The sequence below is a fragment of the Marmota flaviventris genome, chromosome 10 (assembly GCF_047511675.1).
Source record: "Marmota flaviventris isolate mMarFla1 chromosome 10, mMarFla1.hap1, whole genome shotgun sequence".
NCBI lineage: Eukaryota > Metazoa > Chordata > Mammalia > Rodentia > Sciuridae > Marmota > Marmota flaviventris.
In genome coordinates this window covers 84,341,077-84,485,255 of record NC_092507.1, presented here as the reverse complement: position 1 = coordinate 84,485,255, position 144,179 = coordinate 84,341,077, and the positions used below count along the sequence as shown (strand labels likewise).

The 144,179-nt window shown below is 36.2% G+C and overlaps 1 protein-coding gene across 1 annotated transcript; it reads right to left on the bottom strand.

Moving 5' to 3' along the window:
* Positions 1 to 39,071: 39,071 nt before the first annotated feature.
* Snx7 (sorting nexin 7) lies at positions 39,072 to 131,078 on the bottom strand. Its single transcript, XM_027935209.3, has 9 exons — positions 130,887 to 131,078; positions 110,034 to 110,216; positions 105,428 to 105,538; positions 104,932 to 105,096; positions 102,668 to 102,866; positions 99,507 to 99,706; positions 97,250 to 97,336; positions 56,023 to 56,175; positions 39,072 to 39,449 (listed from the first exon to the last, which is right to left on the bottom strand). Exons 1-9 carry the CDS (start codon positions 131,064 to 131,066, stop codon positions 39,372 to 39,374), a joined length of 1,356 nt encoding a protein of 451 aa, XP_027791010.3. The 5' UTR covers positions 131,067 to 131,078; the 3' UTR covers positions 39,072 to 39,371.
* Positions 131,079 to 144,179: the final 13,101 nt, after the last annotated feature.

Genomic DNA, 144,179 nt, shown 5'->3' with positions numbered 1-144,179 from the left:
ACATGCAAAAATAATGAATATCTCCAAAAGTGTATCTGCTATCTGTGTAAATATTTACTGATTGTCCTTCAGCTATATGACAAGCTCAGGTGAGAGCAAAAAGCTCTACAGGTTGAGCTGACTTAAATTCAGGAAGAGTTTCTTTCTCTATTAACTCAATTTGGGTTATAACAGCATACCCTGCTTGAAATTCTCCTGATGAGTTATGGGGCATAAGATCAATCACAAAAACTATTAATTCAGAATTATCCAATGCAGTATCCCAATAATCAATATGAAAGGTCACTAAATCTGATGTACAATCCTTGCATAATTGTGGTCTTCACTATCATCCAGGAAAAATAGTAAAGTAGCAGGGTTAAGTTGTATTTTAGATAAAGATTGGAAAAAAAACTAGAATTTCATGATATTATTTTACTTCTTGAAAGATGCTGAGTTTGGCTGGACTTTAACAGAATTTTCAAATGTGGAATTTGCAAGAAATTTTCCCTAACCCTAATTCAGATGAGATTTCTTAATCTGGCTGCTCCCACTACTGCCTTTAAACAGTTAGGATATAACTTTGTTAGTGAATCTAACTGCACACCTTAATATGCATTGGGCCTATGTTCTCCCTCGGGTTCTTGGATAAGAACTCCTAGTGCCTGATTTTTATACTTATACATAAATATAGTGAATAGTATAATTTGGAAGTCCTAGAACAAGAGACTTCATCCAGATAAAGGCTAAGACTGCCTCTCCAATGGAACCATCATTTGACCCAGCTATCCCTCTCCATGGTCTATACCAAAAGGACTTAAAAGCAGCATACTACAGGGACACAGTCACATCAATGTTTATAGCAGCACAATTTACAATAGCTAAACTGTGGAACCAACCTAGATGCCCTTCAGTAGATGAATGGATAAAAAATGTAGCATTTATACACAGTGGAATTTTACTCAGCAATAAAAGAGAATAAAATCATGGCATTTGCAGATAAATGAATGGAGCTGGAGAACATACTGCTAAGTGAAGTTAGCCAATTCCAAAAAACCAAATGCCGAATGTTTTCTCTGATATAAGGAGGCTGATTCATAGTGGGGTAGGGAGGGGGAGCATGGGAGGAATAGACAAACTCTAGATAGGGCAAAGGGGTGGGAGAGGAAGGGAGGGGGAATAGGATTAGAAATGGTGGTGGAATGTGATGGACAACATTATCCAAAGTACATATATGAAGACATGAATTGGTGTTAATATACTTTGTATACAACCAGAGATATGAAAAATGGTGCTCTATATGTGTAATATGAATTGTTTTTTAATTGATTTTTTAAATAAATGACAGCAGAATGCATTACAATTCTTATTACATGTATACAGCACAATTTTTTATATCTCTTTTTGTATATAAAATATGTTGACACCAATTCATGTCTTCATACATGTACTTTGGATAATGTTGTCTATCACATTCCACCATCCTTGCTAATCCCCTGTCCCTCCCTTTCCCTCCCACCCCTCTGCCCTATCTAGAATTCATCTATTCTTCCCATGTTCCCCCTCCCTACCCCACTGAGTCAGCCTCCTTATATCAGAGAAAACATTGGGCATTTGGTTTTGGGGGATTGGCTAACTTCACTTAGCAGTATCTTCTCCAATGCCATCCATTTACCTGCAAATGCCATGATTTTATTCTCTTTTATTGCTGAATAAAATTGAATTGTGTATATATGCCACATTTTTTTATCCATTCATCCACCGAAGGCCATCTAGGTTGGTTCCACAGTTTAATTATTGTGAATTATGCTGCCATAAACACTGATGTGGCTGTGTCCCTGAAGTATGCTATTTTTAAGTCTTTTGGGTATAGACCAAGAAGAGGGATAGCCAGGTCAAATGGTGGTTCCATTCCCAGATTTGCAAGGAATCCCCATACTACTTTCCATATTGCCTGCTGACAATATGATTCTATACCTAGAAGACCCAAAAAGCTCCACCAGAAAACTTCTAGAATTAGTAAATGAATTCAGCAGAGTAGCAAGATATAAAATCAATACCAATAAATCAAAGGCATTTCTGTATATCAATGACAAATCCTCTGAGAAGGAAATGAGGAAAACTATCCCATTTACAATAATCTCAAAAAAAAAAAAGATACCTGGGAATCAACAAAAGAAAATTACAGAACCTTAAAAAAAGAAATCAAAGAAGACCCTAGAAGATGGAAAGATCTACCTTGCTCTTGGATAGGCAGAACTAATATTATCAAAATGACCATACTACCAAAAGCACTATACAGATTTAATGCAATTCTGATCAAAATCCCAATGGCATTCCTCAGAAATTCCTCATGAAATTCATCTGTAATATGAATTGTAATGCATTCTGTATATATATATATATATATATATATATATATATATATATATATATATATATACACACACACACACACACAGAATATATACATATAGCCTTCCCAAGGAAAAGGCACTGGCACAGCATTCTTAATGAACTCACATGATGGTTGACCACAAGAAAGTCTCTCAACTGACAATTGCAGGCTGGGGAAGATTTCAAATAGCTTTTATTTTATTCTCTCAAATAAAAGAGAAATTCCTTCAATAGATCATGTCCTAAATGATCTCTTTCCTTAAAAACTAATGCTCTTCCATTGAAACCTTGTGACCTTACTGTGCAAGTTGGTATTAAGAGGCAAACATAAATTGAGCCAGTTTCAGAGCACTATTTAGTTGGGAGAGCATAGAACAGATCATCTACATGCTAAATACAGGTAGGATTCTTAGGGGACTACGGGGTTGCTACTTCTGAAGCAATACCCAGGAGATATTAATAAGGGTTTTCAGTAGATCCTTGCAACATTACTGTCCATGTGTACTGTTGATATTTCCAGGAAAGGCATACAAATACTGGTATCACTTCTCAAGTGGAATACTAAAAAAGGCTATTTTGAATCAGTGGGTGCATTGGACAATAAAGTATTTGGATTTAGAGCCATAGGAAACCTCATTATCACAATTTTATTGTTTATAGATCATTAATAAATAAAGGCAGTAGCCCTCATATTTTTGATTTCTTAACTGGTGATATTGAAGTGTTAACACAGTCTGGTGTATGGAATTGTCAGTCATTGTTTACGTAAGATTTCTATAACCAGCAGGGGTCCTTGAATTGCTTAAGATTTCAATGGATATTGGTAATTTAGGTAAAGATTTAGAAAGATCTTATTTGGAATTTTATGGGCTCCACAATTTTAGTTTTTTCTATGTCAGTAGAAGCAGCAGCCCACAAACATTAGGGTATATTGAAAAGATCAATGATATCACAGGTCTGAGCATTAACCATATCAATTTCTGCTTACAGGGAACACAACAGTTCTGGTCCAGGGGATTGAGAAAACTCTAAAGTCATTTCTTCCTCTGAAGACAACTTTATATGTCCCTTTAGTTTGAAAAATCTCATTCTAGCAGACTCATTGGTATAATATCACACTTTAAGAAGACATACTATTTTGAAAATGGCCCTGATGTAAACTGGACATGTTCAGATATGGGATTCAGAATTCCCACTACAGACATGATGTTTTACTCCAAGGAGTTTGCTGATTTATTAAAATGGGGTTTATGATAGATAGGGTGGCTATCGTATATCTACCAGGATAGTGCAGGATTCCCCACTTATCCTATCTTCTCTTGTCCCCATTTTATTCAAGGGTATTATGGGGAACATTTTACTGAAAACTCCCTCAAAGTCCCATCAATGGTAATTATATTCTTGTGGGCCCCCTCTAGTGAGAAAAGTCTAGGCCCAAAGAAAAACATTTATTTGCAGACAGTCATAAAAGCAGACAGTTTCTCCTCCAGTGTCTTAATTGTTTGCAACAAAAGCAGGCAACTGGAGGTATAGAATTTCTTCTCTCGTTCCTTTCATTTGTGGATTAAAATAAGGACAGGAAAGTTCTTTTGGTCTTCTGAGTCCCTGTGATTGTTGTAGTTAGAGAAACATAAGCATGTTAGCCTTTGGGGCGTCCCCTCCATCGCATTTTGGAGTCCTCTCAAGATACTCAGTGAAAGCCACCAATTCAACCATTTCTGTAATCTGCCATACCAGTTTATGTTTTTTAATTAGACTGGTAAGTTCAGGACAAAATCCATTTACAAATAAAGCAGTTAATGTCATTTCAGTCCCCACAGGAAATATCTCTTGATATATTTCAGGCCCCAAATGCTTCACAGTGTAAGTGAGTTCTGTAATCTGAAACTGGTTCATTCTTCTTCTGCCTGCAAGACTGAATAATAGACCTATCAATCTTCTGTGGAGAACCTTAGGGATTGAATTTAAAAGGCTTTCAGCAATTTTCCTATCTCCCCTCAGTCCCTCCCTTAAAGAAACTTTGGAAAATGTCTTTACTATCCTCCTTAGGTTCCTACCATTCTGCTTCTGCCACCCATTTTTAAGCTTCACTGAGTTCCAATATCATGGGCATCAATAGGTAGAGATCAGGGAAATCCAGATCCTATGAATATACTCAGTGAGATTTTGAGGATTTTTGTTTGGATTTGGAAATTCTTTTATGATGTCTCTAAGCTCTGTCTTAGACTAAGTAAAAATGGATATGGCAAACGAGGTTGGACGGTCACATCTTACTTTATGAAGCATTGAACTTCCTCTTTTTCATCATTGTCAAGTGAATATGCAATTGGACAAATGTTAGTGGACTTAGAGTATTTAGTTCAAGATGGATAGAGAGAGGAAACAGTTGGGGTTAGTTCAAAATACAGTGCTCTTTCATCATGCTCTTAGTTTGTTGCTTAAGCTTTGTTTTGGCTTTTAAAGAGATTATGTTTTGAGGTGCTGAAGATCAAACCCATGACCTGATGCAGTCTAAGAAAGCGCTATACCACTAAGCCACATCTCCAGCCCTAAGGTGACAATTTTTGATTCATTTCATCTTTTAGATACTTCCACATATATTTAAAAAACACATGCCACTGTTTTTGCAGGGGTTTTGATCCATGTATTTCTAATATGCCTCATAAATACGTAGTAATTTCCAAATTAAAACTTCTCCATTGTGGTCATTGGTTTTTCAGCTGTTTCTCATTGGGTTGACCCATTTTCCCAAAAATGTGCATGTTCTGAGCTCAAAATTTTGATGGCATTGACCCTAACTGGTGTCTCAGATGGAGTTCTAGACTCCTTGGATTGTGATAACTACTTTATCAAGAATTTAAAACAGTGAGATGTTGACCAAACTATGTTGTTATATATCCTTTGCAACTATAAATATGTGATAATGAATCCCACTATTATATGTAATTACAATGCACCAATAAAAAATATGGAAGAAAAAGAGATTTAAAAGGGGCCTGTCAATGTAGCTTAGTGGTTGAGTGTTTGCTCAGCCTGCCAGAGGCCCTGGGTTTGACTACCAGCACCACAAAACAAAAACAAAAACAATACAAAAAATACCTGAAAATCAAAAATATCTACCCAAGGTCCTTAACAGTATTCAATACAATGAATTGTCAAATTTAATTTGACTCTGAATCTAGTTCAGATTCTGTCTAATCCAATTAGATACCTAAAACTCTGAACTGACTCCAATTTAGTAAAGTATGAAAAAAAAAAGAAAATAAGGAAAATAATAGGTCTTTAAATAAACTCAGAGAGCTTAGAACACAAAGCAAGTGGAGCACAGACTCAAGGTACCTTGAGCCTAGTGATCCCAACTACTGTAAGGGATCACTAGGCTCAAGGTACCTTAGTAGATATCTTCATGATCACTTACTTGTCTTGGGGTTGCTGTAAATTCTCCTTCAGATCCTACTAACTACACTGATCATTGGTGATTGGCTGCCAGGATAAGGTGAAGGTTATTGTTGTTGGTAGACACCAAAAGCAAGTTAAATTTAACAATGTTTATCTGAGCAAGAAAAAATTCTAGAACTGGCTGGCATTCTGAACAAAACACTATTCCGAATGCACCCAAGAGCAATGTAATGAGCAGTATTTGTAACCAACAAACAAAATGAAAGGAAATGACATACAGAGATCATCTGATTTGTGCAATTCAGTGTTTACCTTACTGGGGCCAAATCTGGCAATATTCATCATGGGATTGGTAAAGGGTTTGTCGGCTATGATTGGCTGAAGCTCAGTTGCTTGGTTGCAATGTGCTTGCACATCAAGCTAGGGTGCAGTTCACTACATACAGAAGCTACATGGAATAAATGTGACTGCTCAAATATGGAGGCCAGTTTTAGGCAAAATTGATTTCATTTCAACATTAGGGATCATTTTGAGCAATGACCATAAAGACTACAACTCAAACAAAAATTCTGTATCCAGTAAGAACTTCTAGGTGATATACAAGGGACTTTAACCTATTATTTCTTTGTGACATTTTTATAACCATAGATAAATGAATCATCTTCCGGTGTAATAATGCTTAGCATTGTACTGAAAATTCACATAAACATAAACCATTTTATGTTACCTTTACAACAGTTCTATGAGAAAAGTAAAGATAAGAAAGCTGAAGCATCAGTATATCTCACATTTGGCTATTATGTGTTAGAGCTTTGAAGTCCATCTGTTGGCTTTGGACACACGGTGTTAAAAAAAATTCCAAGCTCATGTCAATTCCTAATAGGAAAGAGTACCACAATTGCTTGACAATGTTTGTGATGGCAAAAAGGAAAGGAAGTGGCCGCATGAGTGTCTTCTATTTTCTGACCTTTCCTAATCTAATTCACAGCTCCTTTTAAAAGACTAATGATCCCAGGGTGCAGTGGTGCATGCCTGGAATCCCAGAGGCTCAAGAAGCTGAAGCAGGAAAATCATGAGTTCAAAGCCAGCTTCAGCAAAAGCGAGGTACTAAGCAACTCAGTGAGACCCTGTCTCTAATAAAAATACAAAATTGGGCTAGGGATGTGGCTCAGTCATTGAGTGCACCTAAGTTCAATTCCTGGTGTCCCCATCCCCACACACACACAAAAAGACTAATGACATCAGTGACCTTGTAGCACTTTCATGCTACATTCTGAATACTGAGTCATTAAGCATTCTTACTTCTCTCCATCTAGATAAGCATTTACTCCTGTTCAGCAGTGTAAGTTCCAGAATTTCCCAATTGCATCATGCCCTTGTCTAAATAATCATACATTATTTCACTAGGTCCATAGGGGTACCCTAATTCTATGAGATTTTTTTAAAGTATATGATCCTTTAAGCATTTTTAAACCAACAGTGGAACAAAGAAGGCTCAGTGCAAATACTTTTTCTTTATTTATTGTTGATATCAATACATTATTACCAAAAATGTGTTTTAATTTGCCTCTGACAACTCTTCTGCTCCCTCTTTTATCTTTTTTTTTTTTTCAGAATTCTTACTTTTACAATTTTGGAAGATATTTTCAACAGCACATTGTTACTATAAAATAGTTTTAAATAAAATCTGGTTCTTTAGAAGAAAAATTTCTATATACTTTAAGAATAAAAAGTACTGATGCCATTTTTTATTTTTAGATATCTTATTTTCTTTTAAATATACTATGTGGACATTTTCTTTGTATATTGATAGTAAGGAAGTCAAATTGTCAACTTGGTTTCACCCGAATAAACCCCTAAAAATCAGAAAAGTGGACATTTCTACCCAATCCATATCAACACATGGTTATTATTTAGCATATGAACATATGGTACAAGTTAAACTGATGTAGATCACTCTTCAGAAACCATTAACCTAGAACCTGAAAGATGCCTACAGGCAAACACAAACAACATTTCTTTCCACCTCTTCTCTCTGCTATGGTTTGGGCGAATATTCTCCATAGATTCAGGCATTAAATTCTTGGTTCTCAGCTCATGGCCCTATTAGGAGGTAGTATAACATTTTATAGGTGGGGGCCAAGTGGGAAGTCTTAGGTCACAGGGACATGCCCTTGGAAAGGAATACACTAGTCTAATTTTTGTCACTGTGACAAAAATATCTGACAAGAACAATTTAGAAGGCTGGGGATGTTGCCCAGTAGTAGAGCACTTGCCTGGCATGTGTGATGCCCTGGGTTCAATCCGTAGCACTGGAAAGAAAGAAAGGAGGGAGGGAGGGAGGGAGGGAAGGAGAAGACTTAGGGGAGAAAAAGTTTATTTTGGACTCCCAGTTTCAGAGGTTCAGTCCATGGTGGGGGGACCCTGTTGCTCTGAGACTGAGATGAGGCAGAACATGGATGAAAGCTGCTCAGCTCATGGTAGTCAGAAAGCAGACAGACAGCAAGGCCTGAGGAACAAAATAGAAACCCCCAAGGCAGGCTCCCAGGAACCTACTTCCTCTATCTATGGCTCACCTACCTAGTTAAGCACATGGTTATTACATTCAAATTATTAACCCATTAAATATATGTTAATCCATTGATCAGGTTACAGCTTTCATAATCTAATCATTTCACTCTGAATGTTCCTGTATTAACACAGGGGCTTTTGAAGGACACTCATATTCAAACCATAACAGGGGATCTTGGGACTCCAGCTCCTTCTGTCTCTTTGCTTCCAAGCACCATAATGTGAACAGTTTCATATGCCAGGCCCCCGCAACTCCCCATCCCATGATGTGCTGCCTCACCACAGAACCTCTAAAACTTTAAGCCAAAATAAACCTTTCTTTTTCAAAAGTTGATTACCTCGGGTATTTTATCATACTGATGGAAAGTTAATATACTCCCAACATGATTGTCAATATTTTTAAAATACTATTTAAACCTTTCAAACTAAATTTAAACTATTCACCCTGAACTACTGTGGTCATTTCTCTCTCCTTTTAAGCCTCTGTAGAACTCAAGGTGTATATTTACATATCTATTTTTCTATTATACAGTATCTAGCACAGTAACTGCTCGGTATAACAATGAATACTTGAATTAGAAAGAGGAATTTTCAAGTTATAGATATGCTTAAGTACATTTCCTATTTGGAGAAACTTATCCAAGGTATTGCAATTATTTATGACTGAACTATTTAAAACCATGTAAATGTTTAACAACAGGAAACTAGTAAATATTTATGCTATGCCTAAAAACTTAAATTTATGATGGACATAAAAGACAATATTTAATAAAGAAAATTCTTTAACATCAAGTGAAAAAACAAGATACACAATTTAATATGATAATATTAAATCAAAATTCATAGAAAAATATAGGTAAATTATGTCAAGGGTTAGTTGTGTGAATGTTAGATTGATTTTGGCATTTTGAAATGTTTCTATAAGAAATGTTATTTGCTTTTTTTATGAGAAAACAATTATTTCCACAAAAGTTTTAAAACTTAAACTTAGAAATAATTTCTTCATTGGACAGCATGACTTAAATGACACCAGTACGGAAGTATGAGTTCCACAACGAAATGTTTATGTAGGAGTCATTAATAAAAGTGAGTTTTTCTTCCTTAAAAAGAGCTATATGAGCTGAGACTGAAAAGAGCCACAAATCTTGTTATTGGTAACACAGCAATCTCAACAGAAACACTGGATTAAAGAAGCTTTCCAAAATTACTAAAATATTTATGTACAGAGATGGTCTGTCATTTGTATCAGTGGATAAAATAATAGTAGAATTCAAAGAAAATACACATTTCTTAAAAATTTGCCACTGTGAAACTTCATAGTTCATCTCCAAGAGAGCATACTTTCCAAGTTAAGGTGTAAACAGAAATGGAGAGGGATACAAATTTCCATGCATTCCTAAGTGTATTTATTATCTAAAGTGACTTACTGATATAAAATAAACATACAATAAGCTACATATTTAAAATTACATATGTATATAGGTATGAAATCAATACTATAACCAAGGAAGTGAACATATTCATCACCCCCAGGCTTTTTGGTACCATTTTATAAATCCTCCTGCTTGCCTCTTGCAACTCCACCTACCTTTCTAACCACAAATTAGTTTATCACTATATATTTGACTAACCTGTCACTATGGATTGGTTTGCATTTTCTACAATTTTACTGCTCTCTATTTTTACTTGATTCATTGACCCAGTATAATTATTGGGAGATTAATACATGCTGTAAAATACATTGATAATATACTCACTTTAGTTGTCAAGCAATATTCCATTATAAATATATACAATAATTTGATTATTCATTCACCTGTTGATAGATATTTGGATTATTTAGAGATTTTAGCTACTAAAAAATAAAGCTTTTCATAATATTCTGTACAAATAATTGTAAAGACAGAGGCTTTCTTTTTTCTTGAGTATGATAATATAGTAGATGGCCTAAGAGTAGAAAAGATAGACTACATGGTAGGACTAACATTTTAAGACACTGTCAACCAAAGTGATTGTACTATTTGATATTCTCACTAGCCATATATGAGGGCTGTAGTTCTTCCACATTCTTGCTGGCACTTGCAATACACAATCTTTTACATTTTAACATTCAAATGGGTAGATGGTAATATCCTGTTGTGCTTTTAATTTGTATTTCTTTTTAAATTTGTTTGGCATATTTAAAGATTTATCTATCTATCTATCTATTTATGGTATTGGGGATCGAACCCAGGGCACATTACCACTGAGCTACATCCCCAGTTCATTTTGGTTTTTATTTTGAAATAAAGTCTTGCTAAGTTCCTGAGGCCTCAAATTTGCAATCTTTCTGCCTCAGCCTCCTAAATCCCTAGGATTATAGGCCTGTGCCACCACACCTGACTTAATTTGCATTTCTTAATGCCTGAATGAAGGTGCTTATTATTTCATTTGCTTATTTTCCACTGGAGTATTTTTGTGTGTAAATTGTCTATTTAAATCTTTTGCTCACTTTCAATGAACACATTATTTTCTTTTATTGAGTTGTGGGGAAGAGATGATAGATGAAGTTCTTCATAATATAAATGATTAATTTTTTTATCTTTATTAGGGATTTTAACAACAGGATTATGATGAACTATCATGTAGTTGTCTTCGTGTTTCTTGTGCTTGAGGTTCATTGAGCTTCTTGGATCTGTAGATTTGCAGTTTTTGTCAGATATGGAATTTTTTAAGCCTTTCTTTCATTATTTTTCCCTGTATCTATCCATCTGTTTTTGGCACTTAAGTTACAAGTATAATAGGCCACATGAAATTGTCCCTTATCTCAAATGCCCATTCATTTTTTTGTAAATCCTCCTTTATTTCTGTGTTTCGTCTAGATATCTTCTATTTCCATGTTCACATACTGACTGAACTTTACAGCTACGATGTGTATTCTTCATGAATCCCATCCACTGTATTGTTTACCTCACACATTTCAGTTTTTGCTTCTGAAATTGTCTTTTTTATATATTTCATGTCTAAACTGAATTTATGAACATATAGAATAGTGATATATCTACTTAAATCTTTTTTTTTTTTTTTGTACTGGGGACTGAACTCAGGGGCTCTTAACCACTAAGCCACATCCCAGCACATTTTGTTTTATTTAGAGACAGGGTCTTGCTAAGTTGCTCAGTGCCTAAGTTGCTAAGGCTGGCTTTGAACTCATAATCCTTCTGCCTCAGCCTCCTGAGCTGCTGAGATTACAGGCATGCACCATGATGACCAGCTATTTAAAGTTTTTATTTGCTAATTCTAACATCCCTGTCAGTTTTGACTTTCAATTGAGTCACATTTTTTTTCTAAAGTTTTGTCTGTTTGATAATTTTTTATTCTAAGTCTAGACATTCTGAACTTTATTTTGGTGCGAGGAGTTCTGAATATCTTTGGATTCTCATATATATTCTGGAGCTTTGTTCTTGGTATAGTAGTTCTGCCTTTCCCAAGAGGAATGTGCTCCAAGGGCTTCAGTGGATTCCTGGAACCATGTAGTTATAGACCCTGCAAATACAATGTTTTTTTTTTTCTGTAAATCCATAACTATGAAAAAGTTTAATGTATCAATTAAGCACAGTAACCAGTTAAGAACAATAATTAGTAATAAAATAGAACAATTATAATGATCTGATAAAAGTTTTGTGCAAGTCTCTTTCCTCCAAATAGCTTAGCATGCTCTACTTGCCCTTCCCCTTTTTGTGATAATGTGGAATGACACAGTGTCTATGGGAAGAGATAAACTGAGGCCAATGATGCAGGCATTGGGTTACAGGGTAGGCTACTACCTTAGTATCATAGGAACACAAGCAATGGGATTCTGTAGACAGTCAATCTGGTACCCATTCAGCTACTAAATGATTAAGGGGCAAGTGTATAAGTTGGACATTCCTAGTGGGACTGAGCAAGATGCTTCATGATATCATCACCCTGCTCAGTATGGCATACAATTTAACATTATGAGTTGTTTATTTCAGGAATTTTTCATTTAATATTTTAAAATCATGATTGACCATGGATAACAGAAACTAGAGAAATAAAGGCATAGATTAGGGTAGACTACTGTAGAGTATTCATTTACTTGGATCCTGTTTGATCTTACTTTCAAGATTTCTCAAGCAAGGCAGAAAAGATGATTCAAATTGATGATTTCCTACTGTTGATGAAGACATTCAGTGTGCTTTACCAGATATTCTATGAATTATGAGGCTTCCCAGTTTGGCTGGTGAGAAGATGTTTAGCCAAGAACCAGCACCTTTAATCTACTTAGGTAGTTATTTTCATCACCTTTTGTAGTTTTCCTATACACATACACCTAACAAAATTCTGTTAAAGACATGAGGGGCTTGTGGGGCAGATCTCTGGAGTTCCCTTTCTGGGTTCTTCTCCAGCACACTGTACTACAAACCCTCAGCTCTGTCACTCCAACTCAGAAAGTTGAGCAGGCTCTGCCTGGTTTCTGTGTCTACACGCTGTTGCCTGGAAAATCTCTCAAGGAAGTGAGATGGGCAAACCACAGGGCTCACATCACTTTTACCCAGGGACCATGGTCCTACATAGTAGGATGCCAGTATCTTGATAACTCTTATTTCATATACTTTGTCCATAGGGTTATTTTTCTGGTTGAGGTGTAATGCTGTTCCTTGTGACTTGTCTTGGTTGGGAGTGGATATTCCTAAATGTATTCATTTTCATTCTGATTGACACTGGAAAGCTTTAGGATTCTGAATGATGAATAAAATATTCCCACAGCAACTATTATGTCTATATAATCATGGAGACTCAAGTGTTCCTTTGTAAAAACACTTCATATAAAAACAAATCAAAACAACAACAGAAGACGGCATAAATCAGAATTGTTTTTGTTATTTTTCAGAGGGATTGGTCTTGAGTACATAGTCCTCACTTTATCTTTCTAAAAAGGTCTTTTTTTAAATTAACATTTTTAGACCATTCTTGAGTATCTGTCTTTGTTAAAGTGCCACATATGAGTTTTTATTTTCATTGCCTTCCTAAAGCTTTTCTTAATAAAGATAAATCCAGAAATTACTCATTTTATCTTTCTTTGTTCAAAATGCAAGGTCTTTCCATTTAAACTAATTTTAAAGGAATATGTAGATTAAAGCGCAATCAAATAATAGAAAAGTTTAATAAAGAAAACATAGTTTTTATATGGATAAAACACATACCAATTTATAGAACTTCAAATCAATCACCGAGACTATACCAGTAGGCAAAATTAAGCTATTTGGCCTGAATGGACTGATGATTTCAAACTCCCTGGAAATTCAATTAAATCAGTTGTATCATTATAAATTTCTAACCTTGCAGGTTACTGAATGGTTCCCTACATCAATATAAATGGTTGAGCTGGCTGTGTATGGAGCCATAATAAAAATCTGGCAATAGTAATGTCAAGTTGGATGTTATAAGCTCTGCAGAGCAGCGAGAAAACACTGGTGAATCTTTATTTTCCTGTAACATTTTTTATCAAAGTACTTTGAAATTATAGTGACAATAAAGCTTATTAGATTTAAGATATCTATATTGTTTGAGGAAAGATAGCTGCACTTGCAAATTGGTCAGATCATGTGTTCTATGCATAATGGTAAACAAGAAAGGAAATCACAACTAGACCTCAGAATTACCCCTTCTGCATTATAACTCAAACATTCATATTAGATAAATAAGAAACACACAAGAAACTAATCTAATAGTTATCCAGTGACCACTCTAATCTGAAATAGAAATATCAACTGGTATTCAATAAATAGATCAGTATATTCATGCCAGATTTACAAAGTATACATTGGCACTTGTTGTCTTTGATATATCAGTACACATTGCAGTACCAACATACCTGCTTAAATCTTAAAACAATGGAGGGTTTTGCCTAGAATATTATTCTGGGGTATCAAGAGACCTAGAAAAAGCTTAACTTAGAAGAACAGAACTATTTCCTCAAAGTCATGAGATTTAAAGAAACATCGAGAGTTGCACATTCATTATTTTAGTTTCTTTCCTAACTATTTTTGCAAAGAAAGAAACAATGCAGGGTGGACTGAACATTAGAAAGGAAATATCAGGGTATAAATAGCAGGACAACATATGGGTGAGTGCAAAATACAAATGCAATAGCTATACACCTATGTAAGTTTAGTTAGAAAATATGTTAACAGTCAGTTGCTATATTCCCTAATTTTGCAAATACTGTAGGAAGAGGGTCAGAATAAAACACAATCCAAGCTGGTCTGTTAGTAGTTCTGAGAGTCCTACCTGATAGTTCACCACATCTGTTGACACTGATAGTTCCTTCTCTCTGCAGCTCTCCAGGTTCAACAGTGGGAGACACCAGCTGTTACTGGCAGCAAGCCATGCCTCCTCCTGTCTCCACATAGAAGGGCTGAAACTCTTGCCCTTTTTCAAGGGACTTGCTGGGAATGTTCCACTGCTCCCCACTACTGTGGCTCGAATATTACAGGGAAATGCAAAATGACTTACACTTCTTATAAACAAACAAAATTTCCTTGCATACTTCAATCAGGGGAGGTAACTCAGGGTAGTGCTTAAGAACAAAGACTAAGGTATGATCACATTGGTTTTATGTGAAATCAGACAAACTATTTCACTTCTCCAGACCTTACTTTCCTTCTCTGAGAACATGTAACAATTGTGCCTATCTCATGGTACCCAGTGAGGACTAATCACAGGTAAGTGCTTGACAGTATCTGTAAAAAAAAAAATAGTAACCATTGTTACTATAAAATAAAATAGGATTACCTGTCCACTATGCTTCTTTTCCCAGAACTGCTGTTTGGTAGCCTGTTATTTTACTCTAAATTCTCAGTGGGGGAAATGATATTTTTATAACTTACAAATTTATTAAGGCAACGATGGAAGAATTGTCACACAGTGTGAAGTATGGTAAACATGTCATATTGCAATCAAGACTACATTGTTAGCAAGTTATGGGCTTCTTAAAGGATCGTGGATTTGAAAAATATAGTATCAGTGGAGCTTTAATGCCAGTGTGGTGACGATGACAATGGCCCATAACTATCTGAACCTGGGTGATACGGCTTCTCCCAAAAACTCAGGACAGCAGTTGAATGGGTGATAATAAAGTGATAAGAGAGAAAAGTTTTGAGAATCACTGGATCAATTCAATGTCTAATGTCTCTTTGCCACTGTACCTAGAGCCAGAGGCAATGTATGCTGGCATAGCATATAAATAAATTATTTCCTTATTTATTTTTAAAGATCTTTGGTGAATGGATTATTACATAGATGAATGAAGGTGAAGAAGATGGAAACAAATTTATTCTTCCCCGTAAGACTTGTTTGGACATGCTGCAAAATGCATGGCTCTCAGCCTTCAGAAAGAGTGCTCCCTGTGCAGTGTGCCTCTCTTTTACTGCTGTGCTACATGTGACACAAAATACAATTAGCCTTTCAGTTGGGCTTTGCATTTTTCTGATCTTCTAACAACTGGGTGTCAGATATCTCAATGTATAACCACCCACTCACAACAAGATTATACATTAGACTCTTTGTTATCTAGTTTTATGAAAGATTTCTGAATGCTAAAAGGAATAAATTAACTCTGCCAAATCTGTAAAAAAAAAAAAAAAGTTTCTGTCTCTCTGATTGTTAATATTGTCTTTATTATGCAATTGTCTCCACCAAGGACAAAACCATTTACATTATCCAAAAAGAAGAACACTCCAAGTTATATAACATACTTTTGATTCCTGGAGCTTTATAGTCACCTTTGCTCTAGATTTAATATAATCATGCCCAAAATCAAGCTATAAAATAACCCTTCCTGAATGTAGTGTATTTGCAAACCAGAACTGTAAAAGCAAATATAACCATTTTCTTTAAATTTTTCAGATTTTAATGATCTGACACCTAAGTTTTCCTCTAAGTACTATTTTAGTGCTCACATTCCTGTTCCCATGCTTCGTACAAGTGTGTTGGCTGGTGATGGCTTGTGAACAGATATGTCCCTCTTTCCACCATTAACTGCCATCGATGAGAATGTCTGGCACAGATACATACTCAAAAGACACTTGCCTATTATTGAATAAAATAGTACATAAATCAGAAACTGTGAAATGTGGAGACTAATGTATATCTTAAATAAAAATAATAGCCATGATTTTTGGAGTAGTCTCAACGTGACAGGCTGCTTCAATATATATCTTCCCAAAGTCAAAAATATGTGATAGCATGTTTTTATGATCACTTTGAGGATAAGAGACTTTCAAAGCATCTTTTAATTCTAAATCTCCAATTTAAAAATAATTCTGCTTAATATAATTTGTGTAGAAAAGCAGAGGCTGCATCAGATGATGTGTTACCTGCCACCAGTCTTAAGTCCCCAGCCTGCCCCCTGTGTGGTGCTGCATACAAATTGTCTTTCTCATTACTCTTGAAAATATCAATTGCAAGTTTGGGCTCAGAGCATTTGTGTTAATGATCAGTTCTTCTCCTGGGATGTTCCTTTCCCTGTACCTACAAGGTATTCTTCCTTACTCTATCAGATCTCTACTCATATACCCATCTTACCAACGAGATAGTTGTGTGTCAGACAGCTACCCCAAAGTCTTGGATGATGTTCATTCTTGCAAACATCTTTTCCTTGATGTCCTGTAACTTAACACTATGACAAAAAATAATAATATTTAAATACTATGATATTATATTTTAAATTATACTTATCAAATAATAATTCTCATTACTAAGTATAGCAGAACATTAATATTAAAATATTAACTTTTTTTACATTTACCGGAATGTAGTCACATTATTAAAATATATTGTAAAAACTAGAAGGGGACTGTTAGTCACTTAGTTTTTCTAGATATACATCACAATGAAAAGTATATTTGGGCTCTTCTTTTCTTTTCCTACATTCATACTTCTATTTTTTTCTTTTTGTCATACTGCACTTATTTGAACTTGCAATTCACTGTTAAAATGTAGGGTGTGTCTTTATTTTTTTAAAATTTAAATATTATGGTATTTTATTTGTTAATAAATAAATAAATAAATAAATAAACACTATGATATAAAACCAATTGTCTTATGATACATGATATGAAGTTTACAGGGAAGAAAAATATTATATATTATCATATTTATCATATATTATACAAAACTGATTATAGACATATGTGTGTGTGTGTGTGTGTGTGTATTCATACAAATCCACACAGACATATTAACAAAATAGTGAAGAAATACTCATGGCAATTTGTGAGCTGACCATGTGGTTGTAGTTAATATTTATTATTACCTCTTCTACCTATTCTGTGTTCCTTTTGCTTCAGGTAGCCTTTGCAGCTGGTTGTGGTCCTCTTGTTGGTAGGGTGGCCCAAACCTTCATTCCTGAAGTTTCTAGGCCATTAATGGTCCTTCTTGGATTAGTTGTAATTTTCCATTGCTCTTAATCACAGCAATGATAATAGTGAAAGGGAACTTCTAAATTCCAGACATTCCCTTCCTTATGTACCTATGGAGCAGCTGCCCCCTTTCCTCTTGGTAGTCAGGATCAATTGCACTGGTCAGCATAGTAGTACCCTTGGTTCCCTACTGATTTAGAGTCATGAGAAGCTGAAAGTGGATGGATATCAGTCTTAACATCTGGTTCAACGAAACCATTGTTATGTGTCCTCATGGAAGCATTTTCCTATCTGGAACTAAGACTTCTAGGCAGTGGAGAATAAGATCACAGGGACAGAAGTGAAAATTCTGCTGATTTCTCAATAGGAGTGCCATTCCCATTTCTATCGCTTGACTCCTGGGCCAATGAATCCTAGATATGAGAAACAGCACTTTGTACTGGACCCTAATTCAGAGAATATATAGTCTTCTGGAGAACCTTGACCTAGCCCTGCAAGGCACTGCCACTTAGATGGTGCTGTAGCTTGAGTCTTCCATTTCACTCTCTGTCAAACCAGTTGCTTGAGATTAGAAGAGAACAGGCAACCATGTGAGAATGCAGTGAAAGGTAGTTATCCTAGAGGCCATGCTGAGGGGCCTTGAATAATGCAAACCTGCTGACACCCAATCTTGGACTTCCAGCCCCCAGAATTGTCATCCATAGTAAACTAAGACATTATTTTTATAGAAAAGAAAAAATAATGACTCAAAAAACCCTACATGTCAGAGAAGTTCTGGACAAGTTCACACAGATAATATATGACTGACTTGAACCCAGGTGTTAACTCCAGAGTCCTCCATTCTGAACCATAACATAACACAGCACCTGGTTATCCTACCTGCATAACTAGATGCTAAGTATTTTTTCTAGTTTTTGATAAACAATCAATAACAAATTTATTGATCAATCTACTCAGAGATTGTTCAACAAATTAACATCTTAGAGGTACTAGGCCTTTGAGATAATTTTAGTTCTGTATTTAAAAAAGGAAGAATGATATGGAGCAATCATTTCTTAAATGACAAAAAAAAATGAGATCAACTTTGAGAAAATTTTTATGAGAAAATTCTGAGAACTTCCAGTTACATAGCAGCCCAAACTGTTCTGTGTGCTGAGGTTCACCTGCTGGTCACTAAAACAAAAAGCAAGCATAGAATCTGAAAGTGGTGCTAAACAAGTTCAGTACAGTGGGGTTCAGAGTTCTCACCTTAGGTCAGGGAAACTTCACACTTTGGTCCCTCTGAGAAAAGGATTCTATTCAGAAGATTCAACAAATGTATCCTTGGAAAATTCTTCAGTATAGGAATCACAGGGACTGCAATTTACTTGAAATGGACAGAGAGCAGCTAAATAAGAAGAAAAGCATCTTTATTCAGAATGTGAGATATAAAACACAATAAATATAGAATGGAAAGGAGGGAACATTTATATAAGAAAAAAATAAAAATAAATAATACTTTTCCTGAAGTATTACATATATATTATATTAATACTATAAATAAGGCTAAAGTTGTGGCTCACTGGTAAAGGGCTTTCCTGGCATATGTGAGGCCCTGGGTTCTATCCTCAGCACTGCACATAAATAAATAAATAAATAAATGATCCTTTCACAATTAAAAAATAAAAAAATACTAATATATATATATATATATATATATATATATATATATATATCTTTGAATATTTGAAGACTTTCAAACTTTTTATTGTTTCTCTCTCCTCATCTTATATATGAAGATCAAGGTGATAAGTCAAAACTGTTTTTAAAATTATAAAAATATTAACCACTTAAAAAAAAAACCCAAGCTTCATATTTACTGTCAAGCTCATTGTCCTTAACTTCTAAATATTTTGTTTTGCTTGGATGAGTATTTTTGCACTGAAATTGTGCTAAGGGTCAAGGGCCAAAGGTGCCCACGCATGGTGCCTCCTGTGTACACCAAAGAACTGTCATGCAAGCACTGTGGGTCAGTCACTTACTTGAGGTAACTAAAGATAGTGGCATTTGATGTGGGCACAATACCTGTGGTAGAGGCAGCAAGATGCCGTATGTTAGAAAAGAAGCTACCAAAATAATTCATTTAAAATCATGATGGCTAAGCATATAAGAGGGGAAAATAGCTATAATTCAGACTCTGTTTTAAATATCTGAGACCAGGACCCATTGCATAATTTGTGGAGCTCAGTACAAAATGAAAACATGAGGCCCTTTGTTGGAAAATAATTAGAATCTCCAAGATGGCAACAGTAGAGCATTAAACCAAGCACGTCCCCCATCCCCCCTTTTTTGTATTAGAAATTAAACCCAGGGACACTTACCCCTGAACCACATCCCCATCCCTTTTTATTTTTTTTTTTTTTTTTTGAGACAGGGTCCCACTAAGTTGCTTACAGCCTGGCTAATTTGCTGAGGCTAGCCTTGAACTTGCCATCCTCCTGCCTCAGCCTCCTGAGCTGAGTGCCACCACACTCAGCTACATTGGGCCCTTTTAGGAGTAGTGTCTTATATGACCACACAGTTTGCATGCTGGGAAGACTATCCAAAGACCCTAGCAAACAATTTCTTGAAAATTAAGGGACTCAGCTATAAGCTAAATTTATCTCCATGATTCCATAGAGAATTTTGAACTCTGAGTCATGACTTTAATACCTTATCTTTCTCTCAGATGAAAAAGATTATAATGTTCACTTGTTATAGCAGAATTTTATCATTTTTTTCCTCCTAAAGGTAAATGACTCACCAAAATATCTTCCAGTATTTATAACATCCTTGCCTTAGAGGAGAAAAATACTAACTTCCTAAATGAGATTCTTGACGATCTCGATCACATAGTTTCAAAGGAACATTTGACTAATAGAACCTGATAGAGAGAAAGGATCTGCAGAACACTTTTTGTGGAACGATAATAAAATGCAGCTATTACATATTTTCAGTCTTAAAGTTTAGAAGTGAATAATTTCAGTTCTTTGGTTGCATTTTCTATTATATCATTTTACAGCTCACCCAAGGATGCCAATTATGCCATCAAGCCATTTTGAGTTCTTTATGCTTTGGTGATATAATTAAACAACAACAACAAAATTCTCTCCAAAAAAGTATTGATTTTAGCACAATTCTCTCTTTCTTGACATGTCGGAATCTCAATTCCCTAAGGTGGAATGCATTGCAACAGGACAAAATGTACAAAAGCTATAGAGGCATGATGGCACACAGCTGTAACCCAGTGGCTCTAGAGGGTTAGGCAAGAGGATCTTAAGTTCAAGTACAGTCTTCAAGTACAGTGAGACCTTGTCTCAAAAAATAAAAAAGGGCTTGGGATGTATATCAGTGATAAAGCACCCCTGGGTTCAACCCCCAGTACCAGAAAGAGAAAACACAGGAAAAGAGGGGGGGAGGGAGAAACAGGAGAGAACACTAAAAGAAAGCATGAGTATAAGATAGAAAATAAAGGGGGAAGAGGAAGAGGAAGAAAGAAAGAAAATAATACTTACTGTGACGTTCCTCTAAGGAATATTCATATTTTATATTAAGAAACACACAGAAGCAACATTAAGTGACTGCAGTGACAATTTAAATGAAACAAAAAAAACTTTAAGCCCTTCAAAAGGAGTCCTTGGAAAAGCACAAAACCTGGGCTCTGGCAAAAGATGCCACACAAGGCTTAGTCCTTGGGTTTGGTGTCCACTGCAGCTGACTCACAGTGGTGAGAAGTGGAATTTTATGCCATCTATCACAGGTATAGATAGACTGCAGATATTGCTAGTTATCTAGCTCATACCTAGACTTCACTTTTCCTTAGTAAAAGAGATTTGATTTTATTTGTTGGAAGCTGTGTATACAAATATTTAATTCTCCAGTCTGCCTTGAAGATAAGTGTAGTATATGAACAGTCATTGAGTTGTGGTAAATTCTGGTAATTGAATTACAAACAAAACAATTTATTATGATTAGTTTCCTAATTGTCAAGCTCAGTAGGTCCACTTTTTATATGTTCTCTCTGAAGTAATTCATTTTACTTTATTTTCCATTTACCCTGAACTCTTTGTTTACAAGATGAAATTCTTATATTTTCCCCTTCAAACTTTCACCTCTCCTTCAAAATATTTCCTGTTGTTCATTTAGTGAAGATCTTATTGACCTCTAATCTGGGCTACAGCAATAAATTCTTAATTAATTTCCCAGACTCTGCTTCAAATGTAGCTTTTCAGTTTGTTCTACACTGAATATTTTCATATTTTCTCTAATAGCTTTGCACTAACACAGTTCGAGACTGTGAATATGAGGCTGAATATTAGAAAGTAATTATTATTCCAGTGATGGTATTATTCCCTAGATAATTTCAGTAAGCAAACTTCAGGAACAATGGGTCATGCTGCAATAAATAAACCTAGCTATTATATGCCACGGGAGGATGAGGGAAGAGTGCCTCTTCAAGTAGGAAAATGCATCAGAATTGGGTGACACTAGGTGAGCCTTAAAGGATGAGCAGGAGTTTAAAAGTCAGGAGGGAAGAACTCATCAATACAAGGCAAAACAAGCAAAATGACAGAAGAATGAAAATGTGCCAAGTGTCTGAAGAATGCCGCATTAAGTCCATGTGATTGGAATTTAGAGTGGACAAAGAGAGAAGCATATGTGACAGCCATCTTTGAACAAGCCTGGGAGTCAAGAGAAATATCTCCAAGAAGTACTCTGGTTTGGGTAGTCTTTTTGGTGATCAATTTCAAGATACTAAATTCCTAAATACATTCTTTTCTAAAAGGGAATATCTTTGCTTTCTAGGAGCCATGGCCTAATTTCCTTCTCACCTTCCTTTTCTTTCTTTGAAAAAAAGGTAGCTGGAATTCAGCTACAGCTAAAATTGCTTAGGGGTGCAAATGTACTAGCCACTAACTAAAAATACTATTGAAATGTTCTGCAAACACATCATGTGTGTATGTATGATTACAGTCTGCTGTATTCTTAATACTTAAAATTATTCAAAATAATTTTATTTAATTTTTATTGAATGATCTCATCTATCTCTGGATGATTACCAAAAAATGCATGGCTCTAATGACTGTGTGTCAGTAGAACAAAATAGACCTATTGCAAGAAATATTAAAGGTCTTTATTTTATCCCAATGACACACAGCACCTCTGTCTCCTATCTTCACACCTGTAAAGCCTAAAGCCTTCCCTAGCTCCTCTCCTCCTTATTACTCACAGATATCCTGATCTATTTGCCAACACATGCGCCCCTCTTCCCATCTATCACCTACCTCTCCACATAACTACGTATCTTAAAACTCAGGGATGAGACGATTCTTCCAAAAGCTCAGATTTCATGTTTATTTAAATTTAAAAATAATGTCTGATTTACAACAAGCTCTGGTCTTGCCAATTAGATTATATGGTAGACATTTTCTACCAATTGAATGAGCTGTCTCCTTCTATTTTTAAGAATAGGAAGGCTCTCTAAATACATTTTTCTCAAAACTCCAAAGTTTTGACCAAAATATATTTAAAATATGAAGATTAAAGTACTGTATCAGAACTTGTTGTAATGGCAAAATTCATTAAAATTAGCAATGCATACATGTTCCTACATCTTTCTAATATGTTAAGCTTCTATGTGAAAGAATAGAAAAATTGGTAATTGTGGTTGAAGTTTTGATGAAATCTACTCTCTGAACTTTCTGGAAACTGAGAAGAGAGGACAGACTGACATGCCCCAGGCAGCAGCTAGGCTGCAGCTTAGCTCCCTTTCAAAGAGGAAACACTAGTATGGCAACATGTAAATCAATGGATGTGTAACTGATATGATTCTGCAATCTGTATACGGGGTAAAAATGGGAGTTCATAACCCACTTGAATCAAAGTGTGAAATATGATATATCAAGAACTATGTAATGTTTTGAACAACCAACAATAAAAAATTTTTAAAAAAAGAGGAAACATGTGGTGTGAAGCATGGTCAGTGGGCACCTGCAGCTGCCTGCTGTGCAGACCCACCCATCACAATGTCCTTACAGATGTCATTTCCTCAGGCTGCTCAGAGCTGAGCTGGTGGAGCTACTAGACCTGGGCCATCTTTGCCCACCTGGGATTCTTATAACAGAAAATGCTTATCCTGGACTCCCTTCTGACCCAAGATCTTCTAAGAACTATGCTGTCTTCCACAGTCCTTCAAACCCAGTGTTGTCTCTTTGTGCCTCTCTCTCCTAGCTTCACACCTGTACTGCAGCCTGAAGCCTTCCCCAGATCCTCTCCTCTTTATTACTCACAGGAATCCTATACAAATCTTTGATGTTTCTAATTTTGTCTTGGAGTGTGCATCCTTATCTAAGACACTAATACTAGAGCATCAAATCCTTCTCTGATTTTGTGCTTTCAACAAAATTGAAAAATAACCTAATGAAATTTTCCAGTGCTAAATGATAAAAAAGATAATAAATCCAGGAGTGGACTAAATGGAATGCGTAATCTCATTCAGCTTGCTTGGGACTGGCTTAGAAGCTTGGGTCTGAGCCAACTGCTGTGTGACAAAGAATCACAAGAATTGGTTCAAGGTGTGGGTAGATTTTAATTTGGAGACAAGGCACACAAGGAGAATTTTGCTAGGTATTGTAGGAGACAGACCTACTCTTGAAGCATAGAAAATCATTGGAGGAGACAATTTTTTGCTTTCTCTGATAATGTGTATACAGATATGAAACCTAGAGCTACGAGCTTATTCCTTACAGTCAGGAAAGAAAGCAGAGAAAAGCAAGCCAAGAAGCAAAATGCTGGCAGCAGCCACTACAGAGAGACAGGAGGTAGAGCACCCAGATGAAGCTAATCTTGAAACCACCCTACCTGTGGACTTCCTGGTTAAATGAGGAGGAGGCATTTCCTCCATCTTTAAACCTTTCCAAATGCATCTCACTTTGACAGTGTTAGCTTCTCTTTCCTGTGCTAACATTGGAACCTGTCCAGCATCCAACTGGGACCAGTTCTCCCCCACAGGACTGGATCCTGCCCCCCATCTCTCAGCTGCTCTCCTGGAACAGGCATGCAGTTATTTCTCTGAGCTTCAGGCATTGCCTGTGCTTGGATCTTTCCTTTTGCCACTTTTTCTGTGGAAAGGGACCAGTTTGGATACAAGCATCAGCCTGAATCAAGGCCAACTTGATTGTTGGACTTTCTGTTTTTAAGTTCACTTCCCCAGCTTCATGCCGGTCTCTAGCCTCCACACCTCCCTATCAACCAATGCTTTTGATTCTCAGTGGATGGTGAAGATTTCAGACATTATGACTGAGGCAAATATTAAAATAATCAACTTTTAAACTTATTCTGCTAGTTAATTACAAATAAGTGCATGCAGATGAACACATTTGCATACATGTAATTGTACACATGTACATGGTATATGTACATAAATGCTAGCAATAGAGCTGAAGCAGGGGTCTCCTGGGCTCACAATCATGAGATGTTCTCAAATTTGAAACTTAAGGGCTAAGAAAGGTTCCAGGAGACGGGCCAGTGAGGTGATTGGAAGACTCCATTATTTTTAATTAATATGAAATTTAAATGTTTTAGTGACAGTAGGGCTGCACTAGTAGAAACCTTTATGACAGCTTAAGAGTTCTGCTAGCACTCATTCATTTTTCAGCCTTCTCCCTGCTCTTCTGCTGTTCCTAGCTTGCTTATTTCCTCCCAAGTTTCTGCCCTTCTCACTTATTATTAAGGAAGTAATAAAACCATAGTACTTGGGTCCTTTGTAAGTTTATACTATCCTCAGCTAAGTTCTGGTAATTTCACAACATTCATTTAAAAAAAAAATTCCGGTTAGTTTAAGCAACTCATCTTGGGGCCCGTCTCTCACCTTCACAATGCTCCAGACACTCTGGATTTCTTCTATTCCCTTCTACACATCAAACATTTTCTTACCTCAGGGCTTTTGAATATGCTGTTTTTCTCAGCCCTAATCTTTGCCCTTTTGCTTGTTTTGTTGGTTATTATTTTCCAGGTCTTCAGTAATCCTTCCCTGTCTACTCAATTTAAAAAGTTGCTCCAGCCTGGTGTGCTGGCACATTCCTGTAATCCCAGCAACTTGGGAGGCTGAAGCAGGAGAATGGCAAGTTTGAGGCCAGCCTCGGCAACTTAGTGAGACCCTAAGCAAATTATCAAGACCCTGTCTCAAAATAAAAAATAAAAAGTGATGGAGATATGGCTCAGTGGTAAAGCATCCCTGGGTTACATCCCCAGTACCAAAATCATCATCATCATCATCACCATCATAATACAGATGTCCATGTTATTCTCTCACTAATGATACTTCCTCTGGATTATGTTATGGCACTTGCCATACATTATTTGTAATTATGCACTGTTATGAACTATGTCACCTTTGAACATACGCATATTAAAGTCCTAACCCACGAAAGCTCAGGATGTGAACTTATTTCAATGTTAGCCATTTAGAGATAACCAAGTTAAAATGAGGTTATTAAGGTGGGCCTTAATACAATATGACTAGGATCCTTGTTAAAAAAGGAAATTAGACACAGAGACACCTGCAGAGGGAAGAAAATTTGAAGACACACAGGGAAAGAAGGCAAGGAACACCGAGGATTGTCAGCCAACAACAGAAGCTAGAAGAGGCAGGGAGAGGTTCTCTCCTAGAGCCACTGAGGCAGACACGGCCTTGCAGGCACTTTGATTTCATGCTTCTAGCCTCAAACTGTAAGGCAGTAGGTTTCTGTTGTTTTAAGCCACTCAAATTTTGGTCCTTTTAAAAGGCTAATAAATGAGATTTATTATTACTTATTGCATGTCTGTTTCCTCATTAGACTGTTGATTATATAAAGGTGGGGTACGTCTGTTTTATTTATCATTATTGTTTACAACAGCACAGATGATGCTTTCTGACACTTATTAGTAGTGGAATATCTGTAGAACTAATGAATTATTGAATGAGTGGGTGCATGGGTGATGATATTTTAATGTGAACTGCTTCAAGACATTTGGAATATTAGATTGTTCAAATAAATAATAATTTAATTTTAAAGTCAATAATAATATGATTTCGAGTAAGGAGAACATTTTTGATGCACATTTTTCAAATGCCTATTTAACTATCTTTGATTAGTTATTAAATCGAATGTTCTGGGATGATCCCCCTTAAAATGAGAAAGCATTGTTCTTCTGATCTCACCAAAAGAGTTCATTGTCATATTTTAGAATAAAAACCACAAACAATCTCTATGACTTACATTAAGAGAAACATAAACAGGAACTGTGGAAGTTCAAATTTTCTCTTTTGAACATATTTAATTATAGTCTTAAATAATTATACAAGCGAAAGTCAACAAACAGATAAGTAGCTGCCTTGTTTTAAAGGATCTTTTCATTCCTTAATAACCTTATGAGCATGGACATAAATGCATTTTCAAACCTGAGGGAATTTTGGTACCTGAAAAGAGGAGAGGGAAATAAGCAAGACTATGCATGCTTCCTGTTCCATGGATTTATAACTCACGTATCTCTAGAAATTATTATATACATTCATATACCACCATGCACACATTCTGCTATGCCATGTGAATAAATATGAGCTTCAATATGTGCTATATATCTATGCATCTCACAAACAAGTATCACATTCTCAATTTTGCCTCAGGATTCAACTCATGGAGGGATTGGAAGATTCAAGTATTTAGTAGGTAACAAAGGGAAGTTGGTGCAAATCTTAAAACATTTTTTTTCCTTAGTAAAGTAAGTAGTCAAAGTCAGCTGTGTGTAATTTATTCTTATACTTCCCAATAATGTAGATCTGGCAGAATAATTTCCCCTTTTCACAGATGGGGGAATTGGGGCCTAGAATAGTTAACTCAAGAGCTCAGAATTTAATTCTAATGCTAAAATGCCTGTTTTTTTTTTTTTTCTTTTTAACAGTATGTTCGGAATTTAATTCTAGCTCTATCAACTCTCCAAGTTTACCCAAGGCCATTATTAAACACACACGAACATTATTTCTACATTTATAGGCTGCATACCAGAATGGTTTACCAGAGAGACCACTTCCAGAAAGACTTTATCTCTCTCTGCATGTAGGCTACCCAAGGCCCAGGGTACTGTCACTCTGCACATGATTACAAATGGAAGGACTTGGAAAAATTTTTCTTGATCAGTTTATTACCAAAGAGTTTATCAGTAGTTAACAGTTGCGTGTTTCCTATTTTCCCACTCTGGAAGAATCCTATGCTACATGGTAGATCTTTTATGAGAACAATTAGATCCTCTTATGTTCCTGTATTTTTATGGGTAGCCTGTACTGTTAATATGTACAGACATTTTCACACATATTTTATGCAATAATCCTATTAATTAAGTACTATTAGTTGCCTTTTTTAAAATAGGACTGGTGAAAGAAAATTAAATGATTTTCCTAGAGTCACAGAACTAAAGTGAAAGAGCCAAAACACAAACCAAAATGTGACTCTACCACTCAAGTAAACAGGATTTTATCTCTGTCATGTACTACATTCTCATGGGGTCTACCATCTCAATAATGAATCACATTGCTAATTGACAAGTCAGCTTTGGAGTGGAAGCATCGGCATTCCCTGGAAGCTTTTTGGAAATGCAGAACCTCAGACCCTACCCAGACCTACTGAATCAGTCTGCGTGTTAGCAAGATGCTCATGTGATACAGGTGCATGCTGAAGACTCAGAAGCGGGGGTACAGGCAAGAGACTGTACTACTTGTTGGAAAGAGAGCTCCATTACCCTTGACCCATTATTTCCTAATTTGGTGAGCTTAGGCAAAATAACTTTTGTTAAGTTTTAGTTTCCTTAGAAATGACAGAGATAATTGTGCCTCTGTTTCTGTGTTGCTAGAAATTTGAAGTGAGAACATGCAAGAAAAAAACAACCAGCAGGAATGGCACATCAAAAGGACTCAATAATTGAGAAACATGATTGCAGAAATTAAGTGCTATCTAGAAATATTGTGAATTTATGTATCTGAGCAGCTTAGAATATCTGACAAGGACTAATCTCTCTTTTAAAAATAATCTTTTTTGGTGATAAGACTTAAACTACAAATCAAAATAATCCTTTTACCTATATTCTTTAGCCTCTTCTCACCCTTCATTCAGAGGTTAGAGGCACTGATAGCCTCATGAGGGAGACTGTACAGTAGGCAGGAAGACAAAGCCCTGAGTTTGACAAGCTAAAGCCCTCAGGGGCTTAATGCAGAAAAATAGACTTAGAGAAATAGAATCAGATTGATGAAGCAGAGTGGTGAAGAGTTCAGATTCTGAACTTTGGAATTTCACAACAAGTCTAGTTCCTAAAGAAATATGGGGAGACAAATTATGATGTATTGATTAGTGTTCTTTAGAGAAACAGAGGACTAGGGGAGAGAGAAAGGGGTTTATTGTGAGGAACAGGTTCATAGGATCATGGAGGCTGACACATCCCATGATCTGCAATCAGCAAATTCAAGACCTAGGAGAGCCAATGGGGTAGGTCCAGTCTAATGGCTAACAGGCTTGAGACCCAAGAACAGCTGATGACTTGAGTTCAAAATCAGGAAAGAAGACAAAGTCCCAGCTCAGAGGGAGACAAGAAGGCAGGATTTGCTCTTATCCTTTTGAATTTATTCAGCATTCAACTAACTAGATAAAACTCACTCAAATTAGGGAAGGCCAACTGTTTTACTCCGTGCATGAATTTAAATGTTAAATTCATCTCAAAACACCATTATGAAAACACACATAATATCTCACCAAACTTCTGGGCATCCTGTAGCCTAATCACATCTACCCATGAAATTAACCATCATAAATGGTTTTCTTTTTGTTTTGCCAGGTAAGAACATGGTAAGTATCATTATACCACAAAAGAAGCATATTAACTTTAAAATAGATTTAAAAACAACTTGAATTTGGCTATACGAAAACTATAGCACATTGTCCTTAACTATCTATTGTACTGTGGATAAAAGAAAACTCTGAGGATGAAACAAGTCAGAAAATTGTGGTTTGAAGATGACTGAAATAGATGTCAGAGAGCCTGCTATGAGAGCTATCTACTGAGAGGCCTCTGCTGCAAAGGAGGGAAGATGTGAGCCAGACCTGGCTTTGGGGTGATGTGAGAGAGTGTGTGAAAGCAATAATGAAACAGAAAGGGAAACCATGGTGAGCCCCTGTGCTCCTGTGAGCTTTTCTTATATGGTAAAGGTTGACTGAAATAAGATGAGGGTCTGGCTCTCAAACACCATGATCTAAGAATGTTCACACTAAGCATATCTGTGAGATGACAGAGCAGAGCTAATCTTTAAGAGCTTTAGCCTCAAGCGCCTGGTAAACAAGAATAACGTGGACAGAAAATTTGGAAGTTGTACCAGTGTGGCCCTTGAATTTATAGTTGTAAGAATTCTATGATGCCCCTTTTATTTTGAGAAGAGAAAGAATTGTTTAGTCCTATTTAAAAATAGAATAAAATAAAATAAAATGCTAAGTCCATTGCAAAATACCTGTACATAAGGAAATGAATAGATACAATGTTACTGCTTTAGCTGTGAGAGGTTTTTATACACTAATATTTGTGAAAATTTTGTCTGAGATATTATGAAAAATTAGCTGCTTATAAAACAACAATAATAATATAACTCTATCCCAGATTGCCAGAATTAAGAGGTGTGCTGCTAGAGGGAGTCAAAACCTAAGATGGTAGAGGAGTCCAGCAACGGACTGATTAATTACAAGATCAATTTCAGGTGCATAGTACTTAAATTGAAGACATTTAAATGCCATTTTCAGGAACTAACCTGGCTTAAGAGACCTAGAAAAGGAATGTCCACATAATAGATGAATTTCATTATTCTTAACTTTCAAATCTTCCTGCATTAGTGCAATGAACTTGATCTTTAGTAATATTTGGTGTGTCAGTCCCTCATTACTTCATTTATGATAAGATAATCTGTAGTTGAACATATTTGTAAAAGAAAGGGTCACTGCTGATAGGCAGAATCACAGCCTTTGGGAGAGGAGTCCCCTGTCTTTCTCCTTTGCTAGCAAAGCAATAAAATTTCTTTTCCCTTTCTCTCAAATATAAATAAATAAATAAAAGGATCACATCTTTGTTATTCAATGCATTCCACATATCAGAGTGTTTGGATGGAATCTCAATTCAGTATTTCAGCACAGGAATACATTTTATATATTGCACTACACATTCAATCAAACCTAAAGGTATTTTTAATACAGATGAGTGCACTAACAACTAATTTCACAGTCCTGTGATATTTCTTAGCCAACAAAATTATGATTGACTTTCTATGCAATTATATGTGCTGGACTAACTGATTATTTACACTTATAATCTCTAATACATGTTCTTTGAAGAGTTATTTTTACATTAGTCCTTGCTTATTGAAGAATTTTAGGCATAAGAATAGTATTAATTATATAAATGTATAGTGATAATAATACTCAATGGATAAAATGCATATTCATTTAAAGTTATAGTTGTGAACATGTAAGGTATTACTTTCTCTTGCCTGGGTAAAGCAGTCCTTTCTGTTTGAACAGTAATATCTAACAGGTGATCTGAATTAAGGCTGCCATCTTTCTTTGGCCATAACCTCCCTGCCTGCTATAATCTGGAAGAACTAACTGTAACTCTTATCCACAAAGATTGACTTGGGACAGAAATGAGGGGTAAGGATGAATGGGGGCTTGATTGTATATAAAGTCAGTTTTTCCTAGATTTTCAACTGAATTGAATCTGAAAGAGACAATTTCTTTCCCTTTCTGTAGCAAGGAAGGACTTAAAGCTGGCACTTGTGAGCCAGGAGCTACTAGTGCACATTAACCCAATATTTTTCATCCTTAGCAGTATTAACATTTCAGTTAGATAATTCTTTATTATCAGGGGCTGCCATGTGCATCATGGGACATTTAATAGCATCTCTGGCTTTGATCTACTAGATACCAATAGTACCCTACTTCTCCTAGTATGACAACCCAAGATACTTCTAGCCCCTGCTAAATATCCTTTGGGGATCAAAATGACACCAGTTGAATCACAGATCTAGCTTCATGGAAAGAAAGGAAGAGAAGGAATGGAGACAACCTATTCAAGAGAAATAGGAAACAGAGAGAAGGAGGACCAGCTGTGCCCAAATATTTCTGCTTCATTTTTGTTATATAAGCTGATCTACTGCCTTTTTTCTTATGTAATTTGATTTGTTCATTTATCAAGTGCAATAACCCCCCCAAAGTTAACCCACAAAGTTAACATGAAATCATTCTATCCAATCAATATCACAATGAGAATTTTGAAGCAAAATTCAAAAAAAGACAGATGGGGAAACTGGGCCTATGAGCAGTGGGGAAAAAAAGTTCGATCAATCGGGCTTGATCAAAGCATAGATCTGACTGTGAGTTTCGAAAAATTACAAAAGAACTATTTATAGCAGAACAGATGAAGGAATTAACAAAATTAATTATGAAATAGATGCTCAACAGCATAAGTTGAAACCCAGAGAGATATAAAATTATCCTGGAAGTAATCTTAGAATGAGGCATAGGAAGGAGGCAAAAAAAATTAAAAAATAAAAAAAGAGGCCCAGATTTTGTGTTTTTGTGTCTTCTTGAGAGCATACAAATATCAAGAAATGATATCCTGTTCAAAGTGTGTGTCTGTTTGTGTTTTTCTACTTTTTTTTTTTTTAATTTTTTATTGTTGGTTGTTCAAAACATTACAAATTTCTTGACATATCATATTCCACCCTTTGATTCAAGTGGGTTACTTCTTGAGAAATGGGGCAAATAATAACTTCTGCTGAATAGAGTGCCAGAAATTTTTTTTAAAAAGAGATGGGCTGGGGATGTGTCTCAAGCTGTAGCGTGCTCGCCTGGCATGCGTGTGGCCCGGGTTTGATCCTTAGCACCACATAACAGACAAAGATGTTGTGTCTGCCGAAAATTAAAAAATAAATATTAAAAAATTCTCTCTCTCTCTCTCTCTCTCTCTCTCTCTCTCTCTCCCTTAAAAAAAAAAAGAGAGAGAAAGAAAATTTTAAGTTTGAACAGGAACTTCGGCATCTGTGAACCAGTTGAGTTAAGTCAGATGCCCAGGCTAGGCCTGTAGCTCCATGGTTCACAGAAGGAATGCTCTCTGGTGAAGTCTTCCATGCAAGCACAATCTCACTTCCCAGAGACATAGAAAATGTTTCTTTCTCTCTTGGATTTCAAGTCAAACAACTAAGAAATTAATCATCAAAGCTCTGGTTTGAAAATCAGTTAAGGTAATAATGTTGTTATTTACCCTCCAGGTAACTGGAATTAAAGGAGGCAGTAGAATCCTTAGGAAGAACAGAAATGCGTGGCCCCAAACAGTTACACAAGTACTCATCTTTTCACAGCCAATAACTGTCAAAATGTACTAAGTAGTCTATCATGGTGTCCAAATATCAGCTACTGGAATGTCCCTTTTAACATCATTGAATTCGTCTTTTTTTTTTTTTTTTTTTTTTTGGTAAGGCTATACACTTGTAGAAAAAGTAACTGAACAGCAAGATGCTTGTGTTTGGGGAAGTATTTATTTACTCAAATGTTGAATGAAAAGTACATGTAAACATTAGGGTGGACTTTTAAGTAAAAGTCTTTTAAGTAAAAAGCTGTTTATGATGAGGTATTCAGTAACCACACTTACAGATTACTAACAACCACACACAATATACATCAGAACAAGTTCAGGAAAGCTATGCCAGGAATTCCATTAGTAAGTAGCAGGACAGAGAGACAAGACCTGTAGACATGGAACTCAGTGTGAAAACTCTTAAGACAATGTCTCTCAACAAACAAAGGCACACCACAGGTAAGGAATGAAACTGGCACCTTTCCTCATACCATATACAAAAGTTAACACAAAATGGACCAAACCTATAAATCTAAGAGTTAAAACTCAGGAGGAAACATAGGAGTATATCTGTGTAACTATAGGCTTGGCAATGGATTCTCAGACGTGACTCGAAAAGTAGAAGCAACAAAACAAAAAATAGTTACATTGGATTTCATCAAAATTAAAAGCTCCTTTAGATTAAAGGGTATAATCAAGAAAATGAAAAAAAAATCACACTCTGATAGGGATTTGAATCTAGAATATATAAAGAAGACTTACAACTCAACAGTAAAAGACAACCTAATTTTCAAAGTGGAAAAATATATGAATGGACATTTTTTCCAAAGAATATTTACATATGGCAAATAAACACATGAAAAATATATTATGAAAATGCAAATCAAAACAATAATGAGGTACCACTTCATACCATTAGGATGGCTACAGTCAAAAGAAATCAGATATTAACAAGTATCAGTGATGTTGTGAAGAAACTGAAATTCTCATACACTGCTGGGGGCATGGGGGATGTAAAACGGTGCAGCCAATTTGGAAAACAGTCTGGTAGCTTCTGAAATGGTTACATTTAGATATGACATGACCCAGAAATTTCACTTGCAGGTATAAGAAAATTCACACCCACAAAGTTAACATGAAATCACTCTATACAATCAATATAACAGAATCTAAGCCTTAAGAGTAAGTGGTTCTTTTCCACCACTCTGAACCACAAGCACCTACAACAACACCTTGCAAAGGGGAGACACTTAATAAATGAATAGGAGAATAATCCTGATAAACTCTGTCTACCTTAAAAAGTCAAGGCTAGATATGAGTTGTGAAGAGTATGTAAAATATGGCAAAAGAAATAGAATATATTTACAGGTAGGAATAAGACTGTATCAAGATTTCTAACTGAGACCTCAAATAATAATTGAAATTTACTTTTTGAAAACTAATCTTTTAAAAGAAGGAAGGAAAAAGAATACATCACTTGGAGAATGAACAATAGGTTACTGAATGATCAATGGGTTATAGAAGACATCAAGGAGGAAATTAAAAAATTCTTAGAGATTAATGAAAACACTGACACAACATATCGGAATCTATGGGACACATTGAAAGCAGTTCTAAGAGGAAAATTCATTGCTTGGAGTTCATTCCTTAAAAAAAGAAAAAACCAACAAATAAATGATCTCATACTTCATCTCAAAATCCTAGAAAAAGAAGAGCAAAACAACAGCAAAAGAAGTAGAAGGCAAGAAATAATTAAAATCAGAGCTGAAATTAATGAAATCGAAACAAAAGAAACAATTGAAAAAATTGACAAAACTAAAAGTTGGTTCTTTGAAAAAATAAACAAAATCGACAGACCCTTAGCCATGCTAGCGAAGAGAAGAAGAGAGAGAACTCAAATTACTAGCATACGGGATGAAAAAGGCAATATCACAACAGACACCTCAGATATTCAGAAGATAATCAAAAATTATTTTGAATCCTTATACTCCAATAAATTAGAAGATAGTGAAGGCATCGATAAATTTCTTAAGTCATATGATCTGCCCAGATTGAGTCAGGAGGATATAGACAACCTAAACAGACCAATATCAATTGAGGAAATAGAAGAAACCATCAAAAGACTACCAACTAAGAAAAGCCCAGGACCGGATGGGTATACAGCAGAGTTTTACAAAACCTTTAAAGAGGAACTAATACCAATACTTTTCAAGCTACTTCAGGAAATAGAAAAAGAGGGAGAACTTCCAAATTCATTCTACGAGGCCAACATCACCCTGATACCTAAACCAGACAAAGACACTTCAAAGAAAGAAAACTACAGACCAATATCTCTAATGAACCTAGATGCAAAAATCCTCAATTAAATTCTGGCGAATCGGATACAAAAACATATCAAAAAAATTGTGCACCATGATCAAGTAGGATTCATCCCTGGGATGCAAGGCTGGTCCAATATACGGAAATCAATAAATGTTATTCACCACATCAATAGACTTAAAAATAAGAACCATATGATCATCTCGATAGATGAGGAAAAAGCATTCGACAAAGTACAGCATCCCTTTATGTTCAAAACTCTAGAAAAACTAGGGATAACAGGAACATACCTCAATATTGTAAAAGCAATCTATGCTAAGCCTCAGGCTAGCATCATTCTGAATGGAGAAAAACTGAAGGCATTCCCTCTAAAATCTGGAACAAGACAGGGATGCCCTCTCTCACCACTTCTGTTCAACATAGTTCTCGAAACACTGGCCAGAGCAATTAGACAGACGAAAGAAATTAAAGGCATCAAAATAGGAAAAGAAGAACTTAAATTATCACTATTTGCAGATGACATGATTCTATACCTAGCAGACCCAAAAGGGTCTACAAAGAAACTATTAGAGCTAATAAATGAATTCAGCAAAGTGGCAGGATATAAAATCAACACGCATAAGTCAAAGGCATTCCTGTATATCAGCGACAAATCCTCTGAAATGGAAATGAGGACAACCACTGCATTCACAATATCTTCAAAAAAAATAAAATACTTGGGAATCAACCTAACAAAAGAGGTGAAAGACTTATACAATGAAAACTACAGAACCCTAAAGAGAGAAATAGAAGAAGATCTTAGAAGATGGAAAAATATACCCTGTTCATGGATAGGCAGAACTAACATCATCAAAATGGCGATATTACCAAAAGTTCTCTACAGGTTTAATGCAATGCCAATCAAAATCCCAACGGCATTTCTTGTAGAAATAGAGAAAGCAATCATGAAATTCATATGGAAAAATAAAAGACCCAGAATAGCAAAAACAATGCTAAGCAGGAAGTGTGAATCAGGCGGTATAGCGATACCAGACTTCAAACTATACTACAGAGCAATAGTAACAAAAACAGCATGGTACTGCTACCAAAACAGGCGGGTGGACCAATGGTACAGAATAGAGGACACAGAAACCAATCCACAAAACTACAACTACCTTATATTTGATAAAGGGGCTAAAAGCATGCAATGGAGGAAGGATATCATCTTCAACAAATGGTGCTGGGAAAACTGGAAATCCATATGCAACAAAATGAAACTGAATCCCTTTCTCTCGCCATGCACAAAAGTGAATTCAAAATGGATCAAGGAGCTTGATATCAAATCAGAGACACGCCGTCTGATAAAAGAAAAAGTTGGCTACGATCTACATACTGTGGGGTCGGGCTCCAAATTCCTCAATAGGACACCCATAGCACAAAAGTTAATAACTAGAATCAACAAATGGGACTTACTCAAACTAAAAAGTTTTTTTCTCAGCAAAAGAAACAATAAGAGAGGTAAATAGAGAGCCTACATCCTGGGAACAAATCTTTACTCCTCACACTTCAGATAGAGCCCTAATATCCAGAGTATACAAAGAACTCAAAAAATTAGACAATAAGAGAACAAACAACCCAATCAACAAATGGGCCAAGGACCTGAACAGACACTTCTCAGAGGAGGACATACAATCAATCAACAAGTACATGAAAAAATGCTCACCATCTCTAGCAGTCAGAGAAATGCAAATCAAAACCACCCTAAGATACCATCTCACTCCAGTTAGATTGGCAGCCATTATGAAGTCAAACAACAACAAGTGCTGGCGAGGATGTGGGGAAAAGGGTACACTTGTACACTGCTGGTGGGACTGCAAATTGGTGCAGCCAATTTGGAAAGCAGTATGGAGATTTCTTGGAAAGCTGGGAATGGAGCCACCATTTGACCCAGCTATTCCCCTTCTCGGTCTATTCCCTAAAGACCTAAAAAGAGCATGCTACAGGGACACTGCTACATCGATGTTCATAGCAGCACAATTCACAATAGCAAGACTGTGGAACCAACATAGATGCCCTTCAATAGATAAATGGATAAAAAAAATGTGGCATTTATACACAATGGAGTATTACTCTGCATTAAAAAATGACAAAATCATAGAATTTACAGGGAAATGGATGGCATTAGAGCAGATTATGCTAAGTGAAGCTAGCCAATCCCTAAAAAACAAATGCCAAATGTCTTCTTTGATATAAGGAGAGTAACTAAGAACAGAGTAGGGATGAAGAGCAGGAGAAGAAGATTAACATTTAACAGGGATGAGAGGTGGGAGGGAAAGGGAGAGAGAAGGGAAATTGCATGGTAATGGAAGGAGACCCTCAGGGTTATACAGTGGAGGAGGTAGAGAGAGAGGAGGGGAGGGGAGGGGAGAGGTGGGGAGGGGGGAGGGGGGAGGACGGGAAAGGCAGCGGAGCACAACAGACACTAGTATGGCAATTTGTAAATCAATGGATGTGTAACTGATGTGATTCTGCAATCTGGGTATGGGGTGAAGGTGGGAGTTCATAACCCACTTGAATCAAAGTGTGGAATATGATATGTCAAGAAATTTGTAATGTTTTGAGCAACCCACAATAAAAAATTTAAAAAAAAAAATGACAAAATCATAGAATTTACAGGGAAATGGATGGCATTAGAGCAGATTATGCTAAGTGAAGCTAGCCAATCCCTAAAAAACAAATGCCAAATGTCTTCTTTGATATAAGGAGAGTAACTAAGAACAGAGTAGGGTCGAAGAGCATGAGAAGAAGATTAACATTAAACAGGGATGAGAGGTGGGAGGGAAAGGGAGAGAGAAGGGAAAATGCATGGAAATGGAAGGAGACCCTCAGAGTTATACAAAAGTACATACAAGAGGAAGTGAGGGGAAAGGGAAAAATAATACAAGGGGGACAAATGAATGCCAGTAGAGGGGGCAGAGAGAGAAGAGGGGAGGGGAGGGGAGGGGGGATAGTAGAGGATAGGAAAGGCAGCAGAACACAACAGACAGTAGTATGGCAATATGTAAATCAATGGATGTGTAACTGATGTGATTCTGCAATCTGTATATGGGGTAAAATTGGGAGCTCATAACCCACTTGAATCAAAGTGTGAAATATGATATATCAAGAACTATGTAATGTTTTGAACAACCAACAATAAAAAATTAAAAAAAAAAAGACCACAAAAAAAAAAAAAGAAAACTAATCTTTTAAGTGTAGGAAAAAAACTGGTTAACTTGTAACAAATCAATTATTTTAAGAGCTATTATTAATTTTTCATGTTAAGTAATTTTTGATATTTACTTCAAATTCTTAATATAAAAGTAAATAGTATTTGAGAGAAAATTATAATTAAAATGAATGCACAGCATACCTGTTAACATAGCTGAATTCATATTAGAATATGTTTCAGAGTCTTGAACTATCCATTGAAAAAGAACACACCACAGCCATTCATTTCATATTAAACCTTTTATTAAAACTCAGTCTTTACAACATATTTAAAATGAAATATTCCACATCAAATATTTAAGAAAAAAATCTCTATATGCAATTATTGGCACATAAATTTAAGAACATAATTAAAATTAAGCTAAATCTATCTATGTAGATATACAGACGTATCTATATATCTATATAGATAGATTTCTCTATATATACATCCAAATTCATGTCAATGACCTGGAATACCTGAGTTTTCAAATCGGTTTTCCAGATAGTGTGAAACATTTTCATCCACTTTATACAGGGCACAGCCAATCCTTACAGAATAACTTTGGTTGATAGATGCTGTCTCCCAAACACCAAACAGAAGTTCTTATGGGATTAAAGTTTATCTTCAGAGTCTTCTTCCAAGTGGAGGTCAGTCTGTGATGTAATGAATGACTCCCACGTAGCAAGGCACTGAATAACGGAAACACAGATGAGGAGACCAACAGAAGTTCACTTTCAGAGTGCAAAGAATTCATAAACCCTGCCTCATCTGTCCCTACAGCAATCTTCTCTACTCCTCTCTCCCATCAGCCTACCAGAATCTACGTCATTTCCCACATATTTTCAATCTTAACCGGGATGCTATTGCTAAACCAGAGGAAAACATATTAGATTTAAAAGATAAGCATGGGTTACTTTGTTTAAATAATGCACTGCTACCCCATTGTCAAGAGAGAAAACAGAGCTCAAAGTTACAGATGAAAAGATGAACCCACTTGGAAGTGAGGAGGCATTAGGCAGGTGAACAGAACAGAAAGGATGCATGAATGCCCTGTGCAGGCAAATCCCACCACATCACGGAAGAACTTAGGAAAGCTGATTAATTATTATTATCATTTCTTTAACTCTAAATCAGGTTAAAAACAGTACTTACTGATAAGGCAATTGTGAAAACTAAATTATATAATCTGTGTAAATCTCTTTGCAGAATGCCTAGCACAAAGAGTTCAAAACATTAGCAAATATATTATAATATTCTTATTATAATATAAATTATATTATGATGATCTGCTGGGACTGGGTGGTAAGATTTGGTCATTAATATGCTTGGCTATCTTACTACTAAAATAATTAAACAAGAGTTATGCCTAATATACCAACAGAATGAATTCATATTAGAATATGAATTAAGCCAAAATAAGGCAGAAATTGGAAAATGGGAACAATGAACAGATGGGACCCCCAAAAAAAAGTGTGTGTGTGTGTGTGTGTGTGTAAATGCACACACATAACAGCAAGATAAAAGACTCAAACATAATCATATCAATAATCAATCAATTAAATCAACCAGATACCCAATAAAAGATACAGATGGTCTACTGAATGAAAAAATACCCACATTAATTTTGTTTAAATTGCTAACATTTTAAATAAAAGGACACAAATAGATTAAAATTAAAAGGATGAAAAATATATATCATGTAACACATGTCAAAAGAAAAGCTAGAATGGCTATATTAATGTCAGAAAAGTAGATTTTAGAGCAAAGATAATTATCAAAGGTAAAAATGATAATTTCACAATGATAAAGGGGCTAATTTATCTAGAGGACATAATTCAAATGTTTACACACAAAATGAGAAAGTTTGAAAATCTGTGAAACAAAATTGACAGAAATACAAGGAGAAAGGCAAATAATTATTATTGATTTTCATACCCATCTTATGTTTGATAGAATATGCTGAGGAAAAAAGCAATAAAATAGATTTGAATCACATTTTCAATCAAGTTGACTTAACTGGTATCAATAGAACAAAAACAGAACACACATTTTTCTTTAATGTACACATATAACATTTAGCAAGATAGTCCATATTCTGAATCATATTGGGAATCTCAATGAATTTTAAAAGATTCAAGCAGTATGAATTATGTTCTTTGAATATAATGGATTTAAATTAGAAATTGGTAATAACTATATGAAAAACACCAAATATTTAAAATCCAAGTGGGACAATTATAAATAATCCCCTGTGTCAACATATCAAAAATTGTAATAGTTCAAAAAGGTTGTACATATAGAAACAGCACTAGTCACCTACATTAGAAAAGAAGAAAGGTCTTAAACTAATGACTCTGATTTCTACTTTGAAAATGTAAAACACACACCAAAAAAAACCCAAATCAAAACAACAACAGAAAACCCCAGAAAAGATCAGTGGAAATCAATGAAGGATAAAAGAAAAATATTAGAGAAAAAAAAAAAGAAACTAAATATTGGATGTTTTGAGAAGATTAATATAATTGATAAATTTTTAGCCATACTGATCATAAAAATAGGTGGTATGAATTATCAATGGTGAGGAATGAAAGGCATAATGTCAGCTCAGATTCTACTGAGGGAAAAAAGGAAATATTGTGAAGAACTTCATGTCCACACTTTTGAAAACATAGATGAAATGGACCCATTGCTCAATAGATACAGACTACCATACTCATTCCATAAGATACAGATAGCCCACATGAATTTAGATTTGCAGTAAATATCTTTCCACAAAGACAACTTCAGGCTCAGAACTCTTCTTTGGTGAATTCTATAACTCCCTTAAGGAAGAAAGCATACTAATCCTACACAAACTCTTCCAGAAAACCAAAATATAGGAGAGCTTTTCAACTGGAACAAAACCAAAGCCATTACAAGAAAAGAAAATGAGCAACCAACTTTATTCATAATCATAGATGCAAAAAAATCTCAAGATTTTAGCAAATCAAATCCCTCAATCTGTCTAAAGAATTACACATCACAACCAAATGGGTGCTTTCCTCAAAATATAAGGTTGGACTAATCATCAACTACCAACCAATATAATTGACTATATTAAATTCGATATCATCTCAGCATAGACAGGAAAAACATTTCCAAATTCCAATATCTATTCCTGATTTTTTTAAAAGTTTCTCAACAAATTAGAAATAGAAATTCCATATGCTGAGGAAGAACATCTATAAAATTCCTACAGTTAATATTACGTGCAGACATGCAATAAATATTAACCGTTGTTAGTATTTTATTTATTTTCAATGCCAAGAAAAAAAAGAAATTAAAACCTCAGCTTTACAAATAAAAATCTCCTTTACCAAACTTCCAGTATAAAGTATGAAGTAAATGCAAAGATACCAAACTAACTTTTAAAAAATCTATCTAGGACTGGGGATGTGGCTCAAGTGGTAACACACTCGCCTGGCATGTGCGGGGCACTGGGTTCGATCCTCAGCACCACATAAAAATAAAATAAAGATGTTGTGTCCACCGAAAACTGAAAAAAAAATATTAAAAAAATTATCTCTCTCTCTCTAAACAAAAAATCTATCTAGAAGCTTACAAAACAAAGAAAACTATTAAATGGGTTGGGAGGGATGATAGACAGCAGAGTCATAATTCCCATCTGGGGAACCCCTTCACCTTCTTTCTGATGCAGCTTTCTGGTCTCTCTGCAAATGCACACATGATCTAGCAGCTAGTAACCCTGCAAGGCAGCCTAAAGCAATCACTGCTCAGAAGATCTCATATCTTTTTGATAACTGTCAAACATTTAAACAAACTTATAAATGTCCCTGAAGTAAAATTCAAAATAAATTCTGAGACCTCTGTTCTCTTTAGGATTCCTGTCAAATAAGCAATCCAAATTTCACCAAAGATGGCACTACTCATCAAGGGAACATACTTCCATCATCATCAGATTCTGGCTCAACTATGTTAACTTCATTAGCCATCCAACTCTACTAGTGTTGTGAATGAGCATTTTCATTTCTAAAGTAAGTACTGAAAAGGATAGTGATACCTCGTAAAAGAGACAAAGTTGGTACTGAACTATTATTCCCTTACCATATTCCATACTAGAGTTAGAAAGATTTATGTATTTTGAAATACTAAATGGATAAAACCACTAATATGTAATAACAACAGAAATAACATTACAACTACCTTATATTGATATGAATACTTGGTCAAGCATTATAACGGTTAATTTACATACTACTTTCTTAAATATGATAATAACTATTATGAATCTTATTTTACAGATAAGAAAGCCAAGGCTCAAATGGTTGAAGTAGTACAATTATGATGTTAAGTACAAATATATAGGATAGTCAATGTTTATTGTCACCAAATGGGAAGTAACCGATTGCCTGAATTATCACTGGGATACACTTACAAAGTCACTGGCAAGCAAGACAAGAACTCTCTCTCTTTTACATAGTGGAAAAAGAACAATTTTGGAAGAGGAGGTAAGAAAATGTTTGACTACAGAGGCAATAGGCTGATCAAATTTTAGGAAAGAGTATATACAAAGGTTGTGTATATTGATTCTCTATACATTTCTTAGAAATTATTTCTTTCTTGAAGACAACTACGTTAACACATAGCAGGTTATGTGGCAGGTGCTCAGTAAATGAAATCATATGACAACAGAGAAGGAATGTATTGAATGACTGATGCTTAAATGCTGGTCATCACAAAAACTGTATTCTACCTGAACACTAATGAACTGACATCCTGATTTCTATTGGTCTCTAAACTTATTAATGATAAGTTTTGCCAAACAAGCCTGATCTACACTCAGGATGCTGACCGAAGAAGATCTGGGCCTGCAAAATGAGGATCTGACCCTGAACTATGTCACTCCTGATGTTACTAGATCAAGATTTTGGAATCTTAGAAGATTTTTTACTAAATAAAAAATTGTATTTTTCAACTGCCCCTTCCAACCAATGTTCAATAATCAGCTGAGTTACCTGGTATCTTTCTTGCACATGTGTAAAGTTTATACACATCTTTTAGAAACAACAAACAGTGAATTCTAAACTCTCTTTATTCTGTCTTCTTATGCTCAGTTCAGTGAGTACCTATTACTGTGCTTGGCTTTGTGATCATTGAAGGATTTAAATAATCATTAAATCAACAACAACAAAAAATCTTGAAACTGAGTGTAAGACTAGCCTTCATTTCCAAGTTACAGTTTTTAAAGAGTTGTTTCTAATAATGTGGCTTTGCCTTTATTCCCATTTTAAAATCATTACAATCTATGAGGCTAGTTAACATCAGTCAAAATCAGAGTGACAAGTGAAAATATCCAGCATCGGTGCTAGCCTGACCTTTACTAGTTTACCAGTCAGCTCATTCTAGTTGAGATTCTCATATTGTTATAGGAAAAATCAACAAAAGGCGCTCCACTTTCATTTGAATAAAGCGTTCTCATTTTCCATTCATATTATTCCATTTGATGTAACAATGCTCTGATGAAATCAGGTCATCCCAATTTTAGTTAAGAAAACTCATTCTAGAGTACAGTATTATGCTCACCCCATACACTCCTACCCACCTTTCCCCATATGAAACCATGGGGAATGCTCCTCCTCAGTTCCAGGTAAAGATAGTGGCTAAATATGCCATGCATGCTGCTATCCAGGAAGACTAAAAACAAGTTTATTTCAAATGCCCCTTAAGTGAAAATCCAGTGCTTATTTTTCCCAGATGGCTCCAGTAGTCAAAGGTTAATGTTGAAACTTCTCTGGAAGGAGAGAATCCAAAGAGAACCAGCAGGCCAGAAGAGCTAGGGACACACATCCTTGGGAAGCAAAACCTTAAGCTCCTATACATGTTTAAAACCATCTCAAACACAAAGATGGAACACTTAGAAAATGAACCTTTAATTCCAAGACAAACTTAGTTTTGAAAACAAATCTCTTCATTTCAGCAGAGGTATTGATGACTTTTCACCATAAGAAGGGGTAAAAGTCTCTTCAGTTTTTATAAGCAGGTAGTGGTCCCACAAAATGATTGAGTTTTCTTAAGAATAAACAGTGACATTAACGTTGTTACTCTAGATACAATACAACTTCCCATGGGAGTGTCCACATATAAGAATTAATACTGATATTTTTTCAGGCTCATGGGGTATGAGGACGTTCTATCCCATAGTGTGACTGAAGGCAAATCTCTTTATATTTCTAGGCCTATTTGCCTACTCGCAGAAAAGGGGTTTAGACTATGTGTGTCCATTAAGTTTCTTCCCAGAACTAAACTTAAAAGTTTCCAGAGCTTACCTGTGGTCAACAGGAAGGCAACAAATGAGATCCCATACAATGTATTAATAGGCTTCTATAGGATTAGTGCTACGGTTTGGATCTGAAATGTCCCCAAAGGTTCATGCTCTGAAAGCATGGTCCTCAATCCAACTAGGTTCAGAGATAGGGCTTTTGGACAATGGTTAGACTCTAACCTCATCAGTGGACTGATCCCTTTGATAGATTATTCCATTGATAGCTGAATAAACTACTGGGACTGATATAGAGGAAGTAGGTCAGGAGAGGCATGCATTGGAGGGTTTATCTTCCCTGGTCCCTTCATTATTTCTCTGTGCCCTGTGTGCCATGAGCTGAGAAATCTTCTTTTGCCAGGCCCTTCCACCATGATATTCCTGCCTTTGAGCCAGCCAACCATAGTCCCTCTAAGTTAGGATTTTAATCACAGAAACAAAAAGCTGAATAACATACATAGTTTGACTCAGTATGGAATGTGGCAAGCATTAAGTTGTACCTCCCCTTTCTAACTATTTGTAAAATAATTATCATTATAAATAGTTTCTAAAGATAAGTATAATAAATATGATAAATATTCTCAATCACCATTATAGCTTTATTACTATACTAACCTACATTTACTGAATGCTTATTATGTACAAGATACTGAGTGAGAAATGCTTTTCATTCATTCATTTAGCAACTTTAAAACCTATTTTATATATTGGCAATTACAGGCTCACATAAAATTAGTGGCTTGAGATGTATGCTAGCTGAAACTCCTGGAAAGATATTAATAAACAAGAAAGTTTAAAAACAACTTACATTTGATGACTCACTGGGAATATTAAACTTTGCTTCTAAAACTTTTCTTTCATCTTCACATATCCCATTACACACACACACATATGTACAAGTATATTTTAATACCCAATAAATCTATGATGAGGTAGGTACTTCTAAGTTCACTTTATAGAAGAGGATACTGAGGATAACTAAAGAAGATGAAAGAGAATCACTGAAAGGTCACTGTGCTCAAAGTCACAAGTTATGCCCATCCAAAACCCATGCTCTTAGCCACCATAGGCAAATGCCACAGGTAAAGCTCACCTCTTCATGGAAATAGCTACTGGAAAACTTAGTTCCATCCAAATTATCACATAAGTCAAAATTAGTAAAGTATGACCTATGTACGACTTCATTAATAAAATAACTAGAAATTTGCCTAAAATAATAACAATGATACTTATCATTGTAAAATGATAAAAAGCCAAACCTTACTATATATTTCCATTAAAACCATTTTAAGTCAAAAGTTGCTGTGTTTCTATTTTTCTCCACTAATTTAGAGAGTACCATGATAATTGCATCATTCTCAACAAACTAACAATATGAAATATAATTCAGTGTCCCTAAGTATTTTAATGTTGATTTAAATGAACTTGGGAACAGACGATATCACCTACATTTAAGGGAACAGTGAAGTTCTAATTCATAATTATTTTTACAATAGGTCACTATCATTGCAAAGTTATTTAGTACAAATAAAAATTATAGATCATATAATAAGGGTAATAGATGTATAACATCTTAATAATACCTTTTATCACCTAAACCTAAGATGTGAAATACTAGTGAAAACTTTCAGGAGCCGCATATTTTGAAATTCTGAACTATAATAAGCCTGGAAAAAAAGCAAAGATGATTCTGATAGAGAAAAGAAATTTCTATTATTTGCAATAGCTCAAATTATCCACTGAATTTCATTTTTGGAAAAGCCTAAATTCAACTTCTAAGAATCATTTGCCAATTTATAATTTTAGAAGTATCTGTAACCTTAAAATCATAATTTGCATATTTTCCTAAAATTACTTTTACACATCTCTCAGGAATGTGAGTGATAAGTTTGCATTTGAAAACACTACAATAATACTCAAAATGACGGCAACAGAGATTGCAGAGGACTCATTAGCTACAAACGCCATCTTGTGGTCCATTTATTTATTATTCTGTAGTATTGCTCTGAAGATGTCTACCCTAATAGAAAGATCCCTAGATGTAATTTATTCCATTTCCTCTCATTTTTACACATGGGATACATTTGTGCTCCAAAAGATCTAAAATATGGAAAATTTTATAGGAGGGATTCATATAAAAGCCTAAATTTGAATTCATATCTTTTCAACTCATGCTTTCTATATATCCTAGCATCACTAATTTTGACTTAAAACAAGTCAGTTGCATGAAATTTGTCCTGTTAAATAATGAATACTTCAAGTATCGGGTGTACATGTTTTTATTTAACCATTCACTGAAATACAACAAACTGTAAGAGAGCACATTTATCTTTAGATTACTGGTAAATTTATCAAGGTACAACTCTGGTGTTGAAGCACATTATTTTAAAGCATTATGTGTTCTAATTTCAGTCTCCTAAAGATTTGTGAAGGGTGTGTATATGAATGGGGCAAGGTGAGGGATAAAGAAAAAAGTGTCAAAACCTTTGTCAGATTCAAATGGGCAGAGAAGACATGGTTAAGATATATGATTAGCTAGTGGCATCATGATACACAACTCCAGTATTTTTCACTAGTAAATTCACTCTCATTATCAAGGTGTTGTATCATGCATTGTATCATGAACATGTGTGTTAAACCATTTCTTTTTCTAATCCCCTTCCATTCAAATCTCTGATTAATTTAACTTCACAAAACATGCATTTAGTCCAAAGGATGGGTCACTGCTATGGTGTAAATGTGCATTTCACACCTAAGCTTAATTTCATTTGTGCAGATAACTGAGATATAATTATATTATAGAATACATGGGAGTGGTAAGAATATTTTAATAGAAGTTTTTAAGAAAGTAGAAACTTAACAAAACAAAAATCTTCCAGATTTATATGCAACATAATAAAAGAGTTCCACAGGTAGGTAGAGCTGCAGCTATGACTTTTGGATATCTAATTAAGAACAGAAATCATCATCTAATCTTAATTGCAGATGCCTTTGAGTTCAGATTATAATTCTTGCTTCTTCACTTATCCAAAATTCCTAGTAACAATCTGTCAAACTGAAAAGGCAGTTTTGTGTTCTCTGAGGTGGCTAGTCTCCAAAGATACCTCCTCCCCACCAACAGTCAGCCAGTAACAGATGACCGCAAGAGCCTATTATGAGCAGTCCAAAAAGGTTTAAAATAAAAAATCATCCATTGATGATTCTGGATACACGGTCAATGGTGAAGTCTCTCCTCAGTAAGAATATAAAGTTTCAAAGTTCTAAGGCCGTATGAGGCTATTTCATCTCTCATTCTGGTGGTCTGCTCATTTTTATCATAAACTTCTAGATTCTATTTGAAATAAGACTGGCTTGCTTGATAATAAAATGATGTCTATAATACAAGATGGTAAAAAGGAGGACAAGACGATTACGGTTGATTTCTTTAGAAGAAACACAAGGAGAAAGTGCCTAGCTATCAGTGGATTGCTATTTAATGGCATTAAGATGATGAAAAGTGGATATTTCCCTGTTGATGAAGGCAACAATACCTGAATGAAATGGGTGGTCCATAGAGAAATAGTGTGACACAGCCTGAATCTCCTAACGCAGGCATTCAGGCTTCTAGTAAGTGCCTCCAACGGAGAAGACTAACTAATATGAGTTCAAGGAGGTAACAGATTGGAAAACTTGTAAGCCTCTGAGCCTCTCAAGCAGGTATGTTTACTTTGCAGGAAACCTAACCCACACATGATTGGGCTCTGAGATTCCAGGATGTATAACGTAGTTGTCAAACGTTCTTCATATGGTACAAAGATACTGACTGTTCTTTTGTGAAGGAGTGTTTTTAGCATCATCAGGAAATTTCTGTTGCCGGGTCCACGGGTTTAAGTTAAGCTTTTGTAACTGTTAGGTAAAATAAAAAGCACCCTGATATGGATTGAAAAATCCATGTCCTAGATAATTCTGGACTATCCCAACTCTAGTTAACCTTGGTTGTATAAGGAAAGGGAGTTTAACGAAGGTATCCCTTTAAACAGATTTAACCTAAGAGAGCCAATATAAAAAAATAATGATTTAATACAGGCTATCTATTATGCCACTTTTCCAAAATATTAAAAGAAAACCTAGATACTACCTGTCATTCCTTTGGCTCAGAACTAAACAACTCTATCTGGATATAACCTTTGCCACTTCCATCCTCTCTCTCCAAGACAGGCTGCTCACAAAGAGTTGAGTATTATCAGGTGATTGTGTACAGCACGCATCACAAATTACAGAGGAAGTCAGCTACTCTGGAAACAGGTGTCATTGTTCCAGTATTCCCACCATTCTGCAGCCATATTTAGTATTAACTTAGGAGAGAAACTTGGCCTGCTACGTGGAGGCCTGTCAATCTTCCCTCCAGGAGTCAGTGTAGAATGAAGGGCTTCAACTGGGGCTCTGTAAGCACTGCTTTCCAGACAGTAAAGGAAGGATTATTATACCACCCATTGAAAAAATAAATAAACAATATACCCAGCCTTCTCTTTTTGTGGAAATGTATAGTTTTTGTTTTATCTCTTCAAACATACTAGGTTTTACTTACCTCTTTTTTGTGTGTTTGCTGAACCCTATCAATACATACTTGCATTCCTCTTTATGGAGAAAGAAGGAGTGGAATAGACATGAGGCAACTCCATTTGCTCAGTTTCCATAAGGGACTCGTTTTATTAATTTTGTTACAGTTATTATAGAAGTTTTTTGCTTCCAAAGGGTTACTCACAACCACTCTGATTTGACTCTGGTACTGTTGGGAAGTTTTCCACTATTTCCCTCCAAACCTCACTTCCTCCTGAACTGCCCTCCCTGACACTTCCTGTTCTTTTCCGTATTCATCTGAGACTGCACCCCCTCTTTCATCTTCACAGTCACAGTCCATGGTCCACGGGTGTAATCAGAGCTCATTCTTTATCTGCCTCACTCTTCACTTTTCAGAACTGCTCACTCCTCTTAAGTCATGTTCTCTTTCAAAGTCGATGACTTTGAAAGTATAACTAGCTTTTCTATAATTTTTAAAGCCACTTTACTAAATTCTAGGGAATATGACTGAGAATGGCCAAGGTTTCTTTCCATTGCTTTCCCTCTTAGATTTTGGAAAACAAAACAAAAGGGACTTTCTCCCTAGGTTAATGGCATGGCAAGGTAACAGTTCTACTTTGATAGTTAGAATTAACTAACAAATTAACTAGACTAGAGGCTGATCTGCTAATCACCCCTTTCAAAAAGTTAATTTTCTGATTTCCTACATCCAAAAGATTGACATTTCTGACAAAATCTAAATGCTACCCATCAGAATCTTCCTTAGGTAACAATTTTATAATTATTATTGATATAGATTAACCTCATATAATCAAAATGTTTCTTTTCTAGTAAATGTTCACAAAACCCCCAAAATGTTTAAAATATGTAGGATGACAATGAATTTAAAACAAACTACCTCTTCACTAGAATTTACTATTTTACCAAAATAATACAGAGTACATTTTGAAATAAATACAACTATACTTGAAGAAACTTTTGAATACTCAATGCCCATCCACTACTTAGTTGAAGGACTGCAATGAGATACACTTTTTAAAAATTTCTGTAATTTTAAATGACCCATCAATAACTGGACTTGGATTTTAGAGAAGTATTAGTCCATTTTTCTTCTAGAGAATATACTTCACTGTAATTGATTTTCTGCCTCCTAGATGTCCATGTAAATATTTTTGCCATCCACTAAGGACAAATCCATTATAATTCAAGCAAATAAATTCAAATATTCTTCCATTAAAAAAGTTAACACATTATAAATTGTATTATTTAAGTGAAAATATATATTATTCTTTCCTAATAAACTTTAACCTACTATAGGCAAGATAGAAGCTTCAATTTGGATACTCCATAGTGCTTTGATGATAATCAAATCTTAAATAAAGGATTTTGCATGAAGTAAATTACATTTTTAAATAAGACTGGTAGCATTTGAAATGTAATACCCATTGATGGAGTTATTTCTTGAAATTCTTGCCAAGCATGCCAAGCAAGTTTTTAAAAAGCTAATATTAATAGTTATATGTAATCTTTTTTTTTTGAGATGGGGGTCTTACTATGTTGCTCAGGCTGGTCTTGGACTTGTGGCTCAAATGATCCTCCTGCCTCAGCCTCCTGAGTATCTGGGACTACAGGCCCCGTCATCACACCTAGCTTACTAGTATTACTTACAACGTCTCACTATTTGTAATTACCTAAGCAAATGAAAATATAGTAATACAATGTATCATGTGAAGATTGTAACCATGTGAAAAAAGTATGCAAAAAGATTAGAAAACATGAAAGTCAAAATAATCTATTCACTTTAATCATCATGACAGAAAATTAATGTGTTTATATCAACATATAAACACATTTAGAAATGACCATGCAGAAAAGTTTAAATTAATATTTAATTTCAAATAGTAATTTTTGTAGTTATATTTAAATACCACTCTCCAAGAGATAGGCTTATAAGCATTTAGTATTTCTTCTATATTCATTAGTATACCTACTTAATTTTTGCTGTTGTTATTTGTTTTGGTGAGCATGTATGAATTTTATGACCAGAAAAATAGGCTATAAAACAAGGACTCCCACATATTTACTAATAATTTAAAATAAGCTATGTAAAGGACTAAGCTATTATCCTTCATTAAATTCACTTAGGTACAAACTGCTTGATTTGTCAAAAATTATCACTAAAATGTTTATATTACTTGAAACTTGGGCGAGATGGGGTGAGGCTGGGGCTTAGAAAGTTAAGTGAGATGCTGTGTGTGATACACAGGGCAGGGATAATCATACTAGCTACTTAGAAATGGTAAATTAGCAGACATGTGTTAAGAATCTGAGCCAGGTGTAGCAGCAGCCTCTTCTAAATTCCAACTATTCAAGAGGCTCAGGGAGGAGGAGTATAAGCTCAAGTCCAACTGTGGCAACTAAGCAAGACTGTGTCTCAAAAATAAAAAATAAAAACAGGCTGGGGAATACCTTAGTGGTAGAGCACCCTTGGGTTTAATTCCCAGCACTATTAAAACAACAACAAAAAAATCTTCCATGTGTTAAAGAAGTGCTGGATCATAGTTCCCTTTACCACAACTTTGAGCTACCTCTGTGAATTCCTTACTCTTTATTAATATCAAGCTGTCCTTGAAGCGTCAGAGATGAAGAAAACAAAAACATTAAGATAGTTGAGAAGCCTTAAACAAGAATGTAAAAGAGATCAGAGCTATTCGCTATCTCCTTAATAGCAAAGGTGATGCCACTGGATTGATAGATAGTTTCCTGTTTTTTTGGACCAATCTCGCTAAACCCAGCAGTAGTCTAGAGTAATTCCTAATCAGCTGCACTTTCTTGCTGAAATCCCAAATAACCATTCAACATCCATTTGTAAGAGGACACAGGATAGTTTAGAAAATTCCATGACATTAAAGTTGAGCTTTCATAAGAACACACTCTTCTAATTCATTTTATCTGCTAAGGATCACGTCCTCTGAAACCTTCTTCATTTTTAGCATAATCACACCTACAGCAACAACAAATTCTCTTTTGTACCCATGGGGGAACAATTAAAAATATCCTTGTACTTTATCCAATGTGTCTTATTGTTTCACTATTCCTTTCACATTAGCAGGAAATCATTTTCTTTGGCTATCTGGGTGCCGTTGTACAATCAAATGTCACACAATGTTCCAATCAATGATAGACCTCATAGAATCGTGGCTCCACAGAATTATAGTGTCTAGTGATATCACAGTCATCTAAGTTGGTGTAAGTACACTCTATGATGTTTGCATAGCTATGAAATTACCTAAGGACATATTTCTCAGAATGACTCCCTACTCCTAAATGCCCCATGGCCATACATTGAAATTACTCACCCTGTTGAATTGGATTTTGGGTTTCACTGTGTTGTTATTCTTGTTTTTCTACACTCTCAATAAATTCATTCTTAATTATTAGTCATATAGAATAGAATGAGAATAACACTTGACCTATTCAAAGTTTAGTCCAAGACACCACTTCTGTATTTGCAGTCAATTATCTACTAATAAATCCATATGTTTAAGTACAACATTTCAATATGACAATAATTGGAATCTCATATAGATCCTTGCCTCATAGTTGTAAATCTGATTTTCATTTTTCCCTTGATATAGAAATTTTAAGATGTAAACAAGCTGTGATCATTTTACTTCACACAAGTAAATCCCAAGGCAAATGCTTACGCCCCACTTATCTATCATACTAAAAGCAGACCCCTTTGGGGACTTACCTAAGTAAATATAGATGAAAAAGGAAGTACTTCCATTAGAATATGACTAAATTAAGCAAGGAATAGCATGATGTGAAACATTTCACTTCCCTGCATATCTGACACATTCTGAAGTTAATAGATAACAGCAGATTGTCACTGTTTAGGCCTCATATTCTTTCTGCTAATTAAGAATCATCGATTATTTAAGGACTCCAACTTCCCTTACTATGCATTAGTGGATGGATGTGCCAAACATGTTAAAATTTTTTCACTCATGAAAAAAAACCAACAATAAATAACTGAAGAAGTAGGGATCTTTTGAAGTTACACTAAATAAAATCAGTGATACCTCCAAATTTATATATCCAAGATGCTATGCAGTTGATAAATTTTTAGTTACATTCGGAAGTATAATTCACTTGGAGAAATGTTAAGAACTGTAAACTGCTATAAAGAATAAAATTTGCAACATGACACAGTGATGCTAAGTTAATTGTTTCTAAGAAAACAGTGTTTTATATAAACTGCATTTAATCTATGAGAATGACAAAATGCATACTTATATAAGAAGTATAGTCAAAACCCAAACATTTTAGTCAGAGTTTGATGAATCTGAACATTTAAAAAAAAAAAAAGGTCCAAATTTGAAAATTCTGGCAGACGTTATCATTTAAAGAAAAATACATTGTTTTTATATATCATGCAATTTTTCAACCTTAATATACTTATATTTTATAATAATAATCATGTATAATATATTGCATACTCTAATTTTGAAGACTTTTTAAAATAAATTATCTTGCTGATTGTCATTTAATTCGGAAATATAAGTATATGCAGGTTTTACCATAAAAGAGAGGTAGTTACTACTGAGGATTTAAACAGGTGATAACAAAACCCTATGTTGATAAAAAGGGAGATATTTTTAAATCACTCAAAAATCAGAGATTTATGGGAATTCCTTTAGATACTTAAATTTAATGCAGAATACAAAACTAAAAAAAGAGATTGAAAATTAACTTTCCAATTCTACCCATGAAAAAAAAATCCCTTGACACTGTTCACTAACATCTTGTGCACTACCATGAAACCCCAGGTCAGCTCACATCTCTGCCTGGGATGCTGCAGCAGCCTCCTTCAAACAGGCTCAGCACAGCCAGTGTTGCTCCACCCTGATTCACATACAACCAGAGTGATCCCTGGACAAGGCAAGTCCTGCCTCCTGGAAACTCTTTAATGGTTCCCATTTCCCTTAGAATGAATGACAAAAGACTAAAAATTCATGATGCCATCTTCAGCCTAATCTTTCAATTGAACACTACATTTCCTTCCTCCAGAAATAAGCCTCAGTTACATGAACGTAAGTCTCTCACACTTCTGTGCTTTGGTCTGTATTTCTTTTCCGCTCTGCAGTGCTCTTTCACACATCTCTCTGTCTTGCAACCTGTTACTCGTCATTTGGGTATCAGTTTAAACATTCTGCGAGGCAACTTCCTTATTCCTTTTACATTAGGTGAGATGCCTCTGCAATGACTTTCTACACTGAAATTTATACTACTGTAACATGATCTCTTTTTTTCATTAAGTCTTTCCATATTTGACTACAACTACATGAGAAACAATTGCAATTGTGTTTGCCTTGTATATTCCAGGTGCCCACCCAGGTGGGCAGGAGGGGATAGGAAGTACCCAGTTAACTCTTCTTGTTGATATGAAAATATCAGTTAATCTTTCAAAATGAACATTTCAATTTAAACTACCCTCTACTGACAATCATTCCAGACTAAAATATGATTTCCTTAATTTATCAATTTCATGTATTTATTAATTTACCAAGAAATAAGGTTAAAGACATATATTTAAAATAAGAATATTTAAAGATGAATGTTTAGAATATTCTGGATAGAGAAAAGCAACAATATTATAAAATTCATTTGAGAAAGACATTTGAGAAATAGTTATATAATGAAAATAATTGTTTGAAAATAAAAATGATAAGAATTTTAAAATGATGACTTAAGAATTTAAAAGAATTTAAATTGGTTCTTTCAACACAGGATAGTAGAGAGTAGAAGAGAATATAATGCTTTAAAAACAAAGTAGCATGGAAAAAAAAAAAAACAAAATAAAACAGTATGAAGTATCACCACCTAGGCTCTTTTCTGAACCCCCTCAACCCCTCAAAAACTGTTTCTTTTTCACTAATAGAATAGTACACTCCTTTGTGGTTGAGTTTTGAGCAGCTATCTAAGCTGGAGATAGCAGGGATATAGGGTTAAAGGTATAGGCCCTGAATCGATTTTCTGCTTATCCAACCTCTGTCCTTTTCCTTCTGCACTTTACAATACAGGAAAGAGAAAGAGAAAGGGAGCAGAATGAGACAGGTGAATCACCAGGAAGCATTACCAAATATTTTCAAAGATTTCAAATCCTTCCAATGTAAGAAACCAAGGGAAAAAATACACAAAACAAAATGGTAACTAACAACTCCACTGGAACTGAGTTGCCAAAGGAGTTTTTCAATGGGACAACCGGTTCTTAAAATTGATTCTTTCAACATAGGATAGTAGTGAGTGAAAGAGAATATAACGCTTTAAAAACAAAGCAGCATGGAAAAAAAAAAGCAGTATGAAGTAGCACCACTTACCTGTTCATAATAGTGGATATTCTCCTCAGCCATATCTGTAAATGCTGACTTGATATCATTTTGCATATTTAGTTTCCATCTTTCCCAATCTGCTTTCAGGGCATTATTAGCACATTCTACTTTATCTTCAAGTTTTCCAATCTCTTCTGTAAGCTGAAGTAAGCCACAAAGAGAGAGAAATTGATCTATGTAGTCTTGCTATGAGGTGAATTCATCGAATTTAAGTAGAACATGATATCAAAACAGCTTGAGAATAACATTTTAAAAAGCTACCAGTATTTATCACATGTACTAGTTAAAGTAAAAAGAACATTGAATTTGGTCAGGGCCATTGAACAGAGTTCTAAGGTCTGCCACCAAGTAGCACTTAACCTTGGTAAATCTTTCAACCCTGGGCTTCAGTTTCACTATTCACGAAAAGAAGGAAATTGAACAACAATTATCTCAAAATTCTTTTATACTAACACTCTCATTAGGGTGACAATAATTATTATTATTGTGACAATAATTATTTGTTAAAAGATGTAGTTTCATTCATTTATCTTCCCAGTCTTCAATTGCTTTTAAGAAAGCTCAATTAACTGACATGTTATAGCATTCACATAGATTATGTTGTCCAGTCTGAAGGCCCAGGGATTAACTTGAACAGTTTTACTCAGATAACTGGAAACAGAGACAGGTTTATATCTCAAGATGCTAGACCCCAAATCTAAGGTCCATTAGGAACGTTTAGGGTGGTATTACACCCCTCCCTATCTTACCCACCAAACTAAGCATGCAGTCCACTGACTTATTCTTTATATGTGGCAGACTAATATATTTTACACTTATATATTTTCTTCATATTGTTTATATATATGTGTGTGTGTGTGTGCGTGTGTGTGTATCGTGTGTGTGCGTGTGTGTGTATCGTGTGTGTGTGTGTGTGTGTGAATGTGACTGTGTATATATGTATAGCTTCCTGACTGAACCAAGCATTCATCTAGGACCTGGAAAATGGAAAATGTCTGAAGATAATAGACAAAAATTCCTGCTTTAGTAGAGCTTATACTTTGCTGGGGAGAGAGAATCTATAAGCAATATAAAATATTAACTATCAGCCAGTAATAAAAGCTAAAGAGATAAATGAAACAAAAAAAGTTGATAGAAAATGTTATAATGCTCAAACTTCAGATAAGGTGACCAAAGAAAACCAAAATAAGAAATCATCATTTGAATAAATTTCTAAGGAGACATGTGAGTGAACCATGGCATTCTAAATGGGAAAAAGATCCTGGCAGAGGAATCAAGAAGGCAGTTGACCTCAAGTGGAAGCATGACTGGCTCTTCTAGAACAAGGTGACCAGCACAGCTTCAGCACAGTTAGAAGGAACAGGGGAGACTCAAGATGGGTCAGACAGGTGGTGGGTGATTGGATCACAATGAGCCATGTAGTCTGTGGGACAGCTCTGGGTTTTACTGCATGAGATCCAAAGCCATGAAGATTTAAGAAGAAATGACTTCTTCCCTCCTAAGTTTTAAATGGGATATTATGCATCACCACCATTTCATAACTGTGTATATTTGTAATAGGTCCCTGAGTAAGAAGAATTTCTATTTCAAACATGTTACAATGTGAAAATATCTTAGAATCAATAAAATGTGTTGTTTCTGAGATATATATATAGTATGGGAAATCTATTTCAATGGTAACATTGAGTTTCATTGGGGGGGAGTATGTGTGTGTGTGAGAGAGTTTTAAATTTCTTGTTCTGTTGTTTTGGAGGGAGAACCATATCAATGAGGCCATTTAGTACTTCATGGGTATGTGTATTCTTTGGGGCAATGATTTTGCTAACTCTTAGAGAACCTGTCTAACGGGATATTAATTGAATAACTAATAATGACAGGCTGTAGGTGCTAAGGGATAAGCTAAAAGTAAAATTGTTAAAGGTCAAACTCATTTAACATCTATGTCCAATAGACAAAGCTTCAGGGCTGTTAGAAGCCTCACTTCTCTGAGTTGTTAGATGGGGTTTTATCATCCAAATATTAAGTAGTAACTCAATGTTTCTCCTCCTCCACCTAGGGTCAAAAAGCACACATAGCAGTTGTAACCACACTGTTATTCTCTAGTTAGGCTTTGTGGTCTAAAGTTGCAATCTATTGGAATGAGATTGCTGAAAGAGGTGGCCCCCCAGGAATTGGCTTTAGGAAACACAGCATCAGAATCATATATTTTCTCTTCCTCCCTTTCCTATTGAAGCTTATAATGGGGTTACTGTAATAACAGATTTATAGCAAAGGGTTTTCCCTTGTCAATCTGTAAATCCCCTTCATTGAAGACTCCAGGTCAGGTTGGTGAATGGTTTCTTCACTCCCTAGAGAAAAGGTTTTGTAAGACTCACTCTCACCTCCAGAGAGGACTGAGATGAAGAGGACTGGCTATGGGTTAGGTCAACATCAGCTTAAGTCCTGCTTCTTTCATAAGCTATGTGACATTGGATAAGACTCCCTGTCGAAGCAGTAGTTTATTCGTCTAGAAAATATAAAAATGATAATACTCGCTTCATAGGGATTTTTAAGAAAACTGCACAAAATGTAAAAAAAAAAAAAACACTGTTTCACATCCTGCCTGAAAATTTGCCTACTATATGCTCTCTATGCCCGTCACCATTATCGTCATCAGTATTAGCTGGCAAAACTGACACTGATCCTCTCTCTTTTGGTATTTTGGTCTCCGGCAACATGTCATTCTCCTGCCAGACCTGGGTCTAACTTGATTTCCATTGCTATTTCTTTCTTTATTATTTCAACTGGGAAGGGAGAAACAAGACAGGAATTTCCTCACACTGAATAATCTTCCATAATTTCAAATTGGAAAAACACTAATTGATAATGACCATGATCATGTTATTCAAAGAATGATCTGGACAACATCTTGCCTAACAATTTATAAATGCATAATATAATTAGATGTCTTTCTCTTCGATTTACTTCAATTTTAGCCATTTCTTTGATGCACGGATTATGTATTCTGACTCCACTACCTGTCCAGGTTCTGAAAGAGCACACCAAAAGTTAACCAAAGTGGGAGAATAAGATGTATTAAGATACCTTCCAGGACAAAGGAGCCCCTCTCTTGCTCCAGTGCCTCCTCCAACACCACAAAGCAGGGTTCAATAGTTCTAACCATGGGAAATCCAATTCATAGATTTTACTGAAAAATTGCATGGGGAAAGTTGGGATAAGGAGGATTTAAAGTTTGCATAATTCTTTTCACAGATGCTGGCAGCAATTGGGCCCTCTGTTGGAAAAACTGAAGAAGCAAGCAATGCTTTTTGCCCACAAAATGTCGCAATACCAGAATTAAGTAACAATAAAAGATTGTAAGATAATAAAAAAGGGTTTATGTTTAACAACAAGGCTAATGGGTAATTTCTAGCTACAGTCACTCAATTAAATGAAAGTCATTAATACTAAGAAATCAAACAAAACAATATCATTCTCCAATATTCCATATCAATAGAAGGGGAATAGAAGTAATAAGAATAATTTATTGCATTTCTGCCACGGGTCATTGTTTTAAGCTATATATTTATATTATTTCATCTAATTTGCATAAGCATGTTGTAAATTGGATATTATCATCTTCCTATTATAAGCCGGGAAACTGGGAGAAAGAACTAATGGAGATTACAGTTGTTTGTGGCATTTCAGCAATTCAAATCAAGGTCTGCCAAATATATGTTCCATCTATAACCATTGGATCGGACCAGGAACAGAGCTGGCTTGCCTGTGATTTTCAAGGTTGAACTAATTCAGCTCCTATCTCAATGAGTTTGTAATCTATTAAAATAAAGACATGCAAAAGTAAAGCAAAAACCAAAAGCTATAATAAAAAGTAAATATTCATGCAGGAAAAAATAAAGATACAGAATGGAAAATTAATTCTAAATTCTGATTATGGAATATTTTGACTGTTAATTCACATGGCAGTGACTGGGACAAAGAAATACCTAAGTACAAGGATGGTATGAACACAACCAGAGAGGTGATATGCTATAGTATGGGATAAAAGAGCAGAGAGAGCTTAGTTTAAAGTCTGGAGTGGGCAAGGAAAAACCTGAGAAATCCAAGTGGAAAGGTAGATTGAAGATTGACCACTAGAGGGTGGAAATGATATGGAGCATGAAATGGATTCTGCAGGAAATGTAAGCCACTGAGGGTTTTGACCAAGACAGAATCAGATAGATTCCTTAGACAGAGGTGTGTAGGGTGGTTAAAGGAGAGGGGAAGTGTGGAAGGAAGGAAACCTTTTAGATTAAATTGGCACCAAGAAGATAACCAGGAACACCAATCAGGATCTGATTTGTTCCCACTCACTCAACTCACCCTGCAGCATTTGCTCAGCATCCATCTAAGGGGCTCTGTTAAAAACTAAAATAGAGGGTGAAGAAATGGATTTTGCCCTTATGAACTCCTGCAGACATGGAGAAATATAAATGCAACAGGATAAAGAACATGCAAGGTATTTCATGCAAATCAAAGGACAGGTGTAAATGCACAGAGGCATGTTTACTTTTGAGTTTCCAAAGAGTTGCAGGTGGCTCATTAGGATTGGTAGTACTCAGAGAATGAAAAGGGGGAACAGTGAACGATGAAGACAGACAGGCAGGTGATTGTCAGGTCCTAGAGGAGTTTTTCCTGCAGTCATTTGGATTTAGAAGATGATAAATGGAGCCCTGAAGGAGTTTAAGAAAAGGGACTGGGGGCAGTAACAACAATCAGATTCCTGATACCAGATGAGATAAAATGCTGGGAGGCAGAATCAGGAGAGTCTGGTGCCTGGCTAGCTGTGGGTACCGGGAGAAAGGACTGTGTTGCTGATAAGGTGAACTGGAGAACAGGTGGGGTAGGAGTTGAAAGCCTGAAGACAACAGCAGTAAAACAAGCACTTCTTGTCCCAAATTGTCCTGTCTTGCCTGCTGAGACTCGGTGTTATACAAACATTAAAACCCATTCAGTTACATATGACATCAAACTTCAATTCTGGGATACCTGCAGGAGCCAGGGTCACATTTATACTTTGAAACTTCCAAAATGATTTTGCTATACTGATTTAGGTGCTTTGGACAAGTTGGAAGTGAGACAGATCTACCAATTGACATACCAATTACACCCAAGCAAAACTGAATATTTTTAATTACAAAGCAGAGCTATATGTCTAAGGAAGAGAAATAAAACTTTAAGGAAATCTCAGCACAGCTGATGTGCAAAGCTGAAGATCCTTTTTGGGAGGGACTTTTCCACATTATCAAGGTGCTATAGTTTGCATCTCAGATGTCCCCCAAAGGCCTATGTCAAAAGCTTGGTTTCTGGCCTGTTGCACTACTGGTATGTGGTGGAACCCTTAGAAGGTAGGGTCTAGTGGAAGGTGGTTATGTTGTTGGGGTGTGCTCTTGAAACAGATACTGGTGTCCCTGCTCCTCCTCTCTTTCATTTTGCTTCCTGGTTGCTACAAGGTAAACTGGCCCCTCCATCATGCCACAATGTACTATGCTGTTATAGGGCCAAAGCAACAGGGCAAAGTGACCATGGACTGAAACCTCTAAAACTGTGAGTCAAAATGTTTGATCCCCTCAGGTATTTGGTCATAGTGACAGAAAACTAATATGTAATGTTTTGAACTTGATACATTAGTGCATAAATTGCTTTGGAATTTTTTCCAGAATTAAGAATAAAACAAAACAAACAAACAAACAACAACTACAAAATGATTCTATAAAATTAATGATCCACTTCAGTAAAATACACACAGATACAAGCCTGGTCTATTTGTTACCTGTGACTTTTTTTAATTGAATCACTCATTTTGAAGTACTAAGTTTTGGGAGTTATGTGAAAACTATAAAATATTTTACAAGTTCTAAGTAATTTGAATGTCATTCACATTCAAATAGTAACTTTAAGTATGATGTACCTATAGTAGAATCAAGTCATAAAAAGAAATGTAAACAAATTCAAGAAAGTTGATATGTATCATGATTGGATTCTAAGAAATCTGATCTGAAATGTAACTGAAAATTTTTCTACTAAAAGCTCAAAGAAAAAAAGGCAGCTTAGAGAATTTAGAAGCAGCACCTGCTTATCAAGAAAACCAATTTAGGATTACTGTATCCTGAAAAGATAATAGACTTTATTTCCTTAGTTAGTGAATGTTTATTCCTGTCTACAGTGGGCAAGGCATATGGCAGACCAAAGACAGACAACCTAATAAACATATAGTTTCTTCATGCACTTGGGGCTAAATTAGTGTTGTTACAAAACAAAACAGGATTCTTAAACTTTGGAGTTCACCTTTATTCTAGAAAAAAAGGTGAGATTAAACTTTTATTGTTGTCGCTGTTTAAACTATTGTTCCTGAAAGAAGAACATGATCAAACTTTGGTAAGCTTGTAACATATGTCACTAAAAACCCCTACTATTGAATAAGAGAAAAACTAAGTGAGAACAAAATTTGTTGAAGCCCCCAAAAGTAAAAAGTCTTAGAGAAAGAAATTAAAGGAAATAATGAAGCAAACAAATGAAATAATAACAACAACAAAAACACCCCAAATAAATATACTATATTAAATTTTAAACGTAATATTAATATTTAGTTACTATATTTCATTATTTTCCATCCATGGAAAGTGCACTCCAAGAAGTGGGGTGTCAAACAGAAGAACAAAAGATCCACAAGCTTTGTTTTATATCCCATCAACTGGAGGTGTCCCAGGCCATCAGAAGGGGGTCCGGACCATTCCTGCTTGTCAGATTGGACTTGTTTTGTTTCTTTGATTCTGTTCAAGGAGAATCATCCTGTAACTAAAAAGCCCAAGAGCAGATGCACAGGTCCCATAAATACCAGATACAACTCGGAATCCTGGCCTTCATATTGTCAATGTCTGTAGGTCACATGGGGAAATTAATGTGGGTGAATCCAAGCAGATCATTCACTATTACTAGAAAATGAAAGCTACCTTCTGGTTGCATGGCCTTGTGGGAACATTTTCATCACTGTAAGCCATTGTGCTATTTTTAACCGTATTTAATTTTGAAGCACATATGGCTGCTAATAACACCATAGGTGCACACAATCTCTCAAGCCCATTCAGTCACACTGCAGTTTTCTTCCTTACAAACCCTCAACACTGGCTTGAGATGAAACCGATCCAAAACTCTGCAGGATTCTGATAATTTTCATAAATAGCTTATAGAAATTTTAATTTTCTGTTACTTTTATAACTTTAAATTTGCCAGAACATATTTTCACATAAATCCAACCATCAGAAATAGATCCCATATTAGAGAAGAGTTACATAAATATAAGCAAATGATTAATTTATTGGCTTTTTAACCAAATTAACTCAAATACGAAAAGTAAAAAAAATATTTTTCCCGGCAGAGTATATAAGAACAGTCTCTACCAATTTATAAAAAGGTTAAGGGGATAAAACACTTTAGAATCTTTTAAGAGAATTTTTTTCCTGACAAAATGTTATCTTTGAAATTATATCACAAACATCTATTTATTTATATTTAAAATTAAAGACGTGAATTGTATTATCACAAGATTAAGGTAGCAAATACAGTATAGAAAAAAGACTTTTAAAATTGTTTAAAACCACGTGCTCCAAAAATAAAAATCGCGGCTCTACCCTTGGCCAGGTGATGTAAGATCCCAGCAAGGATGGTGCAGACCAGGAATTCAGAAGGACTGAAAAGTTTTAGTGACTGTGAAGTTTGAAGACCTAAGATCCTTACTCAGCGCCCCAGCCTTTAAAATTGGAAAGGTTCCAGTGCCCTTGGACAAGGATGCAGCAATGCACCTAGTTAAACAAGTTGAGCTTATTACTCATCATGTTATGGGAGATTGTGCGGCATAGGAAATGAAAAATAATTATGATTCATCTAAGAAAATACATGCTGGAAGATGGCGGCGAGGGGAGTGCATTGCCCCCGTGTGCTGCTTCACTGTGTGGGAGTATGACAAGTCAGGACGGCTAAAGGATATCTTGTTAGGAATTTCCAGCAATAGTGGGGTGCTCCGGAACCTGGAGGAAGGATTTCCATCGCACGAGGATCGGCTACGGGGACTCAAACGCGAGAGGTTTGTCGCACGGAGGGTAACACTGCTTATTCAGCAAATCGCCCCGCGGCTAGAGTCTGCAGCGCGCGCTGGGAAACGAGGAGATAGCGACGCAGGGATACAGCGCTGCAGCTTCTGCCAGCCGTGCAAGCACCGTACTCAGGGCTGAATTCTGGGTTCGAGACGGGGGAAGGAAGCGGTCCATCTCGGTTCTCCACACCGGTCAGACCACAGAGGAGGCCAGCAGCCACCATGTTGGAAAGCTGACGTCACCATCCCTGTTTTCGACTGACCGCAGCTCATTCAGCCATAGAACAGGTAATTTCAGGCTGCAATTCGCCTGCGGCTTGCAGACAGATTGCTAGGGTTCAGTGCCTGGGTGCTTCTTAGAACCTGATCTTATCGGAGCGAACACCGAGCGCGGGGCGGCCGAGTTCCGGCTCCCGGAACCGACCCGGAACCACCCTGGCCCAGGGCTGCGGAGCCTGCGGAGGCTGCTTCTTGGACCCTGCTCCTATCAGAGCATACACCAAGCACTAAGCGGCCGAATTCCGGCTCCCGGAACTGAGCCCGCAGGGACTGCTTCTTGGAGCCTACACTTATAGGAGCTTACACCGAGCACGGAGCGGCCGAGTTCTGGCTCCCGGAACTTCCCTGGCCCAGGGCTAGGAGCCCGCGGAAACTGCTTCTCGGTCCGGGTCCTGCTGAGGGCCGGTCAGGACTCACCCGTTGCTTTGGTTGCCCGGCAAGGGGAACGAAATGCTGCCATTCGCATAGGATACCAACATGGCAGAGATCTGATGTCTGCAGAAAGCGGCGGAGGAGAGAACTTCATCAATACCAGCGGCGACATAAACAGTTGGTCTCCTGGTAGGGGGGGGGTGAGGCACAGACACCCGAGTCTCCTCAATTTGTCGTGGAGCCAGAGGGGAGGAGCTGGGCCGCCGCCAGCGCCCGGAGCAGGCCCAGCGGCTCGCCAGCGTGGTGACCGCGTGACCCCAATTGGAGAGGGGGCAGAGCGAAGCCGCCACCCGCACCGGCAAGGTGGGCAGACCCGCGACCCAGTGGTACATGGGCGTGGTAGGAGGGGCAGGGCAGAGCCGCCGTTCACGCTTGCAAGGTAAACAGACCTGTGACAGCCTGGCGGGTCAGGCCCAGTGGCCTGCCAGTGTGGTACACACTTCACCCCAACTGGAGTAGGGGCAGAGCAGATCCTTCTCCCACGCCCAGATCAGGCCCTGCTGGTGTGGTGGTCACGTGACCCCAATTGGAGTGGGGGCGGAGCGGAACCGCCACCCGTGCCCGCAGGGTGAGCAGACCTGTGACCAACCTGCAGATCAGGCCCAGGGGTCCGCAGGCATGGTAGGAGGGGCAGGGCAGATCCGCCGCCCGCGCCTCCAAGGTAGGCAGACCTGCAACAGACCGGCGGATCAGGCCCAGGAGCCTGCCGGCGTGGTACACACACCACCCTAATTGGAGTAGGGGCAGAGCAGAGTCGCCGCCCATGCCAGCAACAGGCCCAGCGTCCTGCAGGCGGGGTAGTCACGACACCCCAATTGGAGTAGGGGCAGAGCAGAGCCTCCACCCGTGCCCGAAAGGTGGGCAGATCTGCGACCGACCAGCGGGACAGGCCCAGTGGCCTGCCGGTACGACAGACACGTCACCCCATTTGGAGTAGGGGCAGAGTAGAGCCGCCGCCCGCGCCTGCAGGATAGGCAAACCTGCAACCGACCGGCGGATCAGGCCCGGTGGCCTGCCGGCGTGGTACACTCGTCACCCCAATTGGAGTAGGGGCAGAACAGAGCTGCCGCCAGCGCCCAGAACAGGCCCAGTGACCTGCCGGCGTGGTAGCCACAACACCCCAATTGGAATAAGGAGAGAGCAGAGCCGCCGCCCGCGCCTGCAGGAAAGATACGCAAGCAGTATGAAAAGACAAGGAAAGAAAGGACCACAAGCAATGCAGGTCAACGCAACTTTAGAAGAGGTAACAGCTGCAGCAGATGGAATGTCAGATAAAGAATTCAGGATATACATGCTTCAGATGATCTGGAGTATCAAGGAAGACATTAAACAGCAAAATCAGACAATGAAAGATCACTTCGACAATGAATTACGCAAACAAATCCAGGAAGCAAAGGATCAACTATACAGGGAGATAGAGGTTATAAAAAACAAACAGAAATCCTAGAAATGCAGGAAGCAATAAACCAACTTAAAAACTCAATGGAGAATACTACCAGCAGAGTAGAACACTTAGAAGATAGAACATCAGACAATGAAGACAAAGTATTTCAACTGGAAAAGAACATAGACAGCTCAGCAAGACTGTTAAGAAACCATGAGCAGAACATCCAAGAAATATGGGATAACATTAAGAGACCAAACTTAAGAGTCATTGGGATACAGGAAGGTACAGAGCTCCAAACCAAAGGAATGAGAAGTCTATTCAATGAAATAATATGAGAAAACTTCCCAGACTTGAAGAATGAGACAGAATCCCAAATCCTAGAAGCCTACAGGACGCCGAATGTGCAAAATCATAAGAGATCCACACCTAGACACATTATAATGAAGATGCCTAACATACAGAATAAGGAGAGAATTTTAAAAGCTACAAGAGAAAGGAAGCAGATTACATTTAGGGGTAAGCCAATCAGGATAACAGCTGATCTTTCAACACAGACTCTGAAAGCTAGAAGATCCTGGAATAACATATTTCAAACACTGAAAGAAAATGGGTTCCAACCAAGAATTGTGTATCCAGCGAAATTAAGCTTCAGGATGGAAGATGAAATTAAAACCTTCCACGATAAACAAAAATACAAATCGCTAAAAATGGTTTATAACAAATTTTGGAGACAAATGTTGTAAAATTGAATTACTTGTATACTCATAACTGAAGAAGAGATAAATCCAATGTAGACAGTGTGCATATATTTGATTTAACATTACACACTTGAAATAACTAGAATTTGCTTCATGGAGGTTAAAATGTCCTTAAAACAATTAAGTAAGTCTTCTGTTCTTAAAACTTTTAAATTTGACCTTTTTGCTGCCATTTCTAAGCAGTGTTTCCATTTAGAGGCAAGGAATTCCACATTTATCAATAAAAATAACACTTATTTTAATTCACTAAGCTATCTTTCAGGTGGACCTGGAGAGATTATTTGGATTTTCTAGCAGAATGTACAACTATTTTATAATTTAGAAGAGCTCTGGATTTAGCAAGGAAAGAGAGGGATGAGCTTTTGGAGGGACATGTCCAAAAAAAAAAATGAGGAAACATCTACCCAGTTAGATGAATGATATTGCCTTTGTTATCAAGAAAACAAACTGCCCTGATCAACTTTACATTCTTGCTTGAAGGCTTTTTGATCATCCTAATATCTTTGTTTTCTCTGTCTCTAACACCTCAAAGACAGCTTGATAGTAATAGTAATAAGGAGTAGGGAATTCATAAGAGATGTCTGGAGGTTATGGCGAAGGGTAGAGTTAGCTCAGGGAGCTATGATCCAGCACGTTTGTAGCACACAGAAGATTCTTAACATATGCCTGCTAAGTTACCGTTTCTGAGAAACTATTATGATCAGTCCTGCCCTGTGAGTCACATATGGTATCTCACTCAACTGTCTCTGTAACTCTTTCCCCTCAATCCAGCTGGCCCAACTTTCAGTAACACAAAAGTAAGATCTGGCATGAGATACAGGTCCCTCCCTGTAACTACACTTCCACTGTAGGCTAGTTCTCAACAATGTTTTTCTTCTTCCAAATTGTTTGGCAAGCTCAATCTCAGGATTATTTTCCATATGAAACTTTTAATTTTACTTATTCATGCTCTATCACAATCTATTCTCCAACCAAAATGTAGACTCCTATTACCTTCAATAAGAAAGAAAAAATATATTTCATGAAAAATATTAATTTGGTTAATTAATCTATTTTGAAGTGCCTATTGTGAGCCAGGCCTTGACCCAGGCATATGACTGAGGGCACAGGGATAAACAGAGAAGGGAAGATTCTTCCACTGGGAGCTTATAGGCTGGCAGGGTCTTAGGATCCACATTGCTTTGAGCGTTTTCCCTTATTTCACATGAGGATTAGAGTGGTTCCAGGTGGTTATGAGAGGATATTGTTAGGATATCAGAAATGTCCTGACAGAATCTGCCCTTTCATTCACTTATTCTGTTGTGGAACCCCTAAAGAGGACCTGCATAAGAAGGGAACAACAGTCACAGTGAACACAATATACCACCTTATTAAAAGCTCAGAAAGCTCCCTTAAAGCCCCAATATGCCTGAAGATGTTGGTAGCTTAGCTGGATAATACTGTAGGCCCAAAAATCTAAGTAAGGATATTCCATAAGTCCCTTCTACAAATCAGTTCCAGATATAAAGAACTGAATAGCCATTTCACCTTAATAAATCATTCCTCTCTAATCCAAGAAGCATTAATATCATGCAAATTACAAATGATAAAGCCCTCAGACAAAATATGCAAATGAACACTTTTCCTGATTCAGCAAGTTATTTTATATTTCTTAGTAACTAAAAATTCCTGCCTAGCAAAGTTGGAAAAATAGAAGCAAGGACCCTCCATACTTCCAAACATATCTGTCAGCCTTTAGCTTTTCTTGTTTACCACAGCTCAGTTTTTAGAAAACATATTAATTCATCCAACAACTATCTGTTGAATACTTACTATATGCCAAGTACCATGCTAGGCACAGTGCCCCTGTGTGAAGTGTTTTCTTTCCTTTCTCGTTCAATTTCTGAAATACTTCCTTCATAGAGACATATCTTTACTTAACATCAAAAAGTCCTCCCAATGCCGAGAGCTTCACAAATGAGACCAATATGGAAGGCTTCAACGTGTGTTTCTCAAATTGGGATTCCTATTCCCACATCAATACTCAGCGATGGCTCAGAGGATCAGCAAAGCCATAAATAAACATGGCATAATCTTGTCAATATTTTACAGAGAGAGAGAAAAATACTTTTAAATTAACATGTTCGAGAGTAGTCGTACTCACATAAAACTTTAAAAGATCTTAAAGATATTTTAAACTTGAATTACTGGGTCTAACATTTATCACGTGCATGTATTCCAACTTCCCCATACTCTAGAAAATAAACTCTTTCAGAAAAAAAGTTTGAACTACATACCACATTAAAATATGTATTAGGGCCAGGTGAGGTGGTACACACCTGTAATCCCAGCATCTTGGGAGACTAAGACAGGAGGATCCCAAGTTCAAAACCAGCCTCAGCAAAATCAAGGCGCTAAGCAACTCAGTGAGATCCTGTCTCCAAATAAAATACAAAATATGGCTGGGTACCCCAGCCCCTGAAAAAAAAAATGTGTTAGGAGTAAATTTGCCTGACTGCTAAACTACATATATAATAAATAATTAACATACTTTGGCATGATAAGTCTAGAGGCATCAACTGCCATGATTACTGTTATGGTTTAGGTATGAGTTGTCCTATGTGAGAAAATGCAACAAAGTTTAGAGGTGAAATGATTGGGTTATGGGAGCCTTAACCTAATCAGTACATTAATTCCCTGACAGGGTAGAAACTTTAGGCAAGTAGGACATGGCTAGAGGAGGTGGCTCCCTGGGACGTGCCTTCTGGGTATACATTTTGTCCTTGTTAGTCTCTGTCTCTCTCTCTCTCTCTCTCTCTCTCTCTCTCTTTCCTAGGGCCATGTTCCCAGATGCTTTCCTCCTCAACACTCTTCCACCATGATCTCCTGCCTCACCTTAAGCTATGAACTGAGACCTCTGAAATAGTGAGCCCCCAAATAAACTTTTCCTCCTCTTAAAATTGTTCTTGTCAGGTATTTTTGGTGACAGCAGCAAAAAAAAGTTGATTAAAATAAGTACCAATGGTTTTGTCAAGGTACCAAATATAAAAAGTATGGATACAGAAAGAAGTTTCTCTATAGTTTATTTCTCTAGGAACAGTTGCCAGGTGACAGAGGAAAATGTCCAATCAAATTTTTTTTTCAATCCCTGTGATCTGTCACTACTAAAAAGCAATCTAGGGGGAATTTAACCTATCACTCTTAGAATCACCTTTGCTGAATATTCAATCATCAATCCTGCATCCTTTATTCCTGATATTAAAATCTAGAACCAGTAGCAAATAAAAAAAACCTTTATCCTAACCTTAGGAGATCTTTATTCCCAAGTACATTTATAAGGGCTTATGGCAGCACAATTAATATTTAGGATTTCTCCAATGTTATTACTGATTCCCTAATGTGTAAACAGTTTGAGAGCTATTCCTAATGTAGAATCATGAGCTATCTCTTCATTAACAATAATGACAATCTCACACAAATTAATCTACAGTATAGATATTCATGAGACCAGAATAACCTTAATATAAATATTGGCATTTCTGGTACAAAAAAACAGTAATTAAAATCATTTATTCAAACATGTAAATTCAAAATTCCTAGGGAAAAAAAAGTGATCAAGCCAAATCCAGCAGTGACCAGTTTGGGTGTCACCCAGGCATCAAAGTATGGCTAAAATGGGAAATTCATTTAGGTTAAATCAGCACAATAAGAGAATAACATAGAGAAAATAAAAATTACCTGGGTAAGTGCCAAAAGGCACTCAATAAAATTAAACACCCACTTATGTAAATCAACCTCTAGTCAAGTAAGAGTGATAAGAAATACCCTACCTTGACTAAAATACTGTGTGTGTGTGCGCGCGCGCGCCTGTGTGTATGTGTGTGTGTATATATATACACACATACTAAAACACACATCATTACTAATGGAAAGAATATTGAAAGCATTTACTCTAGAATTAGGAGTAATAAAAGGATTTTCCATACTGGTAACATTGTCACCTCTTCTTTCACTAGCTTAACGACAAATGAAAAAAAAAATCACAAAGGTATAATTATTGAATAAATTAGACAAATTATTCATGTGCACTCACATTAGGATTGTCTACAGATAAAACCAGACTCTATAAACAAAGTATTAAAATTTAAAATAATTTAGATCCCAGACTTGATGGCACATCCTGTAATACTAGCTACTCAGAAGGCTGGGGCAGGAGGATCTCAAGTTCAAGGCAAACCTAGGTAATTTTCAAAATAAAGCAAAAAGGCTTGGAGATAAAGCTTGGTGGCAGAATTCTTGCCTAGCATGTATAAGGCCCTGAGTTCAATCCCCAGTACAAAAATGATAACAATAATTATCATGTATATAATTACATATAATGGTATATGTAATATATAATTATTATTATTATTTAGAAAGTTGCCAAATATAAGATAAATAAGAAAAAGTCAGTTACATTTCTATAATTTAACCAAAAAAAAGTTAGGCAATAAAATGTATTCACATATAAAATTTATAGTAAATACAAATCAAAAAGTAAGTTACTTAAAAATAAATAAAGCAAGATATAGAAGATCTTATAGGGAAAAAATTAAATCTTCACTGAGAGATATTAAAGGGCATTTAATGGGGAAATATTTAAGCAATTATTCTACTTTAAATCTATTTTACTTATTTTTTAAATTTTTTTTTGGATTGTAGATGGGCACAATACCTTTATTTTATTTTTATGTGGTGCTGAGGATCTAACCCAGTGCCTTCCACATGCGAGGGGAGAACTCTACCACTGAGCTACAACCCCAGCCCTTTAAATCAATTTTAAATTGAGACATTGCGGTATATATACACAATGGAGTTTCACTCAGCCATGAAGACAAATGAAATTATTGCATTTGCTGGTAAATGAATGAAAATAAAAAAACATCATGCTAAGAAAAATAAGCCACACTCAGAAAATCAAGGGTCAAATGTTTTTTTCTCATATATGGAAGCTACAGCAAAATAAAGAAAAAGAAAAGGGAGGATTTAAGATCATAAAGATATAGGGAATATCCATAGAGTAGAAGATCTACTCTCTGAAGGGAGAAAGGAGGGATGCGAAAGGGGAGTAATTGAGGAATAAATTGAAAAAAATCATTCTATGTGCATATATAAATATGCCACACAGAATTTCACCTGTATATATAAGTAGAAAGAATCAATCAAAAATTTAAAAAAAAATAGATGAATGTAAGAAAGACTAGTAGAGGAAGGAAAATGGGGGGGAAGGAGGAGAGAAGGGAAATATGAACTAAAATCGAATTCCAAGCATGTATGATTTTGTTGGGATGAACCCAAGTGCTATATAACAAGAATGCTCTGATTAAAAAATAAATCTTCTTGCTAGTTCTCTTTTGTTTGTTATTTATTTATTTTAGAGACACAGATATTTAATTAGGAAATCAGATATTGATTCATGGGAGAATGTAGTCTATCTGGAGAGAGAGATGTCGTTTGGAGTAAAGTAAGAAATACACACTCAAAGGAATACAGGTCATATGCAGAGGGACACACAGCAACATTTGTTATGGGTGTTCATATTTATAGAGGTACAGTAGTCAGGGGCAGGAGGAGAGGTGAAGCCAGGGCTGAGTAACAGTTTCATACAGTTTTTCCAGCACTTGAAGACTGCCTTCAAGTTACTTTTTGCAGGCAAGGGCATGCGTGAAGGGTGTGGGCCAAGGACTCTTTCTTTTATTCAGCTTAAATAAGAGTCCTCAGATAACCCTACCGAGAACAACATTTATCCTACAAAATGAGTTTTCCCTTTTTTGTTGGTTATATCCTATCTCAGTCCATTGTTTATTTCCTTAACATTCATTACAAATAGCAATTACTTTGTTTTATACTTTCCCGTTGGAAGGTAAGCTCTGCCATGAGGGACCACATGCCTATCTTTTCAACACTATCTCCAGTGTTTATGGGGATTTGATAAATACTTGTAGGCTGAACAAACAATATTAGGAAAATAAAATGTTACTGATGAATATAGACTTGTTCTACTAGTTTTTCAAGAATTATTTCTTTACATTTGTAAATACCACAAAACAATTTAACTGTGCAGATAGGTACCTACCCATAAAGGTATATACCAGCAAAATTTATGAGAAAAATAGTACAACTTGAGGATGATAGTTATTCTTACTTAAAATTATCATTATTGTTTTCCTTTTTTAATGGCTTCTCTATTATTTCCTTTTATGGAAAAAAACCCTTTAACCATTCAATCTATTTATTCAAATGCTAAAAATTTCTCTCCACAATCAGAAAAGCTAGGAAATTATCATTTTGAAAATAACATACCTAAATAAAAAGATTTAGATTGCCACTCCGTCAGAAGACAATAGAAAATTCAAAAATTCAATTTTAATCTGACAGCTACCTCTTCTTAACAAGCATTAATTAAATTGCAGGGGAGAGATAAGAGGGCTCTTAACAATAAAATTGTATTATTTTCTGATTCGTGTGAGAGGTAAGATGTGTCTGAGGAAATCAGATGCTTGATTATACAATGCTGTTCAGGCATACATGTGATTACTAAATAGTACCTTCTTTATATGCTTTATAATACACACTTTTCTCAAAAAGTGGAAACCTCTCTCCCTGAAACCCATTGCCAATTTTGTTATCCAAATGTAACTTGTTCAGTAAAACACAAAAGCAATTTCTAAAAATGACACATTGAGTCATAAAACACCCACAAATGTAGTTGACGCATCACCTTTCAAGCCAGCCCCTTCAACAGCATTAACATTTCACAAATGATAATTATGATTTCTTGTTATACTGAAGGCACAGAAAGCCAGTTATTTAAATGGTAGCATTCTAGGAAATGAAGAGCTCTCATGTGAATCTTCTGCACAAGTGAAGCACACTAAGTATACATTGGAATAAAGAGGATCCATTTCTTTCTGGGTGCTTCTAAGAGTCCCATTAGTTAAAAAAAAAAAAAAAAAAAAAAAAAAAAACTTTTGTAAAAAATGATGTGGCTCCTCAAAAATAAAACAATAAGAACCACAAAATTCAAGGTCTTTTACGCCTTTTGACATGATAATTTTCTGTATTTCTTTCTGAAGAACATACTTTAGTCATAAAAAAGTAATGTGCTATTTTAAGTTATAACCATATGTCATATTATCATTAGGTTTCCTGAGGTCATATATTATTCTGGAGCCAAAATCTAAAACTTATTTATTACCAAGGCCTTTAAGTCATACTTTTTGTTTTTTGTGGTTTTTTTTTTTTTTTTCAGTACTGAAAACTGAACCCAGAAGCACTTTACCACTCAGCTATATCCTCAATTATTCTTCTTGTTTAATTTTGAGACAGAGTCTTCCTAAGTTGCCCAGCCTGGCCTTGAACAAGCAAAAGTCTCCTGCTTAAGCCTACTTAGTAGCTGAAATTAAGGCTTGTGTCACCATACCTGGCTCAGGCCATACAATTTTATGTCATGAAATATGTTTATTTCACTCACTACTTAACCAAATAATATCTCACATATTAGTATATTTAATTTTCAATATACCCCTATAAGGTAAATATTATTTTCCCAGTTTTTTGACAATGCATATTGAGATTGAAGTGACTTATTTGGAAACTTCTGCCTACAGTCCAGGTTCTCTAATTTGTGATACAAACCCCAACCTACTACAAAACTCTCAAATAGAATAGAAGAACTTCAGGGTATGCCTAAGATAGCCAACAGTGCTGCCTAAAGAAAATTCCATTTATATTGAACTCTTATTCAGATATTTTAGTACCTACTTACATGCATAATTTGTAATACAGATAAAATACATGAATATACTAGTTTAAGTAAAATAAGTATTATAATAAGTATTTACTTATAACAATTATAATAATTTAATATGTATAATAATTTAGTAAGTAATATAAGTAAGTCATTTACAAAGAGAAAAATGTTTATATATTGGGAGATAGGCTTAAAAGTATTTAGGTGATACATATATGCTATAGTTTCGATAAGATTCCCCCAAAGGCCACTGTGTTAAAGGATGGTTCACAGCCCACAGCACTATCGGAAGGTGGTATTGGATGTCAGGCCTAGTGGGAGATACTACATCACTGGGACAGGCCCTAGAAGGGAATTGTGAACTGCTGCTCTTTCCTCTCTTTATTTGCTTCCAGTCACCATGAGGTGAGCGGCTTGCTCTGTCACATCCTTCTACCATAATGTAATGCCTTATGGCAGACCTCAAAGCAACTGGGCTAACCAACCATGGACTGAAACCTTCAAAACTGAGCCAAAATAATCCTTTCAGGTATTTCATCACAGTGACAATTAGCTGACACAATATGAAATCAAAAAAGTCTAGTGACTACCATGTTACCTTTGCAATAGTACATTATACTTTTAATCAGGTAAATCTTCCTGTTGTTTCTTTCATTTATTTTCTATTTGAATCCCTACCAGAGCTAAGACTTCCACAAGAAACAACCTCTCCTCTTTGGTTCAATCAACCAAACTACCATACAGCAAAAACAGCTCTTTCACTTGCAGCAGTACAGTTCTGGAAAGTTGACATCACAGGCATGCAATAGCACCTGTGCTCTAGTACATGAGTTTGTAGCTGTCCCTTTACCTAAGTTGCTTTTATTTTATTTATTGCTTTTATTCATTTTCATAGAAAATTTCTAATATTATTGAGTACTATTGCAATTACTTCATCCTGAAAAAAAACAATATTTTGGAAGAAATAAGCAAACTCAATAGTGTTTTCATATATATATATATATATATATATATATATATATATATATAATTCTACTGGTGGAATTAGATGTGATTTTTTTTATAAGAAACAAACAGTAATTATTTCTGAAAATTACTTTATAATCAAAGGTTTTATTAGCTTTATAAATATTTCAATGTTTACTTCTAAAAGCACTGTAAATAGACAAAGAAGAAGAGCAATGAGCAGGGGTAGACAAATCTTCCTGCCTGTATAAACATATTCTAAAACCTCAACAGTATGCTCCTGGAGCATTTCCCAACAGTCAGAAGAAGGAAACATATGGAAAGTCTTAAAATAGGTATGTATGAAAAAACAAAAGTCGTGTATATTTAAAAGGTAGCATCAAAAATCACTATGGAAAATGTCATTATTCAATGACTAGGTTTGGCAAACACCTTTAAATATATATTATAGTTAAATTGAAGCCTCATATTTATAGCTAGAATTAACTCCCAGTGACTCAAAGTTTCAAATATGAAAAAGGAAGCCCAAAAAGTTAATATAAGAAATCATGAAACAATTCTTCTCTCACGTGAAGCAGAAAGAAGACTTCTATCTACTTGCTAACTCGGTCTTAAAACAAAATCCTTAAGATGAATCTGACTTTATAAAATTTAGGAATCTGCATAGCAAAAATCAGTATAAAAAATTAAAATATGAGTGACAAAGAAAATCTAATTTCCCTAAGAAGAAGCCCTTGAAATCAAAGAAAGAGCAAGAATTAGTAGGATTTCATGACCAAAAAAACAATCACAAAATGAGAAATGCAAGTTTTACTTAGGCATAAAAAACAATGCTTATGCTACTCTTTATAAGGGACACACAAATGAAACCTACAATGGAATAACATTTTTCACTTTTTGGATGGTAACAAATCTACAGTTGGATAACACTGACAAGGGTGGGGGCTGAGGGTGCAGAAATAGGCAAGCACTAGAGAATGTAAATAGCTCTGCCTTTGGAGAACAATCTGGTAGTAACAACAGTTAATTATTTTAGCCCTTTCCATGTGCCAAGCACTATTCCAGGCACCTCATATGGGTTAACATTCAAGCTAGGTAATATTATTTCTATTTCACAAATAAAGAAATCCAGTAATTGAGAAGTTAGTTAACTTGCCCCAAGATCATACATCTAATAAAAGTGCTACTGCAATTAAATGTATCCTTTGACTCAAAAATTTCATTTCCAGGCATTTATTTTTTCAGACCTACTGGTACATGTTTGCATTTATAATTTATGTACAAGATTGGTTCTTTGCTGAAGCATTGTTTATAAAAGAAAAGATCAGAAATAACAAATATTTACTAGCAGGGGTCAGGATAAATAAATTCTAGAACATCCACATAATTAAATATCATGTAGACTATAAAAGGCCAATAAATAGGATGAACTCCAAGATATGTTATCATATTTAAAAAACCACATGCAAAAATTATTTTAGCATATTACCACATGCATAGGACAAAAGAATCAGAAAGTGCATTTATACTTGCTTTATATCTGCAAAGAAGCCTGGAAGGCTGACAGAAGTGACTAACAATGTGCTTGAGGCATGAGCAGAGCAGGCTATGGAGGTGGGAAGGAAATAACACCAGCTTAATTTTTTTTAAATTTAAGAATTCTCAACCATGTGACTATATTACCTATTCAAATAAATTGTTCTGCTTTTTTTTAAAGCCACAAATAATACCGATTAGTTATGTTAGCGAGCAAGAGAAAATATCTCATGGGACAAATGAAATGCTGAAGTTCCTAATATTGTGTAAATGAGTAGTGGTAGCTAGGGGTAAACCTCTAGGGACACATTATACCTGGATTCAAAAAAGGAGGTACAGAAACAAAGACTCTGAGTTCCTTTTTTCCTGACTGTTGAAATGCATATGTATAATTTCCTCTTCTAATATAAGAAAATGTTAGATGACCCCAAAGAAGTGTTGAGAATACACATGAATTGAAAAAGAATATATTTCTACACTAATATATTTAATGTATGTTAAATAGTGATGCATTCATATGCGTAATCTTAAATATGTATAAATAAGCTAATAAAAATACTACAACTAAAAATCGGAGGTTGGATAAAGCTTTCACCTTTTGACATAGAATCGTCTATGGAAAACGTATCAGGGAAGCCTTGTATTTATACTTTTATGTATGATAGGTGATTATCACACCTATCACCTTTCTTGTCATCTATATTATGCATATGCCCCTTTCATTCCCTCATTTACAAAATACTCATAATATGTACAAGATTTTTCTGTTGCAAGAATCTGCCACAGGTTTTTTTACTGTTGAAATTTTATTAAGTGCATCTCCTTGATGTCTCTTGTCTACTTGCTAACTAATTTTAGATTAAAAGCTTCTAGAACAGAATCTGGGTTAGTTTGTATATTTTGAAAATATCTCTTACCCTTTCCCCAGACACAGTTTATGAGAACCACTGATACATCAAGAGAAAAATACTGGGTCTCCTAAACTCATTTCCAACCCTCTTTTTGATTGAGATAAAGAAGGCGGGTCAATTTCATCTAATAAATATAGTCACCCTATCTTATCCAAGAGTCCTGTGTCTATGAGTTCAACCAATGAAGGACTGAAAATACTTAAGAAAAAAAATGGGATCCATATTAAATATGTACAGACATTTCTTTGCCACTACTTCCTAAGCAATATAGTATAACCACTATTCACATAACATTTACATTATATTAGAAATTTTAAGTATCTTAGAGATGATTTAAAATACATGGGAGGAGACTTTAGGTTATTAGAAAATGCTATGCTGTTTTATATAATGAACCTGAGCATCTGCAAATTTTGGTATCTGCAGGGTCCTTGAACCAATCCCCATGGACACTAAGGGCAATTATTAAAAATGCCATTGTGTTTTGAGAGAATATATGAGGTAACCAATAATGCTCTCCAACAAGAATGGCAAGCAGACTTTATCAAACATGCAAATGCTAATAAATCAGCATCAGTCACCTGAAGAATGTGGATAAATATTTTTGAGGATTTTTCTGGGCTGTTATAAAATGCCATGATGGATCAGTGGTTTCTGCTATGGGTAAAAGGGCAGCAGGCTATTCAAAGGAGTTGAGGTGGACTGTAATTTTCAAATACAGTTAACCGCACAATTTTTGGAGCCCTGCTTTAGTAATTCCTACAAGTGCAATGCTGAGCCAGTAACTATTTCTCTGTGCCTCAAGTATCACATTTATAAAATAAAAATAATAGTGCTTATACTCCATTATATTTTATAAGATGTAAATGACCCAATACATTTAGATTCAAATTTTTCTTGCCACATAATAATTATTTAGAAATGTTAGCTATTATTATTCGTTTTAGCATGATTTGTTGATCTATTTAGAATACAGCTCTTATGTTAATTTTTTGAGGGAGTACTTTGGACCAGTTTTGTCCTGAGTGCTACCCAATTCATAAACCTTTTCCTACTCAATTAAACTATTTAATTTAAAGTAATAATAATTCCTTGAAAGAAGAAAAACAGGATTTCCACTTTCTGAGGTCATTATAACTCTACATGTTCCAAAGTATTTTCAAGTTGTAATTTCCAATTGATTATGAATTCCAGGTTTTTCTCTTTTGGGGGATTGGAAGGACAAAAGAAGAAAGCATCAAATACTTAAAATTTTCTTTTTTGTTTTGATTTTAGTAGGAGGTAATTATCACTTGTCTTCAATTCTTCTGGTCCCTCTACTTCAAACCACCCATCAAAGGAAAAGAATGTATTTACAAGTGATCAGGGAAAAGAAGGTTAAGGTATAGTTCTAGGTTTGCTATTTAACTAGCTATATAACCAGGCAATGCACTTAATGTTTCTTCTGAAAATCTCTACTACCACCCACTAAGTTTGAGCCAGTATCACGTCCTTCCCATTGCATTGGTCTCTGAACTCAACTTTCTGTTTCTTGTGCAAGAAACTCACTGAGCATTTGAAAACAAGTATTCCTTTTCCCTTTCTGAACAACTTGGTCCGAACACAATTCAGGGGTGCAGAGCAAGGCTGGTGTCCATGCTAGTGAAGAAGGAAGACAAAGTTGTAATGGCCTAAAGCAGGAAGCAAAGCAATGACAAAGGAGGCAGTACCTACAGAAAGGGCCCCGGGAGGGAACAGGGAGCAACAGCTCAAGCCAGGTGAGGAGGGCACTTCATGGGGGAGGCAGCGACACCTTACTAGAGTAGTAAGGTGGAGGCTCTCAGTTCAGGGTGAAAAAGCCCAAGTAGAATGAAGAGTGTCTTTACTTAGGAAAGGAGACGACACAGGACACATTCTAGGGGAATGATGAGATAAGCAGATACATAAAGGAAAACGGAACCCTACTTCTCAATCAGGAAGGGAACTACAAACGGAAAAGAAATCTAGAGTGAATCCTAATAACTGGATTAAAACAGAAAGCGTTGGTGCAAACTCCCTTTTTAAAAATACACCCAGTCCCCTGTATCCATGGAGTTCTATGACCTTGAATTCAACCAAGCACAGATCAAAAATATTTGTAAAGGAAAATTGTATCTGTCATGAATATGTACAGACATTTTTATTGTCGTTGACATTTTTATTGTGATTATTCCTCAAACAATACAGTGTAACAACTAGTTACATATTATTTATATTGTATTAGGTATTATAAGTAATCTAGAGATGATTCTAATGATACAGGAGGATGTCTATAGCTTATATTAAAATATGATGCCATTTTATAGTAGGAACTTGAGCATTTGCAGATTTGGGTAACCAAGGAGGATCCTGGAACCAATGCCCTCAAGACACAAGGGATAAGTGTGCATAAACAGAAAAACAAACATAGATATAACAATAGGGAAACAATGACTACATGTACAGATATTTCTTGGCTCTGTGTACTCAGGTCTTGGATAGTGATATCTCAATAGCAATGAACACGTCTAATGCCAAGATATTATATTCTAAATGTAATGTTTTCACTGAAAGGAACCAAGGCTCATTAGAGAATGGTTGATCTCAAGGCTAATGCAAGTAAAATACGAGAGCCCACAATATTTAATCGCATCAGAAGCAAAGAAGCGTTCAAAATGCTGAAACATGTCAAAGGTCCTAGAAGCCAAAATAAAGATGGTCCCACCACGCACACTGGGGGGCAATTCATGTATGCAGATAATTAATGATAATAATGAACTAAACTCTATTTACTGAATGAAATAAGAAAAAACAAATATACACAAACACACAAATAAATTGGAAGCTTAAAAGTATATGGAATAGTTGCCTGGTCTCGAAGTTCCCCACAGAAACTTTGCTAACAACAAAAGAAAGGAATGATTTTATGACAGAGAAGTTTGGCAGACATCACCTTGATCAGTGATCAAAGAGCACCATCAAAGAGACACCATCATTCCTGGGGCAATTAAACACCATGGTCTATCTTAACAGGAATCAATGAAAAGATTCAAGCATTGCTTAACAGATACCCCAGTCAAAGATTGACAATTTAAATCTAATCACGAGGAAATATCAAACAAATTAAAACTGGTGGCACTGTATAAAATACTCCACCTCTGATCTTCAAAGTTGTAATGTTCATGAAAATCAAGGAAAGACAAAGGAACTGGTCTAGACTGAAGTGGACATCTAACTAAAAGCAGTCGAGAACATTATACAATCCTGGCAAAAGCTGATTGGAATCTGAGTATTAGATTTAGAAATAGATTGATGGTAACTTTCTCATGTTGATGACTGTATTATGGTTACAGAGAAGAATGTCCTTGTTCATGGAGAAACGCACACTATTCGGGAGTCACAAGCATAAGGTTTAAAACCATCCCCAGTGATTCAAGGAAAAAAAAAATCTTTGAGCTGTACTTGAAGTCTGTCACTTCAAGAAGAAATTTAAAAGCATATAACATCAAATCGTAACTTTCCCTATTTAAAACTGCTCAGGCACTTTCCACTGCAACCAGCACCAAACCAAAGACTTACATGTCCTTCCCCTGCTTAACCCCTCTGTCTATATTCTAGCCTCACAGGACATAACCAGGCTCCTGGAACAGGTGGTGCTCATTCTTGTTTCTCTCATGGATCCTTCATCTTTTCCAGAACTGCTCCAGAATCTGCATCAGCTGCCCCTTATGGTCACTGGCTCTCCTTTCAATGTCACCACCTACAGAGGCTTCTCTGATCACTTTAGCTAAAGTTCTCCTCCCCTCCTGGTACTCTCCATCACCTTATCCTGTCTTATCTTCTTTGTAGCACTAGTCACTATCTAAAATTATATTTGTTTAATATTTTTTTCTGCCCATTTTCAGTCTCTTCCCACTGGACTGTGAGCTCTGTAGTGACAGGGGTTTAATCAGTCATGCTCACTGTGACTTCCCTCCACCCAGTGCTTGGACATTAAAGGAACCAACAACTATTCATTGATTGACTTGCTAGACTTTAATTTCTCATCTATAAAAATAGGCCTAAGTTACTATCTACCTCATATTACTGGAGGGTAATAGGCAGATGATCAGCACACTCCTGGCAAGAGTTAAAGGATGTTAAATGTGGTCACAGAAGGAAAGCACTAGTTTGAGCCTAGAATTACTTTGAAAGTTGAATGGTAATATGATTGACGCATTTTCCTCCTACTAAATTGACTCCCCAATTGGCAAAGACTCAATAGAGAGAGACAGCTGAGACTTCAAGGCCGAGAAATCTACAATGAATCAAAATGTACTTAATGTAGTGATATTGCACTATGCTAGCAAAAAAACTAAATAAGACTACTGGTTCTATTTTTCACAGAATTACAATTTTTTTACAATTTTTCAATACTATTTAAACTGTTCATATTTTAAAATTATATTTTAGGTTGCCATTATGTATTGTCTAATATTTTACATTTTCATACATGAACATACTAAAATTATCAGTAACACAAGTTCTAGATTGAAAAACATCTTCGAAAAACTTTCTTCAAGCATTATTCCCACAAGTTCATGGACTAAGTATAACTAATGTCTGATTAAGGTCACAAGTTAAATAAAAGTGAATCAAAGGGCTAGGGATATGGCTCAAGTGGTAATGCGCTCGCCTGGCATGTGTGGGGTGCTGGGTTCGATCCTCAGCACCACATAAAAAATAAAATAAAGATGTTGTGTCCACCGAAAACTGAAAAATAAATATTAAAAAAATTCTCTCTCTCCCTCTCTTTTCTTTTAAAAAAAAAAAAAAGAAGAAAAGCGAATCAGAGCCCTCTCTTCAAGTTTCTCGCTTCCAATGTGTTCTTGCTCTAAACATAATCAAATATTTATTGAGTGCCCAGGCAGGGCCCAGTGTGAAAAAGATATGTAAGACACACCCTCAGGACACATTTCTTACTAACAAAATGTTTGAATTACAAAGAAATTGAATCTGTTTTGATTTCTACATAGGACAGCTGTTGAAACTATTATATTAATGGGGGGCAAACCCCACAAAGCAAACCATAAATCCAAAGGACACAAGAAGTAGCATTTCTTGAAATCCAGAGAAAGAATGATTGGAATTTTAAACTACTCCTTTTACTTATCTCTGTGTTTCTTGTTCTTTTACAGTGAAGACAATAAAGAAAAAATAATAATGTACCTAGGGAAAGACACAGAGCTTACAATCTTTCTTGGAATATTATCTACAACAATGTTACAATGCCTCTTTCCACATTCATTGCTCCTCTTCTCTCTTCTTCCATGCTTTCCAACCATAACACACAGGTTATATTCAAGACCGTAAGGTGATGTGGTCTTTTTCTTAATGCATACCTTAATCAGCAGAACCTTCTCTAAGCAGACTGCATGAGTTAAATTGTGAAAGGAGTACAATCACCCCCAAATATCTGCTCACTAGTTTTCTGGGTAACAGTTGCAGGAGCCATTCAGCCCCCGGGTCTATGTTCACAACAGACGAGTCGTGTTTGTGGATTCCAAAAGAAATAACCAAAATTTCATTTTATTTTTTGTCACAAATATGCATAAAAATGAGTTAGTCTTTTGAGATAATTTGGAATACTATTACCTCTAATTCTTACTTATTGTTTCTGACTTGTTCCATATTAGATTTAGGATGACTTCCAAAATTGTACTCTACTGGTTTAAAAACAATTAATAGAAAAGGACATGAGTACAAAGAGAAAATAGGGGTAGAGAAAGCCAGTGGTATGAAGACCACAAAGGATACAGCTGACAGGCAGATTTGAACCAGAATGGATATGAGGAGTGGCTACACAGTGGGATTGGATTGGGTGTCAAACCTAGATATGAACAAAGTGAGAACCCATCGCACTACTCAGGAAGAGAGGAACTCTCCCCCCACCCCCCTCGCCTGCCAGGTAGGGGAAGGGTGACCACCGACAGAAAAGGCCCAGTGGCCCAGGGCGGGACAGAGCTTCCAATCACTCCTGCAAGGTAGGCGGGCCTGCGACCCACTGGCAGAAGAGGAGCAGCCGCCTGCTGAGAGGCTGAGCCGCCCCCTCCCCCTGCGCCGGCATAGTAGAGGGACCTGGGACCAAACACAGAGCAGGCCCAGCGGCCTGCTGAGGGGCAGAGCCGCCCCCCACCCCCCTCGCCTGCCAGGTAGGGGAAGGGTGACCACCGACAGAAAAGGCCCAGTGGCCCGCGGCGGGACAGAGCTTCCAATCACTCCTGCAAGGTAGGCGGGCCTGCGACCCACCGGCAGAAGAGGAGCAGCGGCCTGCTGGGAGGCAGAGCCGCCCCCTCCCCCCCGCGCCTGCAAGGTAGTCGGAACTGAGACCAACATCAGAACAGGTCAGACCTGCAACCGAGAGACAGAACAGGCCCAGTGGCCTGAGGAAGGGTAGAGCCGCCCCCCCCCCCACACGCCTGCAAAGTAGGCGGACCTGCGACCCACTGGCAGTACAGCCCGAGAGGCCTGCAGAGGGGCAGTGCCGCTGCCTGCGCCTGCAAAGTAGGCAGAACTGCGACCACCGACAGAACAAGCCTAGCGGCCCGCAGAGGGACAGAGCCGCCGCCCGCGCCTGCAAGGACGGCGGACCTGCTACCGACTGGCAGAGCAGGCCCAGCGGCCTGCCGGCGTGGTAGGCACATTGCCCCAATTGGCGGAGGGGCAGAGCCGCCGCCCGTGCCTGCGAGGGAGACTTTGCAACTATACAAGACCAATATAAATATATAGGGGGAAAATTCAATAGCACAACAGTTTCACCAAGAAGAAAGGAACGCGAACAGTATGAAGAGACAAGGAAAGAAAGGACCACAAGCATTGCAGGTCAACTCAACTTTAGAAGAGGTAATAGCTGCAGCTGATGGAATGTCAGATAAAGAATTCAGGATATACATGCTTCAGATGATCTGGAGTCTCAAGGAAGACATCAGACAGCAAAATCAGACAATGAAAGATCACTTCAACAATGAATTACATAAACAAATCCAAGAAGCAAAAGATCAACTATACAGGGAAATAGAGGTTATAAAAAACAAACAAACAGAAATCCTAGAAATGCAGGAAGCAATAAGCCAACTTAAAAACTCAATTGAGAATACTACCAGCAGAGTAGAACACTTAGAAGACAGAACATCAGACAATGAAGATAAAGTATATCAACTTGAAAAGAACATAGACAGCTCAGCAAGACTGTTAAGAAACCATGAGCAGAACATCCAAGAAATATGGGATAACATCAAGAGACCAAATTTAAGAGTCATTGGGATACAGGAAGGAACAGAGTTTCAAACCAAAGGAATGAGCAATCTATTCAATGAAATAATTCGAGAAAACTTCCCAGATTTGAAGAATGAGACAGAACCCCAAATCCTAGAAGCCTACAGGACGCCGAATGTGCAAAATCATAAGAGACCCACACCTAGACACATTATAATGAAGATGCCCAACATACAGAACAAGGAGAGAATTTTAAAAGCTACAAGAGAAAGGAAGCAGATCACATTTAGGGGTAAGCCAATCAGGATAACAGCTGATCTTTCAACACAGACTCTGAAAGCTAGAAGATCCTGGAATAACATATTTCAAACACTGAAAGAAAATGGGTTCCAACCAAGAATTGTGTTTCCAGCAAAATTAAGCTTCAGGATGGAAGATGAAATTAAAACCTTCCACGATAAACAAAAGTTAAAAGAATTTGCAGCTAGAAAACCATCTCTTCAAAACATCCTTGGCAAAACATTACAGGAAGAGGAAATGGAAAATAACAATGAAAACCAACAGTGGGAGGTAGGACACTAAAGGGGGGAAAATAATCAAAGTGGAAAACAAACCATGTTTAGTAACATAAATAAACAAATATGGCTGGAAGAACAACCCATATCTCAATAATAACCCTGAATGTTAATGGCTTAAACTCACCAATTAAGAGACACAGGCTAGTAGAATGGATCACAAAACAAGACCCAACAATATGCTGCCTACAGGAGACGCATTTGATAGGAAAAGACATACATAGGCTGAAGGTGAAAGGTTGGGAAAAATCATATCACTCATATGGACTTCGGAAACAAGCAGGAGTATCCATACTCATATCAAATAAAATAGATTTTAAGCCAAAGTTAATCAAAAGGGATAAAGAGGGACACTACATACTGCTCAAGGGAACCATACACCAACAAGACATAACAATCATAAATATATATGCCCCAAACAATGGTGCAGCTATGTTCATCAAACAAACTCTTCTCAAGTTCAAGAGTCTAATAGACCACCATACAATAATCATGGGAGACTTCAACACACCTCTCTCACCACTGGACAGATCTTCCAAACAAAAGTTGAATAAGGAAACTATAGAACTCAATAACACAATTAATAACCTAGATTTAATTGACATATATAGAATATACCACCCAACATCAAACAGTTACACTTTTTTCTCAGCAGCACATGGATCCTTCTCAAAAATAGATCATATATTATGTCACAGGGAAACTCTTAGACAATACAAAGGAGTAGAGATAATACCATGCATCCTATCTGATCATAATGGAATGGAACTGAAAATCAACGATAAAAGAAGGAAGGAAAAAGAATATATCACTTGGAGAATGAACAATAGGTTACTGAATGATCAATGGGTTATAGAAGACATCAAGGAGGAAATTAAAAAATTCTTAGAGATTAATGAAAACACAGACACAACATATCGGAATCTATGGGACACATTGAAAGCAGTTCTAAGAGGAAAATTCATTGCTTGGAGTTCATTCCTTAAAAAAAGAAAAAACCAACAAATAAATGATCTCATACTTCATCTCAAAATCCTAGAAAAAGAAGAGCAAAACAACAGCAAAAGAAGTAGAAGGCAAGAAATAATTAAAATCAGAGCTGAAATCAATGAAATCGAAACAAAAGAAACAATTGAAAAAATTGACAAAACTAAAAGTTGGTTCTTTGAAAAAATAAACAAAATCGACAGACCCTTAGCCATGCTAGCGAAGAGAAGAAGAGAGAGAACTCAAATCACTAACATACGGGATGAAAGAGGCAATATCACAACAGACACTTCAGAAATACAGAAGATAATCAAAAATTATTTTGAATCCTTATACTCCAATAAATTAGAAGATAGTGAAGGCATAGATAAATTTCTTAAGTCATATGATCTGCCCAGATTGAGTCAGGAGGATATAGACAACCTAAACAGACCAATATCAATTGAGGAAATAGAAGAAACCATCAAAAGACTACCAACTAAGAAAAGCCCAGGACCGGATGGGTATACAGCAGAGTTTTACAAAACCTTTAAAGAGGAACTAATACCAATACTTTTCAAGCTACTTCGGGAAATAGAAAAAGAGGGAGAACTTCCAAATTCATTCTACGAGGCCAACATCACCCTGATACCTAAACCAGACAAAGACACTTCAAAGAAAGAAAACTACAGACCAATATCTCTAATGAACCTAGATGCAAAAATCCTCAATAAAATTCTGGCCACTCGGATACAAAGGCACATCAAAAAAATTGTGCACCATGATCAAGTAGGATTCATCCCTGGGATGCAAGGCTGGTTCAATATAAGGAAATCAATAAATGTTATTCACCACATCAATAGACTTAAAAATAAGAACCATATGATCATCTCGATAGATGCGGAAAAAGCATTCGACAAAGTACAGCATCCCTTTATGTTCAAAACTCTAGAAAAACTAGGGATAACAGGAACATACCTCAATATTGTAAAAGCAATCTATGCTAAGCCTCAGGCTAGCATCATTCTGAATGGAGAAAAATTGAAGGCATTCCCTCTAAAATCTGGAACAAGACAGGGATGCCCTCTCTCACCACTTCTGTTCAACATAGTTCTCGAAACACTGGCCAGAGCAATTAGACAGACGAAAGAAATTAAAGGCATCAAAATAGGAAAAGAAGAACTTAAATTATCACTATTTGCAGATGACATGATTCTATACCTAGCAGACCCAAAAGGGTCTACAAAGAAACTATTAGAGCTAATAAATGAATTCAGCAAAGTGGCAGGATATAAAATCAACACGCATAAATCAAAGGCATTCCTGTATATCAGCGACAAATCCTCTGAAATGGAAATGAGGACAACCACTCCATTCACAATATCTTCAAAAAAAATAAAATACTTGGGAATCAACCTAACAAAAGAGGTGAAAGACTTATACAATGAAAACTACAGAACCCTTAAGAGAGAAATAGAAGAAGATCTTAGAAGATGGAAAAATATACCCTGTTCATGGATAGGCAGAACTAACATCATCAAAATGGCGATATTACCAAAAGTTCTCTATAGGTTTAATGCAATGCCAATCAAAATCCCAACGGCATTTCTTGTAGAAATAGAGAAAGCAATCATGAAATTCATATGGAAAAATAAAAGACCCAGAATAGCAAAAACAATGCTAAGCAGGAAGTGTGAATCAGGCGGTATAGCGATACCAGACTTCAAACTATATTACAAAGCAATAGTAACAAAAACAGCATGGTACTGGTACCAAAACAGGCGGGTGGACCAATGGTACAGAATAGAGGACACAGAAACCAATCCACAAAACTACAACTATCTTATATTTGATAAAGGGTCTAAAAGCATGCAATGGAGGAAGGATAGCATCTTCAACAAATGGTGCTGGGAAAACTGGAAATCCATATGCAACAAAATGAAACTGAATCCCTTTCTCTCGCCATGCACAAAAGTTAATTCAAAATGGATCAAGGAGCTGGATATCAAATCAGAGACGCGCCGTCTGATAGAAGAGAAAGTTGGCTACGATCTACAGTCGGTGGGGTCGGGCTCCAAATTCCTCAATAGGACACCCATAGCACAAAAGTTAATAACTAGAATCAACAAATGGGACTTACTCAAACTAAAAAGTTTTTTCTCAGCAAAAGATACAATAAGAGAGGTAAATAGAGAGCCTACATCCTGGGAACAAATCTTTACTCCTCACACCTCAGATAGAGCCCTAATATCCAGAGTATACAAAGAGCTCAAAAAATTAGACAATAAGAGAACAAACAACCCAATCAACAAATGGGCCAAGGACCTGAACAGACACTTCTCAGAGGAGGACATACAGTCAATCAACAAGTACATGAAAAAATGCTCACCATCTCTAGCAGTCAGAGAAATGCAAATCAAAACCACCCTAAGATACCATCTCACTCCAGTTAGATTGGCAGCCATTATGAAGTCAAACAACAACAAGTGCTGGCGAGGATGTGGGGAAAAGGGTACACTTGTACATTGCTGGTGGGACTGCAAATTGGTGCAGCCAATTTGGAAAGCAGTATGGAGATTTCTTGGAAAGCTGGGAATGGAGCCACCATTTGACCCAGCTATTCCCCTTCTCGGTCTATTCCCTAAAGACCTAAAAAGAGCATGCTACAGGGACACTGCTACATCGATGTTCATAGCAGCACAATTCACAATAGCTAGACTGTGGAACCAACCTAGATGCCCTTCAATGGATGAATGGATAAAAAAAATGTGGCATTTATACACAATGGAGTATTACTCTGCATTAAAAAATGACAAAATCATAGAATTTACAGGGAAATGGATGGCATTAGAGCAGATTATGCTAAGTGAAGCTAGCCAATCCCTAAAAAACAAATGTCTAATGTCTTCTTTGATATAAGGAGAGTAGCTAAGAACAGAGTAGGGTCGAAGAGCATGAGAAGAAGATTAACATTAAACAGGGATGAGAGGTGGGAGGGAAAGGGAGAGAGAAGGGAAAATGCATGGAAATGGAAGGAGACCCTCAGAGGTATACAAAAGTACATACAAGAGGAAGTGAGGGGAAGGGGAAAAATAATACAAGGGGGACAAACGAATGTCAGTAAAGGGGGCAGAGAGAGAAGAGGGGAGGGGAGGGGAGGGGAGGGGAGGGGAGGGGAGGGGGGATAGTAGAGGATAGGAAAGACAGCAGAATACAACAGACACTAGTATGGCAATATGTAAATCAATGGATGTGTAACTGACGTGATTCTGCAATCTGTATATGGGGTAAAAATGGGAGCTCATAACCCACTTGAATCAAATTGTGAAATATGATATATCAAGAACTATGTAATGTTTTGAACAGCCAACAATAAAAAATTAAAAAAAAAAAAAAAAAAAAAAAAAAAGAGAGGAACTCTCTTGCTGGTGTTGAGACGTAAACAAGACCTTCCTCATGAGTCCTCATAATGGAAAAGTATGAAGCATTCAGTGCTGCTGATGCTTTTCATAAATGGATTTATGGTTCTCCTTAAAATGTCCTTCATTGTATATCAATGATACAATACCATGCATAATCCAGCTTAAATAATTTCACAGGAGCCCAAAATACAATGTTTTGATAGACTGTATAAATTCAGATACATTACAGATCTATTCAATGGCCTAGAGACAGGAGAGGAGTAAGCTGGGTGGACACCATTCAGCTCAAGGAAATTGCTCCCTCCCTTCTTTTCTCCTCCTCTCCCTTCTGCCCTCCTTTCCTTCTTTTCCTTCTTCACTCCCTCTCACCCTGTCTTGTTTTCCTTTTCCTAAAACAATATGAAGTTCTAAAACAGAAGACTTCAGCTACCACTTTCCAAATTTTGATCTGGAAGAAGAAAATGCATAACATAAACTCCAAAGAAAGTTCCTCTAAGATTGGTTAAAAATTACTTGTGACCTAACTCTGGTGAAACACACTGGGCTGAGAGTTTGAATATGCTGGTTTAACAACACTCTAGAAAGATATTACCCACCTCTTTTATAGCTGAGGAAACTAAAGTAGACTTTAACTTGCCCAAAACTACAAAGGTAGTATTGAACTTTCTGACTCATACTGCTATGGTTGAAGTCATGCAAAATCCTGTAATTGGAATTAAGACCTCACATTAAATACCTTTTTCGAGGACTGCTCTACTTGGAAATGCCCTAGCAGAAAAAAACAACAGACAAATAGAAAAATCCAAAATACTGAAATTCCAGCTAGAGATTCCTGGCTCAACAGATTCTTGCTTATTGGGTAGACAGGGGTTTTTCACTATTTTATCAAGCACTTATTAACTTTTTTAAAAATTAAATTTTTAAAAATTTATATGACTAGGAACACATGGATTATCCCCATCATACAAGTCCTGAAGGCCTGAATGACAGGCTACTGAGAGAAGGTACAGATGGGGGAAAATTCTAGCACTCCCTGGTACTTCCCCTGGGGAAATAAGGCTGCTAAATCTTCTGGATTACAGAATCACTCATCCACCCAGCCTACATTCCCATCCAGCTGTGTGCATGTGGATCCAACATGCTAGTACACTTTGGGGGCGGGGGGATTTGTTTTTTGTTTTGTTTTAAATTCAGAATCTATCATCCACTCCCATTCTTACTTTCTGAAGGTAAAGTTGTTTGTTTGTTTGTTTTTAGGTATCTGAAACTTGGGGTGTATTATAGCTAACCTCACTCAATTCTAATGGTCACATTACCACTCCAAGGACTGACTTGATCATGACTTTTCATAATCCTGACCCGAGACCTGAAAAAAAGTTTGCTGCCTGCTCCCTAGGTTAACCTGATGAAAGAAAATAGACAAGAAAAAAGCCTCCTCCCCTTCCAGAGGAAATGTCATATTCTTCACTGCCATGTGAGCATATGTATGTTTACATGTATACATGGCCATGTATGTGTGTGAGACACATACACATGCATATAGATAAAAAGAGAAGAAAACAGACCATATGAGAAAATGAGGCATATAGAAAAACATAACTTCATAAAAAGGTCAGGGAAGAGAACTGAGCCAGCAAATATCTAAGAGGAGATAACCTATACTTCCTACCATGGTAAAGCTTCCTATATCAATATTATCCTTTTTTAAACTTCCTAGACTTAGAAAGAAAGCAATCTTGTTCTGCACAGCATTTAGTATACTACCAAGATCATTTGAAAATTAATAACCACCATTTGTGGCTGAGAGTAAAACACTGATTCAAAAATAGCAAATCACACAGAGAGAGCAAGGACCAGCCTGAATAAATTTGGTATCTGCTTGCATCTACTGAATGTGGCTATATGCAAATCCACATTATAATGATCTTATGAAAATGCATTTTTTGCTCACATAAATATACTGCTAAACAGCTATGGAATTATATCTAGATCCAAATTTCAGAGTCTATGCACATATTGCTAAATGTCAGATGTATTCATATTCATTTATATTTGAATGCTGCTTTGAGTAGGAAATTATAAATCATCCATTCAAAAATAAAAATAAAAATAAAATGGATATGCAGCATTATTTAGCACCACAGATGAACCTTATTTATTTTACAGTTAAGTAGTGAAGTGAATAAGCATTTTCAAACAGAAGCTCTGACTGGAAACCTACAACCACACTGCAAAACCCACAAGTTCCTCCAAATATCTAAGTTTTCCTCATAATCTCAGTTGTTGTTATACCTTTATTGCAAGTGAGAAATTCTCTTATTTTCAATGAACAACATCTATGTCATTGACTATCTTTTTCTTTACTAGTTTATCATTACATAATACAACTCTTGAAATTTCTGGAAATATTTTATCTATATTCATACCAATTATTCTGCATTAAATTTTTTTTTTACAAATGCTTTATAAATAGATAAGTAAAATACTGAATTACCCTAATTAGATTTGTTTAATTCACCTTACTGGCCCAATTACTTGCCAGTAGTCACAGCTATATAAATTTCCTTTCCTTCTCATCAGCCTCTCCTCTGATTCTTCCATTACTCTGAGCTGCTTAATGGTGGAATATGCCTACAAGTCTGCAACTTCTTTCTTCTCTCTTTTCTCTTCCTTTACTGACCTCAACTAATCTCACAACTCTAAACACCATCCATTCCTAACAACATCCAAATGTACCTCTCTAGCTGGATCCTGCCCCCATCCCATGGGTTTTACATATAATCCCTACTTAAAGTCTCCATCTGGGTATCTGGTAGGCACATCAATTTTACACATCCAAATCTCCATGTTTATCACCATATAACAATATACTACAGATTTTAGTTAATTATTTATTCTGTTTGGTTTTTGTTCCATATCAAAAGGATCTACTTTCTTGAAAACTGTTACCCCAAGGCTAGAACGGTGATTCTTATGCTAAGCATTCAAAATATGTTCTAAAATTTTTGTTGAAAACTTCTACATTAAATGTCATATTATGATGACATGAAGTTGCACATCTCCAAATTTTTTCTTCCTTTCTTGTTCTATAGTTCAGTTTAGAGCAGCCACTATTTGCCACCTTCCTAACTAGAAATGTCAGTCACTAGTGCTGCCTCTCATTCTCTAAGAGACAGAAGTTGATATCTTCCACCTACTCCTCTCTCAAACTTCATCTCACATGTACCCTGTTCTCCATATACCAATCTTTTTGCCCCAATTTAACATGCTTTCTGAGCTTCTACTACTTTTAATAATATCCATTCTCCTAAAATATCTTCTCCCCTCTTCAATTAACAATTCTTAATCATCTTACAAGACTCATCTCAAATACCAGTTTTATATAGTCATCAAAATACAGCAGCTAACAACTACTGAGTGCTAATTATAATTCAAGCAATTTACTTGCATCCTATCACATAATCCTTAAAAAAGCTTATTAGGAAGGAACTGATAACTTGCCCAAATGGTACATGATAATAAAAAAGGCTAAAAGAAGTAAGGAAACTTTTCCTGGGTCACAGAGTTAATAAGTAGATAAGCCAGGATTTGATCCTAGGTCCATCTAAATCTAAAGCCTAAATAAAACTATAAACAGCTGAACTGACCTTCAAATAAGTATTTTAAATGTCTCGACTGAGTATAGGTCATTTGGAAATCATTAATTTTATGTTATGAGATAAGAACTATAAACCACAAACTCTTAAGAAGCAGATACTTCTAGCCAGGTAAAGAATCAAGAACTCATTACTGAACATCATTTTTTGTAAAAGAACACGTAACATCTGTGGTCAGATTTGTGTGATGAGTAAAAGTAACCATAATACCGTCATTGCTCATTTATGGAATATGCAGAGTTGCAGGCAAGAAAAAAGACCAGAGCCTTGTATTTGCATACCATGAAACCCACATAAAGGTCACCTGAAACATCCAACATAACCTCTGGAATGTTATGTCCCTACTATCATTCTACCCAATAATTATAGCCTTCCTAATCTTTGTCCCTCTGGGTAGAGCTTCATTTCACTTTTCCATTCGGACTTGCTTTACTGGCTTTGCACACAGCATCACACCCAAAGGTTACACTGATGGAGCTTCTGAAGGCAGCCCTGGCAGGTCTCCATAGAAATGGCCTCAGGGTTGTCTCCAAAGTGGCCCTGTCTGAGTTGCCATGGTAAACAACCAAGCAGATTGCTATATTCAGTTCTCTGCCAGGGTCGCCATGGTGACTGCAAAGGACTGCTCCTTAGAAGGACCTCACAAGGGCGGGTTTCCATGGTGACCCTATCCTGCATATTTCTAAGCAACTTCCCTTTGGTTGTTCTGCGACCATTCATGGCAGGTTCATTTTTAGATTAACTCTGGAAGGTTTCTCCCAAAGAAACCATCATATCACAGAGGGATTTGGAAGTGAGGAGGCTTGTAAACAAATTAACTATTTGAAAATGTAAATGGTGACATTCACAAATCATGAAATCAGTCTCTGTATGTTTTAGGAAGGATCTGTTTTGATGGGTAACAAAAAGTAATTGTAATGATTCTGTTAAATGTGTCTGCTTCAAATCCTTAATGAATTAAAAGTTATCTTGTAGAATATAAAGCAGAGAATCCAGTTTCAAACTTCCATTCTTACAAAATTTAGCAGCTACATATTGAACACCTCTACCTTAAATGTCATGTTATCATGACAATAGCTATTAAGATATTAAATACAGTGGACATAACAGGCACACACAAAGTAATACAGAATTATCAGTAGGCTATAATGAGATATCAAGGAAAATTTATAAGCAAAAAAAACTCTTTGCAAGTCAAATAAAAAAATATATGTATTTGTTTTGTTTTGTTTTAATTGAGTGGGGAAATCCTATATACATGTGGACCTAAGATATTTTTCCTGTGCTTTTCTTGTTGGAACAATCCAAATTAATTTTCCTTTCATTTAAAAACTATGAACACAAGCCATTTTGAATAGGTGATTGGTTTTTAAGTCATGTTATTATTCTTCTGAAATTTTACAATACTTTCTCTAGTATTTAGTTAGTAGGAAATTTTTATCTAAACACTGATTTCAAATTCTTTAAAATTTTTTAACAAAAACAAATCTGAAAGTTTAAAACATTCATTTTCCTTCTAGCTGATTAAATTTTAAAAAACCCCACCATATACTTCTATAAGTTTCCTCTTGGATGAAAAAAGTTAATCATTATTACGGTCCCTCTTTTCTCATCTTAAGGTAAAAATAAATGTTGATTTTTTTTTTCCTCAAGTACTACTTCCTCCAGTGGTCGGTTATCTGCTTCTCTCTGTCACAAATTCCTCTGCCTCACTCTTTGTCTATAGGTGCCCACCATTCCCCACTCAACATTCCACTCAGCAGAATAGAATCTCACTTTAGAAAACATAAGAAACAAGAGTATAATTCATAGTCATATTTTAGTGAAGTCTCAGTGCTTTGCACAAAGTTGGTTTTGCCGAAACATCTTACTTCAAGCCTTCGGTATGTTCTCCTGCACCACAGGAGTCACTGCAATTTTCATTTCTTCACTAAGGGCCTAGCAAGTGATCACTACACGTCAGGCAGTGATCTAGGAGCTGGGGACACTTCAATGAACAAATCAATGATTGCTCTGCTAAGGTGTTTAGATCAGAGAGAGAAAGAGACATGTAAAGAAAATCGATTAGGAAATCATATATTATAAAGTGATTAAAGTTACGGAGAAAATTAAGGCAGGAAGGATGAAAATCTCTGAGCAGGTCAGGGTGACAGAGGCTACAATAATACAGGTGAATGAAGGGGTGTAGGGTTTAAGGACTCCCCACTCACCTAATGTAAGCATACGTAATGCTAATCTAAATCCTTAAGAAAAATGTAAAAAGCATCCTTCAGAGAGCTAACAGAAGTTAAGTAGACTGACAGATAACTCTTGCACCTCTACACTTGCTATATAAGAAGCAGCAGGGTCTGAGGCAGCCAAGAGACACCAACACCTCCAGTCCTACACATATGTCTCAAGGGTGATGTGGAGTTTGGCAAATTTCTCCACTCCCCATGTCTCTTCCTCAACTTCAAATTGAAAATCAAATCCAATCTGATAGTGTTACTCTGAAAAATATGCACAAATAGTAAGACATAAACATTAAATGCTGTGGGTAAAACAAAGTTATGTTTGGAATTTGCTTTAAAATACTTCAGTAAAAAATAAATAAAATAAAATAAAAATGGGAAAAGAACATATGAAAAGTTGGGTAAAACACTGAGAATTAATGATGTCCTGTGATGGATATGAGAACTCATTATATTATTCAATCTCATTTTATATTTGAAAACCTCCATATCAAAGAATTTTGAGGAAGAGATTAAATTTGAAAAAAAAGCTTCCTTTGTAAAGATTTTTATAATAACTAGAAAAAAGTATATAGCAACATTAACTTGTTTTGAATAACAATCTTTATAAAACAAAAAGGGAAATGTGAATTTATTTACTGAATACCTCCTAACCTAGAATAAAGATGGGTACTTTTCACCCCTTCTTCTAACACATCATGTCCTTCTTAAAACATTAACTTCATACTTCCTTCAGAGTATGAGTCAAAATTAGTCAGAAAGGCAGAAAAGCATCCTTGTTAAGCTTGATGACTCACAGGTACTTACTGTATAACAAAGTTGGAAGAAATTTTAGTACATTTGTTGAATACTTAGAAACAATCATGTAATGAAGTTGTACATCACAAATAAAAATATAGACAATGAATTCCACATGAGTATATCAAGAAATTTAAAAACATACCAGATCAGTATCTCCCTTTTTATAGGTCAAAGCTTCAACTTTGGAATCGAGTTCTGCTTGTATTTGGTCTCTTCTCTTCATAACACCCTTCATATTGAAACATAAGGACACAAATAACTTGTACTTGGTTTTAATAATCTTTTATACAACAATAGTATACAATTCAGAATATAAGTAGCCCTTAGGAATTTATTCCCCATGCCAACATTCATTTGAGGATATAATACATTTAAAAATTGTTTTCTTTAATGTTTAAAGTCTCAACTACAAGCAAATATTTAAGAAAATTATTTTATTATAATTCCTTTATTAGTTTTCCCAATATACAATCTACAAATTTAAGTATGATATGTATATCTAACATTTGATGGAACACTCTTCAAAAAGAGCAAATATTAAAAAAAAAATCAGTGGATATACCAAGTATAGCTGGGAGTCACATGGACCATTCACCTGGAAATACTTAGAACCAATGGAAGCCTCTTATCTGACCCCAAAGGGGCAGTTAACAAGACAGAAAATCATAGTGGGAATCAGAAAACTGAAGGGTACATTCCTATCTTAAGCATTTCATTGTAGCTCAAAGTGTATAAATATTCACTCATTAATAAAACTTCTGATGAGAAATCATGGCCTCTATGTTGATAGGTCCATCTTGTCTTCTTGAATAAACACAACTCCATGTTTCAGTGTTTTTACTTAAGTGTTTAAGAGACCATTAATGTCAAGAAACTCTTTCCTTTCTGTAATCAAAATGACCTATACTGTAATTTAATTCCGTATATTTAAAGTCTGTTTCTATGCAGTACTGGGCTTCCTATATACAGATATGTTGTAAGAGGTTGCTTCACAAGACAACTAGTGAAAGTATTAATAACTTTAATCATTTTATCAAGGCATTACTATTCATTATGTAAGCTCAGAGTTAAGGAAACATTTCAACATAAAACAGAATCAGAAATGCAAAATAAAAGATACTGATTACATCATTGTTGTCTATAATATAATGCAATTAATTGAAGACCTATACAATAACTCTTTATAGTTACTATGATGATTTTCTACACCTTTAATAAAATAAGATTTCACTTGCATAATTCCCATCTTGACATAGTATAGGAGAGGAAGACTAATTAAGGAAAGTGACTACACAAATCAGTTCTCTCTTCAGAGCCACAAAAGGAATGATCAATAATGAAGTAAAAACAGATGTGGCCAAGAAAATTGACTCAGAGAAGCAGGAGACTCCTCAGTAGGGAAGCATCAGAGGCCTTTGGGAAGCCAGGTTTGTTTACAGGAAGAGCCCAGTAAAGTCAGGTAACAGCAGAAGCCTGGAATGCCTATGCAATAGCTAATAACTCTCTCAAAGGAAGCCTAAATATGATAACAGGGAAAAGCAATTTCATGCTGAAAGGCTAAAATACCTTCTCTGATCAAGACAGAGTCAAAGCTAAAAGTCCTAGCAAAGCTAAGAGTCCTAGCAATCAAAGGTATACAACACCAGAAACCAGACATGGTTCCAATAATAAATGGCAGAAGGGACCATATCTGAATATAAGAGGACTCCTTCCTCTACCAACACCCAAAAAGCCAGAGACCAGACAATGCCAGTTTGACTGCCAAGTACCTTAGGCACAGTATAATACTAGATGAAAAAACATAGCTTTGCACAGAACACTTAAATTCCAAATATCTAGTAAAATTAACTTGAATCAAGGAGGTAAAATGCAAAACTTAATAGGAATAAAATTTTTTACAAATAGTAGAAGAAAACCATTTTAACTTGAAGGATTTTTTTTTTAGAAGCAACCAGAGGCAGTAGAAAACATCAAGATCCTATTCACGTACTTTCTATATAATAGTGCTGAATAATGTTAAAATGAATGTACCCAGAAGTGGGTAACCAACTCTCATGAAAAGAAATCCCCAACACACTGAAAAATTTTTAAAGTAAAATTTTAAAGAGGTTAGGAAAAAAATCATTTTTCATAGTGAATTTTTCATAGTTGGGGATGTTTTGAATCTCATTAATCTTCTAAATGGCTGGTGTTGCTATTGAGTAGTCCTGTCTTCAAAAAGTTTTTCCATTTATCTATTCATGTTCACAGTGAACAGATACTTATTAGCAGAATCTACATGCAAAACATCCTGCCAGGTCAGGGAAAAAAAGTAGTGAAAAACAGAAACAGAAATTGCCATATACAGAGCTTAGAATCAGGTAAGGGACTGTGGTGAAACTATAATTAGGTGTTCTTACCATTAACATTTCACTATAAAGCACATATTCATGTACAACAGGAAGCAAGACCTCAGAAAGTCCAGACATGCGCTTTTCAGTGGCTTTGCAACATTTGTCAATGCAGCTGGCAACACCTCTCAAAGTATCAACCAGATCTTCTTCTGAAGCCGACCACAGAATATGAATTGGGCCATATTCTTTCATTTCATCAAAATAGTCTAAAAAATAACATAATTCTTGAATTTACATTTTCAAGGTCTCTATATCAGACATAGTGTGGAAGGACTTGATTTCCTTCATTGTTCACATGTTCTGACATATGACTATAAAAGGGATGTCATCTTTCACTCAATTGACCAGTATGCCCATGTTGGTTTCTGAAAGACTACTAAGTATAGTCAATATCAGCATCTTTTTTACCTTCAAAAGTGTCCTGCTTATAAAATAAATTATACGATCCTCATATATGCTTTTCATGAACTTCTGCCTACCACCCACCACATCTGAGTGCCTCATAAACAACAGGTTCTAAACAAAACTTGTCTTGAAGTTCTCTATATCAAATCATCTTACTTCTCATCATAATTCACTGAAATCTATTATATTGGTCAAAATTAAACTACTGGGACTTCAAAATTCTGTATAATCAAGTAAAATTAAGAAAGTTAAATTTTAAAATAATAGAAATTCTAGTTGCTACCTAATGAAAATGTAAGAATTAATGTCCTCTAAAAATTTTCCTGATCCTGCTCTCCTGAGTTTAGGGCTATCTTTTATGTTAATGATCACACTAAACTAGTACTTCTAGAAAATTTTCTGCATTTCTTTTCTCAATTTGTGTCTATGTCAATGTGTGTCATTAAATGGGTAAATATTTCTATATACAGAGCTTCCATAAAATTGCATAGCACTCAAATCACATCTATATGCAAACATTTAATGAGCTGCACTGTAATACGCTGTCAATACATCCATTTCCCAACTATAATATCAGCTCAAGGATACATAACATCTTAATTCCTCCTTTAATCTCCAGCACAGAGAAGCAATACAGCATAAGGTCAATATGATTCAGCTGAATAAAGAGGGAAAAACAAACATATCAAAAGAAAAAATTGAGTACAAAAAAAAAAAGCTCAAAGAGAAACCACGAGTTATGGTTACCAAATTCTTGATAATATCAGTGTGAATGAATCACCCTACAGATTAGATGCCCAAATCTACAAAAGAAAGTGTTTCATTATTGTGCATGGAACCTTTATGAGTAGGCTTCACATTCTAAAGACCCATAAACTCCTCAAGTTTGGGACTATAACGCTCCTGAAAATGCAAGTTCAGATTTATAAATCTATCAAAATCTAACTTTCTCTCTAAACATTTCAAAAGCACTGGAGTCCTATCAAAGATTTTAAAACTATTTCCTGGCACTAGCAAATACAAAATATATTGATATCCCATAAAGCTCTTAACTGTCAGTAAGTTTCCTTGAATTGCTATTCAACCTAACTGCATCCAGCATCTGGTTAACAAAATTGGAATCACAGAGCCTAGTTAAAAGAATTAGCTTTTTGAGATTTAAAAAATGGCAAATAGTAAAAACAAGAACAAACCAAGATGGATGAAAATAAATTATTAACATGCATTCAGTCACCACAACAATCTCTTCAAGTGTCAGTGCATCAAAAGAAGAAAACAAAGGGCAAAGTACATTTAGCTATATAAGAACTTTTTCTGTATTTCTTTTAACAGCCAATCAAATCATCTTCTCCCGCCAGTATTATGGATTTAAATCAGGGGTATTTTAACACTAAGTTACATCTATAGGCCCTTTTATTTTTTATTTTTTTTATTTTGAGACAGTCCTGCTAAGCTGCTGAGGCTGGCCTTGAACTTGCTATCCTCCTTTCTCAGTCTTTCAAGCTGCTGAGATTACAGGCTTACACCACTGTGCCTGGTTTCTCCAACCAATTTTGGATAAAGCAAATTTTCCCGCCACTATTCTAATCCTATACTCAGTTATTTATTTTCAAACACTGAGAAAATTTTAATTAACTGAGCATGCATTATGTGCTGGGTACTACCTAGACATTAGATACTAAAAAAAAAAAAAAAAAAAATTTTCCCTGCTTATCCTAATAGATATAAAAACTTAATGACAGACACAATTAATAAATAAGCCTTCAATATAAGGACTTTTGTTTATCTGTAAGCAGTTTGTCATCTCTAAAAATCAACTTATGTTAGGAAGTAAGTTTGCTGGGTTGGCAATTTATTTTTAATGTACATAAATTCAATTAGAAAAATTGAAAAAAATTCATTCTGGAATTACAGAAGATCATCATATAGTCAAGCCTAATTTATAAAATAAAAAAGTAGAAAATAGGAAAAGGAACAGTGATAGAAAAAAGGGGAAAAAAGACCTACTTTACATTTTATAACTCTTTAAAAAATACTTAGATAGGCCTAATATATAATGTTAATAACCATCACCAAAAAAGTAACTTAAGTGTGAACATACCTTATATACAGAGATATGAAAAATTGTGTTCTATATGTGTCATAAGAATTGTGATGCATTCCGCTGTCATGTATTTAAAAAATAAAAGCAATTAAAAATAAAAGTAACTAAAAAACATAAAGGGAACTAAAAACACATATTATCTGAAACATCACTTCTTTGATTTTAAGGTATGGTGCATGATGAATATTTGGTGCCAACTTCAGACAGCCACACCCAAAATCTTAAGCTTTTTTTTTTTTTTTAAGAGAGAGTGAGAGAGAGAAAGAATTTTAATATTTATTTTTTAGTTATCAGAGGATACAACATCTTTGTATGTGGTGCTGAGGATCGAACCCGGGCCGCACGCATGCCAGGCAAGCGCGCTACTGCTTGAGCCACATCCCAGCCCCGAAAATCTTAAGCTTAATGCTCATTTTACCACTATTATGTATAAGTGGGAATGGAATGGCCAGTGATTGACAAAGCAAATGGGGACTTGCCATGAGTATCTCCAAAATCATTTAGGAACTAGAATTTTCCCTACATTGCTGTGCATAAGCCACACTTTGAAGGTGACAACAATATCTAATCTAATAATATTGCCCTACGACATCAGCAAATGTGAAGATCCAAAAGAAAGTAAACAACTTTGAAATCACAATGCAGTGATTCTACATACCCCTTTCTTCCTTGTAAATCCTCTGAGATATTTTATCTATTAAATTAATTTTCTGGCTAAATATTTCAATAAAGTTATTCATTTCCATGAATTCCTCTGGGCGATTTTTAACTCCTCTCATGGAGGATGCGACAGCTCTGACTGTTTGGCCCATTCTGCTCAGCAATCCAGGCCCTTGCTTCTTATGAGAAGAAAGTTCCTAGAACAAAAAAATAAAATAAAATAAAAAGAAATATTTGTGGTGAAACAAGTAACAACATTCCAAGACTCAATAAAAAAGAAAACCCAATTAGCAGAATGAGATAAAGATGATAAAACTCTTTCTTACACATCTTTTTTTTTTTTAAAAAACGTTACTTTGAAGCAGATGAGTTTCATTATGGTACACTTTTTCCTCTAAGTCTTAGTCCCCTAGATAATAGATAATATTCCTTTTCTAAGAACTCATGTGAAACAGGTGTATAGTCTTTCTTCAAAGCATAAATCTTTAAAGGAACAAAATGTAACAGAAAACAGTGCTCAAGGAGATACCAGAGAAGAAAACAGGATGATATGATATGCTATTTGTGTTTTATAATACATACTTAATAGAAAAATGATTGAGAGAAGATTTCTCAGGACCTACATTACTCTCTGGAAAAAAAATTTAGAAAAATTGCTTAATTCTTTTGGTATAATAAGAGCTAACATTTATTGAGCTTAATATGTTCTAGGCACTATACTCATATTTGTATACACATACTCACAATACACCTACAAAGCAGTTTCTATTTTTGTCTTTTTACAGAAGATAACAGAAACATAGGAAGTGTCATTAAGTTACTCAACATTTCAGAGCAATGAAGTGGTACAGCAAGGATTGGAAGACTGGGGATTGGACCACAGAGGCATCACTGTTAAGCTGACCAACCTACTTTGCCTCTGTAAAGTCCCCAGAATAGTTTGTAAACAGATACTACCTAAAATAACTCTTCATCCAACTGAAATGGGTAAGTTGTGACACTACGTCCACTGGCTGGTTCTCTGTACAGAAAGATTTTCAATAAGATATGTAACCATCTATTTCAGAGTTAACCTAGCAGGGACAGCAACAAACTTGCAATACAGAAGAAATGCTATAAAGCAATTATAGTATACTTAAATGCATTCCTTCAGAAATATGGCATATTTGAAAAGAACAACAAAAAAGAGGACAAGGATTCTTATGATGGCTGTAGCATTTGTTGAAACACAGATTTCTAAAGATCAAATACATGAAGAGTAACACAGACGAAATAAATCCATAAATAATAATACTGACTACCTAATTCACACACTAAAACCTATGCATTATGTACCAAAATAATGAATAATATTATCCATCTTTCTCCAGGTTTTCTTAAAGTCTTACAGAAAACTACACATATAAATAAACTTGTTTGTTTTCAAGTCAGTATATTTTGTGTACAAATAATAATGGGAGTCATCATTGACCCGGTGATACATTCATCCAGAGGTGCTACAGCACCATTGGATACAGTAAGTCATTAGAGACAGCCCAAATTACAACTGGAAAACTGTTATTCCAACTGTTGCCTGTAGAGGATATTTCTAAGGACTTCCATAGCTTGCAGTCAGGCCACACATTTATTACACCTAAGTTGCAATGGGCTTCCAGAGAGCAGGACTGTCAAGATTGAGATGAACCACTTTTTAGTTTCTACCACTTTGGCAACCGAGAGACAGAAAACTAAACATTGATTAATAATTGTTTAATAATGACCCTTTTTCCTATTGTCCTATTATCTTTCTTGCTGAGAGCTTCATAGAAAATAAAAAGAAATAAAATATGTAGGATTTCTATATTAAAAATTAGGTTCCCCCCAAGTAGTATTTGAAATAAAAGAGAGTGTTTATCTATGAATTTAATAATAATTTTATCCTAACTTGAAAAGTCTTAACCCATTATTGCTCAAAATAGTGTCAAAAAATACATTCCTATATATTCAGTATTAACTATATGTACAATGAACACATTGACATTTGAAAATAAGGCCAACAACCAAATGAAATAACAGTGAGTTCATGTAAGGAAGATACAAGATCTCTGCAATGTTCACATGTAGATTAGACACAGAGTTACACTTCATTCAAGTATATCCCTCAAGTGATTTTAAGAAACTCCATCTCAATGCAAGGATACTAGTGCTGAATATATAAAGGTAAACAAGAGAAAGCATTCAAATACCAAATGCTTATATATGAGTAGAAATCAAAATTTTTACCCAAGCTTGTGCAGTGAGAAAAATCTTGAAGTCTTCATTAAATGTTAAAGTTGGATGATCAGCAATTCTATTCAAAAATTTATGCAATGCTTTCCTGCGGGTCTCAATGAAGTCATCGTTAAAGCGGTCCACCATTCCTTTCACTATGAACTTTTCTGGCAATGGCTAAGACCAAAAAAAGGAAAAGCAGAAACAAAAGCAATCTGAGAATTTGTGGCAAAGGTTTATAAGGAATTCTGTATATATATATTTTCTTTTTTGAAATATTAGTTCAATATCTGATTCTTATAAAAATAATTTTTTAAAAATTCCAATGCTAAAACCAAAACATGCAAAACAATAGTTTTTTTTAAATCTATACTCAGATTCAAAACTTTAGAAATAAATGTTTCTAAGATAAATAAATTGCAATGAATGTAAAGATCTGGTGTTAGGTTCTAAGCATTCTAAAAGACTCAAGAAAAAAATAGTAGCATGAAAAAACTTGCAAACTTACTGGAATAATCAGAGTGGGGTGTACTTCTTCAAGTTTTCCCTTCAACCAAAGGAAATCTTGATAACGTCTCCTAACTTCAAATTCACTGGAGTCAAATTCCCCACGAGACGTCTGAACAAAGTAGGAGAAAATAACAGCACATGCAAGAGAAGCCAGGAGACATTTGCCTAATGTGATTTCAGACATTCTGAAATAAATGGGTCTCTAAGAAAAATTAACAAATCCTAATTATTCAGTGTTTGTCAGCCTGTATTTTTTTTAAGTCATCTATTCATGTAGCAGATGAAATAAAGCAAACTTTCCGGTATTTCCAAAAAGAAAGCAAACATCATGCTTAAATTTAAAGTCCAAACTGAAAAATCTGTCTTACAACAACCATCTGCCTTCCACAAGATTTTAACTACTATTATCTTTGGCATGACTTTCTCGCTTAAGAAGAAAGTGTGTTGTGAATTTAGGTTTCAAATATATTTCTTTTTTCAAGATGATTATAATTCAGAATTTGAGGAAAGTCCTATTTTTGTAATTTGGAAAATAACCTGAATATAACTGAGAAAAATGTTTTCTTGGAATTTGTTCAAATGAATTGCTTTGCTAAAATTTGCTTTTAGTATATAAAAATTCTAACATTTTACAGAGTGATTTTTACCACTGTTTTAAGAAAATGTAATTAATGGGTATTTGCAATGAAAAGAAAATCTTTCTGTCATTTCTCAAGGAGTTTTATTTTGAATTACATGCCTGAACTCCTGAAAATTAAGCAAATACATTAAAAGATCTGTTCCCAGTAAACCAAAAATCTATGCCAACACATATGACAAGAGGAACATGAGTCCAGTTTTAACCTCACATCCAGTGCTTGAATTCCAGGCCAAAATAAAATCTGTGGCTTCCAAAGGCATACTCACCTTTCATAAGTAAACAGTCACTTTCACTGATACCTTATTTAACTAAATTTTACATGTTAAAAATTAAATGCAGTAATATTTATGTTGAAATTTTCTGGAGGAGTAAAGATGAAATAACATATTTCACATATATTACACTCTCACTAGAAATATTAGTCACCTACTCAGATGATGCAATTGTAGATATAGCAGTTTAATAAGATGCAATTTTAATTGTCATAAAATAAACCCTGTGAAAGTTATGCTTTCCCAAGATTATTCTTTTAAAATGAATGTTTAGAATATCATACACTATATCTTGGTAAAATACTCCCTTTTTTAAAAAGAGGGGGTAAATGAGATGCAGAAGTCTAAGAAATTAAATGTTCAGGAAACCCTAAAAAATCTTAACTATTTTGCAAAATGGTGGAAAATATAAAAATGGTAAAAATAGGAAAACTAAATCTAGTAGAAACACACTTTAACAGTGTATACATACTAGTTGGTATGTGTGCATACATATGCAAATACACATACATGCAAACATACATACATATGCACACAAACATAGTCCAGAGTCACTCATTAAGAAACACTTAATGAGAATGAGCACCTTTCTGTGCCAGGTGTATGCATACAGGTTCATTAAATTACCATAAATAACAATAAATGCACTCTAAAAATGGGCAGTCAAAATAAGATTCAGTTGTGGTTAAGAGTTTCCAACTCTTTACTCAACATAAAACAATTTGGTATAAATTCCAACAAGCAGAAGATGCAATAATCAAATTAAATAATTGGTTGATTCTGTCTTCATCACTTTGTCATTGACTTGAATTCTCTAACAAAATACAATAACAGAGGAAGAAAAGAGAGCAAGTATCAAGAAGAGTATGATTTTTCTTCCTAATTTAAGACGTAGTTCCACTCCAGAAGGGAACATGACAAGACAAACAGCTTATATGAATATTATTAAATTGGTACACACTGTTAAACTCTTAACTCATGGTTAATTTTTTATGAGTGACCCATTATTCCTGAGTGAAGTTTTAGCTCAAAAATATGAAATTTAGTACCAATATTCTCATGTAGCTGATACCCAAATTGCATCCATTCAACTAACACTGAGCTTTGGTCAAGTGTCAACAGTTATTCTAAGCTCTGAAAATTTAGAAAACTGTTTTTGAGATTAAATGATCCTAACAATCAATGCCACCCATCAATAACATAATTTAACCTCTCTGTATACTGTAGACTTTTCTGGGTTTGTCTTCATGATAAGGATGTGGGAGAAAATCAATTGTTGATTCTCTTAGTCCTTCCTTCTACAAGTTCTAAGGGAAAGCAATCTCTAGATTTTCTAAAAGAGAAAGTATTCCTTGAGAGCAGTCACCTCAAATATACTATATGAGAGAAGAAGAGGTAATTTCCCATAATAACTAATGCCAAGGATTAAACCTGGTGCTCATTATGAACAGTAAGTTCATAAGCATTCCTAAGCAGGAGATTATCAGTGCACATATGTGCATATGTACATGTGCATTTATCCTTTTTACCTTAGAGTCTATGAATGTAAGTACTTATAAAATTAAAACTTCCTCAGGGAAGCTATCTCTAATGCTTATTAGATGGGGGTACTCAATACACATATCTTGTATTTTTCCTTCATAACACAACTATAATTAAATAAGTATTTAATTATTTAATATCACACCCTTGCCCCCATCCATCTTCCTGATTGAAATATCCATGGAAGACAGAGGCTCTTTCTGCCAGGTCTCTCCTGATCATTGATGTAGTCTTTTTTTTAAGAACAATATTTATTTTTTAGTTGTAGGAAGATACAATATCTTTTTTATTTCATTTATTATGTGGTGCTGAGGATCAAACCCAGTGCCTCACACGTGCTAGGCAAGCACTCTACCACTGAGCCACAACTCCAGCCCCTGATGTAGTCTTAATATACAAACACAGTAACTTGGGACACAACTGGTTCTCAATAAACTTTATGGAATAAATTATTAAATAAAAAAATAAAGACAAGTAAAAAACAAAGAAGAGATTATTTGATAACATAACATATCCATTAGACATTTATAATTTGTATCTATAAAGTATGTTTTAGTGTATTATATTAAGATGTTGGTAAAAGTAACAGGAAATAAAGAAATTTAGTTTGTAATAGTTACAATGAAAAGTTGTCATATCCATATACAGATACACAAAAATGTATATTATGAAAGTAAACTGAGTTTAAATCCAGCTCAGCTAATTACTATGATGTATAATCTTTGGCAAATTACTGAGTTTTGGTGCCCTTATGAATGAAATGAAGGTAAATCATAATATCTAAGACCTAGAACTCTTACAAATTTAAATAAGTTAACATTTAGAAAGTGGTTTGAGTGTTGTTTGACACAAGTAGTCACAATTCCTATCAGCTGGTTTATATGTTTTAATACTAGTATTATTAGTGCTGCTACAAAACCAGTCCATTTAAAGTGTGATACAAATATGAATAACTCATTGTATGCCTATGATCATAATGAAATCCACTAGACAGCTTATGAAGAGCATCTTTCCAAGAGATGTGAATGATAGGTAAACAATTGTTTCACAAATTCTCTGCTTGGAAGGATGATGAAAACCAAAGCTTACAAGAGTAGTAACCAGAGAACCCTGCCTCTCTACTCCTGGCAGTATTCCTATATTAACATATTTGATTTTCATAAAGACCCCATGAAATAATTAGAACTATGACCCTATTAACAAATGAGGATACTAATAAATAGAGGTTACCTGAATTGTCCAAGACACATAATAAGGGGAGAAATCAAGATTTAATTCCAGCATATCTTGTTCTATCACCTCTTGATATTAACTAAGATATTATAAACTCATTCACTCATTCACCAAAAAATTTAATTGCTTACTTACTATGACCTAAAAATTGTGTTTGCAATTACTAACAACTTTAGATGTAGTCAACACCCTTGAGAAGCTTACAGACTCAAGTTTGTATTAGGAGACAGGATCATTAGGAACGCAGCTCAGAACATTTTCAGCTAAAAAAAGAGATGAATCTTTTATATTTGTGAACCACACAACTCCAGGGTTAGGCTTTATAAACAAGATATTTAACTTATAAATAGAATTATCAAAGACTGCTCTAAATAAAGTACTTAATAAAATTCAGATTATACTATTTGGTTGAGGTAAACTGTCTTTTTGCAGAGGATAAAGGAGTCTTGGGTTTTGAATCTACTTCTGCCTTTGCATTATTAAAGAACTAATGGTAAATCATATATAAAGTGGCCATCTTCTCCTGAAAAACAACAGTATTACATTTTATAATCTTTAGAAGAATTGTAAATACAAAATATTATGTCATGTTTTTAACCATTTACTATCTTCATTAGAAACCTTTGGCTTTTCTTTTCCAAAGGCATTTACTTATTTTTTTACAGTAAAAATCTAAATGCTTTTATTCTAATAGTTATAACTAAATTCATTACTAGTTATTAAGTCAATTCAAATTTTAAACTTCAAACAGAACAAGTAAATGGCAGATAAGATACAACATCTTACCCAAAATGATTGAAAAGTAAAAGTCAATTTGAATAATATTCTGCATATTAAGAGATATAATGACCAAGAAGCACTTCCAAAATATGCAAAGAGAGCAGTGATGTGCAAGAAAATGTTCATTCAATGTTTACCTTAGTTATAATCCTGTAAGTAATAAAAGTTTCAATCGTAGTAACATGGCTTTCAGGTGCATCAACTGTAATGAAGAGATCCTTTAAATCTGTCTCATCTTCAAACTTGATTTGGTTTATCATCGATAGAGGGGATGTTGGCATCATCGGGCTGAAGGAGTTCATGTCCATCAATGAAGCATCCTAAGGAACAGAACATACAAAAATGAGTATCAAAAGAAAAAAAAATAGTTAAAACTCTCTATTTCTTAGATATAGCCAATATTACCCAAATATGTTAAGAACAAAAAGGCTATTGAAGATCTGATTGCACATGGTATGTTAAACACTTATTTTTATTTCTGCACCCTATAAACTCCCACCCAAACCAAATGATAAGAACAAATAAAAGGCACACACCCTTAAGGATCCCTAAGGTTTAAATGTTTGTGTTTCCTCCAAAATTCAAGTAGAAATTTAATGATCAATGCAATGGTATTAAAAGGTAGGGTCTTCCCAAGGTGATCAAATCACAACCATGAAGACTTCATAAATGGGCAGAAACTAGCCATTTTTTGCCCTTCTGCTTTCCACCATGTGAGGACACAGCAACAAGGCTCCATCTTGAAACCAGAGAGTAGCCCTCACCAGACACCAAACCTGTCGGTGGCACCTTGCTCTTGAACTTTTCAGCCTCTAGAACAATAAGAAATAAACTTCTGTTATATGTAAATTACCCATCCTCGAGTATATTTCATAAAAGCCCAAAAAGGCCAAGAAAAGGATTAAAAGAAAAAACTATAGCAAGCAAGATATATCAACCACTTTTTAGAAATTGGGAACCTGATCAGTCAGTGAGAACCTGATCAGTCAGTGGGCACTGAAATCCCAGTACAAAGATGAAAAGTGACCTAGAAAACAAAGGTAAACTAGAACGATGCAAACATATTGATGAAGCAGAATTCCCAGAAGGGCTCAGGGACGGGGACCATTGGAAGTTCATGGACACTGTGATGGTGGTAAAGTTAAAATGAGAACCATTGGTCTAAAATCAAATCAAACAAACAAGAACTTCAGATTTCCTCTCCTGCCCCATGTAATCAGGTCACTTCCTAACCTTATTTTGCAGAACTACTTTATGGAAGGTTCTAATTCCAGGGTATCAGTATAAGGGAAGAGGCCCATGAAAATACAGATATGAAGTGAAAGTCCTGCATACCAGATGAAAGACATCCGACCTCCTTTCTTTACTTGGCCCCATGGATACTGGCAGGAAAGTGTGAAACCCCACTATTTTAACCCATTTGGGCTGCTTTGTTCCAAGACTCTGATTTTTTTTTTTATAAAATAAAATATGGGGGCTGGGATTGTGGCTCAGCGATAGAGCGCTCGCCTAGCACGGGTGGGACCTGGGTTCGATTCTTAGCACCACATAAAAAATAAAATAAAAAGGCATTGTGTTGTATCCATCTACAAAAAAAAATTATTCTCTCTCACTTTCTCTCTCTCTCTCAAAAAAAAAAAATATGAGTAATAAATGCATAAGATACCCCCACACACATTTCCTTTAGATATGGATCTATAGATAAATAGAAAAAGAAGTGAAATTCCAAGAGTTCATCTTCAAACTTGATACCTCTAATTCTAAGATGATACCACGTGGCTTATTCTTCCTTACCTATTTGTAACTCTTTTCTCCAGCAGTAAGCCTGGCTCCCAGCATCCTGAATATACTTATTTTCAGTACCTCTATACCACCCCCACAACACACACACACACACACACACACTCCAGTTGCCCCTCAGCTATAACCACACATGCCAAGTTAGCCTCATTTTCAACCCCAACATTGTTGGATGCCTCCTTTACCACAGTCCCAATTGGTCACACTGGTCTTCTGTTTATTTGCCTTCAACTGTTTTATTTAAATATAGGAATTTGGTGCCAACATACCTTATATACAATCAGAGATATGATAAATTGTGGTATAAAGGTGTATTAAGAATTGTAATGCAGAAAAATAATAAGAGCACTCATGTATAATGAAAAAAATGTTTAGTTTGGTTTTGGCACTATACACTTTTAGTCCATGAAATTCTAGTTGTGTAAAAAATAATAATAATAAAAAATAAGAATAATATGTGGCATAAATAAATAAATATAGGAAAGGGCAGGAATGGGTAAAGAAAGGCTACAGGTTATGTTTTATGAAAAAAATTTTAAATGTACTATACAATCAATCTTAAATTCAAATAATGCCTCATTCATATGCAAAAAATAAAGCCAACTCTCAACAGGACACCTGAATTATTTCTGCAATAGCAATAATGACTTCTTCTTAAACTCTATCCTATTACATACATTTGCTCCAAAAGTAAGGATATAGATGTTAGAAATAAAAGTTTTGCATACTTTTATAAAAAAAAAAAACTAAAGTTATCTAATAAAACTAGAGATTAAATCTGCAACCCAGCCACTAGTTTAACAACTAATCTGGCCAATCCTGAGTAAAGAGGCCAAAAATTGCTGCTAATCCTGTCTCTGCTGTTGACTAAGTAGGTAATCTTGAACCATTAATGCAGCCTTTCTAAGTTACATTACATTAAGGAGTTGGACTTGATCTCTAAAATTTCTCATAGCCCAAATGCACTAAAGTAGTAAAATGTAATAAATTTTGGTAATTGAAGAAAAGGCACTTTTGTAGAACTGTGAGTGGAAGAAACAGGATAAAGTCAGAATATATCAAACCAAATCAATAAAAATGCTTTTGAGGCATCAGTAACATCCAGAGCGCTGTTCTAAAGACTCTTGCAACAAAAAGTTGAGCTATGCAAACTCCAATGTGGTGAATTAGGAAACTCTTTGATGGGATAACAGAAGATATATAATATGGGATACTAAAGACACAAGACTAATAGTGGCCCTAAGAATAAGAGGGTTCATCTAGGCATGACTTGGGCCAAGGAGTAGAGGACAAATTTCAGTTGGGTTAATCAAACACACAAAAATAGAGAGGCAACAAATGGCTTATAACTAGAGTTTGGGAAATATATCATTTTATATTCAGATGATGGGATACAATAAATTCTACCTATATGTTGTTTTTTTGTTGTTGTTGTTTGGGGGAGAACTGGAGATTGAACCCAGGGGCACCTAACCACTGAGCCATATCCCCAGCCTTTTTTAGTTTTTATTTTGAGACAGGATCTCAGTAAGTTGCTTAAGGCCTCACTAAGTTGCTGAGGCAGGCCTCGAACTTGTGATCCCTCTGTCTCAGTCTCCTGAATTGCTGGAATTACAGAAATGTTCCACCTCACTTGGCTGATAATATGCTATTAAACAATAACATGTTATAAATCCATGCACAACCAGGTTTCAATATATATTAGTAGGTGTATGACTGGGAGAAAGAAGAAAGAAGAGGGAGGGAAAGAAGGGGAGAACTTACAAGCTATTCAGTAAAAAAAAAAAAAAAAATATATATATATATATATATATATATATATATAAACAGAAGTTATTCCAGATGCTGGGACTGCTGTTGATTTTCATATTTTTCTATGTGACTTTTTGCATTCTCCAAATATTCTTAAACAAACATATATTATTTCATAATCAGAAAAAATGTGAAATCTGTTAGAGTCAACATTGTCCATATATGTTCAGAGATAGGAAATCATGGTGATAGAAGAGTTGAATGGGGCAGATGACTTCAGATTACATTTGATCATTTTTCCTTAACTCATCAAGGTTGCACAGTTAAATAAAAAAAATATGCAAAAATACATCAGAACCAATGAAAATAAGACTGTCCCAATGCAAGTATGGGATGCTAACATAAAGGAAAACTAAGCAACCATTAACAGAATTAAGAACTTACAAATAAATGTGCAATCAGCATGTACAAAAATCTCTCTCAAAAACTATTTCATATAAACAGGAGTTTTTTAAGCAGACATATTTCAATATGACGGGCGCATGTACTTTCAATTTCACTGATGCTGCCATGTGCTCTGGCATTTTTCATATTCACCCTCCCAACTCACCACAACCCACTTCTTTTACCTACTACATAATTTAGCATTCCATTTCTTCAGCTTAAAATGCACCCTTTTGTAGAGTGGGAAAGATCTGCATGAATTTTCAAAGGCTCACGATTCCAGTGAGTGTAGTGTGTGGTGTCACAAAAATACGTTTCGATATCTGGCAAAGGAGGAAAATTACAGGCTGAAATTTAGCAACATCTAAGATTTCAGCAGAAGGATTTAAATTACTATGAATCACTCAAACATTCCTAAAACCTCAATAAAACTGACTATCCAAAGTGTTTTATATTCACTCTGAAAAAAGGGGGGGGGGGATGGGGGAAGAAAATACACAGACACAGACAATACTTTTAAAATTTACATTTGGACATGAATAACTAAAGAAAATAAGTGTGTGAAAAGAAGCAAAGAAACAATTAACCAAAAAGAGCTGCATTTAACCTTTTGTGGTAGATGCTTTTCAGGAGAAATGGATCATCAAAATTTGTTCTTTCTAAACAGAGGTCTCACCTCCACAATCACTCTCTGTTTCTCTTATCCTCTACCGCCTCCAACATTTGGATACATGCCCATTATCTTAGTCTTTTAAATGATGAAAACACAACTTTTCATTTTTCCTTCAAGAAATCAGTACAAAAGGGAAATTATCTGTATGACAAATTTCTGCTTGTTAAATCACATTTAGTACTGTTCCAACAGCTACCATAGTGAAATGCACACACACAAAACCAAGAAAACCTTGAGTTGCTTTCAGGCTGAGATCTGAATGTGCAAAATAGAGAAAAAAAAGCTCTGTATATTGTGAGAATTCATTGTATTTTATCCTTACTCCGAAACAATACATCCATTGTAAGGAAAACCATTTCAGTAACTTTACTGAAATGAGTGGATTAGAACAGTGTTAGCATGAGATTGGAATTTATTGCCAAAATGATTTACAAATTAAGTGTAAGTTTTCCTGTTGTTACTCTTGGTTTATTATAAGCATTTGTTACAGACCAAATTGTGTTCCCTTAGAATTCATGTTTAAGTCCTATAATCAACTGTACCTCAGAATGTAACCTTATTTGGAAATAAGGTCTTTATAGATGTGATTAAGTTAAAATGAGGTCTCATTAAAGTGGTCTGTAGTTATTTTTATAACTGGTATCTTTGCAAAAAGGAGAAATTTGGACACAGAAACATGCTCAGAGGAAAGAGAATGCAAAGAAAACTAGGGAGAAGACAGCTGTTTTCATACCAGCCAAGCTGAGAGGCCTAGAACAGATAGGAGGAAGCAACCCTGCCAACATCCTGATCTTGGACTTCCATTCTCCAGAACTGAAAGTCAACTAATTTCTGTTGTTTAAGATACTCTGTCTCTGGTACTTTTTTACAGCAGCCCTAGCAAACTAAAATAGCATATCTGCAGCTAGAGTTGTGCACGATAAAAACCTGAAGTTGGAGGTAAGGGTAGAAAGGAAGAGAAATACCACACCTCAAATATTTCATCTTTACTCTAACCATTCATTTATTTTTAAAGACTAATAACAACTCTAGTAATTTCTGAAAAAGGGTTATTGCCACCCCTGCTTTATGCTATTAGATGTTTCCATAGTTTTACTCCTGAAATAAATAAAACACAGCTGAAATTTAAAATAAATGACATTTAGTCGATATCTGAACACTCGGGAGATAAACATCAAATGAAACCAGTTACAAGGTGAGATATGACCTCTACCAGATATGTTCTTCCTTAACATCCCTCACTAAAATGCTACTGAGGAACATCTCATAAATATAACATGAATTACTCTGATAATACTAAATTGCATCCACCATCTGTGCACAAACAGCTATTTTCTTTTTACAAGTAGAAGGGGGAAAAAAATCAATGTGAGAAGTGTGATAAATCAGAATACTGGCATGAAAAGGCCATGCAAATAAAATTGCTGATGCACAAGAAACATGCACACCAAGAGACATCTGGTAAAACAGCAACTTAAAGTGGAAGGAGTTTGAGAAACCATGTTGTGAAGAGGGACACTCATCTTGATAGGCCTAAATTTAGACCTACCAGCTGTGTTTTGGTTTACAAATCCTTCCAATCTGCCTGCTTATAATAATAATAATAAATGAGAAAGGCCTTCTGCAGAACACTGCTGAAAATGTGATTGGGGGAAAAGCCAGCCTGTCATGTTCTATAAAGGGGCATACAACACTCTAATCTTGTTTGACATAATTTCCATTGCCATGTAGCAGAGACACCCTTGCATGCACATACCACAGTTCCTTTATCCATTCGTTCTTATTTCTTCAACTTTTGAACAGTGCTAACTCAAATACACTTGTGCTTTCTTTGGTTTCATGCACTAGGGAGCCACGCACTGACCAAAGAAATTTTGCACATAATTTTTCCTTCTGACAAAATAAATTAATTAAATAAAATAAAAACTGTCATGCTATGGTTTGACTATGCTTTGTTCCCACCAAAAGTCATGTTAACAGTTAATTGCCAATATAATAGTATTGAGTGGTGGTGGGTCCTTTAAAACGTGATTAGGTCATGAAGGAACTGCCCACATGAAAGGTCTTTGTGTAATTATCTCAGGACTAAGTTACTTCTCTCCGTAGCAGATTGTTGTAAAGCAGGTCAGCTCCTGGTATCCTCTTCTTTCTTTGAATATGCCCTCTTGTCCTGCCCCTCTCCACTATGAGTCAAAGCATCAAAAAGGTCTTCACCAGATATGGTCACTCAGTGTTGGATTTTCCAACCTCCAGAACCATGAATCAAAATAAATCTCCTCTCTTTATAAATTGGCCAGTATAATTGGTATCCTACAATAGCAACAGAAAACAAAGTAAGGAATGATATCTTTAATTAAAAAAAAAAAAGAGCTAACCTTAATCCAAGCTTAGATTATATACCAGTTGTGTGAACTTGGCCAAGTCACTTTTCTGAGTTTTAGTTTCACACTTTCAACTCCTTAGAAAGGTCATACTTCACCTTGGATTAAGGAAGATTGAAATGAGCACAAAAATGGTAATGAAAGTGATGTGCACAATGCCTGCTTAAAAGCTTTATATGAATTATGTTAACCTCACCACAATCCCAGGGAATATATTTTCCCCTTTTTCCTTTTCTTTATTCTTCATCCCCCTGTCTCTTGATACTACCGATTGAAACCAGGGCACTCTGCCCTGAGCTACATTTCCAGCCCTTTTTATTTTTTTAATTTTTATTTTGAGAGAGGGTCTTATTGCCTTGCCAAAGCTCACCTCAAATTTGAGATCCTCCTATCTCAGCCTCCTGAGTAGCTTAAATTACAGGTGTTTACTTCCACACTCAGCATTATTCTCCCTTCTTAACTAGCTAGAAATACTGTTGGCAAGAACTCTTTGACTCCTGGTTTTCTGATGAGGAAATAGGTTAAATTCCATTTTCAAATTCTAACTGCTATTAAGTGGAGAAACCGGGATTTGACCTTCTAACTGCCAATAAATCAAACTTATATCAAAATATGATACTGATCCCCGGAAGTCATCAGTGAATTTACTCTTTTCAGTTTCTCATGAAATTAAATATTAATCTAAAGCAAGTAAATAAATGTCTATGATTAATATATACCTATATAGAACACAAAACCTGAGGAAGTACAAGTACATTCAAGGCAGCACTGTTGGAAACTAGAAAAAAAGTTCTAGAAACAAAAGAATGGATATATAAATTGTGGCATATGCATACAAGGGTATGTGTACTACACAGCAATGAAAATTAACTACAACCTTGTGCAATGACACGGAGTAATCTCATGAACTAAGTATTAGGAGAAAAGAATAGTAAATCATAAAAGATTTCACACAGGAGTGTAGAGTTTTTAAAAGTCCTAAAACATGCAAAGTCCAAAAGAACACAAATCTTTAAAATATACTGCTTCAAAATATATACAATAACAAATCAATGGCAAATATGGATTTCAGACTACTTGGGGTTTTTTGTTTTGTTTTTGTTGTTTTTTAACTAAATAGAATCATTTGGGGAGGTAGTACAGTTATGTTAAAATATTTGAATTTTCTATTTCTTCTGCTGGGGATTGGTTCATGGATGTCAATTTTATTCTTCTATTACCAGGAGTCTGCAAACATTATCTGTAAGGAACAAAATAAACAGCAAATATTTGGGGCTTCCAGGGCCATATGGTCTGTCTTAAAATTTTTCAATTTGGTCACTGTGGTGTGACAGGTCAGAGACAATACATAAAAGAATGGGTGTGGGGCTGGGTGAGTTGGCCCAAGCCTGTAATCCCAGGGCCTCTGGAGGCTGAGAAAAGAGGATCTCAAGTTCAAGGCCAGCCTCAGCAACTTAGTGAGACCCTAAGCAACTTTGTGAGACTGTCTCAAAAGATTTTAGAAAAGGGGGTAGGGATGTTGCTCAAGTAAATTGGCCCTAGATTAAGACCCGGGTACCTAAAATAAAATTTAAAAGGATGGGTGTGGCTATATGCTTATAAAATGTTTAAAATGTTGTTTACAAAACCACATTTGGTCCACAGGCTGCTGCCCTTGCTTTACACTATAGATGTTCTATAAATAACAATAAAATATGTATATAGATATTTATATACTATTATATGCATCAGAATATTCCATAAGAATTATTTTAAAAGTTTTTAAAAAGTATGTTTAAGTAGAACAATAATAATAATTTTTTCTTGTTTGCAGTACTGGGTACTGATCCCAGGGATACTCTACCACTGAATTACCCCCTCAGCCCTTTTTTATTTGGGACAGAGTCTCCCTAAGTTGTCCCTCAAACTTGCAATCCTCTTGCCTCAGTCTCAAGTAGCTAGAGTCATAGGTGTGCAGCAACACACCAGCAACGATATGGTCTTGATTACGGGAAAGTATGCATTAATTTTCTTTGCCCAGGTTTCTCATGGAACTTAGAAACAAAAGTAAAGTCCTTTTAATGCCTGGCAAATTGGCAGAAGGTAAATTTCAAACTTTCAGCATTTGCATTTCTGTTAAGGGTTTTTCTTTCTTTGTTTCTTTCTTTCTTAACACTTAGACACACATGAGCACACAAACACACACATTCAGAAATCAATGTTTTTATTCACCTCAATAAAGACTACTGCACATATAAGAAAGACAAAGAACAACTAAAAGGTTAGGGGGTTAGGGCTGAAAGTTATATTAAGGTCCCTCACTAAGTGTGTATTCAAACACGCTGATGCACTCACATGTGTGCCTCAATAGTCCCATTGCTGCCAATCAAAGATCCTTCAAACCATAAATGCTGAGTCTACCAAGGAAAGAGGGTGTATGGAAACTTTCTTAAAGCAAGCCCAAGGTACTGGATACACACAGGAAATGTAGAATCAGCCAACAGTGGATCCAGAGACGACAGACTGGAGCAGAAGGAGCCAGGAAAAAATATTCTAACCAGAACTGCTAAGGAGGCTGAAGGCTTGTGCTGTACACAGATAACACAACAGACTCAACCCAGGAGTGTGTCCAGAAAGGGTTCCTAAGGGGCGCAGCCAGCCAGCTGTGCACTTACTAGGTGTGGCTAAAATCAATCCTGGCCTGCATTAAACTAAAAGTAGTCCCTTCAACCAAAAGGTGGCTTTTATAGACATTCCCCAGGAAAAGGTTGAACTGTGTCAATATCTATCTCCAGTAACAAATGTACTAGGCATTCCTGAAGAGTCTTAATGTGTACTTACTCATTTCACACATATATTAGAAAAACCAGTTTGGGATTAAAAGAGATGCACCAAATACTCTTATCCCCGGGTAATTCTAAATTGACAAGCAGATAGTACAGGCAATGACTCACTCAAGAAGGAATTACACACGTACATTTAAGAAGCAATTACCAGAATTTTGGCATTACTCTCAAAAATGGAAAAACATGCTCTGATTACTTCAATAAAAAGTAAGAATCCTCCTAAATTTTATCCCAATGGTGCCTTCTCTGACTACCTGAAAGGATTTTTTTATATATATTTTCTGCATGTATCTAAGAAGCTGAAATATATAGCTCCATCAAGATCATCCACATAGTACCATAATGTCTTGCATTAAACAAATACAAGCCCTGTAAAGATAGAAACAAGTATATGTTTGTGATTCTCTGAAGATCTCATTACAAATCAAAGTGGGAGTTTACCTAAGTCAAAACCATTCATCTTACTCAACGTGTAAGTGAATACTCAGTTTCCTAAGCACCAGCAATTGTGCCTTTGCAACAGTTAATATGTCCATTAATTTATTTAATCCTCTGAACAACTTGATGAAAGTAAGTATTATTTTATATCCATATTTTATAATTAAATAAGCTTCTGGCTTAGGAATTCTAATAATTTTTACAAAACCACGTATCTCTTAATTTCATTGAGTTAAACACATGCACAAAGCACCTAAAATAGTAATTTTATTTCCTTTAGCAAATGTTCACTAAAGGCCAGCTATGTCAAAGGCCCTGGGCAGAGAACAAAACCATGGTCAAGTATGGCAGGGGTCCTGTTTTTGTGAAGCTTATACTTTGAGTTGGTTGAAAAGAATGTTACAGTTTGGATATGGGTATCCCCCCAAAGCTTCTGTGTTAATGAAGAAAGTGAAATAATTAGATTATGAGAGAGATAACTTCATCAGTGGATTAATTTATTTGATGGGTTAAAAATTTGAATGGATTACTGCATGGAAACGACAGGCAGATGAGGCACGGCTGGAGGAAATGGGTCACTAGGGCATGTCTTAGGCATTATGTATTTTGATCTCTGGTTCCAGCTTTCTCTCTGCTTCCTGGCTACCATGAGGTGAGCAGCTTCCCTCTGCCATGCCCTTCTGCCATGAAGCTTCACCTCATCTCAGGCCTAGAGTGATAGAGTCAGCCAATCATGAACTGGCATCTCAGAAACTGTGAACCAAAATGAACTTTTCCTCTTCTAAATTGTTCATGTCAGGTATTATAGTCACAGGGATGAAAAGCTAACACAAAAGAGGTACAGACAAGAAACAAATCAACACCTCAATAAATTAGATAATTCCAGATAAAAACAAGACTGGAGACTAAGCATTGATATATAAGGGAGTAAGAGCAGGAAGAATGCTGTTGGTAGCTGCATTCAGGGAGGCTTTCAGGAGGTAAGGTGAGAAGCAGCCAGCTATGTAAAATACTGAGGGATGAGAAGTCTAGTCCAAGACCAGCAAGCCCATGGCAGAAAAGGGTTGAAATACTCAAGGACAAAAAAAGGACATGCCAGACTCCAACATGGGCTTTAATGAGGGAATAACCAACAAAGCTTAATTGTCACATTTACTCCGTCAGAATTTCAAGCATTCATGTCTTTATCTTGTAAGTCTTTAAAACAGTGAGGGGAGGGGGATAGTAGAGGATAGGAAAGGCAGCAGAATACAACAGACACTAGTATGGCAATATGTAAATCAATGGATGTGTAACTGATGTGATTCTGCAATCTGTATATGGGGTAAAAATGGGAGTTCATAACCCACTTGAATCAAAGTATGAAATACGATATGTCAAGAACTATGTAATGTTTTGAACAACCAACAATAAAAAATTAAAAAAAAAAAAAACAGTGAGGGAAGAACTCCATGATGAATGTTGTACCTGAAAATCCAAAAGAAGACATTTCTTGTCCAGCTAGAGCTTGCTCAGCATCTCTGTGGTCTTATTCAGACTATTTATTAGCATTAGTCTATTAGAGGTTACTCATCATAACTAATGCAATACTGCTTATCTCAATTTCGCTTGGATAATCTCTTAACTAATGGAAAATTTCCTTTTTTTATGTTTAACGCTCTATTAGAAATTTGGTTTTCTTTATGCTGAAAGGTCTAACCAGCTATTTGCCTATAACTTGGCCACAAAACCATGTTGGAGATAGCATGATTATTCTTCCTTTGAGAGGATTATACCTGCTGGCTAATTGCTGGGCAATTTTCAGTAATTCTCCTACTCCAATAGGTTTGGTCAGTGACTTGCTCTAGACAATGAACACATCTGGGCAGAAGGTGTGAGAGCTGCTGCCTCTTTCCACCAGCACATGCATTCTTTTCCCTCTGCCACAGGAATGGTGTCCCAGTTAGAAGTCACTCCTTAGTCTGCCTCCTGAAATGCACATGACTAAGGGGAACAGACTCAAAGTCTACAACAGAATCACAGCTGAGTCCCCTAAAAGGTATACAACTAAGAAGCAAATGTTTATTGTAGGTAAGCCACTAGATATTCAGGTGTTATACTGCAGCATAACTTAGAGCTGATGAAGGTAATATTTAATGTTCAAACAGGTTAAAAAGATTTCTCAGAAATAGTAGAATAGAACAAATTTGGAATTTTTTTCTTCCAATTTTCAACATTCATATGACAAGAATTTACCATGTATTTTTGTCACACACAGTAAGGTTTTCAACTTAATTCTAAACAGACTTTGTTATTCTTCATATTTCATTTTTAATGAAGCTATTTTTCATTTTTGAACAAGAACTCTTGAGGACGGGGACACAGCTCAATGGTAGAGCAACTACCTAGCATGTTCAGGGCCCCGGGTTCAATACCCAATATTAAAAAACAACAAGAAAAATTCTTGCTTCTTATACCAAAAAATTTAAAATTATGATAAAAATTACCACAAAAGTGAACCTCAAAAATGTAATGCTAACTGAAAGAAAGCAGACATTAAGGCCGCATATTAAATAATTCTATTTATATGAAATGACGTGAGGAAGAAAATCTAAGTAGATTGATGAAAAATAGCAAATGGGTATCTATGGTTGGGTGGGAAAACAGGGATTAATTATAGAGGGCAATGATGGATTTCATTACTGAGATGAGAATGTTTTAAAACAGGGTTACAGGGATGGCTGTACAACTTGATTAGCTTACTTGAAAAAAACTCATTCACCCAAACAGGTGGATTTTATGCTATGTAAAATACACCTCCACAAAGTTATCTTCAAAAAGAAACCAAGAGAAAACATGCCACATAAAATATTTCTCAAAGTAAAAATAGTAATAGTAAAATTATTTGTTTTAATTTTAAACACTACTGGCTTCACCATCTAAGTGGACTTTCATGATTTTATGTCAATATTTGCTAGTAATTTTCATTGTCCTTTTTACCAATACTATAGGTAACTGTCATGAAGTATGACTGATATATACACTTCCAGAGTTAATCAAACATTCCATTTAAAATAAATAAAACTTTTTAATCACATAATTCGTCACTTACTTATAAGGAAAACCTTAAAAATATATACGTGAGGTGGTTAACTGTGAATATTTAAGTTTTACTTCTTCTTTAGAAAGTATGGAATGGAAATAAATAAGCACATGAATGAAATTAATTTTGAGTACCATAATTTCATTAACTACCAAATGTGTTTCTTTTACTAGGTTTTTATAAAACTATAGAAGGCTATTAAGAGTTGTGCTTGGATCCTCAAAGATATAAACATGAAACTCCACTTTTAAAGCTCATAGGATAAAATATTATATGTAGAGTACATTATATTTAAATCTGGAGTGTTTTGACCTCATTTTCCCAAAATATTCATAATAATTTCCTCCACGGCCCCTAATAAACATAAAAAACAAATAAAACACCATTGTTTCTGCAGGAAAGCACTGTAGTTCCCTTTCTGCACCTGCATTTCCAACCTTTTGATCTAGTCTATGAGCTGCCTAATGTCAATTCACTCCTTTCCTGCCAGAGTTGGTTTCTGTGGCTTGGAACCAAATCCTGAGTCAGGTGCTATTAGCTTAAAGCAATTTATTTTTCTAAGTAAAAGATATTCCTGAATGATTTCCCTGGGTTTCACATGTTTTGTATTTATTTCTTCTCATACAAACTAAGCAGGAGATCTTGTCCAGAGAGCTGTGCACCAATCTAGCAATAATATCACTCACCACTGATTAAGAATTTAATTCTATTCAGTAGAGTATCCTGCTAGGAAAGACCAATACAATACAAACTGAATTTTCTGAAAGATCATCAACAAATTACTATTATAATTGGATCTATAAAATCTAAAAAAACAAAGCCAGAGGCCATGTCATTCATTAATGTAAGTATGTGATTAATATGCAATCTAAATATCCCATGATTATGTAATGTCCCCACATTCCTACCTTCAAGAAGTTTAGTCTATTGGAACTAGACTATAATCATGGTTTTACTGAAGAGAAATAAACATCTATTTAAAAGGCAAAATGTATTAAGCATTGTGATATTCAAACATCATTCTGGAAAGCACAAAATGGAAAGAAATTAATTCTATCTGGGGAGAGAAGAAGGCTTTAAAGGAAAAGGTAGTTTTACACTGGGCCATAAAAAATCAGAAAGGATTTCATTTTGTTGAGCCAGCAATAATTATAAAAGTAAACAAATACAGAATAAGCTCATGCAGTGGCAAGCAAATCAAACTAGATCAGAACTTCTGGACCAATGCTGGGCAAAATGTAAGATGAAAATAAACCACCCACCAGGGAATCCTGCTCAGACACTGATTCTGATTTACTGGGTCTGGAGCGAGTTCTGAGACTGCATTCTAACGAGCTCCTAAGTAACATAGTTGATTCATGGTACACTCTGTAATAAGTGAGGCTCTAGAAGAGGGAAAGAGAGTAGTGAGGGAGAAGGAAGAAAAGCCAGGGTGCGGTCTGAGCACCAAGAGCCTTGAAGAGCAATCTAAGTAGAGCTCTGAAAGCACATGGGATACACCAGAGAGAGGCAAGATATGAGGAGGAGAATGAAGACCATGAGGCCATATTAATGGTTCTCAGAAGTAACCATATAAGTGCTCTGATTGCAGCTGTAGGCATTTGTAAAGACGGCACCAATTCCAGAGACATCAAGAAGGTAAAACTGATGGAACATTTCATATATATGGGCAGACATGGAGAGTCAGTGAGTAGGATGAATAAAAGGTAAACGTTAAGCATTTTATCCTTGGTACCTAAGGAATTATGACATCATTAACAGAAAATTAAATGGAAAGGACAACAGGATTGGGACGGGAAATATTAGGAATTGGGAAATGGTGGAATAGAGTTCAGTTTGGGAATTAAGTTGAAGGGATAAGTAGGATCATCCAATTAAGATTTTTCCACTGCTCTTGCAGTTAAATTTAGTAAGCTAGAATTCCATTGTAACTACTTCTTAATTATGGAAAAGTCAACTGTCACATCATCTTCTCCTCTGGGACAATTAGTCATCCAGCTTGTATTAGCCATTTTTAGTGACATAATTCATGACTGTATGAGGCAATCTTTTTCGTTTTGGAAATTTCAGTTAGAAAGCTTCTCTTTAAATTGATTTGAAACTTCTCCCTATACTTTTTACCCAGTAGACTGAGAGTTCAGCCCAGTGGTAGAGCTCCTACCTAGCATGCACAAGACCATGGGTTCCATCCCCAGCCCTAGGAAAAAAGAAAGATTTTAACCCAGTGGTCTTAGTTTTCCCCTTCTGCCTTTCAAAAACTACAAACATTTAATCCACCTCAATCACAATGACTCCTCATAAAGAGTGGTTAAAAGAATTAATACAAGTCTTTTCTAAGCTAAACCACTTTGGTTCTTCCCCAGACTTTCTTCAAAGGCCATGGTACCAAAACCAGAGAAATCCTTTATTTTTCTTCATGGATAGGAAATGTGTGACAAAATGGTTACTCTTTCTGTGGCAATCCAAGGCACTGCTAATGGATTCAAGATCCTCCCAGATAGCATCTCAGGTTCCATCAATGTTCCAAAGAATCAATAACAAAGCATTGGCATCTCAAGATGAGTTATTTCTTTGCTATTTCTGACAGACACTCAACTCCCCTTTTCAAAACAGAGGGTGGAATGGATCTTTAGAAGTCTCATGGACAGGTTAGATTACAGTACAATTAATATACCATGTGACCTTGAAAACAATAGTGTTTGTTTAGATTCAACATCATGTATTTATACATGTTAATTTTTCATGTACTAAAAAACCACAAGGAATATTTAAACATAATATGATCATGACCGTATGAAGGGTCTTCTCAAACTTATTCTGAATTTTCCTTATGTTTTAATTTTTATCATTGATTACATATGCTAATTCAAAGAGAAAATCTGAGGATTTTTTTTATCTTTTCTCTATTTCATTTAGAAAGAAATATAAGAGTACTTAATACTAAGAGAATTATGATGGCAGTGAGTGGAATTTCCAGAAGAGGTATAATATAAATAGTCCTAGATCAGCCTTATTTTGTTTTATTGGTTTCTCCCCCAACCATTTTAAACCATCAAAATGGTAAAAGCCACTGAGCCAGAATCAAAATGTAAATTTCAGGGAAAAGGGAACACATCTGGTAAGTCATTCAATCCTCATATTTACTGTTTATCCTCATTTTACAAATTATAAATATGAGGCATTCGCATGAAATAATTTGCCTAAAAAAATAAAGCTAACAAGCAGTGGAGCCAGGATTTCAAATATTGGCAATATAGCTACAGAATCTCTGCTCCTAACCACTAAGCTTATATCTTTGTTATATTTTTATTTATAATGAGTAACAGATTTCTTCTTCAGAAGTTAACATTTATCCCAATTAAATTTCAGTCTTCCCCTGAACCCACTATTCTAAATTACAAAAAGATTTGGAAGGCTGACTATGTTATACAAACTACTAGCTATTATTATAGTTATTACTGCTACGTAGCAAACCATCCCTAAACATAGTGGTAGAAAACAACTTCGGTGTTTTATATTTTATTACAATTCCTGGTTTTCTGAATTCTGGTAGCACACAACAGAAATGGCTTGTTTCTTCTTCACCGCATGTGAGGCCTCAACTGTGAAGATTTGATGGCTGAGGGTACCTGGATGCTGAGGGCTGTAATCATGAACATCTGCCAGATTTCAAGTTAATGACAGACGGGGACTAGGACTTTGGATGGGGCTGCTGGTAGAGCATTTACACATGATCTCAAGGTAACTTCACAGCAAGGAGGGCTTAGGTTGCATTTCTCAAGTGGCAGCTTCAGAAAGCAGTGTCCTACTGAACAAAGTGAATTCTCTGTTTTCTTTTAGGATCTAGGCTTAGAAGCTGCACAACATCACTGCCCAAAGGCTCCACCCCACCCCAGATTCAAGGAGAGAAGCACAGATCTTACCTCTTGATAGAAGGAGGTCACATTACGGAAGAGCATGTGGCCATCCCTTTGCTATAGTGTTCTAAACTAGTTATGCTTTGTTTTAACCATCGGCCTCCACTCATCCAGGAGTCTGATCCTTGAGGAAGATATATCTTTAGCAGCTCAACCAGTGCAGGGCACAGACAGCAGGAAGGAGGGCAGGAGCAGAGAACATGCTTCCTATTCCCTCAAGGCTTCAACACCACATCTCTCTGTAAATATGGTTCCTGAAGAAGTGGCCTCTTCCCTACCACTCTAGATCCTGTTGAGTTCCAGCAACAGTATTTCCATTCTTTGTCCCTTTAGAGCTAGGGGTCCTAATGGCTTTTTGTTACTACAAGACTGTAAGTGCCTCAATACCCCTTATTTGTTCTCAACTCTGCCCATAACTCTATAAGTAGACCCTGGATTAAAACCTCATTTACATTCTCTCATTGGAAAAAATTCTGTTTATCAGAGTGATGACCAATACAGGTATGTCATAGAAATGAAACACTGAGAAATCAAATGTGAAAAATTAATCTGTAGGTTTCTCATATCTTCTTCAAAGTACTTGATAGAATTTTTGAATAACATAGTTAGGTCCCTCTACTAGTATGGTTTGGATCTACGGTCAAATAAGATATAAGCTTTTCCTCCAAGGGTTCACATGTCCAATAGTGATAGGTGGTGAATCATTAAGAGTTGGCCCAAGTGGGAGGTTCTTAAGACACTAGGGGTACTATCCTCAAAAGGGATTAAGTGTTTTCATGGGACACTGAGTTAGGTCTTGCTAGAAGGCTGTTATTAAAAAGCAAAACTGGCCATTCTTCAGCCTCTCTGGCTTCCTTCTTCCCTCCCCCATAAGACCTTCAAAGTTCGGCTGATGCGAGAACCCTGTCCTTAAACTACTAGAAATGTTATAGTAAAAGGAAAACTGAATGTCCCAATAATGATAACCTACTATTCTTTCAAAAGTATCCTTTCCTGTAAAAATATGAATTATTTTCAAAACCTTGCTCAAAGAGTCTGATTTACCAGAATAATCTTAAATTTTACATTAATCTTATAAAACGTTAGCCTCTAGTGAGACCTCTTTCTTTTCAATGTATTTATTAAAACACTAAATTCACTTTATGGCTTAGTTGGGGATTGGAATTAAGCCTACTAGTCTATTCCTTTCAACATCCCCACCCCTCGTGCTAGGGATCAACCTCAGGGCCTCACACATGCTAGACAAGTGCTCTACCACTGAGCTATATTCACAAACAATCTAAGGGAACAGAGTGACTACAGATGTGATTGCAGCCAGTCTTAAGATATTAAAGGGCAATGATAGTCTGCTTCATAAGTAATTGGGAGATACTATCCTAGGGTAGGCTAGACAATGGCTAGACAACTCTGCAGAGAATAGGTTAACAGAGGATTAAAGAGTAAGAAAAATGTCAGAAGCTTTCTTAAATTTGCTTGTCTAATTATAACTAGTGTTTAAAATTTTTAACTTTATGAAATATAATACAGTGGCTAATTTCAAATTTTTCCAAATATGGATTCTTTTTAGACTTTAACCAATATTATATCTTTACTTTTATCTATATGGCCAGTTTCTATAAGAAGTGGTTGGTTCTTAACATTGTCTAAGTGCTCAGCAAATGCAATTATACAACCCTAATAAACAGTGGATCCAGGTGCAGAGAACTGAAGGTTACACAATTTATAAGGATACCTTATTTTATTTATTTTTTGTACTGGGGATTAAACCCAGGGGCACTTTAACACTGATCCTTTATTTATTTACTTATTTATTTAGAGACAGAGTCTCACTTAAGTTGCTGAGGCTGGCCTCCAACTTCAATCCTCCTTTCCTCATCCTCCCAAGTCCCTGAGATTACAAACATACACCACCATACTCAGCTTGGAAAGATACCTTAATAAGAAAATACAAAATTACTAATAAAAATTATGAGGAAAAATACATTTTTATTTAGAATGACAAAAAAATCTCAAAAAATAATTGGAGCCATGGATATATTTTCTGAGAGTGCATCAGATAATTTACCAGGAATGATTCCTTTAAAATGCTTCAGGTTGCAACCTGTCAATTCCTTCCCACCCAATATCTACAACTTCAGCCATTCCCTATATTCCCACAGGCCTCGAAAATGAACAGCTCTGCATCTTAAATTTCATCAGTTTCACCTTAGATCCACATCTGACAATAGTGCTCCAATAAAACTGGTCCTGAAAAGCTGGCTGGAATCCTGAGAATCTGGGGAAAGAGATACTACCTGACAAGTTTTAAAACAGTTCCAGGTGATTCTGATACACAGTTGCCAATCCCAACATTCCCCTTCCCAATATTGGAAGTAAAACAATGTATAAGCATAGACTAATATTCATAGACTTAAAAAGCAATGTAAAAAAGGAAGGTTAAAAATAAATCAACCAATTGGCCAACTGTCATTGATTTGAACATAAAGTATGTGAGTAATATAAAAAGACAATATTAACCTTTTACAACTAAATATAATTCCGTTGTTTTGCAATTTAAATAGAACAGAGCACAAAACTGTGACTGTGTCCAAATATCTAGAATGCAACTGGGCCTACAATTCCATTTAACACCAAGAAAAAACTGAGTTTTTCATATTCCTCTTTGGAGCCAGACTAGGCTGGTTCACTTTCTAGCTACTGTTCTCTCTTCCAGAATAAAGACAATGGTTAAGTAGGTTAGTTGCTTTAACTAACATCTCAGGGTAACAATTATCTATTACTTCTCAGTCATTAGTACATTGTTCTGATCTGAACTCAAGTCTTCTATTAGCAACTTGAGAAACCAGAATGTCTTTCAATCACTCTAAAAGAAAGTTATTTTTCTTTCCCAAAACCTTTAAGAAATATCAAGTACTAGTCTACACGCACCAAAAGTCTACCACTAACCCCCACAAGACTTTCCTCCAATTACAAGTTAGGAAAAGCCTTTAGCCCTACAATTTCCTCCAGCGGGAAGAGGAAGGGGAAAACGAAAGCTGCCGGCTGTGGGTTGGATGGCGGTACTTGTCTCTGAAATACCCTTAGCACCGCAGCTGAGGAGCTTCCTGTTAGACACACGACCGTTTTCTCCTGTTGAGATATCCTCGCACCTACTCCCACTGGATTCCAGACTCAGTTTGGGTGTCACTCAACTCTCAAATCCAAAAACAACACCACTAAATAAAAAATAATTTCCCTAAACTCAGGTGATCTCCCTCCCCGAGTTCAGAGCTGGCCGCGCCCGAAAAGCAGCTGGCAGGAGCGGGGACAGTTTCAGGCTACCCGCCTCCCGGGTTCAGACAACTGTCTGGAGGAGATGTCCCTGGCAGACAAAAATCAAAAAAGCGTGGGTGGGGATCACAACTTTGTTCAGACTCCGTGAAGCCAAGGCCCTACCCAGTGGAAGGTCAAAGTGCAGAAGAGGGAGCGGCTACGTTTCGGAACCCCGCCAGGGCGCAGCCCTGAGAGCCGGGACCGCTGCAGCCCGGGTCTGGCGGCTTAAGGAGACCTCCCCCACCTCCAGCTCCGAGGCTCTGCCGGGAGAGGCCAGGCGCGTTCCAGGTGGCCGCCGGATCAACGGTGGCAACTCCCAGAGTTGCTTTGGAACTTTCCCGGGACGCGCCGCCGCCGCGCCCTCACCTTACTGAACACCTCCAGGTCGTCCTCGTCCTCCTCCAAATCGAGCACGTCGGCCTGCAGCAAGGTGGAGGATCCGCTGCTGCCCGCGAAGGGGGCGCCGCCCCCAGGGCTCTCCGCGCCCCCGCCCCCGGACGGGAGGTCAGAGGAGCGCGCCTGAGATGCCCGGTGCTCGCCCTCCATCCCGAGAGTGCGCGCCCGACGGGCCGCCGCCGCCAGCCCGGCTCCCCCGAGCGTGCCCATTGGCTCCCGCGCATCCTGCGCCTCCCCGGCCGGCCCCGCTCCAGCCCCTCGCCCGCTGCGCAGACGCGGAACTGTCGGGACGAGCGCGGGGCCGGGAAGGGCAGCCGCGGCCTGGGGTGCATCCCCACCTGGCCTGGGGTCGCCTGGAGGAGCGAGAGTGGGGGGCCCGGAACCCGGCGAGGGTGGGAGAAGGACGGCTGCCCTCTGAAGAAGGGGGACTGGAGAGTTGCGGGCGGGCACTGACGCAGCTCAGGGACCGCGGAGGAAAGGTTTCTGAGGTGACAGGGTCTGGGAAGCAGCCTTAGAGGGAACAGTCGGGTTCGCGGGATCCATAGCGGGCTGGAAGGCAGCCGACCCAGCCCGCCAAAAGACAAAAACCAATATTGTATTTCCTGTCCTTAATGGTTGCCTTTCTCCTTGGTTGTGATTTTGGAGTCCATCATTACTAAAGGCTGATGCAAAAATAGAAGACTTGAAAACCTCCCCTGTTCTTGTCATTGATTTTTGACCCAGTAACTGAACTTAGTGGTTATTTCATGGTCAGGCCAGGGAAGTTGAGATTTCAGATCTATTTTCAGCCGCTTCCCAATGTATCTTTACTCCTGGAAGTCTTCCTGAAGTTAATGAGCAAGAATATTAGTGCTAAGGACAACTAGCAGGACTAGAAAGAAATTATCTGCAGTCCTTGCGTTGCCAGTGCAAGGCTGTGATTATTTAGCTGCTAGTTCACTGTTTATTATATTTAAAAATTACAAAAATCATGGAAAACTGAAAGCAAATTGCTTTGATAAGTTTTTGAATGATCTTCAGATTTTATTCTTTATTCCCCTAAGCCTGGCCTCTTCTGTAGGCCTTATTTAAATTTTTAAGTAAACCAAAGATATATGTAAGCATTTTCTATTTATAGAAATAGAGAATATTTTTTATTTTGGATTTTTGTTTCTCATTATATTCCTTCTTATCCAGTCAAATGTACCTCCCACTGATTTTGGACAGGTTGGTCATTGTCAGTTAAGTTTTCTGAGCTTTATGATTCCTTACCCAAAATGCTATCTCCTGCTTATCTTTCAGGAATTAACTATAGTCCCATCTCTTTCAGACTTTCCAAATGACAGTCTCTTTTAATTTACTGCACTATATAGATTGTGTTTGCTTCATTCATGTGTTTTATATTCTTTAGAAAACAATAACATTTTTAGAATAGAGATCATGATATGCCTGTTCAGATATACTCACTCAAAAAGGCTCTCTGCTGAAGTCTACAGAAATATAAGACTTTATTTGTCCCTCTCTAAGCTCATTGTGGTTAGTGAGGAAAATTTAACATTTCCTAATTGCAATCTCTGAACCAGGAAATTCTTAATGATACTGTGACTCACCATAATTGCCCAGGGAGCATAGAGAACAGGCTTAGAAAATAGGCAGAACAAACGAAGGCCACACAGTTCAGATCACAGTCAAAACCATGCACAGGACCGCTCCTGCAAGACACTGTTGCCATCACTACCTGATACTAAATGCCATACCACTTCACATAGTGCCGCTGACCCTGATATCACTGGAGTCCAGTGATATCCCTGACAACAGGACTACACTGCTTCTGAGAACTCCCATTTTATTACTGTCATAAAAAAAAAAAATGTGCCCATAGTTCTTTCTCTGTGTTGATAATCCTAGTTTTAAAACCCTAGAGGTTTTAAAGACTTGGCCCAGTTGGCCAGGTACCAATAAGATTTCTAAGGCACAGAATTTTGTAAACAGTGAGGGCATATTGATGCTGGTCAGTTAAGAGGAATTGCAGGGGAAGGGAGAGGAAGAAAGGGGGAAGGGCAAAGGAGAGGAGAAGGAGAGAAAAAAATTCCTACTTATAATTCACCCATTTGGCAATCTAACCTTTCTTCACATACCTCTCCCTGTCTTGCCACTCCCTATACATGTAGTATGGTTAAACTTCAATCATCTGGGTGCACAGACCACAGCTCCCTAAAGGAAGAAAACCCCAAACCTATTCATTATTGGTACAACTCCAACTCTAATATGCATAACTCCTATAATCTTAACTTCACATTAATTAGGACTATCACTGGAAGAATGGAAGAATTCTTGTTTGGATACTAAATTTTATAAATAGGCAAGGTCCAAAACGTCAAATGCAGGTATAATACTAAAAGGTGCTATACCCAGCCCTTTCCCTTGTTTCCTGGACTCTAATTCTGACCATTATTCTTCACCATATGCTAGTACCATCTGAAGGTAAGCAGTTGCAGCACCACAGCTCCAATCAAGGGTAGACCTGAAGGATAGTGGTGAAAGAAATTTCTTTCAGTACCCAGAATTTTCAACATGCCATTTGGTTATACACCGTATATATTAGTCAGCTTTTTATCACTGTTAACAAAATGCCTGACGAAAGTGACTTAGAAGAGAAAAAGGTTTTGGGGGTTCATGTTTTCAGGGATTCAGTCCATTCTCAGCTGACTCCATTGTTCTAGGACAGAGATGAGACAGAACATCATGGAGGAAGGACATGATAAAGTTGCTCAGCTTATGGCAACAAGGAAGCAAAGAGTGAAAGAGGCCAGGCATGGTGGCGCAGCCTGTAGTCCCAGTAGCTTGGGAGGCTGAGTCAGGAGGATTGCCAAGTTCAAAGCCAGCCTCAGCAAAAGTGAGGTGCTAAGCAACTCAGTGAGACCTAGTCTCTAAATAAAATACAAAATGGGGCTGGGAATGTACCTCGGGAATCAAGTGCCCCTGAGTTCGATCCCCAATACCAAAAAAAATGAAAAAAAGAAGTCAGGGACAAGATATAGTCCTCAAAGGCATGCCTCCAGTGACCTACTTCTCCAATCACATTCCAACTGCCTATAAGTTACCAACAAGTAGTTGTTTTTTTTTTTAATTCAAATTATCAATCCTCCAAATGTATGCATCTCCTCAAGAGAGTACAGCTCTCATCATTGCCTAAAAGACCCATCTCTGAATCTTCCTGCACTTCATATCATGCTTTCAAAATATGAGCTTTTCAGGAGACATTTCTTTCTTTTTTATTTTTTTAATTTGTTCTCATTAGTTACACATGACAGTAGACTGCATTTTGACACAATACATAAATGGAGTATAACTTCTCATTCTTCATGTCTGAAAAGAAATGGCCAAAAATACAGATTTGTATTAATTAATGAGTAGTTGCATATGGTTGGGTTGGATGGTCAAGGACTTGGAAGGAACAGTATTAGGTAACTGGTGGAAAGGGAACTGAAAGAAGTATATGGATGGATTTTTCATAATGATAACAGATGTTTATAAATGTGAAATACCCACCATAGGACCAATACTGCAGTGGTGACTCTTAATGATCAGGTAAGTAGGCAGAATTATGCACTGTATTAGTCAACCTTTTTGCTGTTGTGACTAAAAAACCCGATAAGAGCAATTTTAGGGGAGGAAAAGTTTTTGTGGAAGAGTGTGGTGGAGGGAACCAGAGAGACTCCACTCACCAAATACAACATATGTTCTCCAAAGGCATGCCCCCAATGACCCACCTCTTCCAGCCACACCCTACCTGCCTTCAGTGACCACTCAGTTAATCTCGTCAAGGGAATAATTCACTTATTGGGTTAAGGCTCTTATAACCCAATCATTTGTTCTCTAAACCCTCTTACATTGTCTCACACATGAGCTTTTGGGGACACCTCATATCCAAACCATAATACGCACTTTCTCCTTACCCATCAAATTCATTGCTTACTGGACTCATGAACTAAGTGGTTGTGATGACACGAATGGAGTCTAGGCTTTGGCTCAATAACATGGATATTCTTTCACCAAAGCTGACTTGGCTAGTCATCCTTTTGTGTACCTAATCTACCAATAGCACAGAACAACAATGAACACTCAATATAGTAATATTCCTGGTGTATAAGAGGCAAGCTAAGCTTCTGATGGCCGGCCAATTACATTAAACCTCTATCATCAAGGACTAGGTAGCTTCCTCTTCACTGAAATGCATGTATTCTGGATATGAATTTACCTTTCCTGCCAACACCACCATCAGTGTATTCACAGAATGTCTTATTCACCATCATGAAATTCCTTAGCATTACATCTAATCATAGTTTGCAACAAAGAAAGTCATTGTGGGCTTACATGCATCAATAAACTGTTCTTACCAAACATTAATAATCTGGAAATAACTGGCTTAACTGAAATATGGACTGGCTTACTGAAGATTGTCATAGTGCCATTTGATAGAAAATATCCTGAAATAATGGGGCTCAGTCTCAGAATCCATTATATTGTTTGCCTCCCCCATAAGTAGAAAACGTTCCAGGAATCAAGGAGTGGAAGTGAGGTGACACCTCTTACTGTTACCCCTAATAATCAACTTGCAAAATTTTTACTTTCTATCCCATCTCTCTGGCCCAGAAGTGACTCATTTGTTTTTGTTTTTGTTTTGTTTTATGTTTATTTTTTTTCTTAACTGTTTGGCCAGAATAGATCATGTTGTTCCACTCAACCTAAAGGGTGTCATGAGGCAAAAATCATACCATATATTTGGTAGACAGAGGGTCAAAAGTACTTGAATAGCGCAAATGACAGTTGTAACCTTTAAACAGTTAATTCTAGGTGATTAACATGAAGCAAAGATGAGCTAATGGAAGGGCTATAACCTCAAGCCTGTGATTAATACCCAATTATCTGCAAGTGTACAGTTTTTTTAACATGAAATTTCTTTCTAGCTTTGAGAACTCAGGCATGTCTTTCAAATTATTAACTTCAATTTTCTCATCAACAAAGTTGGGGTAATTAATAGCAGATACTTCAAAGGTTATGAGGATCAAAGAAAGCAATACACATGAACTCCTTTGTGAACTAAATAGCTATATAAATCTTAATTATTTTATTACTATGACTGTTAATATTAGTAATTTAAGTTAAATTATGTTTGCTGTATTTGTCCATAATTTCATTCAGACTCCCAACAGCAACGATGGGGTTAGTTCTTGTAATGAAATGTGATGTTTGCAGTTTTAACTAAAATATATTTTCTTAAAAACTTTCCCTCACTATTATGGGACACTGGTAATGTCAAGTCTTCTGATATTTATTGTATAAATAAATAAATATGTTAAAATAATAAGACAACATGATTTTCAGCAAAACCCAAAGGACAGAGACTATTCATGAAATTCCATGAGCTAAAAAGTTAGAAGGACTCTTACAGAAAAAAAATATAAGGAATGCAGCCAATTTGATAATATTAGTATGGACTGGCCACCTCAATGGAAGCTAGATATGATTCATTAAGACGATAATGAGATTAGTTGGTAATTTAAACAGAAGTAGGGACCTGTTCTTCAAAACAATGGTAGAAAACCCTGAAGCCATTTTAGAGATCACAGGGGGCTGGACCCCCTACATCAGGCCAGAGTTTAAGAGCCTGATGAGGGGCCATACTATTGTAAAAGAGGGATCCCCACTACTGGTGCTACCACACAGGGAAAGCATTCTGTAGCCTCACTCTGCAGTCCCTCTAGGGGCAGCTCTGGCAGGATAAATGCAGAGTGCTTGTGCCCAAGAAAGCTGTGGAAGTTGGCTACTTTTATCAAAATTTCAAAGGATGCCTCCAAGAGCCATGGATCCTTTACAGAGAACCACCAGGAGGAGAGGTTCACTACAGAAGACCCCAATTGAAGAAAGTCAAGTGGAGCCTTGAAAGCATGACCAACTTCATGATCCCAAACTGGTATAGCTCCTAGCCTGTGACTACATCTTGAAAGAAAAGCAGACACCCAACTAAAACTAGCGAGAGCTGTGGTGTGGGCAGAGCCATGGGAGTGGGGCTGTCCAAAGTTGTGGGACCTGGTGGGCAGAGCATTAAGGTGAAACATTAGCAGTTAATGCTGTTTGCCCTACTGGATTTTCTATTTGCTTGAGGCCTTTCACTCCTTTCTCCTTTCATATTTTACCCTCTTGGAGTGGGAAAGTCTGTCATGTTCTCTTTCTGTCTCACCATTTTATTTTAGAAGCACACAATTTGTAAGGCTTCACAGGCTCACCACTGGAGGGAACTTTGCCTCAGAATGAATTGCACTGTGAGTCCCCTGCACCTGATTTATGGGAGACTTTGGACTTCAGATTTTGAGTCAGTGCTAGAACAAGTTAAGACTTTATGGGCTAGGGGGGTGGAATTAACGCATGCTTTTCATATAAGAAAAACATAAATTTTGGGAGACAGGTGTTGAAATGCTGTGGTTTGAGTGCTTGTGTCTCCCCATATGAAATATAGAAAAACTTGTCAATTTCTAAAATAAAAGTCTGAGATTTGGGTAGGGATTTCATTGACTCTTTTGATTAATTTTGGGGGAAAAACCTTAATAAAATGAATTTTTCATATAAAGATATGGATATCTTTATATTTATTTAGGTCTTCTTCAATTTCTTTTAAAAATTTCTAGTGGTTTTCAGCATATAAATTTTCATTTATTAAATTCATTCTGAGACATTGTATTCTTTCTGAGGCTACTATAAATAGTTGTATTATTAATTTTACCTTCAAATTGTTGATAATGTATAGAAATATGATTTTTAAAATATTGATCTTGTATCCTCTAGACTTGCTTACCTGGAATGTTATTTCTAATTGTATTTTTAAGATTCTTTAAAATTTTAAATATATAAAAATCAACTAATTTAAAAACAAAAATAGTTTCCTATCTTCTATTCTAATATAAGTGGTTTCTATTTTATTTTTTTGCTATTTTAATTTTAGTGAGTGTTCTTTGAAGAAATAGAGTCTATCTACCTATGTATACAGATTTATTTTAAGACATAGACTTCACAAGATTATAGAAACTATACAAGTCCCAATATTGACAAGTTAGAGACATAGGAATCAAGAGTATCATCCTAGTCTGATGGACTGCAGTATCTTGGCTCAGTTACACTTGACATTTCTGTTTGAATCCAAAGACAGGAAAAAATGAAAAACAATGTTCAAAGGCAGAAAGTGTTCTCTCTTTGTAGGAGCCTTTGGTTTTATCTGGTTTTCAACTCATTGGACAAGACCACAACAAAGAAAGCAAATTCAATTTAATTTACTCAGACTACGAATTCAAACGTTATACTTATCCAGAGAAACCCCTACAGACATGACTAGTATAACTGACGAAGTGTGTGGGTGCTTTGTGTCTCTGTAAAATTGATACATATAATTAACCATCACAAGACCAACTCTTGTCAACTTGATACCCATGATATTGTAATATAAAAATAAATGTAGCCAGGTATAATGGCAAACGCCTGTAATTCGAACCACTCAGGAGGCTGAGACAGGAGGGTCACAAGTTCAAAGTCAGCCTCAGCAACAGTGAGGCACTAAGCAACTCAGTGAGACCCTGTCTCAAAGTAAAATGCAAAATAATGCTGGGGGTGTGGGTCAGTGGTTGAGTGCCCCTGAGTTCAATCCCCAGAACCAAATAAATACATAAAAATAAATGTGTAGCCTGTATGGTGGCACATGCCTCTAATACCAGCAGCTGAGGAGGCTGAGGCAGGAGGACCGCGAATTCAAAGCCAGCCTCAGCAACAGCAAGGTGCTAAGCAACCCAGTGATACCCTGTCTGTAAATAAAAATATAAAAAAGGGGCTGAGGATGTGGCTCCATGGTTGAGTGCCCTTAAATTTAATCCCTGGTACCCCCCAAAAAAAATGTATATTCATTCTTCATCTGTGATTTCTGGATAGAGTTCCAAAAACACTTTAAATTTCCTAAATGATAATGGTGATAAAGATAAAAAAGAGCATCATTTGTTACTCAAACCCCCTTCAATCACACCTGCGTTTATGTTGATACGGTATATTTGGAAATCCCCTAAGGTGTGTGGACTGATTGATTACCAGAAGAACCAATGATGTGATACAGAGTTGGAACTTTTAGACTCTCTCCATAAACTCCGGGGAAGGAAGAGGGACTGGAGATCAACTTAATCATCCGTAACCAATGATTTAAGGGACCTCACCTATGTAATGACACAAAAGCTGAGATTTGGAGAGCTTCTAAGTTGGTAAACATGCCAAGATGCAGTGCGCATGCTACTCCTGGAGAGGGTGTGGAGTCCTTCCCCCATAAACAGACCTCGGCACCCCTTCCCTCTGGATGGTTCTGAGTTCTACCTTTTATAGTAAACTTGATAACCTAATAAGTAAACAACTTCCTTGGTTCTGTGAGCCATTCTAGCTTTTGCATACTAAGGAAGGGGACATGGGGGCTTAGATTTGTAGCCAAGTTGGGCAGTTGTTGTGAGTAATCTTAACATGAACTATTTGCAATTGGCATCTGAGGTGATGGGGAAAGTCTTATGAGATTGAGCCCTTGTCCTCTGGGATCTGACTTTAACTCTGGGTAGAATCAGAATAGAATTGAAGTATATGATATCCAGATGATGTCTGTGAATTGAATTTGTTGTGGGGTAAATACAACTTTTTTTTATGTCTGAAGTATTGAGAGTGTCATGAAAATATTGAAGAAATCAGAGAGGTTTTCCCTTTTAGCATTTATATGTGTGTATGTATGTGTGTGTGTGTGTGTGTATATATATATATATATATATATATATATATATATATATATATATGTCTTCTTATACTATGCTTAATCCATAAATAAAGCAAATAACAAGGTCGTGATTCTACCTAATGTGATACAGCTATACTGAATATAACTGTCAACATATTAAACCTTTTCCTGATAATGAGGAAAAGTACTCAAGTGATGACTACTATTCTCCTTGATACCTATGCCAGCTTTTCATCACTGTGACAAAAAATATCTGAGGTAATCAACTTACAAAGAGAAAATGCTTGTTTGGGCTCACAGTTTCAAAGTTTTGATCTAGGTTCTCTTGGTCCCATTGCCTTTGAGTCTGTGGCAAGGCAGAATATCATGGCAGGAAACACATGGTGGAAAAAGCTGCTTACTTTGTGGCAGCCAGGAAGCAAAAGAGAGTCAGGAAAGGGCTGGCATCCCCAAATCTCCCTTAAAGGGCATGTCCTTAGTGACCTAACTTTCCCCACTAGACCCTACCACTTCCAAATAGCACCATAAGCTGGCCATTAAGTCTTTAACTCACAGGCCTTAGGGGGTCCACTTATCCAAACCATAGAAATAATTCATGGCATAATGACTATGATGTAAAATTACCAAGTTCTAAATACTATAATATAAATTCAATACATCTTTGTCACAGATTAAGGAAGTGTGAGAAGTAAAACCAAGATATTTGCTACACACACACACACACACCATACCAAAATAAAGAGTAAATGCTCATGACAATTACAGTCCACATTTCTGCAGCTGGTCGTGTGCTGAAGCTGATATTTATTCTACCTTCTTCCACTCACTATGCTGTTATTATTTTTTCCTTAATTAAGCACCTCAGCTGGTTGTGGTTCTTAGCCTGGTGGGGTAACCAGTCCTTCACTTCTGAAGGTTCTGGGCCATTGCTGGTCTTATCTGGTCTGAATTGTGACAGTTTTCCATGGACTGTAGTCATTGCCCATAGTGACATAACAACACATGCCCCAGGGGATCTCCTTGTCTTGCACACTAGGCTTCCTTACTTTCCTTTTCTCTGGCATGAGTACTCCACATTGCAGAGCTCTGCTGTTCTCAAGACCATTAATCTTTAGCAGGTCTCTCCCTGAGTGTTTCATACAAGTTGCCGAATCAGTCACCTGGCTAGCACAGGAGCACCCTTCGCTCTCTGTTGCTTTGGAGGAGGCAGGAGGCGATCATGGAGTGATGGTTGTGCTCCCTGGTGGCAATATTCCTCCCTTTGTAACTAAGGCCTCTGTCTTGATTCTACACAGAAAGCTTTCAGTTTTCACTTTGAAATTTGATGTTATCTGTGTGATGTTTATGAATGTTTTTAAAAGATTGAGACAGTCCATTGATTGTTTAAATGATTTTTTTCTCAAAAAAAAAATATTTTTTTCCATTGTGGATTGATCTGACCATGGGGGTTTTGTCCTCAGAGTGTGGAACTTCTGCCCCATACCTGAGCAGTGTAAGGATGATCTGGGCCATAGTACTCCTGCCTGTCACATGTAAGACAGTGTCTCTGTGAGCTCGGGCATTGGAGATAAGTGTTCCCTTCATCTTGGCTGCACTTGCCTAGCATTTAGCCTACGCATCAGGGAGAAGAGGAGAGGGAAACAGGAGTGTAGATGGCCTGTTCTCCTACAGGGGGTTACTGTAGTCCTTTAATTTGACCTAGAGGGAGAGAGATCCTTGTATTCATTGTCACAAGCACCTAGAATACAGCTTCCAATACCATGAGCCAGGAGTGGAGGACCTTAGGAAGCAAGTTGTAACTTAAGAGTCAAGACTCTTCACTGCTCAAACCAAGTTCAGTAGACTTCCCTGGTTAAATGTTATTTAATTTCCCATATGCCCTTAGGTTGACTTCCAGACTTAAAAAAAAAGATTGTAATTAATATTTTAGCTGGACATGGTGGCAAAAAAGCACATAATCCCAGTTACTCTAGAGGCTAAGGCAGGAGAACCATAATAAGTTCAAGGGTGTCTGTGAAACATAGGGAGATTTTGTCTCGAAGTTAAATTTTAAAAGGACTGGGAAGTAGCTCCATGGTAGAGTGCTTATTTGGCAGGCATGAGACCTTGGGTTATATCCCTACCACCATAAAAATATAATAACAATAATAACAACAACAATTTTTATGATTTAGGGTCATTTTACTGAGGAATGGATCTGCAGAGCCCCACATGCAGCCACTCTGGAAGTTGTCTCCAAGGCTTATTTTCAGTGAATGATAAAAAAGGGTTAGAAAGTTGCTCAGAGCAAGAGAAGCTTGAGAGGGGATTTTTGTAATTGCATGATTTTGAGGAAACCTTTTGTTTCTTTAATCATCGTTAATTAAAATTGCAGTTTTGTTTCAGAAAGTAACCCATTGAACAATTTCCTTAGTATCTGCATGTAAATACCCACGTGTTAAAGGCTTTGTCCCAGCCCATAGTGCTATAGGAAGTGGTAGAGCCTTTATGAGGTGGGGACTATTGAAAATCAGATCATTGGGGCATGTCCTAGGAGGTAATATTGGTATCCTGGCTCCTTCCTAACTCTCTCTTTTCTCTTCCTAGCTGCCATGAAGTGAAGAAACCTTCTCTATTATGTGCTTTCACCATGATGTACTGTGCTGCCACAGTCCTAAGCAAGAGATCCAAATGACCATGGATTGAAAACTCTAAAGCTATGAACCCAAATAAACCTTTCTTCCTTGTAAGATTCTTAGCTCAGGTATTCTGTCACAGTAATAGAAAACTGACCAATGGTATCAACACTTTGGCCTATAGGAATGTTTTAAATAATTGATGTTAGATATAGATTAAGAAAACTGAAAAGTTCTAAAGAATCAACTTTTAAATTTGGACCATGAATAATGATGATCCAAAAATAAAACTATGAGACAAGTAAGTATATTAAAACTCCCACGTCCAAAATACTCTTGAAAAAAAAGATATAATTTGCAGTAAATTATTAACATACTTTGAGAAGAGAGAGACAGCAATTGGAATGTTTATAGGTAATCAACATCAATTTTGACTTTATCTTTTTGGAAGATAACCTTGACTTTATCCTTTTGGAAGAATAATAGTTCTTATCATGGGACTGGTTATTATTACAAGCATGTCATAAAAATTGATATTACAAGGTAGAACTTTATTGTTTTCTTCTTAAAAGATAACAGGAAGGATTTTATAGGTAAAATGATTTATTTATTTTATAAATTGGCTGTATGAAAAGAATAACTTAACGACAGTGCTGAGGAACATCTGACCACGTGCTCCCTAAAGGTAGCCATCTTAGCCTGCTGCCTTTCACAAGAACCTTTGGTATTCATTAGTTGTGTGAACTTACATATCCACAACCCCTCAAGCCATAGTTAATTTGGATATAGCATATGCTACCTGTTTTTGGTAACCCACCTCATTACTTCTTTGTAACTCTTCTTAACATTTGATATATTTGTAATCAGGTTCACTGTTTTTCAACTCAAAACCCTGCAGTCATTCTGAGTGAATCTACTCATCCTCATGTACTTATCTCCTTATTTTCTTCAACTCCAAACACTTTCTTGACTACTTCAACTCAGCCAAGCATTTTTACTGTCAGAAAAAAAAATACATGTAAGTGGATTTTAAGTATGTAAGAAAAGTTCTGAAACACACACAAAAACATAAAGTTTATATAATCATCCAAGAAACCAAGGTTAATATTTTTTCAAATTTTGTTTAAAAAAATTTCAAATTTTTCAAAAGTTGGTAAAAATTCTTCAGAGGGCAAGACAGATTCCTAAACACATACAGGGTTCCCCATCACAGCATTTTTGTAATCTCAAAGAATTGGGAATAATGCAAATGCCCTCACTTGGTTTTGGATATTATACATCAGCTCACTCACATTTCATATTACCTCCTATGCTTAGAAATTGGAAAGTTAAAATTTCATTTCCCAGAAACTATTACAGAAAGAGTTCTAGGTAAAATTAGGGTGAACTAATCAGATACATTAATTAAAAATTCACAGGGCAGAAATGAATTGGACACTCTCTTCCTGTTCTTACTTGGTAAGGTGGTAGAAATGCACAGATTTTGTTATTGCTATTATTTGATTGAATGTTTCTGACAAAAGTAGCATTCCAGGGTCCAATCTCCAGCTTCCAAAGAATCGTTAGGCAGTTTTGGTGGAAGCAATAGGAGCATTGTTGTTGTTTTAATTTTTTAGAGCTTTAGAGATGGTCTCAGAGGTAATAGCTGCTTTAATTGGTTAATTCCATATTGTTTGGGGAGATGTTCTCAAGAACCTGCTGAGAATTCTCCATTTTTAACCTTTCCAATTATTTTCTAAGAACTATTCTATCTCTACTTGCTTAATATACATAAGATGTTTGTTTCTTGCATTGAACCCTGATTGATGCATCTCCAAAGAAGAAATAGCTAAATTAAATGTCATATATTCATGTGATAAA

Excerpts from the sequence above, each read along its gene's own strand:
- Snx7 (XM_027935209.3), bottom strand. The coding sequence starts at position 131,066 with ATGGAGGGCGAGCACCGGGCATCTCAGGCGCGCTCCTCTGACCTCCCG. Across the intron at positions 105,539-110,033 it reads CTTACAGGATTATAACTAAG|ACGTCTCGTGGGGAATTTGA; the intron begins GTAAACATTGAA and ends TACTTTGTTCAG. Across the intron at positions 99,707-102,667 it reads GATTTACAAGGAAGAAAGGG|ACTATTTTGATGAAATGAAA; the intron begins GTATGTAGAATC and ends GTTATTTTTTAG.